The following is a 144179-nucleotide window of genomic DNA, read 5'->3' on the forward strand; positions in this document are numbered from 1 at the left end:
AAATTTATTTAGCCATTAATACGGTATTTAATGTATTTCGTGAAATTTCTTCTATTCATTTAGAATTAATTTCATTACTTCAGTCAGAAATGCACTGATAACAACTTACACCTTGTCGAAATGAGTTTCAAAACACACTAGGAATTCAGGTTGATTAATGAAAATACATTTATAAACAACAATACTGTTTTGTTCATTTTAATTCATTTGTATTTATTTATTAGTTAGTTAATTATAAAAATAGTATTTTTTTTATAATTTGTGTCACGGGAAAATCTTATTAATTTCATGACTCATTATTATTATCGGCCATATGATGCAAGGAAGCGTAAGGCTTATGCTGCACCAACCAAAAAAAAAAAAAAATTCCCAAGTTACTCTGAGAGAGAGAGAGAGAGAGAGAGAGATATGATATCCAACTCAGGACCCTGGGTTTGCCAAGCCCATACTCCCCAAATGTGAGTCCCTTTGCAACTCTATATCATTAGAAAATTTTAGTATTATATTCCGGTAAAATTAATCTAAGCAAAGTTGCTTAGATTAATTCCTAGACGTCTATGTCATGGATATTCCTATATTTAATTATATGTTTCTGCCTTTATATATCTGCTCCTTTAAAGTTCAGAAAAAAAAAAATTTCCAACAGCATGTATATATCGTATAGGTATTACATGCTGCTTAGTAGGGTGGTTAGATATGAGTATTGAAGAAACGAGTAGCATTTTTAATTTCAGTTGTCGAAAATGAATGTTTCGAAACTACTGAGCTTACACTCTTGGAATTCAGATTGATTAATGAAAATATCTTTATGAACAACAATACTATTTTGCTTATAATTCATTGATATTTATTTATTAGTTAGTTGATTATAAAAATAGTATTTTTTTTTATAATGTCATGGTAAAAATCTTATTAATTTCTAAACTTGCAACCCTATTTCATTAGAAAATATATACAGTAAAAATATATACTTTAGCAATAAATCAAGCCAGTGTAAAGAATTAACCTGTTAATTTCTTCATGAAAAGAGAATTTTATTTTGAAATTCGAAAAGTAGCTGGCTTATCATTAAAACTATATTGCAGTGATAATAATTATATTTTTGCAAAAAAAACCAATTAAATACTTCACATCCTCCCTCCTTTAAAGATCTTAAAGAAAAGTGCTGAAGAAGCTTTTCCCTGAGTATTCATTCTATTTTTTGATTAAATAAAGGGGTTAGCGCGAACGCAGTCCCCAAATACCAAAAATTCCACGCTCCATCTATCCCAGTTTGGGAAAGTGGCAGGGGTCAGCCAACTCGGTGTGCTATGAGAAAGCCTCTCCCTGGGGGATCCTCCTTACTGATCAAGGACTCCCCAGCGCCAGGTAAGTATGCTATCACAGCAAATGGGCCAGCAAGACTAGAAACATTATAATGACAATAAATTTGTGTCTTAATAAAATATCGGTTATCTAGATTATAATCCAGAATTATTAAAGAATGTCTAGTTAACTTTAATACTAAATATACTTACATTTATGTTTTATGTAAATATTTAAGATAATATATTTATTTATTTTATATATGTCTGGAAACGATTTCAATGGAAATTTATACTCAAATGTGAAATTATTTGAGGATTATTTCGATGAAAAAAAAGAGGCAAGAATAATATTCCAGTTTATAAATACAGTAACAACAAAACTTATTTTATTATTATTATTATTATCATCATCACATAATGAAATATATATTATTATTCACGATATTGTCTTCTAGCTCTGCTTTTCTTTTATTACAATATCGACCCTGAAAATAAATTTTAAAATATCGAATTTTAACACTTTTCATACACTGTAATTGAAATACGATATACATTAAAATTCTAATATAACTAAGGGAAAAAAGAGAGTAGATTAAATTCACAGATATTATTCTATTATTATTGTTATTCTTATAATTAAGTTTTATCAAGAGCTTATATATTTTTTTATTTGTTTTAAGTCCTTTCTATAAATAATTCATGTTTTTCTTATATTTTTTCCCACTGATGGGGTTTCATCCCTTGACGGGTACTGGTATCGAGTGGCCAGTGTGGTTGTCATGTAGGATTGCGACTTTCTGGAGTTCCTTGAAAGGGTTCTCTGAGAGACTTATTACTGGAGCCTGTTATGAGGATCTTTAGCACCAAACCGGTAGTTGGGATGGTCATTACTTGTTACAAATGCCACATCTCCTGTGTTAGGTGTCCGAATAATCTTCTCCTCGTAGGTTTTCTGGATGTTGCCAGTGTTGAACACTGCTATATCAATCAGACAGGTACCCTTTTATTTCTTGTCGTCCGGTCTGCTGTGCTGGATTGTCTTCTCCGATATTACGGTGCGGTCCCAGTACAACTTGTATGTTGGGGTATCTAGTACAGCCCTCAGTTTGTACTTGTTATACGGTACACTTTCTTTGATCAACTGGTATTTCCTGGCTACCTGGTCGTGCCTACGATAAGCTGAGTGGTGGCATCGTTGACATATCACATGTGTCATCTGACACACCAGGCTCCTTGGCGATGTAGAGTATTTCCTGTAGTTAAATTAAATTTTCTGTTTATACTCCGGCACGACAACCAAGTCAGTAGAGTTGACAATAAATCGTCAATACAAATATTTATCGTATTTAGTAGTCACGGGCTTGAACCCCGGTCCACTCAAGGAACGCGTGCTATGTACTCTCGCCCTTGACCACTCGGCTACGTGTTGATCACCTGGTCTGGGACGGTGAGCGTGAATCCTCGTGGCATGCCATTTTATCTGTGCTCTTGGTGGAGGTCATTGTAGTGTCAGCCATGTAGTTTTCTTTGCCTATCTTTCTATCTTCGTTTCTTCCGTCTGGCCAGGAGGAGTCTCCTCGTTTAGGTTGAGTGAGGTATGCCTCTTGTCTGTCTTCGTTATGACCTGGTAGAGTAGCCAGTAGCGTAGCTAGGGTCGTCGACGCCCGGGAACAACATGTCTTTCTGGCGCCGCTAAGTGTGGTAATGTAATGTGCATGTGACAGATAATTCCTTTAATTTGAGCCCCTGAAGCTCAGCGCCCGGGGCAACTGCCCCCTTTTCTCCACCTCTCTATGCCTCTGAGAGTGGCGCTATGTTTTTCTGAGAGTAATTCTTCAGGTTCTTCGCTTTTTTCTGTTGCTGGATGAGGTCTACCAGTCCCCTTCTCTCCGAGCTGTTGTCAGTCTCTTCAAGGCCAACTTCTGGTGGCGTTGGTGGCTCTTGGTCTTCACTGTCCTTGTCTTTCTCATGATATCCTCCAGCTCGGTGTTAGTGCAATCTTTGATCCCTTATTATTAGAAGTATTATTATAATTATTATTACAACATTTAGCACTGGATGAAACATAAAAGTGTAAATCATTCTCAATGATCTAAGAAACACTACAAATCGCATGAGAGGAAATTAAATTTTTATTGAATATTTATTAACTAATTGAGCTAATTCATTGAGCTAATTTCTTCTTGAACGAACCATGCACCGTTCCTCTTTAAACAAATTTTTAAAATTTTCATTTCATAACAAAGTTTACCTAAATCGCCAATATTTTTTATTTCCACACCACTATAAAGTCAAGCAGTACGTTTCATGACACCTTCGACTTCGTAATATGAATTAATAATATGCATAATATTACTTTCTTAATGTTATGCATATTACGTAGGGCCTGCGTACGATTGTCCAGGACAGCAGCCAATCCTGATAAATGAAAATGTAAGACGTTTCTGTTCATTTTTTTTTTTTTTTCTTAGTTGTTGGCGCATCAGCTTCTGTGGCCATAATGCACCTCCCAAAGTTTTTTTATTTTACTGTGATCCAAGCCCGAGGCGGGATTCGAACCCGCGACCTTAGGGTTGCCAGGTATTCACTTTACCCACCTGGCTAGCCCGGTAGGCTTTCTGTCCATGTAAATATAAAGTTTACAAAAAGAATTATAAGGAATACACAAAAATAATTTAAGGAAAATGTGAAAGAAGTGCAGACCGAGAAGGTCATTCGACCTGACAAGAATGGAGCATAGATTCAGGAGTTACTGATGGGGACGGGCGAATAAAACATTACATAAAATATAAGGAAATATTATCTGAATTAAATATAAATACAATAAAATCTCCCTCGTTGATTTTATTGTGTTTTATATAATATTATTATTAAATTTGTATGTATATATATTTTATATTATTATTATATTATCTGATGGATTAGTACATGTAATGATTATCTTCTGGATTAGTACAATACATGTACTGTACTAATCCAGATTTTTTTTTTGAGCTTCCTCCCATTGCTTATTTTGGGGTAAATTATTTAGTCCTATTTCCCCATTTGTTGTTACCTAAAATGAAAGAAGCACTCGGTTTTCATATATTATAGAAACTAAAATGTTGGAAGGGTTCAAGACTCTCAGACATGTTGAAACAAGAATGATCTTTTAACAATGGCCTACACAGAGAGTTGCCTTGGTATTGCACTACTTTATAAGCAAATAGTATTTGCTTAAAGTGCAATAATCTCCATAGCTTTAAAAGATGGTCAAAAAGAACAAAGTAGTCTGAACTTCATTTAATAATATAATTCTTTGATAGATATACCAACATGGCAACTCACAACCGCTTTACAACTCTTATGCCTAATCTCGTAAATAAATAGCCAGATTTATAACTACCAATAAATAAATTTTTTGTAGTTATAAATGTCTCCAGTTTTCGTAGACAGACGCTGATTAAAATATCTGTCCCCGGATATTAAGTTGATTCGGAAAGGCAACTCACAAAAACCTCTTACAATGAATGATTAGTGTGAACGGTGAGGACGTAATACGTAATGAGTGGGGGGGGGGTTACCCGGTGAGTTATCCTGGGTTTTTCGGCGAGTTCAGCACGCAATTCGGCTCGTGAAGTCACACTTGCATGATACGCAACCTCTCAATATGGCCACAAAGTTGCTGTTGAGCCTGAAAAGCAACAACAAGAACAAGACTGGAGTTAGGTATGATAAATATAACCACGAACCTCAGAACAAAAATTGCTTTCACAACGAATTGCCTAGTGTTGCAATTCTTTTAAGCGAATTTATTTTGAACTATTGAGATTAACCTCTTAGGGATAACATTACGTCGCAAAACGTCTGCTATTTAGTCATTGTCTCACCTTGTAATTGCCCTTTCTGACAGTATGGTGAGGTCACCACTGGGAACTCATCTGGAGAGGTCTGGGTACGATTCCAGTCTATCATTGGAGGAATTTCAAAAAGTCCTGTTCTGTCGAGACGGTCTCAGGTGGACGGAGTAGTTTTTTTTTTTTTTTTTTTTTGTTTTCACTTCGTATAACAAGCAGATCGTTAGATACTTTAGAGTCATAATTTTCAATAGCGCAATATAGATAAGTCCCTCATGCATCTAAAACCCTACAGCATTTTAAGTGAACGGCAGTTAAAATTTCGGTGTTGTCATTTGCTTAAAAGTAGTGCAATACCAACGCAACTCACTGTGAAGGTAAAACATTCTCTGTTAGCATCGAGACCATTGCATGACTATAAGCAATATAAATCCAACTGACTACATAAGGGGGGGGATATAATATTCCTCCTAACTCCATACAATTTAATAATTATTTAAATTTCTTTATAATCTATTTGTTTTACCTAATTATTTAATATTTATAATCTGCTTTGCCATATTATCATATCATATCATATCATTATTATCATATAACTATAATTTCAAGATGTTTAATTCTTAATCAAGAAATTTCATAATAATCATTTATTTAATAATAGTAATTATTATTATTTAATAAATTCTATATCACCTGGATATGTAAAACAGTATATATTTATATTTTCATTTTCTTCCCAGTGTAACTCTTTGGTGATGCTAATTATATATGTAGTGCATTATCACCGCAACTCATTGAGAAGGAAAATTTTGTTCCATAAAAAATAAAATTAAAATAATAAGAGTAATTTTTAACTATCTCAGAATATGCTGTTTTTTTTTTTTTTTTTTTTTTTTCAGACAAAGTAACTAAGGCTATGAGGAGCCAGTATATGTGACTGTAAATTGTTTGTATTCTATGTCTGGTTGCCTCTTTATCTGGAAGAACAACAACAGTTTCAGAGGGAAGGGGGATTTTGAAATACTAAAAAGAGAAACCCAAAATAGCAACTATGATTTTGGAGACATTTTCAAGCAAACAGAAGATCTGAAGATATGACCTTAGTTGCTAATGCTCCTAAAAGCCAAATAACAGCCCCGTCTCGACGTGGTCCTCTGTCGGGATGGGGCATAATGGTCAGTCTATTTTATTTCATTTCATTTTATTAATTATTATTTTTAATTTATTCGGTCATATAATGTTGTTAGTCTGCGTTTCCACCTTAGTGAGATTTCACATAATTCGGAAACGGGTGCCTACTGGGGGGCGCCGCTAAATTTCTTTTAATTGGCTTAATATTTTCTAAATTATTCTAGGAACGTTGCTTCAACACTACCCTCTCCTTCTTTATCCCCCCCCTATATTTTCTGTTATTGTTATTTTTATTTGGTTCAGTTCATTTTCACTCTACTGGTTTGCCATGCTACTGGCAAAAATCCCATTTTAATTTAGTTTATTATAAGCAACACGTAGTGGACTGCTTTTCTGCTGCCACTAATGTTAGCTTTTCTTCTATTTTTTCTTATTTATTTTTAATATATATTTTTATCTCTATTTAATTTTTGATTAATTGAATTATATATATGTATGTGTGTGTGTGTATTTAATCTATTAGGAAATGATGGAATGAATATAAAAGGTATATCGGTCAGTTTAATGCCCTCAATTAAAGAATAAACATTACATCAGTCTGTAATCTAATTACTACTGTAAGAGTGTAATTAGTATCATATCTGTATTCAAAGTGTGTTAAAACTTTAGTATAAAAGTAAATAAACATAATTAGCAATAAAATTAAAAATATAAAATGAAATAATGATTATATGGCTAATTACTGGTAATTGGATACATTGAATATTAACTATATAATATCGGTGTAAATACACCATAGTTTACCCATAAATTTAACTAAAATACTTAAATGGTGTAATATTTATTTGAAGATAAAACTGACGTTAAATACCATCAGCCCAAGCCAGGTTCATCACCGGATCCAATATGGACGAAAAGATTTTTCCAGAAGTCCGTTAAAATGAGAGTTTGCTATAGTAATAAGAGTTGCAGTAATAAGAAAGTTTTCAACATATGATTTCCTTTTAATAAATTAAATTTTGAAAGCAATATCGTTATAGAATCGTTCGCGAATGAATCAGATACAGCTTGTGCGTCTAAAAGATGGCAGCCATGTAGATTTTGACATTTTCGAAACTTCGTAAATGCTCATTATCTTATTTGAATTTGTCCCAGAATATATGAATTCCAAAGCTTAAAAGAGGGTCTACATATTAAAAAAATGCTTAAAAATTAAGAAAATACAGTAAATATAGTGAGTAGTGGAGGGAGATGCGTTACCTGCCTTAAACTGGCACTGCATGCATTAAAGTGCTTTATAGATGTACTTACCCTTTCATCACAATTTCTTTTATTCACCAAGCCTAGGAATATTTCCACCTCAGTGATGTCCCCCACCAATAACCGCTATTCTTCCAGTTCCTTTATTAGCTTCACCGCCCCCACACATTTCTCTTCCGTCATATTCGCCGGAGGTTCTTGTGTTGCTCCCTCCCCTTGATCTGTATCCGCCGTAGTCTACACCTGATTTCAGGCCACCACCTATGTAACCCTCTCTGCCTCGTGCACCGCTGAACCTTTCAAAATGTTCATTTTGTCTCCTATAGTTGCTTCCGATATTCTCTCTTTCTTTCTGACTCCATGGTATATTTCCTGAACTTCCTACGTTTTTTCTCCCAAGAGTACCACCTACTCTCGGGCGTTCTGCTGGTTGACGAATACCTCCTTCAAATCTCTCTCTTCTTATTCCATCTCCTATCTGTACTGCATGATTACCTCCGAAACCTACCCTCTGATTTCTGCCATGAACACCTACACTGGGGTTTTGGTTACCAAAACCTGGCCACCCTACACCACCACCTGCGTGACCTTCCTTTTGAACAGGTTGACTACGTCGGAAACTTATGTAACTCTCTTGTTTTCTGCCTGATTGCTTCTGGTAATCGTGATTAGGGGGAGGACTTGCTGCAGATGTATCACCTCTGTTATCATTGTATATTCTTCTGGTACATGTGCATCTGGAGACCATCAGGAAGGAAATTACAACGAAAACAAAAACCATTGCAATCCTTTGCATTGTGCGTTTCTATAGAAAAGAAAAGAGAAAGTGGAATTAATAAGTGAAGGTTAGCAACTTTAAATTTTTATAAGATAATAAAGACTAAGAGATATTGAAATAAAGATACCCGCCCCCTCCCCACTCTTGGACTCTCTCCGATGTATCATAAACGTTGAGGACCCATCAAAAAAGGTGTTATGTCAGTTATGGAACGACCAAAATGGAGACTCTAGCGTGTAAAATGGTAGCTGCTATTCTTTGACGTTGTGTGAAAAAGGTTCGAACCATTTATCATCCAGCGAAACTTGCTTTAATGGATGAAAAACATTTTCATCCAGCAAAGCTGAATTCTCAGAAGGGTTGCTGTTGTTGTTAATAGGGTTTTTAGGAGTATAAGCGACCAAGGCCCCTATTGCTCCCTGTATACTGTCTGTAAATTGAATATGTTCAGTAGTCGAGTTTCTGTTTGCTGGACGAAAAACCCGAGTTTCCGAGAGAAAAAAAGCCATGCTACCCTCGCCTCGACTAACTCAGCCACGTTGTGACAAAAGTCCAGAAAAATTCCTCACGTCATTGACGGTCCTCATGGGCATTCCAGTTGGTAGAATCGCTGTCCTGATCATACCGGGTGGAAAAGACTTGAGTTCCAGTCCCGTCGATGATGGGAGGAATTTTTATGGGCGTTTTTCACAATGTGGCTGAGTTAATCGGTCTCAGGCGAAGCTAGCATGGTTTTTTTCTCCCGGAAACTCAGGGGTTTTTCGTCCAGCAAACAGAAAATCTACCGCAGAACACGCGCAATTTACAAACAGTGTACATGGAGCAATATGGCCTTAGTTGTTGATATGCCTAAAACCCTACTACAACAACAACAATAACGTCATCGACGGGACTCGAACACAGGTCTTTTCCACCTGGTGTGGGGTGGACGGCGATTTTACTAACTGTGCTATCCACCAGGGCATCGGGGGAGGAAATCCTTGTAACCGGAAACGTGTTAAAAGAACAATCACATTAAACTAATAAGATATTTTTCGTAACAGGAGAGAATTTACCCCTACAAGGAAACAACTTTTTTTAATAGGGAGGGTGGAAACTTAATGCAATATTAGAAGAAACCCCTACATTCTCTCCTCTACAATCTTGCACTAGCATTAGCATTAGCATTAGCATTAGCATTAGCAGAGGCATATGATGCAAGAAAGCAAGCTTATTCAGCATCAGCCAAAAAAAACAAAAAAAAAAAAAAAAAAAAACCCACTCCCATTTCACCCCTCCGTTCGTTCGAAATACCTGTCCAGCTGAGCTTTAAATTTGTTTAGGCTATCAACTTCAACAACCAGTGATGGAAGTCGGTTCCACCAACCAACCACCCGCTGGCCAAAGGCAAATTTCCGCACATCTATCCGACATCCGTCCTTCCTCAATTTGAATTTATGCCCTCTGAGGTGATTATTCTGAGAAAGATGAAGAATCCCATTGGCATTGAGCATGCTCAAACCATTCAAAGCCTTATACACCTCTATCAGATCACCTCGCCGGTGCCTAGTCTCCAGACTCTGTAATTTGCAAAACTTAAGCCTTTCTTCGTAAGACCAACCCTTTGTTCCATTTACTAATCTTGTTGCCCTTCTCTGTACCCGTTCCAGCAGCTCTACATCCTTCTTGAAATGAGGCCTCCAGACCTGTATACAGTACTCAAGATGTGGCCTTACCATTGCCTTATACAATGGAATAATCACCTCCTTATCCCTGCTAGAAACATTCCTGTATATCATTGACAAGACACCATGAGCTACTCTTGCAGCTCGTCTGCACTGCTCAGAGAACTTCATATCTGCCTGCACAATTACCCCCAGGTCCTTTTCATTCTCCACCACTGTCAGTGTAGTACCGCAGAGTTGATACGTTGCTCTGGGGTTACTGTTTCCCATATGCAGCACTTTACATTTGTCGATGTTAAACCTCATTTGCCACCTCTCAGCCCATCTGTTCAACCTGTCCAGATCCTGTTGCAGCAGCATAGCGTCAGTATTGTCCTTAACGACCCTGCCAACCTTTGTATCATCTGCAAACTTGGACATTAAACTTGATATCCCATCATCAATATCATTCATAAACACCGAAAACAACAACGGACCCAACACTGAACCTTGAGGAACTCCACTAATAACATTAGTCCACGTTGAGCAGTGTCCATTGATTACCACTCTCTGTCTTCTGCCACTCAACCATCCCCTTATCCATAGCAGCAATTTGCCTCCAATGCCACACTGCTCCAATTTGTGCAGCAGTCTTCCATGTGCAACAGTATCAAAAGCCTTTCTAAGATCCAAATATATAATATCAAAGTTATTCCCTGCATCCAGTTCTTTTGTGACTACATCATAGTATCCAATCAAATTGGTCAGGCAAGACCTGCCCTTAACAAAACCATGCTGCGTCTGAGCTATAACTGAATTCTTGTCTAGATGATCCTGCAGTGCTTCTTTAACCAGTGCCTCCATTAATTTACCTGGAACAGAAGTTAAACTAACAGGTCTATAATTACTTGTGTCAGCCTTTGAACCTCCTTTGTGAATTGGGGTCACATTTGCACATCTCCAGTCCATAGGTACCTCCCCTGAGTCCAAGGAAGCTCTCATAATTATGGCTAAGGGTTTGCTTACTTCCTTTGCTGCCTCCTTTAATATAACTGGATAGATCCCATCCACCCCAGGTGCCTTTTTTATGTTTATCCCCAACAATCTCTCCTCCACTTTCCTCTCAGTTATTACAAAATCATCCAGCTCACTGCCAATGTTTACTTTACCTACATCATTCTCCTTCCTGAATAACTCCTCATGCGTGAATGTAGATGCAAAATACTCGTTTAGATTGTTAGCCACCTGAGCAGGATCCTCAACTGTTGAACCATCAATATCCAGTGGACCAATCTGATTCATCCCTTTCCTTTTCGAGTTCAAGTATGTAAAGAACTCTTTTCTGTTTTTCTTTGCATCCTTTGCCAAGGATTTTTCATAGTCTGCCCTTGCCTGCCTAATCTCCTTTGTGACTTGGTTACAGACCAACTTATATCTATCATAGGCTTCCATGTCACCCATTAATTTGTATGTATCCCATGCATTTTTCTTCTCTGCCACATGTCTCATTAGTTCATCTGACAACCATTTAGGCCTAAACCTTGAACAATATTTCTTAGTTGGTATGTAAAGCCTGGTAGCCTCCAAGATTAGTTCCTTGAATGCTTCCCATTTTGAGTTTGCTGTTGGTAACATCATCAGTTGGTCCCACTGTATAGATACAAACTGAAGAAAGTAGAGGAGAGACGATATAAAAACAAAAGTAATGGAAATGAAGTGAATATATTTAGAAAATTATGTTAAACAAATTGGTTAAACTACTCACCAAATTGGAAAACAACTGTGAGTGAAAATGTCGATAAAAGACTGTCACTGCCTTGCTTTGATCGTTGGAGATGGTTCGCCACACTCAGCTCTCACAAGAAATGAGCTCTGCTTCCTTTTATAAAGTAATCCTAGACTAGAGGATGTGGTTTTGGCCTTTTAATTGCTCGATCACTGAGAGCAGTAGGCCGTGTCTTACGAGGTAAGGTCGTTTATGGAAACGAAGCTGGAACTCTCTCTCTCTCTCTCTCTCTCTCTCTCTCACCACTGTTATTTGTTTTCTCTATTCAGTCAGCACGCGATGAGGATCTAGGAGAGGAGACATTCACCTAATTTAAAAGAGATTGCTTCATTCTTTCATTTCGAGGATTAAGCGATATTAAATTCAGTAGGAAATAATATCTTTGTTTAGAAACGACTGATTTCAAGGTATACACTTTCATATAAATTCACTCATAAGAGAACTCTTTCACGAAAACATTTTTTTTTTTTTTTTTTACGCTTTGATAGGTCATATAATGTCATCGCTTAGAGTACTGGATAGTAGTGCATTTTGAGCACTATTTTGGAGGTCAGAAACTAATGTATGATGTGAAGAGCAGTGCTGGTTTTATGCATGGGTACAAGGAACATGGGACATTTTCGGGAATTTATGGCTGAGTTTTCTCTCAGCCATAAATTCCGGAGTGGCTCAAGTAATGGTTATAGTTTATATTTACCAAATGGGGAAGCTCCAGTGTATAATTGGGTCGGGATCCAATTATATCTTTTTGTTGGAATTTTGGGCCCGTTTCAATCGGGACCCTGGGTGTATTGTAGCTGATGCACCCTCCTAACTATCAGCACTCAGACATATAAAAGTACAGAAACTTTTAAGTGTCTGGATCCAAATAAGAAAATATTGTCGCCTCCGCAATATGTCAAGGTCTGAGTAATACTGTATTTTACTGCTGTCCTCACTTCAAATGTCCTATTAGTGCAGGCTGAAACCCCCAGAATAACTGACGGGGGAAGAAACCCTACTCCCTTTTCCTGAGAACAGCTAACTATGGCCACGATTGAAGAGACCTTTAGAAATTCCTCCAGTCATCCACAAGATTCGAAGTCAGATCTCTCCAAACGAGTGACAAGTGGCGAAACCAATATACTGTCACTGAAGACTTTGCACATTATCCTTCGAAATTAGGTGCATGTAAGCGATTAAAAACCATCAATAAACCATTTTTTATTTAAATAAAAATTCTCAAATTGGTGTTTCAAGTATCATTATTATTTGAAATTTGTTTGTAGCGTCTCCTCTGTAGGGTCCAGATATTTTGTCTAGGGCCTGATGGAGCATGGATGTAGTCGCGCTCAAAGCTTCCATCGTAACACGGCCCTGAATATATAAAATATACTAGTAAGTTAGAATGACAACGAACTTGGCCTCCAGTTTCAAGATTTTCGCGAATTGGAACTCTAACAAATAAACATATTGTTACAGAATATGTAATTCATATACTGTGTACTTCATATACTGTATATATTATTTTATTATTCATTTATTATTATTATTTATTTTCCATTTCTAATTACTTTCAATACTTCGGCTATCCTTCAACAACACTATCTGACATTGCCTTGACTTCAAAGAATTATGCTTTGATAAATCATTGTGCAAGAATGAAAATATTTTACCATTTTTAGCATTCAGAAAATTGCTGTCCCAAGAAAACCGAGATGTCAAGGTCTACGTTCATAATACCCCAACTGAAAACTAAAAATATCTCATAACATCCTCTTTCATTCGTTTTTGAAAAGATTAAATAGCGTGGCCACATCACGGACGGAAGTCTCAAGCGATATGATCTTATTTTCTTCCAGCTTTTCGTAATCTATAATCTTCTTTGTTTCACTTGTTTTCTTATAATTGCGTTGAAATTCTTTAATCAGTTCCTTCAGAAAGAAGCACTCGTGTCTTTTTTTTTTTTTTTTTAATCTGCCTACAAAGGACTGGGATAACTGATGTCCACATGGTACATGCTTCCCAAAAAGGAAGTGTGTACTACCCAGACCTCAGTCTATGGAGCGTATAAATCCCAGTTTATACATTTCATGTGCAAAAATTCCATCCTTTCGAAATCTGAAAAATATAAAGGGAATATTTATATAGAAGATGATTTATACTATAGGAGATGATGACCTTTATGACCTTTGATGCACTGCGTGCATCAAAGGTTATAAACTTATTTTATTTCTAAAATAAATAAATAAATAAAAATAACTGGCTTTTTGACAAACTGGTACAGAAAGCATTTCTGAAACATAAAAGGTAAAGGCTACGCATGTCATTTAAATATTCCTTCCATGCTGAGCACATATATCTCTTATTAAACGATTAGTATGAAACTGTGACCAGTTACAATGCCCAATATTATAAATATTAGTTATTTTTGAAATTAGAAATTACTTAATTTTCATCAGTTGTTAGAAGTATATAATAGGCGTACATATCTACGTAGATTTATCTATGTGAATATAGGTAAATATTAATAATCATTAGTATTTAAATACGAAACTATATTGTGTAAGTGTTGTATTAGGCATAACGCTATGCACTGTATTTACATTTTAGATTAGTTCACGCGCTGCTTTGCACGTGACTGTATTTCGTTTCCTAGCAACACGAACTGTGAAAATTTAAATAATGCGTTTTTGGGAAATGGGATATGTATATATAGAGTCCTGTTTGTAGGCACGTGGCAAGAAGATGTCTCTTGTAAGAAAATGGAAAAATAGCTATTAGAAGTGAATGTTGAAGCAAATTCCAGCGACCCGAAGCCACTTAGGAAGGTATTCCAGGCGCTATGTTTCTTTATTGCATTTAGTTACCAATGTCTACAAATAATTTGGCAGTACGTTCTTTGTCCTGTTTACTGAGTATTCTGAACTGAAGTCTTTATTGAACACTCTGGCCTGTTTACTGAATGTCCAGATTTGCCATGTACTTGAGAAGGGTAGCCTGGAGAACTGGCCTTAAAGATGGAATTCTTCGTGACTGGTGGGTATTCTTCCATTACCTGCTATTCAAGTAAGCATTTCTCTCCGTGCATTTATTAAAGTTTAATTTTGTGTCTTGGGTGCACTTTATGAGAATATAAAGGCAAATTTCATAATTACAAAGGGGTTGTTTCTCTACTCCAAATGGAGTAGCATATGAGCCCAGTTTAGTTCCGCTTTTATACTATAATGAATTTAGCTGGTAATGATAAAATTGGAATTCTTTCAGGTTTCTTTGCGGTCTTAAATTCTATGAGCTTGCAGTTAGTTGAATCAGTAGCTGCAAGAGTTATGACAGAGGAATGGCACGCCTCTAACAAATATGAAACAAGCCTATTATTACTGTTTGCCACTGTATTTACCTGATTTTTGAAGTTAATTGATATTTGAATTTCTCATGATTTGTAGGTTATATCTAGTAATAAGTGACAGGTCAGCTAATATATTTTTGAATTTATACACTAATGGATAACTGCGAAAACAAAGAAAGGAAAATGAGACAGTTTGGTCTCTTTTTTAGGATAGGAATATATTTTTTGAACTGTTCAGTGAAGTTTTTCAGTCTCCTAATATGCCTTTAGTTATTAAAACTATGACCAAATATATTTTGTGACAATTTGGGCCAAAAGCTCGATTATCTCACTTCATAGCTGATTTCATTTCTTAAGACTTAAGCGAGTGCCGTTTGAAAAGTAGGGTCTCTTTTTATAAAAATGTATTTAATCAGAGAAGCGACATAAGTGAGGACACATTAATTTACTACTTTTATAATTGTCACCCATTCATGCATTTGTCCCTCATGTTAGGAGTGCCTTCATAATGACTCCATATCTAAAATTAAGGGACGTAGGTTTCTGCTTTAATTGGCGTAGGTTTCTACGTATGGCTTAAAGTGGCGCAGTATAACCTTAGTTGTTTTTGCGCCAATAAACCCAAAATCAATCAATCAGTTTCTACGTATGGCTTAAAGAGCTACATTGTCCTCAGATCTGTGCCATCTGTTTTTTCTAATACCCAAACGGATGAAAGAACGATGTAGTAGAGTGGAAAACTCCTCCCATCTGTACTGCTGCAACCATTTATGTGGACAGCAGTGTGAAGCTTGTTGGGTCTTGACAGTTGTCTTGGATATGTCAGATAATGAGCTTTACCTTTTTGAATCCAGTAATTATATTTCAACTTTAATTTTATTTTAAATTTCTGAAACTGTGAAAAATATTCATCAAAAACTTAACGAGTCTCGCTTTTTTGAAACTCGTCTTAAACTTGAGTAGTGCACGTGTCCAGGCTGGTTATGTTGATAAGCAATACGAATAGTCAAGCATGACTGAGTTATATTATGAACCTTAAATATTTTAAGGTTCATAAAATATTTTAAGTAGTTTATTTGGTTTTGTAAATAATTTTATCCGTAATTCGGTTTAAGTAATATTACCCGAAAAGAGGAGAGGAGAAATTTTTCAAATGAAAATTAAGGGAAAAGTAGATTTTTAGAAATCTACTGCTGTTGGAGATTTGAAAGTCATTTGTCAGAAATTAATATAAATTAACAACAAAAAAAAAAAAAAATTCTATTTATTTAAAAATAGAAATGTAACTTAAGTTACCGTTAACCCTTGATTTGCTAATGAACCATCCCACCCAACAAAATTCACTGCTCCGCTTTGCTGTTTATTGGTGATTTTTAATGGTTATTATTTAATTTTTATGCGTTAAAACACTTTCTACTCTTTGTGCAACCATGGGTAATTTTTCACTACGTATAAAGATGAAGCTTTTTGCTAAATTTTTGCGGAAAATAAAATCTTTACGGTGGATGTTAATTAATAAATTTCGGATAAAATAATATTATGAAAAAATTTCATATTAAGCGGTCTGATCGGTTTTATTTAAAGCCTTTTATGTTCGTAGTGTAGTCATTTGTTTAAAATTCATATACAATAGAACCCGGATAAGAAATTCCCGCATTAGTTTTCCCCTGTTTGGTTTATTAAGTCCAAATTTCAACTCTATATGTTGTAATGCTGCGGTCCGCGGACCCCTGGGGTCCGTATGGCAAATTGATCATAAATAAAGTTCTTATATATTTATATAAGAATAAAATTGAGTATATTTTAAACATAAAACTTTGAATTTTCTTTATACAAAACCCAGCGTTCATATATATGTGTGCGCGCGCGCACACACGGGGGTACGTGAACTTTTTTTTCCATTTTTGAAGGGGTCCGTAGATCTCAGTAGTTTGGGAAAAACTGTTGTAATGTGTTAATATTAAACATTTGGTAATCGAACAAGTTAGTGACAAGCATCTTTTTAGTAGGTGAAATGGCATCGTTTTTGGCATACATGTAGCTCATATTGTGAATGCCTTCACGAGTTGCCCTGATATTGAACTACCAATATCAGGGCAACTCGTTGTTTGCTCTTGTCTTATTGTAATTGTCCTTTTAAGATATGTTAAACTCCAAAGCAGCTCATTCTTCCAACTTGGTAATGAGTTTTTAATGAACAGAATCATACGGACTTCCATTCCATTTTTTTCCATTTATTTGTACACACAATTCTTTACATTTTATATACAAGAACTTACAGAGAATATATATATATACAATTTTATATACATTATCATTCTCATTATACCTATATATACTATATTATATATGAACACGTGTGTGTGTTTTACCTGTATCAAGGGTGGCTCCTAGGCCTTAGCCCATCTCCACCTTGCACGTCTGTGGTGATGCAGAAACTCAGCAAGCTTTTTATCGCTTGTGTATGTCCACCTTGCCACCAGGGAGCAGCCAACACCCAGGCAGCCGCTGCCTGCCCCCAGGCCCAAGCAGCCAAGCCTGGGTCTACTATTACCTTTAGTGCCATGGGCACAAATCCCACACCCACCGGAGGTAGTGCAATACCGGTGGGTGCCAGCAATCCCGTCCCCAGGTTGCCCTGGGGACGGGAATCATACGGACTTCCAGCCGTCCAAAACTGTAGTCGTTCCGGGCAAAATAGAAGTCTTAATGATGTCCAGGAGGACTTCTTTAATCCGATTTTCACCGCCCCTGAAGAAACAGTGATGTGCCTCACTCAATTCCACCAAACACCCAGTGCCCATTCACTCTTTTTTTTTTCCTCTATTGTACATCATCTTTCCAAACTTACTTTCATCAATCGCACCCTCGCCACCTATCATTCTCCGTTCTTTCAAGCACAGCTCCACACATCTCTCTCTCCTACAAAAACTCTCCAGTCACTCACGGCGGTTTCACTAACACCCATCTTATTCAAAGCATTCACACAGTACCTTCTCTACCCAATAAATGGGTGAGAAGGACCTCAGCATTCGTAATCTACTTTCATAAAGCCACGAACCCTTGCGTACAGATCTTTTAACTTGATGAAGATTGGCCCCTTTCTTCATACACACCCACTCAAATCCGTCCGTAACGTCCTTTCGCTCGGCCAATTTCTTCGAACATCCACATTGAAAACACTTGTACTCAGAAGCAACCAAATTCACACTCGTGCACCATTCAACCACAGCCTTGCATCCGTCCCTTTTCAAACCATGCAACAATTTTCGCACTCATTTGCTCTATTGGGATTGAACGAAGGCGTTAAAATCCAGTTAGCGGTACACCCTCCAAAATGGCGGCGGGAAGCGAGGGATAGCGATTGACAGGTTGTGACTCCGTCTACTCACTGCGTTCCTCTCTTCGTTTCAGGCGGACGTCACGTGACTACATCATTGTAGTATTGGTGCAGGATTTGTGCATTACAGCACACATAGAGAATGGTGGATCCAGGTGTTAGTTAATCCCTGGTGGCGAAATGGCCTGACATAATGCTCTTTTTTTCAGGCCTGTTTTGCAGACGTTCTGAGCTTTCTCAGGAGTAAAAGGTGGAGATGGGCTTGTGTCTAGGAGCCACCCTTCATATCAGGACACACACAATCAATGTACAGAAAGACTACAGTATATATAAGAGCTTGTATATAAAATCTGTATATAAATATTGTATATAAATTGATTAATATTGTATATAAATTGATTAAGATATCTTGAGAATGTATATACAGTTGTGTGTTAATAAATAAAATAAAAAAAAAAATACGTCATTGTAGTGGTAAATGCGAAATTCGTCGTATCGTAGTCACATTTGCTTGCCACGTGTTTCCTCGTGTCATCCTGAGTTTCTATATCCTGTTCCATCTTCCAGGTGGTTATGTTGTTTTTTTGATGCCATGTGTTGCCGTCACACTTTCTTATTCCTTTTTTATTTCTTTTTTGTATGCTTTTTTGCCTCTGTTGGTAATACTCCAGAACAGTGTGCACCCTCCAATATGGCAGCGAGCAGAAGAGTGGGAAAGCAGTGACTCCGCTCATTCACTGTGTTCCCCTTCACATTACACGCAGATGTCGCGTGACTATCGGTGCGTCGGAGCTGAAAATTGACAAAAACGAATAGAAAAACAAAACTAATCCAGATGCGCTAACGATGAAACAGCCCTTTTTCAATCCACAATGTTTCAAAACAATATTCAGGGCTCCCGCCCCAAAACCCCCCTTTTGCAACCGCCCATTACCAGACGATGCCACGTTCGTTTACAAGGAAATTATTCTTTCTACACGCACAATGTCCAAAAAAAATGCTTTTTCATGAAACTCCAGAATATGATGATCCCGCCTTACTTCGGTAATAAAAATGGCTACTCTTGCTTCAGTCCGTCCCGAATTACTACCTTAACATAACACAACCTAACCCAAAAAAAAAAAAAAACCCTCTTGCTTTGCTTGAATCTGCCCCGAATTTGGCCACACACTCAAAAATCACCTAATGAGTCCTACCGCAGCCAACGACAGGTTTTTGTTTGAATCCCTCCTGAATTCGCGTAAAAACAACCTTTTTATCACAAAAAACTAAACGAAAACAAACTCCTCTTGTCAGTCCTGGCTTGAGGCAGGTATAGTTTCCGAATGCGTTCAAGAATTCCATCGTTAGATTTTTGCTACCAGAGTGCCCTCGCTGCCACATATGTTCTGCGAGGTAGGAGTCAAACTGACCATCTACAGTCCTCGATGGCAGCTGCCATTTAATAGCACTCCACGTTCCCTCGATCTGTTGATGTTAGGATCAGTGAAATTAAGAAAGTGGTTTTCTGCTATGTACTTAAAACCTTCATCCGTCCAGACAATCATAAGACTTCCAACAATCTGATACTACAGTGGTAACCGGAAAAATGGAAGTCTTATGCCCAGGACTTCGATTTTCCTTGACCCTGAAAAAACACCGTGAAGTGCCTTGTTCAACCCCACCAACATCCAGACCATTCACTTTAACCTCTTTCATACTTCCTTTTGCCAAACTTACTCTCATCAATTTCAGCAACAGCCCCGCTTATCATTCTCCTTTCTTGCAAACACACAAACCTCTCTACAAAAACTGCTACAGTCACTCACCGTGGTTTGACTAACCTGCATCTCATGAATAGCAGATTCACACGTCACCTTCTCAACCCAAAAATAGGTGAGAAGAAGCACCTCATCATACTTAATTTACTTTCAGAAAACACTATCTCTTTCGTGCAGATTTTTTTTTTTTTTTTTAACGTGATGAGGATTGGCCCTATTCTTTCTACACACCCACTCAAATCCATCCGTATGGTCCTTTCGCTCGGCCAGTCTCATCAAACATCCACACCGAAAACACTTGCACTCAGAAGCAATCAAATTGATACCCATATACCATTCAATCACAGGCTTACAACAGTCGTTTTTCAAACCACAACAATTTCGCAGTTACTCGCTCCATTGGGATTAAACAAGGAACAACAAATAAAAAAAGTAACTTACAGTAATAAGTGACGGCAGCAGAGAACAATATAAAAAAGGGACACAATAGCGAAAGCAAAAAACATCACCACAAAACAATAACAAGCACCATAAGTAAAAGGCAGCACAAAAGTACTATAACAGGACAATGGCGACGAACAAACTACAACGATACTCGTGCAAATGATAACTTTGCACTTTCCTCCAAATCAAATCCAATCAAAAACAAATTACGCATTCACAATAACCACAGAATTCGATCGTACAATCACTCCGTTCTACGACCACGCCCAATGCGCTCAGACAAGGGATACCCAAATAATGGATTTCAGTCCAGTTTGCCAGTACCCTAATGTTAAAAAAAAGGAAAGGTGGATCTTTTCGCAAAAAATCCATCGATCCCTCAAGACTTCCACTCTGAGTCCTTGACTGATCTTGTTGCCAGATCTACTCTAGTCTCATCTACCGATGCAAAACCCGTATTCAAGGAATTTCCATGTGGTGGTTGTTGTTAAGTTTAACGACACAGTCCATGTTGTGAGATGCTGCCTGAAATCTCTCTCTTGAAGGCGCCTCCGTAGCCAGGTGGGCAGGAGCAGTAGTGCGTAGCACACGCTTCTTGATTAGACCGGGGTTCGAGCCCGTGACCACCAAATACGGAGGATGCGGAAAGGTCAGGGAATGACCACCGCATATCCCCGGAGCAATATGGCCTTAGTTGCTAATGCTCCTAAAAAACCAAATAACAACAGCTTATCAAACACACAGCAAACTGAAATCTCTCTATTTCATCTGCACACTTCAAGGGCCAATCATCTCCCTAACAAACTTCTCGGCAGTAGCACTGGATGGGATCCCAAACTACCGCTTCAAAATTGGTAACTACAGATTGTCTGAAGTTTTTAGACAATTCCTTGAAATCACTTTCAATTAAAAAAATTCACCATGTATCTCAGTTCATTCAACCGAAGAGTGTTTCAACTCATTTTCATAATTTAAGCGACATGGCAGAAAAGGAACCTTCATTCCTTCCTCTTTTGAAATCACTAAGCTTCAATTCAGTTGCTGTTGGTCCTCTAATGCGTCTCCAGAACTATTAGTGCATCTCAGAATCCCCTGTTGAATATAGTTGAATCGCAGTAATCTCAAACAAATCTAGAATCACAAGAATTATATTAATCTAGAGTTATAAGTGTGGTGTGCTGTCCGAAAAATAATAGGGATGCTCTCAGCATTTAGTTTATTCAATAAATGTAAAGCCTTTAAGTACTTCAGTCAGCTCTCCATGCAGGTGTCTAGTTTCCAGGCATTGAAATTAGCAGAACCGAAAGTCTCTTGGTAACAATTTCTTTTTCTGTTCATGAGGAATCTCGTTGCTCTTCTCTGCGTTCTTTCCAACAGATGCAAATCCTAAAATTGAAGCCTGCAGATCCGTATACAGAACCCAATATGTGATCTAACCATTACCTTGTACAATGGGATAATCACTTTATCATTGGTAGAATCACAATTGTCCTAGCAGCCTTTCTGTGCTGTTCAGAGGACTTCATATCAGCCGTACAATTGCTCCTAGGTTTTTTCGTTCTCCTCCACCTTGAGTGTGGTACTACCCAGTTGGTATATTATTCTGGAATGACTCCCACCCGTATGCATTTAGCAATGGTAAATGTTAATTGCCACTCCTCAGCCCATCTGTTTCTAGATCTTGTTGCTGTGGCATATCCTGATTACTGTTATTAACCGCTGTCCATTTAAAACCATCCTCTGTCTTCAACCATTCCTTTATCCATAGCGATAATTTGCTCCTAATGCCACATTACTCCAACTTGTACAGCAGTATTTCATTACTTTTTTTTAACCTTTAACACCACATTGACTAAATCAAAAAGGCAAGGTAGGCTCCGATATATTGGACTTGGTTTATGGTCCTATCAGTTTGTCTTTTTGTTATTTTTATTAACAGATTAGTAATATTTTTGATAAAAACGTTTAATAATGAATATAATAATCTCAATTAATTTGTATTTCTCCTGATATTTTGCGATAAAACTAACATAACTAAGTTTTCTCCTGAACACCATTTTCTTATGACCATTAGTGTCATATGCATACATGGAGAGGAGCAATTTTAGGAGTTCGCCACATATATAGCAAAATATAAATTTGTTGGTATCTTCTACATAAGTAGGAGTACTAAATTCCAAAATGTCTGTCAACACAACAGAAGCAAATGCACGTTTTAAAATGCAACGAATTTTTATAGTAAATATAAATGCAATGAGGTAACTGTTACAAGTATCCACTCAACTTTTGTGGTCTTACTCCACCTTTTATTTTTAGTGTACTGTTATTCCCTTTTGTTATTAGCCAATACAAGTTATAGAATAACGTGGCATACTCTAACGTAATCTATCTAACAAAGGGGCTGAGAGAAGGATGTTGCTTATCACCTTTATTGTTAGATGTTTTCTTGGAATGTGCCTTCCAAGAATGGAGCCTTCGTGGGTAGCACGGTTTTTCCTTCCGGAAACTCTGGTTTTTCGTCCAGCAAACAGAAAAATCTACCTCAGAACACATACAATATACGCGTTGCAAAATGGCCTTATTCCCCCATGCTCCTAAAACCGAATAACAACAAGAATGGAAAGCTGTTGTAGAATGGAGTACCGATTAATATTAGAAGCTTAATTTTGCCGATGAACAGATCATCATTGCACAAGAAGCTTATAATTCAGAATAAATGTTAAGAAAACTGCATATAACCAATGGGACCTCAATATCAATTTTACAAAACAGAATACTGAAGCACAGCGGAACATCCAGATGAATTGGAAGTTACACAATCTATACATCTAAAACCTGTTGACTTTTGCAAATGTCTAAGATGTATAGCTAAGGAAGGATTGGGGAAAGAGGAAGTTTAACATAAGAATTCATCAAAGTAGGAAGTTCTTAGCGCCCTCAATACTATTTGGTGGGACAATAATATCTCCTGTAGAACTAAAAAACATACCGGACAGTCGTTAGTAGAATCCCAAATATAATCGAGTTAAACCCCAAGTTATACTTAACCAGAGCTTTGGCCACGTGGTCTCTACGTAATGTTTTGTTTAAGTGCCAAAGATTATGCGCCAAACATAGTCCACGCAGATGAGAGACGGTAACCCCCCCCCCCCCCCATGCTCCTTGCCATTAAACAAGTATCTTTGTTTTACCTCTTGGCATTTTCCGTTCTAGAAGAAATTAAAAAAACTTATTGTGTAACACGCGTTCAACTTTCCAACTTGAACCAATGATTTTCAGAATATGAAGGAGTGTAGAGATTATAATCGTCCACAAAACTGTAACCTCCCTGCAAATGTCCAGTATTCAAATGGATTCTTTTTGCGTGGTTTCTTCAAGCCATCTCAGGAACTACAGGACTTCCTCGAAACGGAAACTCTAGCATTTTAATGCACCCAACCATCCTTTGGATGACTGGAAGAATGCCTTCAATATTTCCCTCATCCCATAATCTTAGTTTAGCCCTACTCAGCAACATTCCTGAATATAAACTGAACTGATTGAAAACTTCTAAAAAGATTTGGACTAAATATCCGTTTCTAGCTGTTATTATTAAATCGTCCATGTGTGCTAAGAATTTGGAGTGTCTCTACCCCGGGAATCGGAATACCAAGGACGGTGGAACAGTTTTCGATTCGCTCTAATAAAGGCTATGGAAAACAGGGCAGCACTTAGTGGGCACCATTGTCGTACCCCCCCCCCCCCGCATTATTTCTCTTGAACACTTCTCATTTATTATTATTAAGGATATGGAGGCCCTCGCTTTTTTCTTTCGGGTGATATAGTGTTGCCTAAGTCTCTCGTAGAAGCAACATATTATCTTCCATGTTTCGCCCGGGTACCCCGTACGTTTGGTTATGTATAACACGAGCTAAATGTCTTTTTAGTCTACCGATTAAGATATGTTCATGAGTTTTGTAGTCTTGTATTTGACAAATGGGCCTCCACCTCGCAATGTCCGTTTCCACCCCTCTTTATAAACACACTTCTCACTTCTGAAGTCTAGGCACTTGCCCGATAAAAAAAAAACATCACTGTCAATACGGGCACAAATACATCGCTATAAACTTTGTATATTTCTGCTGAAAGCCCATCCGGACCGGGGGTCTCCCCATTCTTCATTCCCCGCAACGCTCCCTCTACTTCCGATCGCGTGATGGGCTGTTCTTGAAGGTTCCTTGCCAAAGCTGAAAAACTACTTGTCGTCCAGTCGTCTGGCAACCCTGGAGCGAATGGCTGAAAAAGGTTTGAATTATCTCCACAGTAGTGTTCACAATTCCTCCCCCCCCCCCAGTCTGTACAGAGGAGATTGTACGTTCTTTGTTTTCACTACGATGGTGGTGCTTGTAGAACTCTGTGGATACTCTATTTGCTGTGCAAAACAAAGCTCGTGCTTCCCAAGCCCTATTCTACTTGCATTGCATGCATTTCCAATGTTGCTTGGCTAACCCCTACATCATTACAATAAGACTGTAACCTACTTACAGTACTGTACTTAGTTTTAGATGGCGAAGTTTGCTTTTCCTATTTCCGGCAACCTCCTTCCCAAGCCCTGTAGAAGCCCATTATTTTTTTTGACCGTGAACCACGTTTCCCATGTGCAAGGAGGGAAAAAGTTTTTTTTTTTCTCCTCTGGAGTGGGCCCCCAGAGGAATCTGGCCCATCTTTTGCAAACATCAGGTGGGTCAGAGTCTCGAATTGAGGCAGTGCGAGCTCCGTTGAGACTGGCCCACCTTCCCGTGGTGTGGACGAGTACCCAGAATTATCTGTCCAGGTGACTGATTCTGGATATCCAAGCGGTCAGGCACAACAACAGAACACACACAAACATACACTACTTATTTCTGGCCCTTCTACGGTGGTACTGTTCTTCACAGAGATACGAGGCGGAGATGAACTGACATTCTGGGTGCCGCCCATTACAAAAACATGTCCATGTGAAGGAGAAACTCCCGAATTTCTTCCTTTAACAGTGTTAGATTAAATTCGACTAAGGGAGCGAATTCAAATTTTGCAACGACCATGTGGTGATCATTTTTATTCAGAAATGCCTTCAGCACACCCTCCTCCCAAACCGAAGTTTATATGAGGGTAATGCTACTTCGGTAATCTTTACATTAACTGCGATTGAAACATAATTTTCATTTCAAACTATTTTAACTCCAAACACAATATATTAGTGAAATTAATTGAAGAACACATGCCTCTTGGCCATGAACAAGGAGAATGCAGTACGTATTAGCTAGAAAATATCTTCACTCACCTATCCTGATGGATCATGTTTCCGTACTCAGCCACGGAAAGACCGATACTACTATTTAGCCTAACTCGTGCTCTTCTGTTAAGCACAGAACTAACAGACTTATTAAAATAACCAAAAAAGTTAACTCTGTTTATGAACACGATCTCCATAAATTTTGTCTTTCCATAAGTCTCCAGTTCTCTTCTATAGTCCATATAACAACTGCAGTGCAACATATGTTCACTGGTCTCCTGTTCATTCCAATCACAAGTCATTCTGAGCAAGTCCCAATTGAAATAGCCTTTTTACTAGTAGTGTCCTGTTATAAGAAAGGCAGCATGTAAACCAAATTGCTGCCAAGGAGTTTTCTTGACACTGAGAATATCTGCTCTTGGCAGATAGATATGAGTAACACCTCCTTTGTCGGACTCATCCCATCTATTTTGCTACTCTAACATCAAGAGATTCTTTATCCTAATTATCTCGCTTTTCACATCTTGCCTGGCATAAAGCCTTCCCTCATCAGGACAAGACTTAATGTTTAATACAGACCTAATATTATTTCTCGTGCAATACATCAAGGCAATCTGTAAGTATGCAGATAATCTTCCAGAAAGCACGAAAAGAGCCTCTATAGAAACCGTACGACAAGCTACGTATAACGGATCCTTTGCTAGATGTGCTGATGCATATATTCTATCAAGCCGAGCACCCATCCCCTAAACCATGTTACCCCTTGCAGGATCGGGTTTGCTCGTCTCCATAAATCCGATAGGTCCCAAGATTGACATAAATTCTTTATAATATTGGCTCCTTTTAAACCGTTACCTGTTTCTACACTCCCATTAAATGTTCACAAACCGGATGACGTTGGTTATCTAATCTTTCCAATCGATTATAACGATCCTTCCCTCCGTGTCCCGTTGTAAATTTCCGAAAATTCCTATAACTGGTGGTATTACTATTATACCAACTCCCTTGCCCTGTTTCTTCCAATAACTAACAGCGAAATCTGTTTTGAAGATGTCTCACTTCCCTGACGCTCGAGAAGTGGGCTTCTTGAATGAATAACGCTTCAATTCCCCATAATAGAGTTAACCGCAAGATTTGATGCTGTTTAAAAGCATCCTTAAACCCTCTTACATTAAGCGTGCTAAAGGTAAACGCACCTATTGTATTAGGGCTAAACTGAGGCCATATAAGGACTTACTAAATTTCCGTTCATAACCAGCAATAAATGCGTTGTGAGAATTACTCACTTGCTGGGTGATCTCCAACAGTAATTTGCATGCCAAATTACTGAAAATATCTCTCCATATAAACTAACTGTATTCTACCCAGGTTTGTTCTAGTGTTATGCTGGGCTTTCCCAGCAGTTCCCACTCTGTTGACTTCCCCCTAGTTCCTCCATTCTTGGTTCCAACTATTTCTTTAAATGTTCCACTCCTACTAGCGTGGCCCTTCAGCGTCGGAATCCTTCGAATCGGATTCACTTAGATGTCACATTTCAGAAACATATCCGTAGTCTATAACTGACTTTCTCTTCCTTTCCCCCCATTATGAATTCATCTCTTCATCCCCCCCCCCCCCCGGTTTCTGACTTCTAGTCGATTCTCCCATTTCATCTAAATTTGGAAGAATCAAATTCATTAGATTAGATTCACTAGGTAGTCTCTCTTCCCCCCCATTCTCATAACATGTCCATACCATTCCAATCTTTTGTTCTGTTTTATCGATAATGTTTATTTGAGCGTCGATTGTTTTTCTTATGTCTTCATTCTTAACTCCTTTCTAGTTTATATCTTCGGGCTGATCTCCAAAAATTCATCTCTATGGCTAGAAATTGTTCCTTTCCTTTGTAGTCCAAATCTCAGATCCACAGAGAAGATCATAGCCTGCTTCTAGAGCAAATTCTAGTGCTCTCTCTCGTATGAAGAAACTTTTTCTAAAAAAATTTAAAACAGACGAAAAATAGATGGGCCACAAAGCACTTTTCCCACCCTGGAAATTAGCACGGTGAGCGAAAACAAAATTCTTTCCTTAGTATTGAAGCTTGAGCCAACCCAAAATGCCAAAGAATCTCAAGAATTCGACATCACTAATATCATAATATTACATTTCTCGTTTATATGAGAAATGAAATGGTATATTAAAACTGAATTGAATAATTGTATTATTATATATAAGGTTACCAGATGTCTCCGTAAATTGTTTATTCCCGTTTTTTTTTTTTTTATGTATACCTGTTAAAAGTGACTTACAATATGACTACGATTTTTCTTATCGAAATCTTAACTTAGAATTGCTGGTATTATATTGTTTTCAAACAAATGATATCAAAAAATGTCAATTTGTCCCTTTATGAGATTGAGAATTTTTTTTTTCGTTGTAATCATTTTTTTCTAAAGCACCAGTGCAATGCCATGCCAACTCTATCTGAAGGCATATCCTCGAACGCTACGTTTTTCGTAATGTTACGTCACTGGCATTCATACTAAAGCAGATATAGTAGTACTGTATTATTATTTTAGTTATCCTGTACACATAGTTCTCGACTTTACGAGTTAATTCATTCCTATCGCGCGCTCGTAAAGCGGGAATTAAATTCCATAGACCGAATGTTAAAAATAGGGGTTACGTTCTCAACAATGAAATTTGTTTATGTTTAAACAATGGATTTGTCCAAATAAATTAAAACATATCCTGTAAAATGAAGCACATTATTATAATAATAAAGAAATTATAACTTTACAAGTTTTAAAGAATGTTCATTCTTCATTGACTAAATGCACACTCGTTGATTACTTATTATTGGCTCGCTCGGCACTCGTTGCTTTGCACGAGGAGTCGGCTTCTTCAGAAATGTTTGAAGAGGCGTTTGTTTCCAAGAATCTTCTATTTTCTTTATAAATTTCGATAGATGCATAAGCATTTTTTAACGGAACGCACAAATTGCAACTAACACTATTTGCTCGGAGTAACAAGTTTACGAAGCTTAAAAAAAGGAATGAAAAGAAGATTCTAAATTTATTGTTTTTTATACGATTGAAGAATCCAGTAAAGGGGAAAAACATTTCACCATAATAACGCAAAAAAACCACACAATTCCAGCTATCGGTATTTTCGCAAATGCAATAACATAGTTTACTACCCGTTTATAATTGATTGCAGTAACAGAAAAGCCCAATAAACCGCAAATTGTTTTATGGTCGTGACTTCCAGAAATGTGCTGTAGAAAAATGTTACAAAGGCTTTCAGAATTGGTTCTTATAACAGAACATATGATAACGGTGAAAGTGTAGTGCATTTTAGAGATTTGAATTGGTAACTAATACAATTTGCACTATAAAAACTACCTTTTTTAGAGAGTTGTATAGCGAAAATTTGAGGCCGTGGAACGAATTACCAAAAAACAAACTTGTTATTGGTTTCACGATACGATACGAACGGATTAATGTCGTAAAGCTGGGTACACTGTGTTGTATAGCAACGCGCGTGGTTTGAAATGCGGTATTTATGGATGTCTTACATTAATTTTTTGCAATTAATGTTCATATTTTCGATTTTGTTGATACTCTGAAAAAAAAAAATTCGTAAAGCGAGAACTGCCTGTATCAATAACTAAAAGGAATAGAAGCGTATTCCATATTTGAAACTAGTTATGGTGATATTAGTCATAGTCCCAGCTACCTATTTTACTCCACCATTTTCAATAAATGGAGGTAAAGGAGAATCTCAATTTTTAAAATACAATTTTAAAATATAATAATTTCTAATAAAATAAATATATTAGCACGAAAAATGCTAATATTTTAATAATACTTTACAGAAATGTAATCTAATTGAATTGTGATATAATACACCATTTCATTCCTAGTATAAATGTCGAATATATAATTATAGCGAACTGAAGATTTTCGAATTGCTCAGGTTTCCCTTCAAAGTTCGTGATAATCTTTCGCCTTTTACTAAAGATTACCGTGGAGGGGAGCATTACAATGAGCCTAATGGCGAATTTTTGTGGTCCCACCTCGTGGGATTCCTCATTAAATCAAAAAGTAGATTGGGATGGGATTGGTGTCAATGATTTCTATTTAGTAAATTGCGATCATATTTTGCCTTTTTACTAAAGAAAACAGTGGAGGGGAGCATTAGGATGAGCCTAATGGTGAATTTTTGTGATCCCACCTGCTGGGATTCTCATTAAATTCCAAAGTAGATGGGGATGGCATTGGTGTCCATGTTTTAATATATACATACAGGTGTCCCGGTATCAGAGTATTCATTACTGGAGTCCCCGCAGTTACGAGGATTTGAAAATTTAAAGGATGAGAAAATTGACCAAGCACTTGAATATTTTTTGTGAGAACGATCTTTATGAACGTGCAACAAATATTAAGGGCGAAGTTAAGACAAAACACCAAATGTTACAACACAAAAAAAAAAAAACACTTAACAACTGGATTCATTCTTTATTCCTACAACTGAAAAATGGGCGCCTCCGTTGGCAAGAGCAGCAGTGCGTAGCACACGCTTCATGATTAGACCGGGGTTCGAGCCCGCGACCACCAAATACGGAGGATGCGGAAAGGTCAGGGAATGACCAACGCATATCCCCGAAGCAATATGGCCTCAGTTGCTAATACTCCTAAAAAAAACCCCAAATAACAACTGAAAAATAGTGTAACTTTACTTAACCTTACATTGTGTAACATATTATAATAAAAAATGACTAATAAAATAATTTTCTCATTTTTTTTTTAGTTCCTTCATCCATTTTTTGCTTTGTACAAATACATAATAAACATTACTATTGTATATAATATTGGTGTAGATACACCATATCTACTCATCCTTAACAACGAGTTTCCAATGTATTGCACTACCTCGAATAAGTAACGCTTCACTTGCAATACCAGGGTACCTGCTCACCCACCGATGAAAAGCCAGCTAGCTTTGAAACGGTGCCGTCTGGGTGGTGGCGCCCACCGAAAATAAGTGACAATAGTCTTCCCTCTTTTATTAGATGTAGTGCAATACATGGGCAACTCGTTTTGAAGGATGCGCAAAATATGAGATACAGATGAAATGTTTTTCACACTACCATAGTTTTTATTTAAGAGTTGTCTATGGTGTATCTACACCGATATTATATAGAATCTTAAAATATTACGCCTAGTTGCATTTAGTTATTATTTAAATAATAAACGTTACGAATATTGGTCCCCGTTTCAAGTGGAATTTTTCTGGAACCAATTATCCTGGGATAACAACGATCCCCTGTACCCCAGTCCGGTCCCCTTCTTTTTACTTGAAAGTTGCCCCACCCCCCTAAAAAAAACTAATAATTTCTACTCAATTTACAAAATTGAAACTCTCAATATACATAAACAGAAGTTTATTTTTTGATTTGCTATCTTTAGCGCTGACCAAAAACTATTAATTTACTCTAAAACAGCAAAAATGTACGATCACATTTCAATTTATTAAATTTTGATGTCGGCAAAACAAGATCCAAGCTTTGAAAATAAAACGCGTTACAGCATTTGCCTAAAAAATTCGCGCATCAGCTGGACGCCTCTGGCTAAAACGAATCAACACAAGCGGAAAGATAATTGACTGATCAAGCTTGCGTAATTAGCGTTACCAAGGTGATCCAAGGAGAAAATAAAAATGTAAACTTTCGTGGAAAACAAACAGTTGGGCATCATTACTTGCGAACACTAATTTGCATGGCTCTCTCACAACAGTTTGCTTTCCGTAATTGTTGTACGAAAGAATCGCAACGAATTTGTTTTGAAAAACAAAAATATCATCTTTCTTTTCTTCAGTATATATATTTTTTCCCTTTTTTTTTCTTTCCTTTGATGCACCAGTTTTCGAAGTTTATAACGCAGCTATAAATAGAAATATATATTTTCTCGAAATTTCGTTAGTAGATCAAACCCAGGAAACTGCTGTTCCGATATTGTTTACTAAAAACAATTACAATAAAGCAATTTTTTTTTTTTTTTTTTTTTTATCAAATGCTTATCAGTTTTTCCCGTTTCCAACAGATGAATTTCCATGATTTTTCTGTTCGTAGGAGCAATACACACTGAAGAAAGGAAATACGATCTGTTCGCCTTTCCATAAACAGTTGTTGCTACTGTTTCGCTTTATCGACGAACAGCTCGCCGGTGTCTTTTTTTTTTTTTAATTTTCTTACCGTCCCGAAGTTGCCGCGCAGAGACATAAGAACGTCGTTTGGCCCTCTCTCGATGTAGCTGTGTCTAGGAAGTGTGACTTTGTAACAAAGGCTTCTTTTTCACACCTCGCTACACGAAAACAATTTTGCTCTGTAAACAAACTCCCGCTCCAAAACAAACAAAAGAATCAAGTATCCTGTTTCATAAGCCATAGGTTAATTAGGGTGGGTTTAAAAAATAACAGAAAGACCTAAAAAAATATGCACACTTGATGTCACATTTTTGGCATTTGCATGAAATTCAATAGAAGGTTTTGAAAATTGAAGTCGGAAAATTAGAAAACAGTTCTGGCTTAACCTATAGCGAATTTCAGCTGTAATTAGAGTAAAAATTAAAGAATGTGAATTGAAATTTGATCTGGGTAAATATTTACCCAGCGGACAGAAGCGGTGCAAAACCATGCTGTGTCCGAGCTATAACTGAAGTCTTGTCTAGATGATCCTGCGGTGCTTCTTTAACCAGTGACTCCATTAATTTTCCTGGAACAGAAGTTAAACTCACAGGTCTATAATTACTTGTGTCACCCTTTGATCCTCCTTTGTGAATTGGGGTTACATTTGCACATCTCCAGTCTATGGGTATCTGCCCCGAGTCCAAACAAGCTCTCATAATTATGGCTAAGGGTTTGCTTACTTCCTTTGCAGCCTCCTTTAATATAACTGGATAGATCCCATCCACCCAGGTGCCTTTTTTATGTTTCTCCTCCACTTTTCTCTCAGTTATTACAAAATCATCTAGCTCACTGCCAGAATTTACTTCACCTCTGGCATTCCCCTTCCTGAATAACTCTTCATGTGTGAATGTAGGTGCAAAATACTCATTTAGTTTGTTAGCCACCTCAGCAGGATCATTTGATCCTGCTCAGGTGGCTAACCATCTGTCTATCTGTTCAATATCCAGTGGACCAATCTGATTCATCCCTTTCCTTCTAGAGTTTACATAGGTAAAGAACTCTTTTCTGTTTTTCTTTGCATCCTTTGCCAAGGATTTCTCATAATCTGCCTTTGCCTGCCTAATCTCCTATATGACTTGGTTACAGACCAGCTTATATCTATCATAGGCTTCCATGTCACCCATTAATTTATGTATCCCATGCATTTTTCTTCTATGCCATATGTCTCATTAGTTCATCTGACATCCATTTAGGCCTAAACCTTGAACAATATTTCTTAGTTGGTATGTAAAGCCTGGTAGCTTCCAAGATAAGTTCTTTGAATGCTTCCCATTTTGAATTTGCTGTTGGTAACATCATCAGTTGGTCCCACTGTATAGAATTTAAATACTGTCTCAGACCATCGTAGTCGCCTTCACGAAAGCAATAAAACTTCCCTTTACCCCTGATGGTAGTTACCTCTTTGAGTAAATCCCACTTCAGCACACTGTGATCACTGCCACCTAGTGGTTCCTTTATTTGCAGATTCTTAATGCATGAAGAATCACTACTGATAATCAAATCAAGAGTATTACTCCCTCTAGTTGCCTCCCGAACATGCTGATGTAGAAGACAATCATCCAATAAATCCACAAAACTCTTGCTAGAGTGAGTAACCAACCCACAAATTCCAGTCAATATCTGGGAAATTAAACTCCCCAATTATAACACTCTGATTTACTGGCCCACTCTTATTTCCCTGTACAGTTTCTTATTATACTCAGAGTCATTAGGCCTATAGCACATTCCTACTCAATTTTGATCTCCCAATGCTTATGTCACACCAAACTGACTCTACACTGCACTGTCCAGCGATGTTGATTGGCTTTACTTCTGTGGATTTTATGCGTTTCTTAACTAATAGCATAACCCCTCCTGTCTTCCTATCCTTTCTGTACACATTGTACTCCCCAAATTCCAGTTCTGCATTCCTTATATCTGTGTGACACCACATCTCTGATATCCCAACAATATCTGCCTTCGATGTTTTAGCAATATCTCAAATTCATCAAATTTGTTTACCAAACTCCTAGAATTGGTGTACATGCAAGTATACATGCACCTGTTCCTATTCTTAGCTACCCTAACACAACCCATGTGTTCACTTGTACCGCAATGACTCCCAGCAGTCTCTGAAATACCCTGCATCTTGTTTTCCAGGCTGCTGCTCATTCCAATAGAAGCAGTGCAAGAATCACTTTCACCTCTGCCAGTGGCTACTGTTAATCTATTAATCCTTGTATCCCCTCAAGCTAGCAGTTTTCCGACCCACCTAACACTGCCTCGATAGCATCAGCAAATATTCTTGCACCCTTTCTATTTAAGTGTATCCCATCCCTGTAGAAGCAGTCTCTCCTGTTAACAAGTACAGAACAGGCTGAAAAAAATTCTACCCTTTGAGCCTTGCATGATCTTTCCAGGGCCGAATTTATCGACAAAGCTCTCATCATATACTCTCTCCTATCGTATCTGAGCAGAATTGCAGACACTTTCAAATTCAACCCTAATTCATGGCTTTTTTCAACAATGTCCTGTACTTGTTAAGTAATTCTGCCGGTCTCCTACTCTTAATATCATTAGTGCCAACATGTACAACAATATCACCTTTTGTGCCCTTAAAAGATGATATCCGCTCTACGTCATCAACCTTTGCCCCTGGCAGACATACCCTGGTCCTGTTCCACCTATCCTTTTTACATACCATGTTTCCCACTTCCCTGACAACAGTCACCAACAACTACTAGTTCCATCAATATCCATAAACTAGTCTGTAATCAAGTGACAAAGGAGGTTAGGCAGATTACGAGAAATCTTTTGCAAAAGATGCAAAGAGTTCTTTACTAATGTAAACTCTAGAAGAAAGGGATGAATCAGATTGGACCACTTAACATAGATAGGTTGCCTATTGATGATCATGCTCAGGTAGCTGATAAACTGAATGAGTATTTTGCATCTACATTCACACATGAGGAGTTATTCAATGAGGGGAGTGCCAGAAGTTTATCAAACTCTAACAGGGAGCCAAGTGATTTTGTAATAACTGAGAGCAAAGTGGAGGAGAAATTGTTGAAGTTAAACAAAAAGCACCTGGGGTGGACGGGATCTACCCAGTTATATTAAAGGAGCCAGCAAACCCTTAGCCATAATTATGAGAGCTTCCTTGGACTCGGGGGAGGTCCCCATGGACTGGAGGTATACAAATGTATCACCAATTCACAAAGGGGGTTCAAAAGGTGACAAGTAACTATAGACCTGTTAGTTTAATTTGTGTTCCTGGGAAAAATAATGGAATCACTGGTTAAAGAAGCATTACAGGATAATCTAGACAAGACTGCAGTAATAGTTAAGACACAGCATGGGTTAGTTAAAGGGAGGTCTTGTCTGACCAATTTGATTGGATACTATGATGCGATCACAAAGGAACTGAATGCCAAAAATGATCTTGATATCATATACTTGGATTTCAGGAAAGCTTTTGATACTGTTGCACATGGAAGACTACTGTACAATTTGGAGCAATATGGCATTAAGGTTAAGTTGCTATAATGGATAAAGGGATGGTTGAGTGGGAGACAACAGAGAGTGGTAATCAATGGACACTGCTCTTTGTGACATGTTATTAGTGGAGTTCCTCAGGGTTTGCCATTGTTTTGTATATTTATCAGTGATATTGATGAAGGTATATCAGGTTTATTGTCCAAGTTTGCAGATGATACAAAGGTTGGCAGGGTTGTTAACGACAGTATGCTACTCCAACTGGATCTAGATAAGTTGGGAAAATTGGCTGAGAAGTGGCAACTGAAGTTTAACATTGACAGATGCAAAGTACTGCATATGGGTAGCAATAACCAGAGAGAAACTTACCAACTGTGTTACTTCACTTGGGGAAGTGGAAAGTGAAAAAGACCTGGGGGTAATTGTGCAGTGGAATATGAAGTTCGCTGAGCAGTGCAGACAGGCAGGTCATGGAGCCTTGTCAATGATATGTAGGAATTTTGCTAGTAGGTTCAGGGAGGTGATTATCCCGTTATACAAGGCAGTGGTCAGGCCACACCTAGAGTACAGGTCTGGAGGCCTCATTTTAGGAAGGATCTAGAGTTGCTAAAAAAGAGTACAAAGAAGCAAAACAAGATTGGTTAGGGGAACAAAGGGGTGCCTTACCAAGAAAGGCTCAGCTTCTGCTAATTGAAGCTTCTGGAGAGTAGGCACCTGTGGGGTGATCTGATTGAGGTGTATAAGGCCTTGAATGGCTTGAGCGCAAGCTGAATGGGAAGGTGTGTTTTTTTTTTTTTGGCCGATGCTGCATAAGCTTGCTTTCTTGCATCGTATGCTAATTACAGTAGCCGCCTGTGAAAGTAGTTTTAGCAAATTAACTTATTAAGACATATCTTCATTCGACTATGGGAAATGAAAGATTACATTCATTAGCTTTATTATCAATAGAAAACGACGTTGTCCAAAGGATTGACATTAGCGAAAGTATATAAATTTTTGCGGATTTCAAGTCAAGAAAAAAATGTTTTTAAAATTAGTTTCCTTCATTATTGTTTTAAACAATTTTAATAACCTTAAAATGTACTTATTGAAATGTAATATGTATCTACTTGTGTCTAAAAAATATAAATAAATTCATACACCGACCATTGAATAAAATTTAATGACTACAATTTTTACACAAAAATATTTGCAATAAACTATTGCAGAATGCTAAAAACTGTAATAAAAGATCGTTTACAATAAAATTTGCTAAAACATTAAAGCGCTAAAAACCTGAAGCTTTCGGGAGCGTCAGCTCCCTTCAACAGTGATATGACTTCCTGCAACATCTTAAGTAGCAGGCTCACGGTACCTCCACACGTGGTTCAATCGGCACATGGTCAGAACTGGAAGCGGAAATGTCTCGGGAACGTGGCAAAGAAAATCGTTCATCCGACCTTAATATAATTGTTTCAAAGATAGGATTAATACGTATGTCTCTATTCATGGTATTCCTACTGGATGAACTAATCCGTAAATCCTCGAGCCATTTACGCTCCCAGTATCCATGTGCACGATCCAAAATAATAGCGTCCTCCAGGGAGATTTGATGCTGCTTCTCCCAAAAATGTTCGGCCACAGCAGACTTGTTGTATTCAGCAGTTCTTATGGCATTTAAATGTTCCCCCAGACGATCCCTGAGCCGTCGTTTTGTTTCCCCCACATAACACTGCCCACAATCCGGGCATTCTATTCTATAAACCACTCTACTACTAAGATCTTTTGGTATGCGGTCTTTGACCTGAGACACAGCTGTGCACAGCCTCCGCCCAGGAAGCTATACACAGCATGTCCCATAACCCCATAAAATTCTTGCCAGATGTTCAGTAAGGCCCGGATAGTAGGGGATGTATGCGGTGGCTACCGGAACGAACGGCTCCCTACGTTCGGACACTCCTCTACTATGTCTATCCAGGATCCTCTGGGGGTATCCGCACTTTCTAAGTTCTGCCATGACACGATTAATTTCTTTTTCTTTATCCTCAGAAGTGATAGTGTGATCTTACTCTGTCAAATAAAGCTTTTGCTACACTATTCTTGTATTGTCCAGCTTGTGCTGAATTGAAATGGGTGTATTGACCTCTACACATGGGTTTTTTAAAAACTGACGTCTTAAGTCTAAAACCCACCCTGGAGATCAATACATCCAAAAATGACAGGGTACAACCCGTTTCCACCTCTGAGGTGAATTGTATAAATTGGGAGAAACTATTAAGCCACTAATGGGTGAACCCATGGCAGTACTGCGAACCTGCTTATACATGTTTCCTTGAAACAACATGGTAGTACTAGCTAGACATAATTCTACCCCGGTGCAAATGTCCTCCACGCCGAGAAGTGATCTATTACCAAGGGAGGCATCCCTGGTCAATGCCATCTTTACACAATATACTGCATGACTAATAGGAATACATATAAATAAAGATATAACGTCAAAAGAGATCATGCTGTCATCATCATTTATAGTCAAATTCCCCACGAAATTCACAAACTCTCTACTGTCTTTAACAACATATTCGGACTGCCCCACTATGGGTGCAATTAATTTAGCCAAGTACCCTGATAGCGCATAGGAATTCCTATGATTGTGACTGATTCAACCCCGTGACTGCTTCTTGTACTCTAGTGAACTACTTTGACCATGTGGTTGTCAGAGTATAAACAGAATTTATTTTTTTATTTATATTCAAAGTCTTTCCTCTCATGAACGTCTCTATGCTCTTTGGACTTTAATTTTTTTTTTTTTTTAAGTGCGGTCTTCATGCTTGAACATAGTATTCAAAGTGTGGTCTGACAATCACCTTATACATTGGGATTATAACCTCCCTATCTCTGCAAACTAGTTTTCAATTAATCATTGAGTGGACATCATGGGCTTTAATGGCACCTTGTTTACACTGCTTGCAGAACTATATATCCAACCATATCACAGTTCCCAAATCCTTTTCTTCCTGCACTGTTAATTCTACCCCTTCAAGTGTTAGTTATTTTAGGGTTATTATTCTCAAATTGTGTTAAGACCCTCTCATTTTGCTTCTGAAAAGCTAACTTTTCATGCAGCATTTCATTGGAGTCAGCTTTTCACTTAAATGAAAAAAACTTGGAAACTTTAGGTTACCTAATCCAATTTCTTACAATTGACCCAATCTGAAGAGTAACCATTAATCATAGCCCTCTTTCTCCTACCTTGCTCTCATGCAGGACTGAGCCACACTTTGAAATCTAACAAAATAATAATGAATTTTTCTGCAGAGTGACTTTATCAAAATAACTTTACAGAGTAATTAAACACAATTTTCCCTTAAAAAAAAAAGCTCAGAATTCCATTTTTATCTAAATGGTTCTGTACTGCACTCTAGATCACTAATTCCTTGGGTACCACTAATGTCAGACTTAATGCTCTATAATTACCCAATTCACTGTTACAACTGCCTTTTATGTCAGTGTTTCTCAAACTGTGTTCCGGGAGATGTGAACAAGTGTTCAGAAAAAATTGTAATTAATAATTAAAAAATAAAATAAATTTTGCATAATTGTAGCGTACACCACTTTTGTATCATTATAATATTTAACTTTTTTTTTTTTTTTCTGTTATAAATATACTGGCATAGATTAATAATCAAATAGATTGTGGAACACTTTATTTTGGCAGGCTTTGCATAGAGAAGTATGCGTAGAGGTATAACACCTACAAAAAAGTAGCAATATGGTGATCTAGTATACCATTCGTATGAGATATTTAGCAAGGAGTACACGGGTTGAAGGAGAGGAGGAAGCAAACCGATATCATAACTAAACCCACTTCCTTATATAAATTTTTTTTGATAATTATTAGTATTTTGAAATATTATTAAAATATGTAACCATGGATTTGTGGTTGAAAAAGGAACTTTAAAACGAGAAGCTAAGTACTTCTAGTAGTGCAACTGTGGTCGATGAAAACTAACACAGTAGTCTCACTTCAAAGTGAGAATGAACAATCGCAGACTTTTGTTCCTCAAAATTTCGAAGTGAAAAAACAGGAACCATCTAATAAAAGACCAAAAGCATAACAAGTTATTTGAATTTTGGCTTTACATGTGTTGGAAATATATGCACAGTGCATCATATGAAATAAAATATTAGCAAACTGTTCTCTGGCTCCTGCTAAACTTGTGTTCCGTGACTAAAAAAGTTTGAGAAACTGCTTTATGTATTGGCAAAACATTGTCCCTTTTCCAATTGAAGGGAATTTTTCCTTTGCCCAGTGATATCCTCATAATTAACCTTAATGGTTCAATGCACTCTCTTGTAACCTCCCTAAAAATTACTGAGCATGTGCCATCAACTCCAGGAGCCTTATTCCCCTTTATGCTTGTAAGATTTTTCTATTAAATCTCTGGAACTTCAATATTGTTAATTTTATGCTTTCTTTGCTAGGAGAGATTTATTTTCTAAATATCAATACAAAGTACCTGTTCAATTCGTCTGAACATCTGGGTTACCTAAGTTTATGCATATCACATAAGAATCCAATCTTATTTGCTTTTCATATACATGAAAAACTTTTTCCAACTCTTTATTTTCTCTTAGATAGTGGTTTTTTTTTTTTTTCCCCATCAGCATTTGCCAGCCTAAACTTTACCTGTTACAGATAAACTTGTTGCTGTTGTATTGTAGGCATTTCAGTACTTCTTTTCGGTCAGTAATTTTTCCATGCTTTCTATTAAATTGGCTAACTTGCTATTCATCCTCCTTGTGCATTTCTTAATGGTTATATATGATTTCAAGTCTTGTGTAATGTATCTCTAAAGGTGTGCCATATCTAATGTATTCGTACTGTGTATGCCATTTCCCAAATTGATAGAGGTCACGTGGCATCTTAAGCAGCCATACTCTCCTTTCTTGAAATTAAAACCCATTTCTTTGCCTTTGGAAACTCCTATCATTATTCAACTTAATTCTAATCTCTAGTTAATGGTTCTTGTACTGCTAGCCCTATGATATCATCCTCTTTATTTAAAAATTCTGTTCCCCACTTGCTTTGTCAGAAGCAAGTCTAAATTTAATGACATAATTTTTCATTGAATTTGCTAACTCCCACTCTCATTATACCTTTGCTTCCAAAGTAGTTATACATACTAAATGCAGAATTTGCATTTAGTATGTACTTTTTTTTTTTTGTGCTCAGGCATGCTTTTAATAAGCATGACCCCCACAACCACTTCTATTCTTACTCTCCCTGTTATTGCCCAATTATACTTACCTCAAATATTTCTAAGGTAATCGAGAAATCCATCAACTGCTGACTTGCACTCCTACTCAATCAATTTATTACTCATCTTTGGATAAATTCGATGGAAAAGTTCAGTGAAACTCCAGCAATTTCTCTTGACATTTTCTAGAATAGATGGTTTCATCATTTTCTAAATAATTTCCATTTTATGCTTTCTCCAACTGATCACTGCAGATGATGGTAAATGGCTGTCTTCTAACAGCTGAAGTAATTCTGATATTCCTAAAGGTTAATTTCTTTACTCTTTTCCTCTTGTCTTAATGATCTTTCACAGGCTGGAAATCTTAATTTTTGATATCATACCACATTCTAGCTTGCAGTTTGAGAATTTTCTCTTCACAAACAGCTTCATCTCTCTCAGGGTAATTCAGAATTTTTTTTTTTTTTGGCTGGTGCTCAAGCTTCCTTGCAATAAAGCCTCAGGCTTCCTTGCACCACATGGCTAATTATAATAAGCAAGTGGAGAGATATTTAAGAAGTTTTTATTTTTAAGTACAAAAAAATGTTGCTCATCTCTGATAACACTTAGTTTACCCTGACTCTTAATTTCTCTTAGCATAAATACACCACAAATATTTTTTTCTACATAAATTTTTTCACATACTACTCAAATGGAAATTCAGTTTAATGACAACTGTCACATTTTTGTTTTTGCCATACACAAAATGTATAGATATATTCATAGCTTCAAATTCTGACTCTGCATGTAAAATTCCACCACTCCTGTCAAAATCAATTTGAACACGTGCCTCAGCTAATTACTGTATCATCTAATTGCTATCTGGGTCTAAACTCTCAGAACTAACCTTTTCTCTCATTTATCACTAGCTACAGAAATTAAAGTCTAATGGGAGGAAAAGTACCTTCTTTCTTGTAGCTGTTATAAACAAAACACAAGTAATACTTGTTTTGAAACTATTTCTCTTATCAAGTTTTTTTTTTTTCCCTTAAGTAACATACCCTGAGTTGGAGTTCATAGACTTGCACCTTTTTATTACGCACCAACCTGTCTGAGACCCTGCATTTTTTACTAGTTGGATTTCTTTGTACAGTAGCTGTACTTCATCATAAGTTAGTTTATTGTATTGTATCATGGTGGTTGTTTAATCAATAACATTTAAGTTGAAATGTGCAGTCTATGGAAGGAAAATAAATGTTAGGTACAGATATACAGTGGGCTAGGCTAGAAAGAACATAATTGGTTCTAGAACCTCGTTATAGCATCTGTTTGTTGAAGAGGCCTCTGGAGCCAGGAATTCTGATTCATCTGTGATGCTACTAAAACACTGACAAATCGATAAAATGTTTTTATTAAACTAAAAATACACATACTGACTGTATATTAAAATGGTATATAACAAGAATAAAATATGCTATAAAATTAAAAGTGCTAAAAATCCACTAAAACAGGAGCTTTCAGCAGCAGCGGCTGCCTTCATCAGCAATAATGGTTGCCGGTTATCCGACAATCTATATATGTACACATATGCCCCAGCAGGTCCACGACACGAACTAGCACCTGCGCATGGCCCACTTCTCGTGCATTGGAACCGGAAATGGAACGAACCACTCTAAACCGTTTCTCTCCTTAGGATAAGGGCTTCAAAGAGTGGATGAATGTGACAGCCCTTATCCCTATTAAGACTATAGTGTCCAGATGAACATATCCTTAAACCCTCTAGCCATTTCTGGTTCCAAAAGCCATGTGCTCTGTCCATGATCACAGCTTCTTTAGCTGTAATGCCATGCCCAGTTTCCCAAGCATGTTCAGCTACAGCTGAACCCACATAATTGGCTGTCTTGAGGGCCCTATCGTGTTCCCCCAGATTATCATGTAGCCTACGTTTCGTTTCCCCCACAATCCGGACACTCAATTTCATATTCAACCCCACTAGTGTCATTACCCACAATAGGATCTTTGAATGAGGACACTACTGTGTGCAGTCTCTGACTTGGCAGCTGCACACACCATATTTTACACGAATGTAAAATACGGGAAATGGGTTCTGAAATGCCCAGATAGTGGGGAATGTATGCTGTAGCAACAAGTGTAAAAGTATCCCTTCGACTGCTACTCATATCTCTTAAACTCCCCTCAATAATGCTCTGGGGGTAACCACACGTTACTAGGTCAGCTGTAACCCATTTAGTCTCGTTGCCCCTATCCTCAGATGAAGAGCAGTGGGACCCCACCCTTCCCATTAAGGCCTTAACCACACCATTTTTGTGGCAACCGGCCTGAGCAGTTTTAAAGTGCGTACTGGCCACGATACAAGTTTTCTATAAACCTTAGTTTTCAAGTGTCAGCCTTCTCTGTACACACAGAGAAGGAACAGAAGCCCCCCCCCGCTCAACCTCAGAGATGAACTGAATATAGGGCGAACCGTTATTCAACCAATTAAGTACTTTTGTTTCATATCCCATTTGTAATACTGTGAACGTGTCATCAACATACCTCTTCCATGCCCGTAATGGGAGTGGACTAGAGCTCCCCAACATCTTGTCTTTGCAACTCTTCCATGGCTATAATTGCACTAATAGGTGAACCCATGGCCAGCCTGCAGATCTGCTGGTACATAACATTTTGAAACATGGTGGTACTAGATAAACATAAACTAACACCTTCACAAATGTCTTCACCACTTAGGGCTGTCCTATCCTTCAAAGTATCATCCCTACTCAAAGCATTCCGCACACAATCCAAGCCATTTTCAATGGGTATACATGTGAACAAAGAAACATCGAAAGATGCCATAACCTCACCCTCTTCTACCTCCTAAGCACAGAAGAACTGAACAAACCTGCTGTTTTTAATGGTGTAATCAGAGTGCCCCACTATGGGGGATACAAGTTCAGCCAAAACCTGGATAGCACATGCATCTGACTGCCCACAAACAACACAGTGGGCCTGTTTTTTTTTTTTTTTTTTTTCCTCCTTTGGTAGTTATTGGCGCATCGGCTTCTGTGGCCATAATGCACCTCCCAAGGTTTTTTGCAGTACTTTGATCCAAGGCGGGATTCGAACCCGCGACCTTTGGGTTGCCAGGCAGGCACTTTACCCACCCAGCTAGCCCGGTCGGCAGTGGGCCTGAGAAGTACCCCAGCCTTGTGCACTTTACTGCTCGTTCTAGCATACGTTACTGTGGGCCTGGAATGGATTACCCCTAAATACATATATTTCAAAGTTACCATCCAATACGATTTAAACAGTAAAAATAATATAAAATTAATTTATTTAACTTTTATACACTGCACATAAAATTTTAAAAGCATAAACAATATTCCCCCAGTGAAAATATACTTTCCCTAATAAAAAAAATCACAGAGGTGAAGGAGAAGAGTCATCGTTTCTATTCATCTTGGGTGACTGTCCTGTGGGAAGTTCATCAGTTGGAGGGGATTTGTCCACCTTTTTGAAGAATGAATCCAGGCTTTGACTGCTTTATCTTGGATTTGTGGGCCATCAAGGTGTCATTAAAATGATTAAGGCCCATTTCCACAGCAGCAATATCTCTGGGTGATAATCTTTTATAAGTTTGGATAGTTTATTCCAGCAAGAGAACACCTCTTGAAGGTCCTCAGCTGGAATGCTGTGACATTTTTTCCTTGTCCTCGTCCCCGAAAGCTTTCCTCTTCTTCAGTGCTTCTGCCCCTTCATTTGTGAAGCTCTGCTAGCTCCTCAAATGAAAGCTCCTTCCTGTGGTCCTCCATGTACTCCTCATTGATCTCCAGGCCCATGGAACTGCCCAGATACAATTTCCTGTAGAACAGGCCCTTCCTCCAAATGTTGAATGCCTTTGAAGTCCCTTGGAGCCACGTCAGGCCTCCAAGCCAAATTCAAGCATCTAACAACTTCCAAGCAACCACAATTAGGAAAACAGCATCTGCTATATTGAAATGACCCTTCCAAAAGGCCTTCAGAGTCACATCACTGGAAGAAGTGGCCTCAAAACATTTCCTGAACAGTGCCTTAGTGTAGAGATTTTTTTTTTTTTAAATTTACGATCACCTGCTTGTCCATAGTATGGAGGAGGCATTGTATTAGGTGGCAAGAAGTGATCCTTGATAAAACTGAACTCATCTGGTAATTCTTCCATCAAATTAGGAAGGTGGGCTGGAGCATTGTCCATTACTAAAAGAATCTTCAATGGAAGGTCCTTCTCCCTAAGGTAGTCACAGACAGTGGGGCCAAACACCTGTTACCCAGCATTAAAAAAAAAAACACTCCTGGTCATCCAAGCCTTGTGGTTGGAATGCCGCAAGACTCCAATGTGGTTTTTCCTGATGTTTTTAAAAGCTCTGGGGTTCTCCGAATGGTACATGAGCATTGTCTTGACCTTGCAGTCACCCAAAGCACTGGCACAAAAGAGCAATGTAAGCCAGTCTTTCATTGGCTTGTGGCCAGGCAAGGTGGTCTCCTCCTTCATGGCACTCTTCCAGAAAAGGCCAGTTTCGTCGCAGTTAAACACCTGCTGCAAAAGAAAGCCTCCATTCTTAATTATTTTCTTAAATTTCTCATGGTGTTGCTCAGCAGCATCCCTATCTGCACTGGCAGCCTCACAACACTGTAATCCAGTCCTTTTCCTAAATCCGGTAAACCACCCCTTGGTGCCATAAAACTCCTTCGTAGAACCAGTACTATGAGCTTGGAGCCTTAGCACCAAGTTCCTCGAACAATTGTTTGGCCTTTTCACAAAAAATTGCCTCACTGACACTATCACCTGCCATTTGTTTTTCATTAATCCACACTAATAGATATTTGATTTGATTTTTTATGGCGCATTGGCAGCTAAGGCCATAATGCACCAAGTCAACCACACTAATAGAAGAGTTTCCATGATACTACAACATTAACTGTTTAACTTAGATTCCCTTTGTGACCTGTGCCCATTTTATTTCTTCCTTGTTTTTTTTTAAATTTTGTTGATTTAGCCATACTATATTCAGCACTCAGATCTACACCTTTTCCACTTTCTCAATTAGAAATTATTTCTTTCTTAATGTCTAAGTTAATTAGTTTTTTTTCGCTCTATTTTGCTGGCTCATGGCTAAAATTATATAGCAGAATACTGTAATTAAAAAAAAATGTTTTCACTGCTAAAGGGTAAATAACTGAACCTTACAAATGATAACAGATAACTGATGCTCTAATCAACACATGCGTGCTACATCGGTTATAGTATTCCTTCACATTCATTGTAGCATCCTTTTATTGATAAAAACTTTGCTGTAGCATGCCTGACTGTGCTGTGTAAATGTGAAATCACAACCTAAATATAGCTCAGCTAAATTGTGAAAAAAACTCTAAAAAGCCTTGGGAGGTAACATTTTGGATTCTGCATGGAATTCTGCCACTATCCCCCAAAAGACTGTATTGAGAGAATGAAAATGGAATATTACATTGCTATAGTCTGTCTGTTGATTTCCAGTCTGTGAATATCCATCTTTTAACTTGAGGATTCTGCATGGGATCCAAAAATATCCCTTTAGTATCTCAAATTTGTTGATCTGTCTGTACTAGCATGTGTATATATCTGACTAGGCTAGTATGTTTTGTCCCCAGAAGCTCCCAATGATTTTGGCCCCATCTGAATCACTTATGACATTACTAGTTAACCCAAATCTGCTGTTTGCTCTAGTTGTGATTGTCAACAGGGCATCTGTCTGTACCTAGTATATTTAATGTCAACCCAAATTCTATTATTACTACTATCAAGTTCATGAATCCTATTGGATTCATTTCCCAGACAGCCACAAGCTAGGAGAGTATCAACTATAAGTTTTACTTATAAGCATGTCATATTTACAAAATATGTGAGCAAATGTGGTGTAAAGTGTATTATTATTTTCATCAGTTGCCACATTTAATCCATGCATAGTATCTTTGCATGACATTTTATACAAATAACTTTGCTATTGGCAACAACTGTTTCAGTGGAGGCATGGTAACTTTGACATGTGAATTTAAACTACATTTCTATTCATAGAAATGTAGTATATGTCCATAACTGATACAAATTATAGTTATGCTTGCAAAGTATACAAATTATTTTAATAATAATTTTAATTGAAATTATTAAATTATAATTTTTATACTTTGTAAGCATACTTAGTGCCAGGCATCCAGTGCTAAAGTTTGGATGTATGTTCAGCTTTAAAGACAAATACTCATCTACAGTTCCTCCCAAGTTAAAATTCTCTTTAAATTGTACAGTATCACCAAAGTTTACCAGTTTCTGATTAGCTGGTGTGTTGTGTTTGTTGGTTAATATATGCCAAACTGTGAGTATATTGTTTAAATGAATGGCCAAGCAGTGTAATGAAATAAAACTTCATTTAATTACTAACCTCTAGAAATGGGCTGTTTGCTATATTGCAGCATAATTACTATAATACTGCAGTGGACATTTCAATGCAATTATTGAAATAAATTTTTACACTGCACTGAATCTAATTTTTAATTATAGGATCATGCTGTTCCCACTGATAACCTCATTTGGCTGTTCATTTCAACAAAATATATTATTCGTAGTTTGCTCGTAGAGACCACCACCAGTTGATGAGAAGCCAGTAAGCTAACAAACAGCTGTTCTGGGAAAGTTTCAGACATTTTTTAAATGTACAGTGCAATTCATCTTTTCAGGTAATGCTATATAATTTAGATATTTACAACTTCATCAGTATGGAGTTTAAAGTGTGTCAATTAGACATTCAGGTCTGCTTGGGCCCACTGGGAAGTTGCACGTGGCACAATCTCCCCCCAGTTGTAAGTTTGTTGGAGTACTTTTTTTTTTTAATAATTTAAAACAACTTGTTTGCCTTTAACTCCCGCAATTGGGTCACATTTGTGCCATGCAGCAACAGTGCTGTTTCAAGATTTGGAAATAAAATTTAAATTCATTAGCATTACCTGCATTCTATTTCAATCATGGACTGTCTACTCTCAACTAAAAGGGCCTCAGCATTAAGGCTTAAGTGCAACTTAGAGACAAATACTGATATGAGCAACATAGGTAGCACTATGGATAATAGTATTTGTCTATAAGTTGAACACAGGCCCAAGTCTTGTGCTAAATACTTGGCACTTGTCTTCAGTGAGTGCCATCTCTACAAATTGATTTAAAATTAATTCTTTGCTAGCCTTCTCATAATCTGCCTTTGTATGATTGACTCTCCCTTCATTAGTAACTTGATTGCCAACTATATACTTATTGTAGGCTTGTATTCTGTTAATCCATAACCATTCAATGTACTTCTTCCCTATGAGTCAGTTTGCTTTACAGCTCACCTTTCCATTTAGTTCTAAACCTTGAACATCTCTGAATTGCTATAAAAGTTTTAGTAGTTTCTATTACTGCCCATTTACCATTTTCCAATATTTGATTCTATTGAAAATAATTTAAGATACTGTACTAGAGTTAGTACAGTATCTTATTCTTTTCAGTAGCCCATAAGTAATACTTCTTGGGCACTTTTTTTTTTTGTAATTGAGTTAGTGCCATGAAATTTTCTATATTGCTAGCATAGATATTAAGACACAAACCTGCTAAAATAAGTTTTTCCCCTCTGTCTATTACAGATGTAATGAACAGTCAAACTAATATCTATTTCAGCCAGTATTGGTGATGGAGTTCCTTTTCAAGTCAGGAGAAAACTCAGCTCTCTGGATTCAAGAAAAATTGAGGAAAGTTATACCAAGATTGATATAAGCCATGTTCATATATGGCTTTCATGTTTTAAAGGAGTCACATTTATTTCCAGCTAAGAAGCAGAAGGCCTGTGTGTTTATTTGGTTTTTAGGAGCATTAGCAACTAAGACCATATTGCTCCGAGGATATGCGGTGGTCATTCCCTGACCTTTCCGTATTTGGTGGTCACAGGCTCGAGTCCCGGTCTAATCAAGAAGCGTCTGCTATGCACTGCTGCTCCTGGCTACGGAGGCAAGTGCGTGTATTTGTGTATAGTGAAGAAAATAGTAGGATTTTTGAATGAAAAGAATTGCTACACATTCAGTGCTAGGGTATTTGAAGAGAAGTGCATTAACCATTTTAGACACATTGATTATAGAAAAATGTGCTACAAATTAGTACCTACAGTCATAACAAGAGAAATTCTACAGTCAGCTCTCAAGATCTGCAGCAGGAGTGTGATAACTTTCAAGATTGACATTATATGGATCTTCCATTATAACCCCTATTCTAAATGCATATATGGAATGGACAATCCACCATTTCTGGTGAATAAAACTCAAATTATGGCCAGTGTTTTGAGACAGGTGTTTTTTTTTTTAATATACATAAGAGGTTAGGCTATAATAGGACAGCAAGTCACAGACTGCTCGTATCACTTGGATGAAGATTCCAGACCTATGATAGAGAGTTGTGTTAACCAGTATAGTCTGAATTTGTCAGTCTTTCCTTTCTTTTTTATATTTAAACATGTAAAGATTCCCTTGTGGAAAACACTGAGTAATGAGGAACTGAAAAACACACAAAGCAGGGTTTATAATTCTACCTTTGCTATAGTGCATATGTGGTTGGAGAGCGATATCAAAATATAGAAACAGCCTCTAAAATAACATCAAGCTTTAAAAAGTATAAAGGTGTGTAACACGCTTTGCAAAATTGGTAGAAGGGTGCTCTAGGAAAGAATAATGTGAGCTACGGAGCATAACTAGGCACCTTAGAAGAGATCTGATTGAGGTCTATAAGGTGTAACAGGGGATATGAATGATAGAATTTGATTATGAATACCAGCTAGGAGACAAATTCAGTTAATTAGCTACACGTGCTTAATTTAAGCTGAAAAATTTGAAATTTTCAAACACCGAGGCTTTTTTCCACACTGCATGGCTACTATTCCACATATCCTTTTTGCTTGATATAATTCCCGTTTCCCTCAAAGTAGTCATTAACAATACCCACTATGGGACAAGTGCCTTCTACTCTTGGGATCCAGTCATGCAGCTAATATGCAGTTTTCAAACACTGAAATTTTCTCCATGTAGTTGAGACTGGAAATATAGGGAAGCAGGCTTTGTTTATTCATGCAGTAAATATCCAATGAGATGCCAACATTGTGCACACTTAAAAAAAAAAACCTTCAATAATTCTATAGCTACTTATATTTATGGAGAATTTTTTGAGGGATTAAATTCAATTTGTATAGTATGAGCTGAACACAAGGATTGTGCTACTAGAGGCAAGACAGTATACTCTGCATCAGTTGTATTCCATTTATTAAAATTTCCCATTGTTTTCAAGATTTTAATCTTGGTTTCCTTATTAGCTCCAGTTATCTGCTCCAGTGCCACCCCAGTCATTGTTTGTGGTCACTGGGGCAGCTGCAACAGCAGCTGCTGCAGTAGCAGTCACAGCAGCAGCTGCTGCAGCAGCAGGAGTGGGAGTTGACCAGTCATCAGTATCTTGTGCAGACCAATCTGAGGAAAATGTTGGTGGTGGTGGTGGTTGAACTGCCTGAGGTTGGACAGCTTCAGCCCACTGAAAAAAATTAAATAAAAATAATAAATAACTTAAATTTATTAGAAACAAAAATGTACACTAATTATATAAAATTATCATTATACACTTCTTGTTCATTTCGAAATTATTACAAAACTTAATTTTCATGGATCCCATTCCTACTGGAAACTCAAAAAAGAGGGGAGATAATTTGGAAACTCATTTAGGAAAGGATTAATACAAGAAATATTGAATATTAGATATGTGAGATAATATTCAAGATTATCAACTAACTGTATATTAAATACTTAAATTCTGAAATTTATAAAACTAATTCTGTTATGAACTCTTCAAAATCAAGTTGAAGGCTGCAATTAGATTTACAATTTTCCCCCCCTTCCCTCTAGAATTAATTTAACTTTCCTGGTAAATGCAACAATCTTGACACTAACTACAAAACAAATTTTACTTTCACTGTGAGTTGCCTTGGTATCATACCACTTTTAAACAAATAGAATCAATAAAACTAGAGTTCTTGTCATGAATCTGGTCTGGCTTAGCTCTTTTAAAACCTGTTCCATTGTAGCTCTTGGAGGTGGTCTTGATTTTGCCATTGTTATCTTGGTCAACCCACATCTCTTGCCTGTCGGTTTGTAGTTGAAGTCTAATTTTGGGATCCAATCTGGGCTCATTCTTTCTATGCGGCTGATCCATTTTTTTCTGATACTGTTTTGTCATTTACTATGTTATCTACTTTTAATTTCTCATGAATATCTAAATTTTTTTGATCTAGTCTTGTAAAGCCTAATAATGGTCAATTTATCTGATGAGTGACCAATAATTTGTGGAAAACAAAAGTTTTCTGCTTTAAGCATTAAGACTAGGCACCTGCAGAAAGATCTCATTGAGTAAACTGAATGTTAATGGCATTCTTCCACTTGCTGAGACTACACACCTGAAGAATCATAAATTCAAGTTGGATGTTTGCAGGATAAATGTGCAGAAGTTTGCCTTCAGCCAGCAGGTGGTTGATTGTTGTAACAGGCTTCCATTTATTGTAGAAGTGGATGGGTTGAATATATTCAAGGAAGGAACTAGACAAATTCTTAGAAGGTATGGACGAGTGAACTGTGTAGTTTTTTTTGGCTGATGCTGTACGTTTGCTTTCTTGTATCATTTGCCACCACCATTATACTAAGAACATTACAAGGGTTAAGGTTTATTTATCAATCCAGGTTTATTAAGGGAATGCACTATTACTGCACAAATAATCAATGTTAATTCTGGTCCCTCCCTATGTTTAACACAGAGTAACCCCCCCAACATCAGTTCTAATTCTTTTATTCACTGAGGTTTACTGTGAGTGCCTATATAACTGAAGGCACTGAGTAATATGTGCATACTGAGCTAAACTTAGCTCCAACATCTATTAACTTTTTAATGAAAAATAAAAGCATTTTTTAGTCTTGCTTCTGAATATTTTGTTGGAGTGTGAAGGATTTGAGGAGGCTGTTAATATGTTGATTTTCAACACAGTCCTCTTTGGAGTCCAATACCCTTTATTATTATCTGTTTATTTCACAAAAGGAAACCACCCCGGGATGGCAAAGTGCCTGGAGGGAGTACTGTATACTGAGCACGTAGTCTCACCCCGAAATATTATATATACATTTTAAAAACATAATTCTACATATACATTATACAGAACTTGCCACCAATACTGCAATATGTTGATTCCTGCCCAACAAAGTTTTCTCTTGGGCCTTTAGGAATGCAAACACTGCAGCAATGACATCACTGTTGGAGGGGAAATGGATGCCAGTAAGGTATTTTTTCAAATTAGGAAATAGGTGAAAGTCTAATGGTGCTAGATATCAAATATAGATCTTGGGAAGGCGTAGTCACTCTTTACGGCCTGATCCAGGTCTTCCTCTTTACATCACAGGTTTCAAGCTTTAATTTCAGCATCCGGGATAGTGTTACTGGTGGCAGCCTATTTTATCAGCAACAGCATGGGTAGAAAGCCCTTCCTGAGACAGTAACAGCTACACTTTTTTTTTTTTTCTTGGTGTCAACTGATCTTATGAAGCCATGCTTACATCTCCGCAAAACAGGATACTAATGAGCATGTATACCCTTCCAACGCCATATTTATAGAAATGGCTGATGCAATACCTTTGCTTTGTGATAAACAAAATAACTAATCAAACAGTATCTTAAAAGTTTCACAACAAATGTTTCATTTTTTTAAAGGTGATGCAGTTTTTTTTTTGTCTGCCACTGTATGTGAATAGTCCAAGATTAAAGCCACACTCTTGCAGTGCAGCCATGTTCATGACACTTGCGAGCAGGTGCATTCTCCTCGTGGAACAGGCCTCCACTACCAAGTTTTCCTCAGCATGTCTTTAATATTTTCCTGCAAATTCCTTATAGGTCTGTGTAACATGCTCCTGTGAATGGTGCCTTTCTGAAGGTAATCTACTAGCCTCACCCCAACAGCATCCAAAAAAACCAGTGCCTTCACCTTGCCGGCAGAAGGAATAGATTTGGTTTTCTTTGAAGGGGAAAACAGCTGTTTCCACCTTGGTCTGCTCCTTTTTCTCTGGCTGAAAGTGATGGACATGCATCTTAACCATGGTTAGAAACCTTTCAAGGAAATTTTCTAGACCTGCTTGAAAACAATGCAAATGTTTGCTGGACAACTCTTGTGCATATTTAATTTGCTAATCAACAACTTTGGGACCATCATGCTGACACCTTTTTCAGATCAAGAACCTCTGTTACTATGTAGTACACAGGTTTAGATCAGATGGCCAAGATGCTGGCTATGTGATTGGTTGGCTGGCAATGTGATTGGTAGCAATCACCACATCATGCACGCTATTAACAACTTCTGGAGTGATAGATGTTGCAGGTGTCTTCCCCAGAATGGTACCATCTTCCAGGCTCTCCCTCCCTTGTTTAAATTCTGCTACCCACTTCTTAACCATGGCATTAGTCCCTTTTCTCCCAAATATCGGTACTAGATGATTGCACAGAGACTAATTTTTGTCCATCTTCCCTCATTCACCCAACTTTGACTTCAGAGCACAAATAAATTAATTAAAAAAATAAAAATAAATAAAATAAAAATTATTGAAACTGCATGAAACTTGGTGGATTACTAAGTAAAGAATTTTAACACTGTACCCTTTCATACTCAGGCCTGAACTTTTCAACCTCTTCCCCATATTAAGTGTTATAAAGGCATGGCACCTTTTCCAAGATATTAGCATTAGTAGTGGCATATAATGCAAGAAAGCATGCTTATACATCATTGCAAAAAAAAAAAAAAAAACCCTTCCCATTCACTCCAAAAGTTTGTCTAGTTTTTCAATTTAATCTTCCATGATAGATGGAAGTTTGTTCCAGCAATCAACCACTTGCTGGCTAAACACCAATTTCTGCACATCTATTATACAATTGTCTTTTCCAATTTGAATTTATGCCCCCTCTCAAGTGTGTAATCTGAGCAAGAGGAATCCCATATGTGTACTGAGTTGAAACATAGCAAATCACAGAACTTCTCAGGACAAACCACTAAAGAAGCTATGTTTGAAGCTATGTTGAAAGCCAACATAGCTTCAAACAATTCTGGTTGCCTTTACCATTATTGCCAAGGTTTATTTTCATATTAAATCTTCCTAAAACATCTAGAGGTATAAATAACTGCTGTGTGTGTTCATTTTTAATTTCTCTTCACCTTGTCTAACTTTCCATCTTAAATTTTGCCCATAACGGTATTGGATAATGTCATCCAATCAATTAAAACCACCATGAACTCTTTCTTAAAGCTATTAATTCCTTGTACTGCCTTACCTCTAAAAATAAATTGTTTGGCTATAGCTTCCCTGTACCCATAGGGCTTCAGTTTTATCTGCTAATGCCACTCCTTTTTGTTTAAATTTCTAATGTTGAGGTATCTTGATAGTTGTAGTTTTTTTTCCTTTGAAACATAGCCAAAAGAACAGACATATGGCAATATAATGATAACAAAGTCTAAGAACTACTCCTTCCAATAGGCTTATTCTATTGAGGGAAAAAAAAATTAAGTATACTTACATCAGTAACTTCTGGTTGCATTATTGCAGGTTCAGCAGTGTTCCATTGCTCTGATTGAAATTCTTGTGGCTCTCTCACTGTTCTTTCTTGCTGTGTTTGAGTTACTTGTTCTTCCTTTTCAGTCTAGGAGGGGGAAAAAAAAAAAACTAACTTGAACTGAATATACAGGGGGTCTCAAAAATATTGGTACAAACATTTAGGGAAGGTAGGTAACATCTAAAAGGAATGTGAATTGCATAGGAACCCATAACCGGAAACGTCACGTGGAAAGTAGTAGAAGAGGCACAAGAAGAAGAAATGACACAAGACAGTAATTAGTGGCAAACATTTATTTGACATAATATTAACAATGGAGTATGAGATGGATGCATTTCATGATGCTACAACAGATGCTCAAAGGTTCCACCACGAGACGCGATGCAACATGGATTGGCAGACATGGTCGAACACACCTGGAGTTTCTTTGACGGTAGCAGCAGTGCAGACGAATCTCGCCACGAGATCCATTTCAGTCTCCACAGGCAATTCATACACGATAGATTTGAGGGCCCCCCACAGAAAGAAATCAAGGATCGATAAATCAGGTGAGCATGGGGGCCAGGCAACGGGTCCACCACGGCCAATCTATCGATGCCCAAAACGCCTGTTCAAATGGTCACACCTTCTATAATGGGCAGGCGCCCCATCATGTTGAAACCAAACTTTGCGTCTCACATTTGCTGGAACATCGTCAAGTAACCCTGGTAGAACTTGTTCAAGAAAGATCTGATATTTAGTAGAGTTCATGCAGGATGGTAACAGGTATGGGCCGACTAAGCAGTCACCGACCATACCTGCCCACACATTTATTGCGAAGCAATGTTGTGCCGCATGGGGCCCACACCATGTAGGTTGTCGTGAGCCTACACATGAGCCATCGTGCTGATTGAATAAGCCTTCCCGAGTGAAATAAGCCTCATCCGTGAACAAAACATAGGCTGGAAAATTCAAGTCTTGAACACTTTCTTGGAGAAACCACTGTGCAAAAGCCACATGTGCAGGATGATTTGTAGGAGCAGTAACTGAACCCTTTGGAGATGAAAGGGGTGTAAGGAATCATTGTGCCAGACATACTGTACACTGTAACGAGACACTTCTAAGGCAGAGGCAACGGCATGTGTGCTGGTAGTAGGATTATTCTGGACGGCTTTTTTCCATGGCGGATGTTTGCGTCGAACGTGGTCTGCCCGCACTACTCCTGTTACCACTAAATGACCCATAATCGCACAAATTTTGATGCGAACGTGCAAACAGACAGTGCTCTGGTGCATGTCTGTCTGGGAAGTGTTCTCCACTACACCATTATGGATGGCATTAGCTGTATTTCAGTCTCTTTGATTAAAGGCAATAGTCCTTTATCGAAGGAGAAATTTGCGAGGTTAGGTACATTTCCTGAAGACAAAGGGCAACTGGAGACTACCGGCTAATTAAATCTTGGATATCATCTGTGTTGCAACAAAAGCCTCTGCAGTTCCATTGTAAAATACAAGGCATTATTTGTTTTTAGTTGGTGATGGTTCTGACTGCTTTTTGAAGGTGGTTTGACGTTCCAATTTCTGTTTGTCTTTTTTTTTTTTGCCCAGTGTCCATTCTTCTTCGGCATGGATTTCTAAAATTGGATCTTCCTGTATAGGTGTGCCATCTGTGTCCATGGTTGTGTTCTGAATATTTTTCATAGCATTTGAGTTTGTAAGACAAGATGAGGTAGCAATCACTGGAGGAACTGGTGCTGCTGGAATTGTTAAAGGAGTATTATTTGCCTGGTCTGAAGTCTTGGATTGTTGCTTGCGTACACTTGGTTGTAGATCAGCGAGGACATTTCTAGCCCAATCAGAAATTGATTTAGTAGTTAGGACTGTGACATCAGTTTGAATGGAGACTGATATTTTTTTACAGCATTTGCATAGGTAATGTTTTGGTTTAAAGTTGGTGAAACTAGTTTTCTGGCTTCCTGATAGCTGACTTTGTTCTCAATCTTGTACAGTGGTATCTTGGTTTGCGAGCATAATTCGTTCCGGAAACGTGCTCGTAATCCAAAGCACTCGTATATCAAAGCAAATTTCCCCATAAGAAATAATGGAAATCCAGATGATTTGTTCCAAAACTCAAAAATATTCATATACTGTAAAAATGACTAATATAAAATACATACATACATTTTTATATATTTAAATTTAATATACATAAAGCAATTGAATTTATTAATTATTGGGTAGGACAACTGTCACTAACAGAATCACTGCTATCTGTTGACTTTTTCTTTTTGTGCGACTTTAACAAGGAACCTATCCAATGACGCTTGCTTTTGCCTCCTTTTGAGGATTTCACGGAAATATGACATTGCATTGTTGTTAAACATTCATCGCTCTCACTATTACAAAATGAGGAGGCATGCGTGTAGCAACTGAATAAACAACATCATAAAGGCAGAGATACACTATTAACACCTCACATTTTACTAAAGCACATTTCTAGGGGTTACTACCATAAAACAATTTCCAGTTCTGTTCCTGCTAGTGGAATCTGTTATAAACTGGTAGTAAACTCTATCTAATTGCATTTGCAATTATACTGATAGCTGGAATTGTGTTGGTTTTTACGTTATTATGGTGAAATGTGTTTCCCCTTCACTGATATAAAAAACATAAATACATTTTCAGAATCTTCTCTTCATTCCTATCGTGTTGCATTCGGTTGGAGGTGATTCTGCGTTCAACTGCCATTTCTTGTAAACACAAAGGCGAATCATGCATAAGCGAATTCAGTTCGTGTTATATAAGATATCGTTCCCGTATTTGTAAATTGTGTATGATCAAATTCATGTAGTGTAAACACGTTATGAGGACTGACTGTACTCGTATTGCAAGACCTCACTCGTTTATCAAGTTAAAAATTTTTGCTCATCATGCAAAACACTCTCAATCCAAGGTACCACTGTATTTTACTTTTTTTTTTTTTCCTCCCTGTTATCCACTTTTCACATGTCTTGGAATATGCAGGATGGTCACCTTTGCAATTTGGACAGGTCATTTTTGTAGCTGTGCAGTCATTTATTATGTGGTCTGAGGATCCACAGTTGAGGCAGATAGGAATTCCTCTACATACAGTTTGAGAATGGCCATACTTTTGGCATTTATAGCATCTTAAAGGGTTGGGAATGTAGGGGCAAATGTGAAAAAATAAATAACCTGCTTTTACAGCGGAGGACAAGTTGGGCGTATTGAAGGTGAGAATGATATTTCTGGTAGGTGCCAGTTGATCATCTTTTTTAATCGTTCTTTTTGCTTGTATTACATTCTGTCCCTGCAGTTCTTGGGTTATTTCCTCCTCGGTGACATTTAATAAATTTTCAAGGAGTATTTCCATTTACAATGGGTTTCCTCAGCCTACAAGTTATTTCTTGCTAGGAATTTTTTTTTTCCCGCCATAAAGTGCAGTTCAAGGTGTCTTGTTCGGTTAAGCCTCGGGCTGTCATGCACTCCCGTACTCCATCCATCCATGTCTTCCTCTTCTCCTTCTTCCAGGAGGTATCCATTCCAGGATAGCCTTTGATATGTTTTCTTGCATCCGTTTTATATGTCCATACCATGTTAGACACTTTTCTTTGATGGTGTCAATAATAGTCTTTTTCACTTCCATTTTTTCCCTTATGTCTTCATTCCATTTTCTGTCTCTTCTAGAAGTTCCTGCTGAGCGTCTCCAAAAATCCATTTCTGTGGACAGCAATTTTTTTCGCTTGCCTATTCAATGTCCAGGTTTCCACTCCATACAATAGAAGACTTTGTACAATTGTTTGAAATACAAGTTTCTTTGTTTTATTTAGGATATTTTTGCTCCACAGAACAAGAGTTTAACGTGCTGATAGCCTTTCTGCTGTCTGTAATTCTCTTATTGATCTCTGCTTGGGATGATCCATCACTTTGTAAGATTGATCCCAAATATTTGAATTTATTGACTTGTTTGATTTTAAAACCTGCAATATTCAGAACGTGTCCTGGCCCTGAAGACAACATTTTCAGTCTTGCTAAAATTGATTTTTAGACCCCATTGTTTATATTCCTCAAACAATTGATGACATGCATACTTTGCATCTTCTAAGTCTTGTGTTATCACCACCTGATCATCTGCAAAAAGTAAACTGTGAATATAGGTGTTCTTATTAATTGGCAATCCTATTTTATTAAATTTTTTTTTTGACCAGGATCTTAGGCAGATGTCAATATAAATTTTGAAAAGTGTTGGTGACATGCAACAACCTTGTAATAAGCCTTTTGAAGTGACAAAAATTCAGGTGACAAAGCTGATCCCACTTTAATTCTGCATCTATTATTCCTGTGAATTGCCTTAATAATGTTAATCAGTTGTCCATCAATATTTGCCTTTTTCAGTGCTTCCCATAAGAGTTTTCTTGGAACACTGTCATATGCCTTTTCAAGGTCAATGAAAATCATAGTTTTCCTTTTGATTGGCATTTTTCAAGAATCTGTCGTACTGTTGAGATATGATCTATACATGACCTCCCAGCTGAAAAACCACCTTGTTCTTCTGATACTTCGATTCAGGCTTCTAAATGGTTCCTGGTCCATTTTCCAAGGATCTTTAACAGCGGGTTCAGGATGCATGTTCCTTTTGTAATTTGAACAGCTTTTCCAATCGCCCTTCTTATAAATTGATGTAATATATCCTGTTATCATTTCTTTCGGTATTTCTTCTCCTCTCAGTATACTATTTAACAGTTTTTGTATCAGAACAGCCACTCCTCTTCCTCCATATTTCAGAAGTTCCATGTAAACTCCTCCAGGTCCAGGTGATTTGCCATTCCTTCCTTTAGCAGGAGTTCCACTTCCCTAACAGAAACTTTTAAGCCCGAGTCTTCTACACCAAAATCCTCCATCTTGAACTCTTCGCAGTCTTCTTTTAAAAGTCCTTCAATAGTACTCTGTCCAGTCTTTCAAAGGTATTAATTGCAAACCAGCATTGTGTTTGTTCTGTTTTCTCAAGTCTTTAAGGGTCTTCCACGATTCCGCTGATTGCTTAAATCCCAACTAGATATGACACCCTTAGATGAATTTAGGGTTGGAAGAGGAGATATTTTTACAGGAATTCCAGCAAAGCTTGTTAGTTGTAAAAGCTTTTCAGAATGTCTTTGATTCATGGTTTCTATTAAAAGGTCTCCTGATTGCAGTCTCTTCACCGTCTTGGGAGATCCTGCAATACCCTCCAGATGTTTTTGGATGACAAAGGAGACAATTTACTCATAGGCTGACTACTTAAAGAGTTGAAAATTAAGAAAGATGGGCAGGGGTGCTCCATCCAGTCAGTCTTCTGTCTCTTTAGGTTTTCATTTTCTACATGGTCTGTATTTGCCATGTTTGCTCCTGGCAAGAGGACTTATTTGCCAAGGTTTCAGGCCCTGCCACAGGGAGACAGGAGCAGTGCCACTAGGAGGCCAAGCAGTGTTAGTTGATTAGTGAACTAGAAATATATTGATAAATAAAGGTGGGTTTTTTCTTTGTGTTCTAATTTGTGGCTTTTCAAGTATAGAACGGATTGAAAAATAAGATTGCTAAGAAAAAGTATAAACTTAGAAATAACTTTATTTGCTTTTGAAGATCACTCTATATGGATCGCAGAAATATCGCTTGACCTTGAATTCACTTGGCACCCGGGGCCAGAAAACTAGAGAATGCATCCGAATAACCTGACCATTTTGAAATCCTTATTAATAATGCTGCCAAGTATGGAGCCACCCATCCATTGTGTGGTCACTAATTTCCCCATCCCCCAAGTGATGACTATCTCAAGAAAGCCATGATGGTTTTTTTCAGAGAGCAGAACAGACTTTTTTTTTTTTTTTTTTCTCCCCAGATATTTCTTCAAAATGGAGGAGTTATATATTAAGGAAAAAATCTTAAATTAGGCTGTTTATTAATAAGGCAGATAACAGAGTTATCCTTGTATGTAATTCCATAACAGGTGTCCATTCTTGACTTTGTGTCCATTCTTGACTTTGGCCGCAGGTTCTTCATAGATCCAATGACTTTAGGCAGGCATTGTTCAGTATACCACTTAGCTGTGACTGTCTTCTGCGTGTCCAAAACGACACTTTCCACAATTCCACTCGATTTGAAAAATACAGCTATCATTTATAATTATAATAAGGCAGATAACAGAGTTATCCTTGTATGTAATTTCATGTTATGGTCTACAGCAGGGGTGGCCAACTTAATTTGTGATGCGATCTACATTTTTTTTTTCCTTCAAAATGTGCCACAATCTACCATCTCAAGCATTTCATTGCACATGGTTAAAAAAAGTTAATCAACACATTGAAAAATGTTGTTTATAAATTTTAAAATTAAATACAATTCAGAATTATTTTAAATTCATGTATTTTAATTTATGTGAAGTTTGTGTTCCTGTCATCTGCCAAGCTTCCAAAATCAGGGATATACAAAGGGTACTAGGAAAGTTTTGCAATACAGCTTTGTTTATTTAATTTTTTCAAAGTAATTTCCTCTATATTCAATACACCTCTCCATCCTCCGAAACCAATCTTTAAACCAGTTCTGCCAAGTTTCACTAGGGAGTAAAGCACACTCGTTGTCCCAAGCCCGTAGAAGGTCCTCATCACCGGAAAACCGCCTCCCTTTTAGCTTCATTTTCACATGCGGGAACAGTGCAAAGTCGCAGGGAGCAAGATCTCGACTGTAGGGAGGGTGCTCAAGAAGTTTCAGTCCTGTCGTGGTCAAATATTCGGTGCAGACTTTGGCGCGGTGAGCTGGAGCATTTTCGTGATGGAGGTACCAGGTGTCCATTCTTGACTTTGGCCGCAGGTTCTTCATAGATCCAATGACTTTAGGCAGGCATTGTTCAGTATACCACTTAGCTGTGACTGTCTTCTGCGTGTCCAAAACGACACTTTCCACAATTCCACTCGATTTGAAAAATACAGCTATCATTTTCTTCTTTATAGATCAGGATTTTCTGACAATTACGGGTGTGTCGTCATCATCAAAGACCCAAACTTTGTTTTGAGCCTTGGTCCGCAGATCGTAATAGTACAGCCAAGTCTCGTCACCTGTCACGATGTTGTTCACAGACCGAGATTGTCCCTTATCAAACTTTTTTAACATCTCCCGGCACCAAGTCACACGTCGTGTCATCTGCTCTTCAGTCAGTTGATGCGGCACCCAGAGAGAACAAAGTTTCTTCACGTGCAAATGATCTTGCAGAATCGAACGAATTGCTGGTGCATTTAGGCCCAAAGTATCCTCTATCTGTTGGTAGGTCACTCGCCTGTTTTCGTCAAGCATTTTCCTCACAGCAGTAACGTTTTCCTCCGTAACTGACGTTCGTGGCCTTCCCGGCCTCTCAGAATCCTCCAGAGTGAAATTTCCCCTTTGGAATTCTCTATACCACCTGAATATCGTTGTACGATGTGGACAATCATCATCTAGTGCAAGAGTCATTTCTTCTAAGCACTGGTCTATGGTTAAACCACGCACGAAATTATACCGCAAAACTGTCCTTATCTCATTTCGTGACCACGATGCCATCGCAAGCACTTTACACTCTCACTACTAATGAATAACTGAGCCCATCGACTTGGTGCGGCGGATACTATGCACGTATGAACATGTCTCAACATGCAGCTTCCTGTGATTCATTGTTGCGTCATATTGCAAAACTTTCCTAGTACCCTTTGTACTGTGATAAGGCCAACCGTAAAGAATCTTCTGTATGCAAGTCCATAAAAGTAGTGATTCTTCATTTGTTTCAAATACGAAAAGGCAGATTCACATATGTGGAACCAAAACAGGAATTTAAAAGTTTATTGCATTTTTTTACATGAGTACTTTTCTTGGCAAACATATTTTTAAGTCTCTTTTTCTGATGATCTGGCTTTTAGGAAGATATCATTTCACAATGTAATTTCATTTTCAAGTAATATTGTTTTCTCCATGTGAAAAATCTCAGCGTCCCCCCCCCGTAATTTGTTTCGTATCTATGTCAACATTAAATGGATAAGAGATGTCTTGAATAATGTCTTCAATTGTTTTAAAATCACTGAATCTGGTTTCAAAATCGTCCACAACTTTTTCAATTTCAGAAACATTTCTCACTATTAAATTCAAAAACAGGATAATTTTGCAAATGATCTTGAATATTTGCAAAGTGATAGAATTTTTTTTTTCTTTTAGATCCTTAGCCATTGCCAAAAATTGATATTTATATGCAGAAATACTACGAATCGTGTCACCCACATTTTTATTTTTTCCTTGTAATTCCAAATTCAGATCACCTAATTTACTGGTAAAATCTGCCACAAAAGCCAGATCACACAACCACTCCATATCTTGTAGCTGCTGACAATCATCTCCCCAAAAACGTTTGATCAACAAATTTTTTAATTTCATTCAGCAAATTTCGAAATCTCTGTAAAGACTTACTCAGACTCAGCCACCTCACATGTGGGTAAAATCAGATCTGGTTCATTTTCATAGTTGCATTTTGAAAAGTCTCCTTTGAAGAGATTGTCCTCTGATGGAATTCACGATTTTGAAAGTTATGTCCATATCACTTTTAGTATTTAATATTTTGCTTGTTAACCCTTGTTGGTGGATGATACAGCAGAAACTGAAATCTGGGAATTCATCATCCTTTTGGCACAATGCAATGAATCCGGTAAGATGCCCCGTCATTGCTTTAGCTCCATCTGGACCTAAAGAATCTTATTTCTAAAAATGAGTCTTTGATGAATTACATCTGTGGGTAAAATCAGATCTGGTACATTTTCATAGAGTTGCATTTTGAAAAGTCTCCTTTGAAGGGATAAAAAAAAAATGCAAACCATCAGAAAATGGTATGCATTTTTTTTTTTTTTTGCAAGGTGACTCACTTTAAATGATGCTACAGTTACTGCTTTAGATTGTAAATCTAAAGACAATTTCTAATCTTTAGATTGTCACAAAGAAGTTTTGTTGTGCAAATGATCTGGATTTAAGTTATTTTAATTTTTTCTAAGGTCTCTATTAGACAGAAAATCAGATTGGTATTTACCATGGAGTGCATTGAAGTGCCTTTCTGAATTTCCTTTTTAGGTATAGCCACGGAAGCATTGCAAATCAAACAACATTTTTCTTTTATTGTTACAAAGAAGTATTTTTCCCACTCGATGAAAATTATACGTTTTACTCTTTTTCATAGTATTCAACTTAAATCAAATTAATGTATAAATACTGTCCAGTTATTAATATTGAGTAAGCTAAATAATAATTTGACACCTACACACCCTCTCCATAACATAACTGCGTGAATTTTCACTAGATAAGCCCAGCGGCGGCTGCAAGGCAACAAGAGTAGTCATGTCTTTCAACGGATCTTAAGTGCATGCAGTGGGCACATAATAATATTTAGATTTTGACTAATCTATTTATTGCCCTTATATTATTTCTCCCTGATTGTGGGATTCCACTCTGTGACGGGTACTGCTACCAAGTACACTGGGTGGTTGTAATGTCTGGTGTTACTGTTGGTAGAGGAAATCTCATTATCCTACAGGTGTTCAGGATTGCAACTTTCTGGAGTTCATTGTAGGTGTTCTCTGAGAGACCTCTGCTGCTATGTAGTCTTTGGCGCCATACCAGTGGTTGACACGATGATCGGGATGGTCGATACTTGCATATGCCACATTCCCTTTACCTCATGTCTCAGGTTTGTGTACTTCCTAATTTTTTCCTCATGGGTTTTCTGGACATTGCTAGTGTTGGGCACTGCTATATCAATCAGGTAGGTAGCCTTTTCCATCCTGTCCACAAAGGTTATGTCCAGTCTGTTGTGCAGGATGGTCTTATGTGTTATTATGGCACGGTCCCAGTACAGCTTGTGAGTTTGGGTCTCTAGTACTGCCTGGGATTCATACTTTTAGTATGGTACTTTTTTTTTTTTTTTGGTCAACTGGTATTTCCTCGCTAGCTTCTGACGTATTATCCTGGCTACCTGATCATGTCTATGAGTGTACTAAGTCTGGGTGATCACCTTGCACCCTGTGGTGATGTGTTAGATCATTTCTGAGGCCAGGTGGCATTGTCGACATGTGTCATCTGACATTCCGAGAGAGATAGAGAGATCCAGCTCAGGACCCTGGTTGTGCCAAGCACTTACTCACCAAATGTGAGCCCCTGGGGATCTTTTTTATATATATTTAAAATTTGTCGTGATCGACTTGTTGTCCACCCCTGGTCTACAGAAATTAGCATTCAACACCCAGTATCTTCTTCTGTCTTCGCAACCTTCAGCCCCCACAAAAGGTAACCTATAGCACTAGAGTATACTAAGTCCTAATATATTTTGTTTCAGATTGCCATTGGGTGGGTGGGGCACTGAACTTTTTTTTTTTTTTTTTTTTTTGCAAAGATTATGCTCTGCTCATAGGTACATTATAGCCTCAGCTGTTTGTGTTAAAATATCTAAATAACAATTATCCACAACCTTTGTATTCTCTCAATAAAATATTCTTGTGGGGAGCCCACTTTGTTACATTCACATTGTACATCTTTCTCATATTTCAACCAAAGTTGTTACTTTGGTCTAAATATTTAACCATATCAAGGGTTTTGTGTCAAAACATCAAATACAAAATAATTTTGTAGTTAGTTTTTGTAATTAAGTAAAAAAATTGATTTGATATCTTCTTGGTTTACCAGAAATGTACTTGCAGCCTAAGTTAACTTGTAAAGTACTAGAGAGATACAGTTCTATGACATGATATGCATTGTTATTTGTATAAAGTTATCCCAAAAAGAAAATGCAATTTTGTAGTTAACATTGATACTAAACCCTCTATGTAAAAAAAAAACCCTTCACATATATATTTGCCTGCTTTATTTTAATTGCACTTTCTTTTTTGAAGAAGTAAAACTTGCAAATAATACACTTACCTCTTCTGGATCTCTATAAAAATATAAATCAACCATGACATCCCATTTAATTTCTCGACTGATAGTACCACGTATTCGCAATACTTCACGAGCTAACATCCACCATGTTAAACCAATGGAGTGGTTACCCTACAGAGGAAGGAGAGTAGGGTAAAAATAGTTAATTTTCAGAAAACGCAGACAGAAGACTAAAGATAAGCATCATAATCAAGACATGGTTTTAGATGTTCCTACTCAATTTTTAATTGACTGTAGTCACTTATGTTTATAGAAAGCTGATTACAATCAAAATTAGGCATGTTTTTGTGGTGGTAAATCAGAAAAAGTAAACCTTTTTTTTTTATACTGGCATCAAGTACAAAATCCAGCAACCTTGGGGTTGCTAGTTTTTTGGGAATATATGTAACTAAACATGTCAAAATTCAAGCATGGATAAAGGAGGAATGCATTGGAAATGCAGCCATCTACTTTTTGATAAATTTTTCTTAGTGATTAACTTACTTTTATTAACTGCATTCATTTTATTCTTTTATCCTGATTTCTGATCAAAATTTGGAAATGAGAAACTTGACACAACAAAGTTACCAAGCAATCACTAAAAAATCTTAAATGGAATATCACTCTCCCTGGTGATATTCCATTAAAAAAATAATAAAACACTGCGAGGGGGGGAAAAAAAACAGGATCAAATAAGAGATTTTTTTAACTAGACAAGATTACTTTTATCCCTAAAAAAAGAATAAAAATTAAGGCTTCTAGCCCAACCACACGAACCATTTCCCACTGCTTTAGTAGTTCATGGGGATGTTTTCCTACAACTATTATAACATCTTCAATTTCTTTAATGTATTGGATGTGTGGGGGGTCAGACATAGATCATTTTTAGGGTGTACCGTAGGTAGGTTCCAGTTTATCTGGAAAATTTGAGGTAAGAGATAAGCCAGTTTTCAGTGTTTCACTTTTTTGAATGATATATGTACCTTTTAAGGTACTGTTGGCCAATTGCACTCTTAAATATTGAATGAAAATGTAAATCACAACTTTTTTTTCATAGCTGTGTTCAGATACATATGCCAGTTCTTTTTACTAAAAGATTAGACACTGTACAGTATGTAATTAGAAGGGAGAGAGTAATAATTAATTAATATTATAAAAATTAATACAGTGCACACCACCTATTGTTATAACGGATGTTGCCCATTTAATGTTATGACTTTTATGAAGCCCCGATCAGATCTATACTTATACATAGAAAACACATTTATTGTAATCAATGCTTTGGTTTTTGCTATCAATCTTTTGCCTTATTGTGTTCTATACATGTGCAGTGGAAGTGATTACATAATATCTCTATATGTTCTTGAACTTTGATGCATTTTGATTTTGTTAAATAGCAAACACAGTCAAAGCTAGTCTCCTTTTCAATCTTGATTTGATTATCAAAAAGGAAAAAGGCTTAATTATACAATAAAATGATCAACATTCAATATTGCAGTTCTTTTCATAAAGACAACTGTTATAAATTAATTACAATAAATAAATTGTATTAATGATAAGCAGAATTGGACGATGGCTCTTCTTGAAATCCCTTTCAAGTAATCAATCAATATGAATTTTTTGCTACCCTATCCTTGTGCTAAAAGTAACCTTGCAAAACTCAGTATAACCAACTGATTGCTAACTGAACAGGTTATGTGGCTGCAAGAGTGACCACTGAAATTTCAGTAATTCCTTCCTGTTAGTATAAAAGTTTAATCCTTACTGTTAACTAAATCAGATTAAAAATATGCAAGATCAGAGGCAGAACTGGGGAAGATAAACTCTGGTAATACAAGATGTGGCTATTAAATAATTGAGACTGTGTGCAGACTCCATACACACAAAGCACCACATGTGAAGCAAAGGAATGGCAGTTGACTTTATTTATTTTATTTTTTTTTGATTTGGTAGTTGTTGGCGCATCGGCTTCTGTGGCCATATTGCACCTCCCAAGGTTTTTGCAGTACTTTGATCCAAGCCTGAGGCAGGAATCGAACCCGCGACCTTTGGGTTGCTGGGCAGGTACTTTACCCACTTGGCTAGCCCGGTCGGCAGTTGACCTTATACCTTTCCCTAGTTGTCTGCCAAGTCGCATTCAAACATTTATCTGCTTTACAGTGAAACAAGTTTTCATTACCTTGTGTTTTTGCAGTTTGCTGTAAAAATGCAAACAAAAGAATCAACCTCAAATTTTTAACAGAACTGAAGAAAACTTCAACTGAAAGTTGAGTTGTTACCCCAAGTTTATAGAGAAGATGCAATGCCAACAGTTTGCATGCATGAATGGCATAAAAAAGATTTTTAGAAGGAAGAGATAATGTGGAAGATGATGAAACCAGGACATCTGGTATCCATTGAAAGTGAATATGCTGGGTAAGGACTGACTGTTTAAGCATTAGAACGGATGCATCAGAACTTAGTATGGACAAAGAAACAGACAAATTTTCAGTTAAAATTTAGGCATGATAAAAGTGTGTGCCAAGATGGTGGAAAAAATTTTGAATGAAAAGACTCAGTTTGTAAAGATGTTTTGAAAGAAAACTGAAGATGACCCAGACTTTGTGTAATTACTCACACATGAAAGTTGGCTGTTCCAGTACAACTCAGAAACTAAGAGTCTGTGCAATGAAGTCAAAACAGTTCCCCAGACAAAAAAAAAAAACATGATTCTTGTTTTCTTCAATATTAAAGGAATTATTATAGTTGAATGTCCCACCAAATCAGACTGTCAATCAAGCACACTACACTGAAGCTCTGACAAGGATGTGGGGAAAAAAAATTCAGAGACCTGAATCATGGAAGAATGATTCAGGTCTCTGAATTTTTGGAAGTTGGATGCTCCAGCACACACATCTTGCTCTGTTTGCTAGACCTAGCCCATTGTGACTTTTTCTCTCTCCCCTAAACTGACAAAAAATATACTTAAGATATTTAGAAAAAAGACCAGTGTTAAAAGTGCTTATAGAAGATACAGTATTTCCAAAAATGTTTCTATGCTTGGAACAGGTGTTCAAGTTCAAGGCAATTATTTTAAAGGAGATAAGTTGTAAGGTATATCTATCGAACTTTTGCAAGTAGAGATAGGGATGTGATAATCCCATTATATAAGGCTTATGTTAGACCACACTTGGGATACTGTGTTCAAGTATGGAGACTGCACCTAAAGAAAGACAGAGCTTCTTGAAAGGGTGCAAAGATGGGTAACTCGCCTGGTGAGATCGGCAAAAGGGCGTCCTTATGAAGAAAGACTTCGAATTTGTGGGCTGCAGAGTTTGGAAACTAGACACCTTAGAGGAGATTTGATTGAGGTGTTTAAGGCTCTGAGAGGCATCAGTAAAATGAATGAGGACAAAATTTTCAAGATTATAAATGATGCTAGAACTAGGGGACATAAATTCAAGTTACGGGGGGGAAATGTTTAGATTGGACTGCAGGAAGTTTTATTTTAGCCAGCAAGTTATAAATTACTGGAATAAGTTGCCTTCATGGGTGGTAGTGGCCGACAGTTTGGGGAAATTCAAAAGTCATCTGGATAGTACCTTCGGGTAAGGGAAGCGCATAGGATGATAGGTTTAATTTCCTTTTTTTTATTAATTATTTTTTTTTGTTTGTTTTTATCATTGTTTTGTTCGGATTTTTTATTTATTTTTTTTATTTTATTTATTTTTTTGGCTGGTGCAGCATAAGCCATAGGCTTTCTTGCACCATGAGACCATTACTAATACTAAATATTTCATTATATTTATTTTATTGCTACATTCTCAATGGCCACACCTCATATTCAGGAACAATTTTAATCGGGATTAAGTTTTAAAGTGGACTTCTTGGATTTAAAATTCTTAATTTTAATACTTGGTTTGAATAGAAATACAGTCCATTCCGGTTATTTGGGACACATCGGGACTAATGCATTTTGGCCCGATTAAGCGGCTGCCCCAATTATCCAAAGTTTCACATAAATTGTTAAAAATACAATGTACCCCCCCCCCCCTTTACAACTGGTTCACTGTACAATCAAATCACATTACGACAAACTCAACATAGTAAAGTACCGCTCGCTATACAATGCGCAGTAAGTGCCGGTCATTGTGATCACGTTTGTGAATTGAATTTTAATTCTATTAAACAGCGATTCTAATTAGTGAAAATAGGAGGAATATTATCCACAAGCTAAGCAAAGATATATTAAGCAGAAATTTATCCTTTATTACCTTAACATTAAAAAATACATGAAACTCTGAAGAATATACATGATAATTGGAATAATTAATACGTACTGTAATATGTACATACAAACTAGTTGACATTTGTGGGTGGGGGTTAAAATTTAAAACAGTAAAAAGATAAGCAATCAATAACAAAGAACATGGCACACACAAATTGCAAATAACACAATACACGCAAGTGAGAATTGAGTAACAAGTTACAAAGCTTTAAAAATACGAATGAAGAGAAGATCTGAAAATTAATTTTTTTTTTATGTGATTGAAGATTTCATGGAAGTGTAAACAGATTTCACCTTAATAACCCGCAGAATTCAAGCTGTCAGTATTATCGCAAATTCAGTAACTTAGAGTTTACTGTCCGTTTATGATAGATTTCACTATCCCAATAAACAGGTGACTGCTAATTGTTTTATGGTTGTGACCTCCAGAATTTCGACTGAGGTACCGTCAGACAATCAGAGGGTAATCTCCAGTGCTGCAGTCTCCTGCCCCAATTAAGCAAAGTAAACCCTGGCTATTTTCTCAATTGGTTTCTGTTTTTTAAGATTTGCCCCAAATAAACGGCTGCCCCGATTAACCGGTGGCCCAAATAACCAAAATCCACTGTATATAATTTTTTCCTAGAACTTAAGATATATCATCTTGTTAAGCATGCAAATCAACAACAAAATACTACTTTGTTGTCCTAAGTTCTTCTTTACATGCTACTAGCAGCACAGCTATCTCTCAGAACTGTTCAGTTTAGCTGCAATAAAATTTTAATTTTCACACAGATTTAAATTTCAGTTGCAAACAGTGCAAAGTAGTATTGTTCTTGAACTGCCTTTGTTCTAGAATGATCTACAGTAGAACTAGATAAATATACTTTTTATTTACTTTTTTTCTGTTGCTTAATTTTTATAACTCTGCTTACACACATAATATTTAATTAATGGAGAATAACACAATTTAAAGAAAAAACAGTACAGAAGCTAAGTAAGCAGGTTATTAATTAATATTTCTTTATCAAAGAATGGAATAAACAAATCAGCTTACTTTATTGTTGCATGGAATAGCAATATCCACATATCTCAAAGGAGAGTCAGTGTTGCAAAAAGCAATGACAGGTATATTGACATAAGATGCTTCTGTCAAAGGCTGGTGATCAACTCTAGGATCAGTAACTACCAAGAGACGTGGTTCTCTAAATGCAGCTTGAATCTGGTTGGTGAATGTGCCAGGCGTAAATCGCCCAGCTATGGGAGTAGCTCCAGTAGCAGCAGCAAACTTCAAAACAGCACGCTGCCCATAAGGCCTTGCTGAAATGACACAAACATCAGCAGGATTCTCTATAGCCACAATAGCTCGAGCAGCCAACAGCAGTTTTTCCCATGTTTTTTTTAGATTGATCAAATAAACCCCTTTAAAAAAATAAAAATCACTCAGATAAACACTTGTTACTCTTATTTATTACTATTTTTAATTAATGCATAGAAATAAAGCACCATGCAATCAAATGCACTTCATATTACATTTCATACTTAAGACAATATGAACCAGAGCTGTAATGCTCGATACACTGATATCAATATTTGTAAAATAAGTTTACCTCAATATAATACATAGAACACTTCCGTATGATCTCTCCAGAAATTAAAACAAAAAAAATCAAGAATCTTACATTAGTAACAAATAATTAAAAATCAATAACGCAATTCAAAAACAATTTAATGCAATTAAGAAATAAGAAAATCAATTAGAAAAATTGCAAAACTATTTTCCTTCCTTGAAGCTGACAACGCTTTTCGACCATATGTTGTGATCACAGGCATGAAAATTACCGAACAGGGGTAGAGCATGGAACTTGAATAGGGATTATTTTTATTCGCACATGAGCAGATATGGCCGGTGAACATTAACAGAATTCTCGTGTAATTTAATTTAGACTGTTTCTGCAATTAATAGTCACGTATAATTACGCTGGACACTAAGAATTTTGGCCTCGTTAAATAAACAAGTGTTTATCGTTAACAGCATGAAAGGCTAATTCTGACATTGCCGAACGAGAAGCACGAACCGAGGCTGCATATTGATTAACATGAATATTCAGAGGAAAACGCAATCACCAAGAAATGTTGTTTACCAGGTCATTAATCTGTGTTGCAAATGAGGAAAGGACAGCAATTGTTCAGTATAGTGTTTAAATTTCTGTATTGGCCTGGCCACAATTTTAAATTCAGTATCTTTAAAGAATCTGTTAAGCTGTTTGTGCCACTGTTCAAAATATGGGACAGAAATAAAGTATTTTTTGATATTACTATTGTTGGTTGGTGTAGTATTGTATCCTATCCTTAGCTTGTACCCTAATTTGGTTTATTGTAGCAAGGGGATAACCTCTGTTTAGAATCTGCTGGTTAATATTTGTATTTCTGAGCCCAAAGCAGATTCAGTTGTTGAATATTTATAGGCATTTAGAAATTGATTAAAGATGGATCTTTTGTAGGTGAATGGGTGATAGCTGTTATAATGTAGGGTTTGTAGGTTTTCAATAGATGTTAAATGCCTATAAATATTCAACGACAGAATCTGCTTTGTTTCTACTTTAATTGTTTTACAATTATTTCATACTAGATTGTGTAGGTACACTGTACCACTACCCTGCATAAGTAGTGATACAGTGTTAATTTCTGTACGTAATATGAAATAGTAATTATGTATATAAAATGAGGCCAGGTGATATCAAAGAGCTGGATACTCTTGCTGTGTTATATGCCATGTTAAAAAAATTTACATACTTTGCACAGTATGTCCCCAACCATTCCTTACTACTGAACATGTAATGAATATGCAACTAATAAAACAAACTTATCTTCAAAATGAACCAAACACTTCCTTGTTCATTTCACAAATATAAGCAATCTCAGTTCCAACTGCAATGATGTCCGTTTCTTACAGAATCTATTGGTTGATTCAACCACTGGTGATTCCAGTAGTTCTAATTATTCCCTGTACAATTCCTATTGGTTCAAACGTGAATATGTTGACTATTAATTCCCTGTCAGAGACTAAGTAATTTGGAATCTCTTCTGTTCAGTCTTCTCTGGCTTAAAATCTCCTCCATTCTGTCAAATTCATTTACTGCCTCTATCACAACTACCAATTCCGTATACAGACACTCCACGACTTATGTACTTAATCAGTTTTTTTCATGTACGTATGTCTATTTTGTATGCAAGTCCAACTTCAGTCTTGTAGATACAAAATACATATACAGTACAACGCACTGAGATTATAACTCCCAACAAACTTCATGTATAGCATTTTATGATTTGTAACAGAGTTAAATGAAGCTGAAAAAAACAAACAAACATACAATGAATAATAATACAGAGTACAGTATTTATTCAAAACAAATTTAATCTAAATACTATTCGTAATTTAATTTAATCTATGATCAAATCACTTTACAATGAACACTATACCAAAATACTGTTCACTAAACAATATGTAGCAAGTGCCGGTCATTGTGATCATGTTTGCAAACTGAATTTTAATTGTATTAAACTGCTATTCTAATAAGCAAAAATAGGAGAAATATCCACAGGCTAGCAAAATAAATTTTTGCTTACGTGCATAGTTTAATTAATGGGCACTGTAATATGTACATAACTAATTGATGTTTTTGTTCACTGACATTTGGGGGAGGGGTTAAAACTTAAAACAGTAAAAAAGATAAGCAATCAATAACAAAGAACATGGCACCACAAATTGCAACTAACACGATACGTGTAAGTGGGATACAGAGTAACAACTTTATGAAGCCTAAGAACGAAGAGAAGATTCTGAAAATTTATTTGTTTTTTATGATTGAATGGGAAACATATTTCACCGTAATAATGTAGAATTCCAGCTATCGGTATCATTGCAAATCCAATAAGATAGTTTACTACCTGTTTTTAATAGATTGCACTAAAATAAAAGCCCAATAAACCAGAAACTGCTAATTGTTTTATGGTAGTGATCTCCAGAAATGCTTTAGAAAAATATCATGAAGGCGTTCCAGATTGATTCTTACAACCGAACACAGCAACAGCTTTGTGCTTTGTACATATCTGCAAGTTGTACATAAGTCGTTTGTAAGTAGAGGAGTGCCTGTAATCACTTGGAACTATTTGAGTTACTCTATTTGAAGCTAGACTTTCTCCAGTCCCACTTTCCTAACAGTGAGCCAATTTCTTCAGTGATTTTTAATGTTCACAACTTGAGCTGGTTTGTTTTCTAGTAAAATGGACCGAACTGGTCAAGATGCTGAGACTTTTGCATTTACTGACCTTACTGAAGTCAGTGATTGCATTAATCACCTCAAACAGATTGTTCATTTACCTAAAAACAATCCTCCACAAAGCCAAAACTCTTGATCTTTTTCTCACAAACAACAACCCTACCAAGTAGGTGGTGAGTTAGTACTCTAGGAACCTTGGATCACAACTTAGTGATGGTCTCTTCTCCAATGAAGCTATTCTCAACCTCTTACTGTTTTGCATTACAAGAATGCAAAATGGAAACTCCAAGATTTCTATTCTTCTTTTCCTTGGTTGGATTACTGTTTAAAATCTTTTGATGTCAATGTTTGCTGAGATCATGCCAGTGAAATTATTCTTGTAGGGATGAAATCCATTATTCCACACACCACCTTAAGATCTCATCCTCTATCTGGACCTCGGTGTTCCAATAAATATGCTAAGGCTGTTCAAGATAAGGATGTTACACGTTGGAATCTGATTGCATCCAAATCTTGAGGTTTATTTTCTGTCTCGTAGCTTGCAACAATTGTAAAGCAGTTATTAATCAGTCCACAGTTGATTTTTTGAACAGGCTAAGAGTAGAAAACTTGTTTCTTGTGCAAATGGGAGTTGAGCATTCTGATCTCTTGGCAAAGCTTTTGCTCATCAGTACTCCCACACCTGGCAGTTCTATTATCACCTCGGCTAAAGATAAAACTGATATCATCCTACAATTCTTACCATCCTACACTCAAAAGTTTCCTGTGGTCTTCTGCGAAAAGCATGTCAGAATTTGAGCAACCTTGATGCCAGAATTGCTCAAAATGGGAAAGTCTACAACTTGAGCAGATGCACTTGACATTTCAAAGGTTTTTGATCCTACCTGTAATTTTGCTGATGATAGCACATTGCATTCCATCTTGCAGTTTGAGAAACCTTGCTCTTCACAAACAGCTTCCATTCCTTGAATATCCACTACCAATTCCTCAAATGATATCCAGGTCATTTTCCATTAGGGAAAGATAACTTAATTTTTTTCAATCCTAACTTAGTCCTTTCTTATCTTGCAAAAAAGATTCTTTTGCTCCTAATGCTTATCTTTGACACTCTGGTTTCTAGACAAGATCACATATTTTTATTAGAGATTACCCTGAATTCTAATCTCTCTTGGCATAAGCACAATCTCAAATATTGCTTCCTCTGCATGTAAAAAAACCTGGATTTTCCCTTTTGCTCCCGGCATTACTTTTCTTCTAAATAGCTACTCACTCTGTAGAAATCTGAAATCTATCCTACCATGGAATAGTTCTCATCTGGAATGGTGCCTCATAACCTCTCTCAATCTTCTGAACTCCATTCAATAGTGGGCAGTTAGGTCATTAATTAACCTATCTCTTTTGAAGCCCCTCCACTGTCTGTGTCACACACATTCTGTTTCTGTTGCATGCCTTTGCCTTTTCTACAGATACTTTCATGGACATTGTTCTTCTGAATTTGGTTCTGTATTTTTTCCTCTATACTAAACCAGTCCAAACACATGCTGCAACCAGTGAGTATCCTTTTACTGTCCAACTTCAAACTTACAAAACCAACTTTTCTCCATTAATTATTCCTTAAACTTTCATTTCTGGAATAACCTCCTTTCACGTGTTATTTCTTAAATTATAATCTACAGAAACTAAAGTTTTTTTTTTTTTTTTTTTTTTTTTTTTTAATATCAAGTCTAAGTACCTTCTTTCATTGTCTCAACTTGCAACCCATGTATGGTACTAAGTACTACAGGTTCTACACCTTTCATATTTGTGGTTTCCATAAAAACTTTTTTGGCTTGTTCCATTGTTATTGGAGAATATTTTGAAATTAATGTATTCCTGTAATATTCATCGGTGCATTAAAAAAACTAATTGTCCAGCATCTAGAATTGTTGCTAACAATTCTAGATAGCTGAATGTAGATTGTTATATTCAAATTGTAGGTAACTGATAATGTCAACATGTTGATTCCTCCTCTTGTAGTTATAAAAATTATCTCTGGGTTAATTTCATTACCTATAAAAGAATTAAATGCACCATGATGCTCCCTGGATGACAGGGTAACATTCTTGTTTTTTCTTGGCACTTAAGATTACTACCAAGGATTATTACTTTAGTAATAATCACTAAATAGACACCCAGTCATGGCTTAAAGAAACTGCACTGATGTCAAGAAATTAATTACGCATGCAGAATTAATTTGAAAGCAAATGGAGTATAATATAGTACCTACCATCCGACCTTCTCTTAAAAACATACTGTTCCATCTGAAAGTCTAAGTTATTTGTTCCTAGGTGTGTGGAACATGCTAGGAACTTTGTCACGTCATCTTCTTTTAATGCTAACACATTTAGACCTCCCGACATCTTTCTTTCAACCTTAGAGTTACGTGGGTTATCTGAAATACACCAAGTCTACTTATAGCCATTGTTACCATTAACAATTATATCGCCTTATATCAACCATAATTAAATATTGATATATTTTAATTAATATAAATTAGTAAATATAAGTAGCCATGGTGTGACAAGCTGAATGGAAGTTCTGATTCTAAGCTGCAGCCCTTAACCAGATGCATGGATAATATTTAGGATATAATAGAAGAGACCTCAGGCATAAAGTACATTCATATTGATAAGAATACTGTAACCATAAAAGAAACAAATTGTGTGGGATAGCAATTAAAAGAAATAAGAATATAATACTGTATATGCAAAACAGCAAATAAGTGTTAAAATAAACATACAAACTTTTGAGGCATAGGAACCTTTTTCAACTTAGTCTAAAGCAAAAACAACCTTTCTTATGCCCCCCAGAAATGCAACACTATGTGCATAGAGCCTGGTGGATAAGGGCGAGGAAGAAGTGGGCTATGTAATTTAATATTCATCAGACTCTGAACGCAGTACATGACTACCTGCTCAATTATTTCCCTGCCATCTCTCATCACTATTTAAAATAACGACATCCATAATAGGATGTATGTGGACCCAAAAATTACAATTAACTAGCAGTACCCATCACAAATTTTGCAATTGGTAGCAATTTTCTCTATCTGTCCTATAAGAAATATAGTCTGTTTTGTTGCGAGCAGGTAAGCTAGTACGTGTCGAATAACAAATAGCTGTACCTGTTGCAAAAATTTCGCAGTGTTATTGCCTTATATTTTCCCAAAATGTTTTGGACAATTCACTGTCATTTCTATAAAATATTACTGAAAAGGGCAGAATATTAAAAAGTCCACTAAAAACTCGCTCAAACTTTTATTATTGTTTCGTTTTCTTGCAGATGCTTCTACTGTACATATCCTCTTCAGTATCCAGCAAATATCAGCCCTGATGTTGACATTTCAAATCCCCTGGTACCTCATCTCCATGTGTTTAATGCCCTGTTCCTCACTTCCAAATGTGAAATTACACTTTCAACACATGTACCACGACAATCATGTTGCGGCCCAACTTTTTGAAGTTCGCCAACATATTTTCTACTGTAGTCTAGTAGTCCGGATCTTTATTGTTCTCTAAAAAATGCTCAACCACAGACCTAAAACTAATGCATACCTGAATTTCTTTTAAATTTTGTTTGCTTATTAGTATTCAAATTTAGTTTTCTCTAGCTGTTCTAAAGAAATGTAGTGTGTTTTGTTGTAAGCCAGTATGCATAGAATCCTGTATCTGAGGAAACTTATATTTTCTTTGATTTCGCCAATCCTGAATACATCTGCAGAAACATGAAAAGGCATGTATCTTCTTCACCACAAGGTATGTTCAACAAGACCAATCATAGTAGCATGACGGCGGACTCGTCTTCCTGACTGTGACAATTCTAAATCCTTAAATTTTTACTCGCCTTAAAAAACAAAACGCAAATAAACAAAGTTGATAACAATAAAAGGAAGATTTCTGAACGTATTAAACAACAAATGGCAGTGAGTGTATAAGCTTGCATGCTCAACATGGGGACATAGTGAGCTGTTTGTTTAACAGTTTATGTTAAACAAAACAGTGCAATGGAATCCTAATGATTAGTTGTTTCTTTTAAGGTAGGCAATTTTGCAATTGGTACGAGTTTTATTATTTTTTTTTTCTTCATAACAAAGGACAAAATTGTATGAATTGCTAATCATTTAAATAGTTAAAGCACAAATTGTTAATAAGAAAAAAATGCCTTATCAACTTAGACAACTGTTTAACAGTTTCCTATCACTCCATCTATGAAGTGAACTGTTCTTGTTTGTAGTACTACAAAACTGGTCCATTCCTTAAAAAAAAAACACTATTTGGAATTTTTAAATTTTAACAACTTTGTGAATATCTAGGAAGAAAACTTCAATTTGAGACCACTTCCAGCCCAATTGGTTAAGCATATCCTTCACACTGATGGAGTAAAGAAATCGACTTGTGTATTAAATATATAGATAATGGGACCCACAACAGCTGTAAAGGAGGGCCTTTAACCATGAGAGGCAGCATTATGAGCCACATCCAGTATTTCACTGTTCATCTGGAGGTTAAGACTGGGCTGGACTGAATGTGACTAAAGTCCAGGGTTTCTGATACAGTTGGGTTTAAGCTAAATGTGTCATTTACATAATATTTAATCATCACAAATTTAGTGCACCTGACATGGTTTTACAGCCCTTTAAACATCAACACTGCCCATCTGTCCATATACCTACCCACCGTGGAAGTGTGAGTGAGAAAAAATGTATCATTAAAATCTAAGTTCACTATCATCAGCCGTTTTCAATCCACTGCAGGATGAAAGCCTCTCCAGCAACTTTCCACTTTCTTCTGTTTTGTGCAATGGCCATCCATTTACTACCCACGAATTCATGAATTTCATCTGTCCATCTCCATTGTTGTCTTCCAGGTGGTCTTTTAGCTCCTCTTGGGTGTACCGTTTTGTTATTTTTTTTTAGCTCATGTCTTCGAGCTGTGTCCTGCCAAAGTCCATTTTAGTTCTGATAAGAATGTCCTTTATTTGTGTTTGCTGCCTAATCTGCGTTTTTTATCCAACAGTTTGATTCCTAACATAATTTGTTCCATTCTTTGCTGTGTAGTTTCAACTTCTCTTCCATTCTTTTAGTGAGTGCCCAAGTTTCACTTCCTTAAATCATGGGAGTATACATTGGTTCATTATTTTACATTTCAGAGAAATTGGGATATTGCTTCTCAGTATATGACTATATTTCTTGAATGCTATTCACCTGATATTTATCCTTCTCTTGACTTCCAGCCATTTATCATTATTACAGCTAATGACTTGTCCCAGATAAGTATATGAATCCACCTTTTCAATTACTGCTCCTTCAATGATTATATCCCTTTCTGTGGCATACTTGTTCATCATTACTTTTGTTTTAGCAATATCAATCTTAGTCAGATTTTTATGTTACACATAAATACTAACCCTTATTTTAACTGTCCTTATATTTTAATAACCTTATTTAACTAAAGTTTCATTACGTTAAATTACACTACACACCATTGCATCCCCCCTTGTATGAGACAGATGATGGATGTGTGAAAAAAAAAGCGTAACAGAAAATGCAAGAAAAAAAAAGCACAAAATAGTATAAAATGTAAGAAAAAAGTATAAAATATAGAAAGGAAGCTGAGTGTAAACGTTGATTATGAGAAGTAAATTCTCTCTCATCCTTTCCCCCCATATAGGATGATGGGCAGATGGCTCATTATGGCCACCACTACAAGCTTCCATTAAGCAAAGTGCTGGTACTGCACTGGCTGATGAGTCATCTACCACATAATATTGCCTGGTAAGAGGTGTGGTGTGGATGGCACACCTGACCCCTGCATGTTGGTTCAGATTGAAGGTGGTCACCTCCAGTATAATAGGTGCTGTATTTCAGGACTTGCATACAGGAGTGATACCTAAGGTCACTAACAGCTCCACCATTGTGAAGACAAGCAGAGGAATTTGTTGCTGCAGAATGAAAGGAAATGTGTGACAGCCTCAATGACCAAATAAATGTGAAGAAAGGCTGTTCCTGGAAACAAAAGTAAAAGGGATAAATGAGGAAGAGGAAATGTTGATTCTGTGAATTTAGTTTTACAGTGAACAGATGCTGACTGGTTGAGGCACATCTTTGTACTGGTTTGGAGGAGTGTTTTGATTTTTTTTTTTTAATTTGGTAGTTGTTGGCGCATTGGCTTCTGTGGCCATATTGCACCTCCCAAGGTTTTTGCAGTACTTTGATCCAAGCCAGAGGTGGGAATCGAACCCGCAACCTTTGGGTTGCCGGGCAGGTACTTTACCCACTCGGCTAGCCTGGTCGGCTTGGAGGAGTGTGTGGGAATTAGATGCCAACTTAGAATAATGCCCATGGAAGAATCTATAGAAAACATGTAGGGAACAGAACATTTATGAGACACAGCATGGAGAGACCTTGTTAGAGATGAGCCATTAATTAACCTGATTTTAATTAACCCGAATGCCTTCCCTTGATTGGAGTATTAGAGGTTTTGGAAGCACCGCTCCCAGATGTAGGAACAATAGGAAATCTGAGCAAACGTTTTTGTTCAGATTTCCTTTTTCTGCATATTTTGAATAATTGAAATACATAAACACCACTGTTCATGTGCTTCATACTCTGAATTTTTTTTTGTGATCTCATCTGATTAGTGCCAAATGCTCCATTTTAAGACTATTTTCATATTAAAAAGAAAGTAGTATTATGACTGTCATTTTATTCATTAGTAAAAATAATTAATTTTTATTTTACACTAAACATAATTATTTTAAATATACAACTTTAAGTTTCCAACTTCTAGAATGGTATTCGGTGCGTTCAAACAGGGGTGGGTGAAAGCCGTGGTTCTAATCCTACGTTGCAATCATCGTATAGTCAAAGAAAATTCTAAAAGTGATATTTTCGCAACTTCCTAATTCTGAGACATATTGGAATATGAAGAAATTAGAGTAAGAAAATACCAGTGTTGAAATTGTCTTGCTGTTTTTAAATAGCAAGTGCATGGGAAATTAAATATTATTTCTGTATTCCCAAATCTGTTAATATAAATTTTAAAAGCTGTTATAAAATACTGAATGTACTCTTTCTAACAAAGGTCTCTGCATTCCCACCACGTGTTCGTTCACGTAATTGTGAGCAAGTGATATCGAAATGGATGTTAAGCAAACAGCTTTGATTTGTTTTTTACTTCTTAATTTACAATAATTAACTTTACTTATTACAAGTATTATAATTATATTATAATGATAATTATAATATAATTATCTGATACTCACATCGAAGATGCCACCGTAGGTTCCTATCTCCACTAATAGAAAGAGGGAATGAATCTACTGTACATTGAAAAGTAGAATTGATTCATCGTACGAGTAATTCGTATTTTTTTATTTGTTGTAGATTTTGATTTTTCAAGCATAACGGAGAAACTAATATTACTTATTATTATTATTATTATTATTATTATTATTATTTATTATAGTATATTTTCAACAGCAATGATATGGAAATTGTACGAAACGAAGTGGACATCAGGACAATGGAATGTGTGAAGAGCCATCCTCATGATAAAATAGCCTCAGGAACTCTTCCGAAAGAAATAAATAAATCGTAATTATAATAAACGGAACTTTTGAATATTTATTATTACGGTCTTTGCTATGCTTGTCTTACACAACGTGACACTTGTCGTATACCAGGGTAACAGATCTAACCCCGGGGGCTCACATCTGGTGAGTATGGGCTTGGCAAACCCAGGGTCCTGAGCTGGATATCATCATTCTTCTTTCTTGGTGATTCCTTTATACTTCTCTCTCTCTCTCTCTCTCAGGGGGTAACTCGGGGAATTTTTTTTTTTTTTTGGCTGGAGCAGCATAAGCCTCAGGCTTCCTTGTACCATATGGCTAATAATAAATAATAATAATAATTCGAAAATTAGGAAAAAACTAGGACATTTTTCGTTTTAAAAACGAGGACGTTTTAAAAAAAACTATACTGTATTTATCGTTACTGCCACTCATTTCCAGTAAGTTTAGATTACAAAGTAAGTAATCATAAAGTGTTTTACAATCCATATTCAAATTATAAGTGGCTAACAAAATACTATTCGCAGTATTTGTTTCCATTTTATTTCTAATGTTGTCCATTAGATGTCCTGATGTGCACTTCGTTTCGTACAATTTCCATATCATTGCTGTTGAAAATATACTATAATTGATTGCTAATTAATGAAAATACACACTCCCATCCAGCTGTGAGCAAAAATAGAAAATGTATATTGAGTAATTTTTAAAAGTTCGGAACTCTTGCATTGATTAAAATATCTTACAATTCCATGAATTGTAAGATTCTGTTCCAATTTTTTTTTTTTTTTTTTTTTTGTCCATATTATTAGCCATATGGTGCAAGGAAACCTGAAGCTCATGCTGCACCATCAAAAAAAAAAAAATTCTGAGGAAGAGATCCAGCTGAGAACCCTAGGTGTGGCAAGCTCATACATCACCAGATATGAGCCCATGAATATACATACTGTACTTTTAATTTCATTTTTAAATGTTAATCTCAAACATTTCTTTAAATTTCCTTCTGTTGTTTTGGTTGTCTGTAGAGAGGATTCTAGCGTTGTTGAAATCCCATGTGTCACCACATTGGAATACATGTGGGACTTCAGGACTCTTTCATATTGTACATTTTTTTTTTTTTATGTTGAACGCGTCGGTGTGTTTCTGAAGTCGCCGGAGTGCAGTTGGGTTCGATAGAGACTGCAGAGGTTTCTGATCTCTTCATAGTGCCACTGAGTCTAGAGAGACAGGCTTGGTAGCGAAGTCATAATTCGATTTGTATAATTTTGAGATAATACAGTTCACTTAATGCAAACTGCTCATTGTTTTTATTTATTTCGTTATATTGACCGAAGGTGCAATACACAGAAGAGTTAATGAAAATTAATTTTATGATGAGATGGGTGTTTTTATTTTTAATTACAAAAAACTAGGACGCAATTGAAAAATCCCCGATGACGCCCTAAAAACTAGGACACTTCCTCAGAAACAAGGACGTCTGGTATTAAAGTAAATATCTTTATTGCAGGCAGTGATTGGTTACATGATTGCCTGATGCAATAATACCCTCAACGACAATGCTAGGGGTTTAACATTAAATAACTTATACAGGAAAAATTACTTAAAACATATATTAGGACATAAAACGTATATTTACATATTTTACATATAAAATTAATATTAACATGTGAAATGAAAAGCGATGAAAGGACGATGAGAGTCACTCAGTTGAAAACGAAAGCTGGTCCCTGATGATGCGTCTTCTGTACGATTTGTAAGAACTATTCTTACATATATATATATATTAGGATTTTAAAATTTACAATTTTTTTAAAAAATATATCTAATGTTTAAAACAGACAAGCACTCAGCAGATTTGCTTGCACTGTGTACATTTCAATAGGGACTGGATTAGCGTAGCAGCAGGAGGGGAGCTGACCGAACGGTAATACAATAGGTAGGCCAGTTTTGATGCAGCTTTTGTTTACAGAATGTAGGGCTGTACCGAACTTACGGGAGCAGGGGACAAAAGAACGCCCACACCCTAGAACGGTTTCGGACTCCATCAGAAAAGGAAGACTCCACATCAGAGAGCACACAGTGTTCAAGCTGTAAACAAAGTACAAATAGGCCGACACGGAAGGCACTCAATAATTTCAAGGGCGGTAACTTGAAAGGAAGCGTGACGGAAGAGGTAAGTGGTAGAGGGCATCCCAGATAAACTAGTGATGATGTAGCGCTCGGATGCTCTCATCACAAAGAAGGCAGTTTCACCTACCAGAATCTGGTTAAAAACAAAGGAATAAGAAATGAGCGAATGAAAAAGAAGAGTGATGGAGGACTACCAAATGATTGGACGAAAAATAAGGGAGAGTTGGAAACAAAAAGGTGATGCAGACGAGAGCCAAGGGTCAGAGTCCCAAAACCTGAAAGGAAAGGATCCGCAGGAGAATCCCGGGGAGAGGCGCGTGAGAGTGGCGGAAGGATATTTTTGGAGTGCGGGAAACGCGTATGGAAAGTCCGATCATGATAGTTTAGTGGGTAAAGGTAATAGCGAAAGGCAGAATGACCTGGAGAAAGTCCTGAGTGTGGGAAGATCGACGTGGAGGCAGAAAAGAGCCGTAAGCCTAGCAGATCAGGGAAGAAATTGGAGGAAGACCTGAAGGATCGGAAACTCGCCCAGGTGGTAGAAAAAAAGATACCAAGTAATTCAGTTTAGTGAATTTTACTAACGAGAACGGTGTTGTAAAGAAATCCATGGGAGAAAATTGGACAGGACAGTTTGAGAAGTATTGTAACGTGATGACTACTATATTGTAAGGATGGGAATAAGATATAATAGAGAGAGAGAAAGAGAGTGAGTGACTGTTACTCATCTGTGATTAGAGATATTGATAAGAAACTTAAAGAAACGTGTTAAAAGTAAGAATTGATTTCATGAATTGTCTAATTGCTATTAACAGAGTGAATTGTATTCAGTAGAAATTTCCTCCATAGAGAATATAAGAATGTGAAAAATTATTGGAGTTATTCAGTATATGTTTGTAAGGGGATATATATATCCAATTTTTAAATAAAATAAAACATAAGCCAGTAGTATGGCAAAAACTGTAGAGCGAAAATTAACATAAAATAATCCAAATAAACCAACGAACAAAAAAAAAGAATAGATATAAATAGTAGCCCAGAAACCCTTGTATAATTTCGAACTTTAATCCAATTAACAATAACTATACAAAATTTAGGATAATGCCAATTACATATTAATTTAGAGGTACCCCCCCCCCCAAACGATAACAAAATAAATTAAAATAAAATAGACTGACCATCATGCCCCATATCGACAGAGGACCACGAGGCCAATAATGGTAATGGAATCGCTGCATTTCAATCGCTATACAAATCGTCACCATGGTGAAAAGATCGAAGTACCAATTCACCCTCCCTCCTCCGATCGATCCACTCCACCAATACAGAGGATTTGCACGGCGGTGGTCCTTATGCAGAGAAAAATAAAATAGAGAACAGACAGCACTCTAGAGCAGAGCCACACCACTGACGATTTGTATAGCGATTGAAATGAAATGCAGCGATTCCATGACCATTATTGGCCTCGTGGTCCTCTGTCGATATGGGGCATGATGGTCAGTCTATTTTATTTTAATTTATTTTGATTTTGTTATCGTTTGGTAGTTCCTTTAACCCTCTTTTGGTGATATTTCACGTCTTTTGGAACTGGTACCTCTCGGGGGGGGGGGGGGTACCGCTAAATTAATATGTAATTGGCATTATCCTAAATTTTGTATAGTTATTGTTAATTGGATTAAAGTTCGAAATCATACAAGGGTTTCTGGGCTACTATTTATATCTATTCTTTTTTTTTTTCGTTCGTTGGTTTATTTGGATTATTTTATGTTAATTTTCGCTCTACAGTTTTTGCCATACTACTGGCTTATGTTTTATTTTATTTAATTTAAAAATCGGATGTACTTCAGCTTCATATGGAGGAATTGCATGTTGCTGCCTCTAATGAATGTTTAATTATTTATTTAGTCACTTTATTATAATTTAACTTATGTTAATATTTAATCTATGTATATAAAGTGCTTAGCATCATAATACACAGCCATTTCTGAATAAACAGAAAATTTTTAAGGTGGCATCGTTTTAGGTTATCTCATATTGTGAATACCTTCACAACGAGTTGCCATGATATTGCACTGCTTCGAATAAGTAACGCTTCACCTAAGGAGAAGACTAATGTTACTTATTCTCAGATAGGTACCACCACCCAGACAGCACTGTTTCAGGACTATTTGTGAATTTAATGTGAAAAAAAACCCAATGAACAAATTTTATAAACCAAACAAATGTATTATAAAATTCAAATCTGAATCATAAAAAATCTAAATTTGGACGATCATTTCACAGCTATTATGAATTAAATGTGAAAAAAAATCCATTGGACCAGATCTATTTAACCAAACAAATTTTGAGTTATAAAATTGAAACCTATATCATGGAACTGGTTTTAATGAGAACCTAAGACATCTAGATTTTTTATCAAGAAAACTGAATTTTGTAATAGACGAAAAAAACCCTGCTTTTTTTTTTTTTTTGCAAATAACTAGAACTAGTACTTTAGATGAACCTCATCTCCAACCAAACTGCACAGAAGAGGTGGCTCTCCCCACCTTTTCAGAAACTTATCAGACCCTAAACGCAATTTTTCCAATTGTAAAAACCTTTGCATGGAAGCAGACATTGTTTGTTTCAAGTCCCAAAGAGATCCCCAGAAGGTCCCAAACCTTTTCCGTTTTCGGAGCTTCCACACATGATATTTTGCCTCTGTAATTAAAAATATGGTGAACATTTTTTTTCTTGCCCAAGGGATGATCGAATTGCAAGTAAATTACCTCCTCCAACGTGAACTGTCTTATCCTTAAAAATCGACAAATTCTCTTCCAAACTTCCTGCGCGAATCGACAGTAATAAAATAAATGGTACACTGTTTCATTTTCGGTACAAAATTCGCATAATCTGTTGCCTGTCTGACTAAATCTATACGTGATATCGTTCACCGGTATATTTCCATAACCAACCCTCCACGAAAAATCAATACGTGATGGGTAATTTCCGCCAATTTTTAGATTTTTAAAAAACAACTGTGCATTAAGGTTTCCTAAATTTGGTTTTTCTGGATTTTCCGAGTTAAACAGGGCCCAGTAGAGATGTTTTAAACCACCCTTAAAAGGATCTATATCTTTCTCTCTGAACTGTGTGCACATATCCCGAATTTTTTTGTAATATTTAGGAATTGTCTCTGCTGTAGGCCCTAAATAAGCGCCTCCTTTAATTAAGGCTGTATTGAATCCCATAAAATATTTTATCAGTACCGCTACTAAATGGTTAGATTGCACCATGTTAGCCACATCCAGCAGTCCCTTACAGCTACACCTCAAATTAATTTTTGGAATACTTATTCCCCCCCTCTTCCCACGGTAAAAATAAAAATTTCTGCGCTATCTCTTGCCGTTTTCCTTCCCATAGAAACTGAAATGTTGGAACGTAAAATCGTCTCATTGTCCTAGCTGTGATTCCTGTTATAAACACCGTGTATAAGATTATAGGAAGAATTATGGTCTTAACAATAATGGATTTGTTCTCTAAGGAAAATTGTCCCACTTCCCACTCTTTTAAACTTTCCCGTATTTTTGTGGTGAGTCTTCCTACAGGTAGCATGGGACTCTCTCTAAATGGAACTCCCAATATTTGGATCGATTTATCTGACTCCACTTCTCGTTGTGGTAAAGGGCGATGTACCCATTCCCCTAACAATTTGATCCTAGTTTTGTCTTCGTTTATTTTTAACCCCGACTTCTTACCAAAAGAAGTAACGAGTGACATAAATTGTTCCACCGCATAACTCGTAGTGAGGGTGGCGGTAACATCATCCGCATATGCTATACATTTACACTGTTCTGCCGGCTGTGGCAACGGTATCCCCTGAATGGCCTCAGTTCTGTCTATTCTTCCCAGTAGTGGTTCTAGAGCTAACGTAAATAACAAAGGACTAAGCGGACATCCTTGTTTAACTCCCCTTTCAATTAATGTTTTTCGAGATTTCTCCATTTATCAAAAGTTGTGTGTTACTACGTGTATATAAATTTCTGAGAACTGTAAACAACTGAGATCCTATGTTCGTATCTTTAATTATAGAGAAAAGGTAGTCGTGGTCGATTCTATCGAAAGCCTTTTCTAGGTCGATTGCCACTAACGCTAACTTGTTAACTTTTCCGTTTCCGATATTCTAATATATCTTTCAATAGCCAAAGGTTATATTCTATCCGCCTCCCCGGTATACCGTAGCACTGTGTGCTTCTAACTACCTGGGTTACGTCGCGTTTTAACTTAGTTGTCAAAAGCTTTGCAAATATTTTATAGTCACAATTAGCCAACGTTATAGGTCGCCAGTTAGCAATTTTCGTTAAATCCCGTCCATGCTTCGGAATGAAAGTAGTATAGGCATTTAAAAAGCCTTCGGGTACAACCCCTTCCTGAAAAAAATTGTTAAAGACGGCCAAAAGAATAGGCGCTAACAAGTTCAAAATTTCTTATAAAATTCTACCCCCAGACCATCCGGTCCCGGCGCGCGTCGTAATTTACATGATTTTAGAGCCACAGTTAGTTTCCCCCATAATTATTTCCCTGTCCTGTAATGCTTTTTGCTCGGGAATGAATTGTCCAATCGCCCAAATGGAGTTGTCTCTCTCTTTTTTCTGCAAAGCAAACTCTTTTTCATAATAATTTACAAAACTATTCATAATAGTTGACGTTGTTGAATGTGTGTTGTCCTCGTCTTTAATTTCCTGAACCGTTTTGGCTAAATTATTTAGCCTTAGTCTTCTTTGGTAAAACGCAGCTGAAGGAGTATCAGCTTCCCTAAATTTCAGCTGTATTTTCCGCGCTTTTTCTTTCTCTGCTGCCAATATTATACCGTCAATAATCGCTTGTACTTCCGCTGTTGCCCTTTCTTCCCCGCACCGTTGGTAAATTCTTTTTTCTTGAAAGAGATCTTTCAGTCTATTTCTGCGTCGTTCGTTTCTTTCCTTAATTTTGGAATAATAAAATGATTTAGCATTTTCTTTTATTTTCGCCCACATTTCCCATTCATTACCACCTTGCTCTATTATCTGTTTAACAACTGTTGTAAAGTCCCAGTCCTCTCTCTCTCCAGAACTGCTGGATTGAGCTTCCAATAGCCTTTTCCCAGACTAACGTTCGTAAATAAATCTCCCTTCCACATTACTGCCAAGTGATCTGAAACTTGTCGCCCTCCCGCAAAATTCACATGCCGTATCATTGTTATTGTATCCTTCAACTGACTTGTTGCATACATGCGATCTATCCTAGTTCCTATATTATTGGCTATTCTCGTGGCCGCTCGTTTCCCCGGATTTTTTTCCCTCCAAACGTCTACCAAGTCTAATTTAGTACAAACCTCGATTAATTCACGAACTCCCCCCGTACCATGATGCGGGTTACCCGCCAGAATTTTGTCCATAATGGGGTCAGGAACGCAGTTCCAGTCCCCTGCCATTATAATCCACTGCACCCCCGTCATATAGTTGCCCAGCCCCTGAAACAGAGTTTTCCTTTCTAAAGTGGAATTTGGATTATAGACACAGATTAGTCTAATTGTACGCCCCCCATAACTTCAATCCACTGCCACAACCCGACCTTCTGTATCCCTACCTGCCAGTCGTACAGTCCCTAAAATTGGAGGAACCACTACTATTCCCACCCCTGTGGATCGATTTGTCCCAAAACTCCAAAATCCTAACAACCGGTATCTGTTTTGAAACTGCTGGATGTCTGCTAAGCTGGCGAAGTGGGTTTCTTGTAGAAACCAAATCTTCACCCCCATTGTTCATCATAATTTGCCATATCATCATTTGTTTGTTAACCGCTCTCAGACCCTGTACGTTTAACGACATAAATGTTATTCCCGACATTATGAGCAGAACTTTACTAAAACTTCTGCTAAAATATTCCTATGTTCGGCATTTAACTTTAATTTGTTACTGGTAAGTAACACAGTGAGATCTCCAACATTTTTGTTTTTAATATTAGAAATAACGAAATCACCCAGGTGAACTGAATATTAACTACCTGACCCTCCTCGTTTTCATTCCAAAGAAAATTCGGTTCTCCTCGGGTTTTAACAATTTCCGCCAAGCTTCGCCTATATTCCCTGTACTCTTTTGTGTTTCCTACTACATTTAACCATTCTATTCCTTCGTATTCCCCCGTTTGTATGCCATCTGAATCCGAATCAGACCCCGAAAGTGTTTTGCAATCTTTCTTACCGCCTGACAAAATTGATAACTCTTCCCCCTCTATTTGTTTTATTTCGGTCTCTTCTTGAATTTCCTCTGTTCCCCCTTTTGCTCTTTTAGTTTTACCGCTTATTTCTTCCTTCTCCCCCCCCCCCCGTTTATGTACATTTCGTACTGTATTTTCCGCTTCCATATCCTCTGTTGGTTCTGCGTGTTCCGATTGTGTTGGCGACATATCGTACGCTATTGTAAACGTTGGTGTGATTTCTTTAATCTGCGTCTCACCCCTCTGCGCAACTATAGTTTTCGCGCTCTCAGCGTTAGGCATATCTTTTGGTGGCTCGCTCGCTTTCTGCTGTCCTCCCCCACCAGCAACTCTTTCGGCAAAGGTGCGTTCCGGGCATTGAATAAATTTATGCGTGGAAGCTCCGCATTTTTTACAATTATTAAGGCAGTTGGCCGTAATATGACCGGTGCCATTACAATTAAAAACAACGTGATTTTTGGCATTCTGCTCCCAAATGGTCTTTACCTCCACACCTCAAACAAACTTTTTGAACTCCTGGGTAATTTATTAATAACCTATGACCCATCAAATCGATGATGTTTGGCACGGGCGTTTTCATGTCCATATGTATTTGCACCGTACCTGTTTCCACGCCTGGCCATTCCTCATATTCTTTCCTATGAATCTTAACAACCTTACCAAACTTGTTAAAAAAAACTCTCGACAGGACCATTAGACATTTCTACCGGAAATCTGTCAATAGTAACCACTTTGCGTATGTTACCAATTTGCACAGGTTTGATCATTACGTTTCTAATAGAAAACCCTTTCAAGACCTTTTCTCTTGCCTCTATTGTTTTCAAGACCAACTGATATTTCTGCCTCGGTAAAGGAGTTAAACCTTTTATCTCGTGAACCGAAACAACCTGAGTCACTCCTTGCATTACCTCTCTAATTGGACAAACCTCTGTAGTCTGAAACTCCACTGTTCTTTCTCTAAAGAAGAACTGTGCCATAATTAATCTCGGTTCCTTAAGGAAAAATGAAAAAATCCCGTGTCCTGCCTGACACCAGCAAAACAAAAGAAAATATCTAACTTGGCAGAAATAAATTTCAAAGAAACGTAAAACAAAAGAAAATCAAACACTTACTACCCTCCTAAAGGAGGTTCCCCACAAAGGGGAAACCTCAGCTGAAAGGACCGCCGCTAACCTCTCGATGCGATCGAACACTCTCTTCGACCTTCAGAACGAGAAGAACACTGATGAACGAAATAATTCACAAAACAGCCACTAGACGGCACTGTTTCAGGACTATTTATGTATGTATGTGAATATCTACTCGAATATCCACTTGTCCCTATTAGACTTAGAAAAGCAAAAAGTAGAGGGAAAGTAATAGTAGGAGTGGAAGAGGAAAAGAAACTGTGTAGAAGAATGAAAGGGACAATAACTCCTTTAACTCACACCACTCATAAACTCCTCGAATAGGCAACGCTTCCCCAGTGGAGAAGGCTGTTGTTACCTATTCTTGGAAACTCCGGACATCATCAGGCTCCCCCTGGCGGTACCGTTTCAGGACTATTTGGTCCTTCTTCAGTGAGTGGGTAGGTACCCAAGTGATGCAATGATGGCAAAAACAGTGCCACCTTAAAAATTTTCTGTTTATTCAGAAATGGCTGTGTATTATGATGCTAAGCACTTTATATACATAGTCTAAATTTGTTCGCAGCTTGAGGCTCTAGCCCTAAATGCGCCTTAGTTAATATTTAATATAATTCAATGATAGTATAAGGGGATATATATGTATATGACACATATAAAAGTGTATAGGATAGAATATTTAAGATTTTGCATTGAGAACATAGTGAAAGTTTATGAATTGTTTAAGAAGAGTGATTAAGGGAAGACACCATTTCATGTATAATAATAATTACTGTGTTGAAAAAAGTTTTTTGATAATCATGAATACAGTAATTTATGTGTAAATAATTGTTACACAAATGGTAAATAAATCCTTGTTATGTTAATACCCCATGTTTCGTCTTAATAGACTGACACCTCAGAGCTATAATTAGTAGTACGAACTATCCAAGCTAGGGAAGCTAGAATAAAGAGAAAAATAATAAAATAAAGTCCTCAGTACTTGGATCTTCTGATGAACGAACAGGATAAAAATTAATAGAAATAATGTTATGCAGCAGGTAGCATGTGGGCCTTGGAAGGGAAGTGAGGACCCCCCTGTTTAAAGGAATAAAGAAATAGAAACAACAGCCTTTGTGGTTCCAAGGTAAAGGGGCAAGAATAAAGAGGGATAGAAAATATATATATATATATATATATATACAAATAAATATATATTTCGAGATAAAAATAAAATATATAAATAAGGATAAATAACAAGAGGGAATAATTAACCTTTTTTCTCCCCCACACTTTTTGTAGTCCACATCTATCTTCTGGACGTTGTGGAGCATCTCCATGGCCAGGAATCTATCCCCTATTCTGAGTCTCCACGCCACAGACTGCAGAGAGGGGAGGGCTCTTAAGGGTTTTGGGGATCCTCCAATTGCACATCTGCCAAAAATTTGGCGTATTGACTTCGCCGGCTATCATTTTAATTGACACTAGCAAATGGAGGGTGAATATCCGTTTGGAGACTTTTCTGTAATTTAGAAGTTGGGTGATATCTGAAGTAGGTATGAGTGGTGGCAGTTTATGCTTGAAGAGGAACATGAAGAAGCCAGTACTCATCAGATGCAATGGTTTTTAGCATGGTTTTCGTTGCCGACGCCCAGATTTCTAACCCGTAGGTGATGGCTGGCTGCAGAAACCGATATATGTCTTGGAGCGTGTACTCAGGCTCTGTGACATGAAGGAGGTGTTTGGCAAGCCATCTTGCTCTGCAGACCTTGTTGTGAATGTCTGAAACATGGTGTTTGAAACTGAGTTTAGGGTCGAATATAACGCCGAGATCTTTGTGCTTGATGACTGGGGTGATGGGGTTTCCGTGGATTTCCAGGTTTAGTTGCGTTGGGTTTGTTTTGAGGGAAAATACTATTTGTGCAGATTTTTTTGGATTTAACTTAAGAGAGAACTGTGCCAAGTATGTAATCAGATTCTTGAGGCTGTTGATAATGTTTTCAGAAACAGAATCAGGCCGGGCAGTCCCGTTGATCCAGTAGAAGAGATTCAAGTCGTCTGCATAACTGATAAATTCTGTTTGCTGACACAGGAATGGGTGGATGGCAGCCGTAAAGAGGAGCCCTGAGAGAACTCCGCCCTGGCGTACACGCACACAAACTTTCCTTGTGAAAGATTTTTTATTCACAGTCAAGTGAAGTACCCTGGTCGTAAGTAGCGACTTCAAGAATTCCAGTATATTACCTTTTATCTGGTATCCATTCTCACAAAGTTGCAGGAGGAGCTGGATGTCTATGCTGTCGAATGCAGACTGGATATCCAGATAAACAATTGCCATCTCGGCCCTATCTTGTAGAGCCCCCAGAATGATGTTGGTGGTTTGCAATAGGTTGGTAATGGTGGACCTGCGTTTCAAGGCATACTGAATGTATGGTGATTCATATGGCAGAACCTGGTTGGTTAGGATGGGAAGAAGGCACTTCTCCATGAATTTGAGGAGACATGAGGCTTTCATTATTGGCCTGAATTGTGAAATTGATGTGGCTCCTTGTGTTTTGGGGATTGGTCGGACAATATATTGGTTCCAGGCTTTTGGGAAACTTTGCGTTGTGAGGATTCCATTGAAGACACCTAGGAGTGCATCAATGATGAAAAGACTAACTCTCTTAAGAATGAATTGTGGGACCCCATCATATCCAGTGCAAGACGTTGGTGGGATATCATTGATGGCCTGGATAAGCTCTCTTTTTGTGATGATGATGGAAGCGAGGACATCTCGCTGACAACTGTTGTGAATGCTCTTAAGGTCTGACGCTGACTTTGGCTTATATTTTGTGATGTAGTCTAGCCATTTAATTGGATTAAGTTGTTGAGGGAATTCATTATGCCTTCCTTAAACGGTGCCTTCCCGATCTTGATTGTTTTGTCGATGTAGGCTTTAATGGCTTCAGATTTGCTTCTATTGAACTGGACACGGGCTCTTGAGTATGCAATTCTGTCTAGTGGGTCTGATTTTGCTTTCCATTTTGCATGTGTTTATTCTGAAATTTCCATTTTGCATTTGTTTATTCTGAAATTTAAGGCTGAGATCTTGGGTCCACCATGCTTTGCTTCGACAGGAGATTGAAACTGTTTTTGACGCTGCAGTTCGAGCAATAGACTGCAGCCAGCAGGTAAGAAAGTGCAGCCCGAGCTGTGGATCACATTGGATTAGGGCTTCCCAAGGAAAAATGGATGCTGCGAAGCAGCATTTCTCTGGATTGAGGAGAGAAGGGCTAATCAGTCTTCCTAATGTTGCCAGGATGTCCTGGAAGTGATTGGAAGAATGAGGGCTACTGGTAGATGGTCTGACGTGAAGGCTGTTTCCGGTTGGCTGTCAACGGTGAGTGTCTGTTGCAAATATTAGGCCTAACAGGTTAGCGCCTCTGGTAGGGAAAAAATTCTGAAGGGTCAGACCTACTGATGCCAGATTAGAAGATAACAATTTGCGAAGACTGTGTTGGCCTGAGCTAATATTAAAGTCTCCACACAGTAGTAATGTTGCTTTAGGGTGGCATTGATTAATGATCCAGTTGGAGATCTCTTGTAAAGTGTTCTTTACTGTGGGAGGGGGGGAGATGTAGACTGTGCACACGTCAAGTCTGTGGTCTTGAATGCTGAGTGAGGCTCTTGCAGCTTCAAACAGTTCTGTTTTTAGAGTGGCTGAGCTAGTCAGTGAGAATTTTTTTGTGTTGAAGAGAATGCCTACACCACCACCAGTTGTCCGTTCCCTGGAGGCAAAAATGCCCGAGAAGCAAGTGGCTTGAGAAAATGCGAGGTCTTCTTCATTGGGGGACAGCCATGTCTCTGTGATACAAATGAAGTCATACAACCTTGAGAGGAGAAGAATTTCCATTGTCTGCAGTTTATTTCTCAGACTTCTAGTATTTTGATAGAAAATTGTGCACATTAAAGAAGTTTGGTTTATGCCCTTGTTGGAGCTCTGATGGCCTTCATCAAACGTCTATGGTTCGTTCTGGAGGTAGTTCTCACCTCAATCTTCATATGTCTTCCCTCAGACGTTTGTGGTGGGTGATCATGTCGCTGGCAAGCTTCTGTGAGAATGTTTGAACCTTTAAGAAGGTCCTGTTCAGTGTAACCGGAATGTTTCTCCCCAAACTTAGACTTAATGGCGGGTCTGAGTCAGGTTTTCCTTTCATTATTTGTGGTTTCAATACGTTGGGGATACCGCATCCAGGTAGAGGTACGCTTTAGTGTAGAAATGTTTCACTAGTGCCCCTGCAGGCCAAGAAGATGCAAGGCTGAGTAGTTTGATTCTGCTGTAGTGATTTTGAATGATTCATAGTATGGTTGTTTGGTCGTGAGCCTAGTAACTTCTGTGTCTATACCTAAATCTTCATTCAAATAAGACCACATCTGTTCAACAGTTGTCTGTGGAGAAAGCCTGGAGAAAAAAATTGATTTTTCATGTGAAAAGATTTTTAGCGGAATTGCATGTATTTTCGTTGAGTTAGCAGTCCCGACTGTGGGCTTCATGTTGTTTGGCTTTTCTGGTGCAGTTACTTGGTTTTTTGTGTATTTCTGCTTCCCTTTGCATGGTGTCATCTTCTTAGGAAATTTTGGGTGTCTTGGTTTGGTTGTTTCTTCGATGTGGGGGCGAGATGAATAATTTCGGGATGATTTGCTGTGGTTCAGAAATTTCCGGGTGCGATTTGGTTGATAGGGAAGCTCCGGTGCCTCAGATTGAAGACTTTGCATGCCGGGAATTAGTTGCTCCTCTTCCTCTGGTGCGTGCGGCCTGACCCGTAAGCTGGGGGCATTCTTCCAAGGGGTCCGGACGGTTGAATGATTAGATTTAAGGACATCTACAAATGTAGCACATTGGCTTACTTCTGAGTCTTGGACGGAATAGTTTTGTACCCGAGACGGGAGAAAATGGGTGGTGCTGTCCTTCTGTGATTTATGTGAGGAGGGGTAAGAGGAGGTTTGGAGTTCAGACGCTGGTTCTCCAGGACGGGGAAATCGTTCATTGCGTTGAAAACTCTTATTCGCTCCTAATGTGTTTTCCTTGAATGGCTTGGTATTGATCCTAAGTGGGGGATGGTATTCATCAATTGTCTTTTCCTGTGATCGAGAATGATTTTTCCCCTTGGGAAGGAAGAACACTGTTCGTTCTTGCCTTCTGAAGGGAGACCAGTGGATTCGGCCTGATCAGGGATGTCGATCGAGGCCTCAGCGGAGTCGCTTCTTCTGGGATTTGTAGCGGAAGGAATGTGACTAGGTTTCGTTTTACACCCAGGACAAATTAACACGATATTGGTCTTTTCATAATTCTTATAAATCTTAAGGTCCTGCGCGTTGAGAAGGTTGACAAGCTCTCTAGAATCCTCGGACTTATTCAGTTCGATTTTATTGTAGATGTCTAGAAGAATGAGCTTGATGTCCTTGTTACATCGGTGCAGAAATGTGACGTTATCATGCAGTTCTGCGAGGTTCGCTTTCATCATACTGAAGCCGAATTCCATTTTCGAAATGACGTCGGATGAGGTCTCCTGGAGGTTTCTTAGCTCGTTTTCCATGAAGTTGACTCTTGACATCACAATTTCGGAACTGCTGACGAACGCTTCCATGACGGTGGAATTACTTTCCGTAGTCATTTTATGCTGATGTTCGAGTTTTGCGACTACATTCTCTGTCAGACGCATGTGAGAATCTTTTAACCGATCTAGTCCGGATACCAATTCCATAACGGCGACTTGAATTGGGTTCACAAGGACTCTCAGCTCATCACAGCCAATGGGATCAGTCTGTTCCAAATGTTTTCTGTAAAAGGTGGGATGCGCTGTATCAATTTTATCGCTGTCATTATTGATAGTTTTGCAGACACCACATTTCCATGCAAGTTAATTTTCTTTGCAAGCTTTTTTACATCCGAATATGGGCTACAAGGTCCGCAGAGACATACCTGCTTACAGGAAGAACATACAAGTAGAAATTCTGCTTGCTTGACACATCCGGTACACACCAAATTTTCGCCCATGCTGACTAAACTGAAATGTAATGTCAAAGCGGGCTTAACAGGGTCGGCGTTTTTACGTTAAACTGAGTGAAATATAGGAAGGTCACTTCTGAAGTGTGCCCTGGGGCGGCTGGCTTGAGCAGGAGACAATCAACGGGGGGTTGCGCTGACCTTGTCCGCAACTGAACTGGCGAGAGTGACTTTCTTTGTCAGAGGGGGAAACAACGATAAAAATTACCTTGGATTACTATCATATACAGTTATTAAAAATTTGAGAGGTGATAAAATTATGCACAAATGTATTTAATCGGTGAAATAGTTGTATCCAAAGAAGTTTGATTTTTAAACTTAAACGCAAATATTTATCACCGATGTTATAAGTTACACATTATGTTGCCACTGCGATGCTTATAGCAAATGCGAATGGAAGTTGGGGGGAGGGATATACTGTATATTTTTTTCCCCATGAAATGACAGTTTCTGTGATTTTATTAATGAAGTGGAAATTGAATATTTACATTTTGAATTGTTAATATTCCCAGTACCGATTTACATACTCGGACACTAGAAGGATGTTAAGGCTGATTAGTTCCAAATCCGGAAAACTGGCAGTGGAATTTGATACAAATTTCCGAGAAAACCTAGATATTCTGCTAGTGAATAAAAACTTTTTTTTTTTTCCTGGCGATAAAATAGCCTAGTTAATAAGGGAACGGTATAACTTGACTTTACGAAACTCTATCATGACAGAAGAAAGTTAAGGTGGTTGTAGAATAAATACAGGTAATTAAATCGTATTATGAAGTTATCATCATAATCGGGACAAATGCCTCAAATCACTAACTAAATATTTAGGAAGCACGCGAAAGTAAGAGTGGGTATGCACTGATAAGGATGTGGTAGTGGCAAATAACGCAAGAAAGCAAGCTTGTTAATCGTTAGTTAAAAAAAAAATCTTTCCCAGATCACCTGTCTATCCACTCTAATAATTTGTCCAGTTCTTTCTTGAATTTATTCTAACCACCACTTCCACAACGTGTGGAAATTTCTTCCAACAGTGAACCACTCGCTGGTTGAAGGCAAACCTCCACCGATCTATCCTGAAACCGTCCTTCAGTTTGAATTTTTGCCCCCTCCTGTGTATAGTATGAGCAAAATAAAAAATGCCATCAGCATTAAACTTGCTCCATTCCACTTAAATTAAAATAATTCAATCGGATCACCTCACAGGATTCCTTGTCTCTAGCTGCTAGAATTTGAACAACTGAACACTTTCTGGGTAAGACAAAAGTTTTTTGTTCCCTTCACCATTTCGTTGCCCTTCTTTGCACCTGTTCCAACAGATCCACATCCTGTATTTAGTACTCAAGATGCGTCTTAACCGTTACCTTGTACAATGGGATAATCAATGTCTCTGCTAAACAAAAACTTTTATATAATTATCAAACTCCCATGAGCCGTCCTGGCAGCTTACTGAAATAATCGGATTCATATCCGACTCCACAATTATTTATTCAATTTATTGCTTTGTAGAATCCCCTGTACAGCTGCAAGCCAGTGGTGGGTTTCAAAGGAGTTCCATAGAAATCTGGAGTAAGATTGATTACTAAGTGTGGTACTCTACACTTACAAAGTGGGTATCACTGCACAGCTTCCTGGGACTAAGTGGATGTCTACAGTTGGTTCTTTATTGCTAAATATCCTCTCAAGGGTTTAGGCATGACTCAAGGCTGCGATACAGTTACTATCAGTATTAATATTTGCAAACTATGCAAGAAAGCAAGCTTAAACAGCATCAGTTAAAAAAAAAACCATTTCATCTCAATAATAAAATTCCGTTTATTAGCTCTTGGTTAAGAGTTCCTGCAATACTGTACATACAGGCAACGGATACCAACAGGCCAGTGGTTTCTCCAATAGTTTTAGTTCATTAAATTTAAGCTGTCCACTTACATAACAGATGTAAGTTAATTCAAGCAATCAGCAACCTGCTGGCTAAATACAAACTTTACTTCTTAATAAGGCCTGTTGCTACAGAGATAATACACTTTAATAGAGCCCACATTGTAGGACCGTTGGTAGGAGTGCCGTCCTCCCCACACCAGGTGGAAAAGACCTGAGTTCGAAAAAGTTTTACGGGCCTTTTTCACAACGTGGCTGGGTCATTGGTCTCAGGCGATAGAAGGGTTGCAAGAATATTTGTTGATTGAGGCAATGTTGGGTCAGAGACATGGTAGCTTAGGGGACACGGAATTTTAGATTAACTAAAGCAGCAGGTGATTCTTGCACTACTTCTATTGGAATATCTAGCATCCTAGAAAGCAAGTTGTCGGAGATTTCAAGATCAGAGGTTCTTCAAGCAAATCAAATATTTCGGATGTGTTAGATTTACTGAAAGAAAAATAGGTGCATATACACTTGCTTAGACACTAATCCAAGAGTACACCTTTGTGATGGTTAAGTCTTCCAATGCAAACATTGTATGGGTATTAGTGGCAAATGATGCAAGAAAGCAAACTTTTGAGTATCAGCCAAAAAAAAAAAAAAAATCCCATTTCAATTATCAATCTCCTCCAACAACTCCTTCGTTCAATTTATTCAAACTATTCACTTCCACAACAACAGATGACAGATAGTTCCAGCAAGCAACGACCCGTTGGCTGAAGGCAAACTTGAGCACTTCTGTTATGCAACCCTCCATCCTCAATTTGAATTGATGCTCCCTCATATGCATAGTCTGAGCAAGAGGAAGATTCCCATCAGCAACGTTTCTTCAAGCCATTCACAAACCCTCAATCAGATCACCAGGTAGGTACCTGGTATCCAGACGCTACAGTTTGCAGAAAAAAACTTTTCTGGTAAGAACACCCATTCGTTCCCCTCGCAAATCTCGTTGCCCTTCTATGTATTCGTTCAACCAGCTCTGCATCCTTCCTAAACTGAGGCCTTCAGACCAGTACTCTCGTACAATGGGATAATCACCTCCGTATTTGCTAGCGTAAAATTCCTGTATATCACAGACAAAACTCCATTAGCTGTCCTGTCTGCACTGCTCTCTGAACATCATGTCTGATGGCACCATTACCTCCAGGTCTCTTTCATTTTCCGCTATCCTGAGTTAGTACATTAAACACCACACAGTCAGTACATTAAACTTCAATTGCTATTACCTTGCATTTGTCAAGGTTAAACTTCAATTGCTATTTCTCAGCCATCTACCTAATTTTTCTCGACTCTGTTGCAGTAGCATACTGTCATTAACTACCCCGCCAACCTTTGTATCATCTGCAGAATTGGACATTAAGCCTGATATTCCATTAATAAATATTGAAAACAACAATGAGCCCAGCACAAAACCCTGCAGTTCTCCATTAATGACATGTCCACAACTATCAGAGGCCATTGATAACCACTGTTCTTTCACTCAACTGTCCTTTTATCCATAGTACTAAACTGACTTTAGTCAACACTGCCCCAATTTGTGCAGCAGTCTTATGTGTGCAACAATATCAAAAGCTTAATTGAAATCCAAGTACGAGGGATGATAATTGAATTCGCGGACTGGTGAAAGATCTGATAATTGTCATAATCTGAAACTTCTGTGAATTTCTTTTCGAAATTCTCTCCTTTCCTTCCTTGAACTTTATGCACTTTCGCCACCCACGTATAAAAAAAAAAAGTTCTTGTTTATACTCCGGCAAGACCATCAGGTCAGTGGAGTTTACAATAAATCAACCAATACAAATTTTAATCGTATTTAATAGTCACGGGCTTGAATCCCGCTCCACTCAAAGAGCGTGATGCTTCTTGAAGCCATTTTACGAAATAGTGCTTCTGTTTTGGCTCTGCGAGCATTGTTGTGTCGGACGCAAAACATTTGCCCTTCAGAGTTTTCTTCAGATGTGGAAATAGGAAGAAATCACACGGGGCTAACAGTTTCTGCCACCTCCCCCTTAGGCAACCGGAAGTGGACTGGGTCAAATTCTTAGTGGGGAAAACAAGCAATGTATCTGAGCTCAGAATGTAATATTGAAAATCACACCGGCGTCTGGCCTCGGTGGCTTCTCCTGTAAGTCTTATGGCCAGTCCGCTCCTGTCGGCACCTTAGCGCCAGTGATCACTGCCGCTACAATATTAGCCGTAAGAGGCCTGGCATTGTCTTGATCGAGAAATTACTTCATTCCGGAAAGTTTGGTCACTTCGGAATATAGCCAACTTACCAAGACATTCTTTACCACACGCTTCATTCATATCTGTGACTGTTTCTGATGCATTCAAGCCCCGTCTGACACAATAACGAATCACATATCGTTGTTCAATCTGTACGTCCAACATACTCGCTTCAAAACAATCGCACACGATTGTTTTGAAGAGAAATTGCACTATCCCCATTCTGTCAAATGGGGATAGTGCAATTTCTCTACCACCTCCGCGATAGAGTGATCCATCATTCTTCTTTCAAAGTCTGTTAACTCACGACGTTTATCCATAGTGACATCTAATTTCTGATGTCGCTATGGATATACAGGAATTAATCAAAATTCCTGTATATCACAGACAAAACTCCATTAGCTGTCCTGTCTGCACTGCTCTCTGAACTTCATGTCTACGTCAACGTTTCCGAAACTGGGGTTCGCGTATCCCTGGGGGTCCATAGACCATTTCCAGGGGGTCCGCGAAACGGTGGTCGACCACCAGAGTCCCATATATATTTCAAAATGAATCGAAGAATAGACAGCAAAAATAAATGTAAAATAAAGATAGTAAAGCAGACAGCGTGTGGCTGCAAAAACCACATGTTGCATGTATTTAACTTAAATTAAATGTAAAGTAAAAAATAAAATAATATGTATGCCAGTAGCGTGGCAAAACAGTAGTGAATATGCATATGTTATACGTAGGGGTTCGTAAACGTGGGTCCATTGCTCTCAGTAGTTTGTTAACCAATTATCTGCAGTATAGCTGACAAGCAGTCGGTTTCCACAGCGAGAGGGGTTACGGCGTTAAGTTGCCCAGGAACCAGGCATCCGATGAATTCTGTCTTTTCAGTGTAAATTTCTTACATATAACCTGTTATCGCTTTTGATTCAAAAGTATGAATCCTTTTAATCTCGAAAGATTTGTGCATTTTGCCAAACTTTCAATTACCTGCGTTGGCTCATAATTTGCTTCTAAAGCGAAAGGAGCTTCTGAGGTTCTCTCTCTCGTATGAAAAGTTCCTAGAAAAAGAAACATGTCAGCCGACGCGCGGCCCTAGGATTTTTGGCGCCAGTAGGCAGAAATGTATTTGGCGCCCTAGATATATTTTTATTAAATATTGTAATAAAAATTTTGAATTTTGGCACCACTATGCCCTGCTTACCGTATTTCGGCGACCCTGTATGTCAGAAGGCACTTAATCCCACCCTGAGAAGTGAGAACGTCACCTGTTTTCTTTCATTGTTCGTGATTGGCTGTGACCGTTCTTTATAATTTTCAAGGAATTTTCAGATAGTGTAAGTTTAAATGTTGTTTTGTCGTCCTTTTTGCTAATAAAAGGAGGGGGGGGAGTAAAAATGGTGAACACGAAGCTACATATCAACCAGTTTCGATGATTTTAGTGGGTAGCTTCTGTTTACTATTTTTACTTCACTTTTTCATTATATGGAAGTAAAGGTTAACTTGTCGACTTTTTTGAACTACATTATCAAATAAAATAAAACCTTGTATTAAAAACAAGAGAATATTAAATAATAGATCGAATGGATTCGACAAACATTATATATATTTCAAAATCCCTAATATATTTCAAATGAATTTAAGTACACCATTTCATTCCTAGTATAAACGTCAAATATCTGATTATAGCGACAGAAACTTATCGAATTGCTCAGGTTTCCCTTCATAGTTCGTGATAATCTTTCGCCTTTTACTAAAGATTACCGTGGAGGGGAGCATTACAATGAGCCTAATGGCGAATTTTTGTGGTCCCACCTCGTGGGATTCCTCGTTAAATCAAAAAATAGATGGGGTTGGGATTGGTTACAGATATGTTTTGAAGTTCTGTGGGTTAATGGCGAATCTTTGTGGTTCCACCTGGTGGGATTTCTCATTAAATTCAAAATTAGATTGTGATGGGATGGTTATCTAATCTATTCAGTATATCGCGATTATCTTTTGCGCCCTGAATTGCATGATACCCCGGCCGTTAGGTGAAACCCACTAGGGACGAAAGCCGAACCGCACCAAGGGCGACGAAGACCAAAAAGAATGGATTCTCTTTTACAATAAGTAACATTAGTCAAGGGTTGGTCACCCTAGGGGTAGGTATGAAAGAGTTCCTATGTTATTTGGACACTATCCCGCACTTACCAGTGTCTGCATCCACCCCACGCCAGCTAATTAGCCACGGCATGGTGACTGCTTTAATGTGCGTGGGGCCATAAATGGTCCACTTTCCCACCAGTCAATCCAAGGGAGGGGGAGCAGGAGAGGCTAACCAGTTTTGATGATTTTGGTCAACAGGTTCACCATTTTTTGTGTTTTTGAATTAAAATATAAAATAAAACAACTCAATATTAAAAACAAAACGTAAAATTAAATAATTCCTGGAATGAAGTTCATAAAAATAGTATTTTCTTAAAATACTTAACATATTTTCAGTCAATTTGAGATATACCATTTTATTTCTCGTATAACGGTCATATACAAGGTGTCTCAAAAAACATACACGGCATATGTAGACAATAAAAATAATTTATTTGAACATAGTTCCGGCTACAACTGGAACTAACTGGACAAAAAAAAAAATAAATAATTAATTTCAACGTAGTTTTCGATGGAACTGTATTCGATGGCTGTTCAACGTTCGGCTATTTGCAGTGTTGCCAGAACAGCATTTGTGCAACACTAATCCTTGCCATCTGCAACGGGTACAGGTGTCATCAGCACAGAGAAGTAAGATACAGAGTGAGTGGACTCTTGCTCAATTCATCCCAGCGCCCTCACCTTCAGAACTCACTGAGCAATAACGCACATGCCCAACGCTAAGTTGCTAATACTGTGTCTCGATTTGTAGTAGTAGTGGCATGTGATGCAAGTGTATGAGCTTATGCAGCATCAGCCAAAAAAAATCACACCATTCCTTCCAAATGCCCGTCCAGTTCCTCCTTAAATTTATTTAACCTATCAACTTCCACAACGACAGATGGAAGTTTGTTCCAGCAATTAACCACCCGCTGGCTAAAGGCAAATTTCTGCACATCTATTCTACACGTGTCTTTCTTAGTTTGAATTTATGCCCCCCCCCCCTAGGTTCGTAATCTGAACAGGTGGAAGGATCCCATCAGAATTCAGCGTGCTCAACCCATTCAAGGCCTTACACACCTCAATGTTAGTGTTCGTTGAACATAGAAATTTTGTTTCAAGTAGTCTTTTTTTTTTTTTTTTTTTTTTGTTTTTTACTAAAAAAATTTTAAGAATTTAAAAAAAAAATTGTTATTATTTGTGTATTTATTTTTCTATTATAATTATCTGCTGTCATGCACAGAAATAAGTGTTTCCTGTGCAATAAATGTGGCTGCGATTGTACTCATTTCCGAAAGAACGTTTAAGGTAATTTATCGGAATCCATAGAACCAGGAAATGTTTAATGAATGAAATGTAAAAAAAAAAAAAAAACTGAATATCTAATTAATAACGTGGTTTGCTACTTTCTTTTGAGTTCTAGTGTTCGTTGAACGTAGCAATTTTGTTCTACATAGTTTTTTTTTTTTTTTTTTTTACTATTATAATTATCTGCTGACATCGTGCATGCACAGGAATAAGTGTTTCGTGTGCGATAAATCTGGAGTTCGATTGTACCGATTTCCGAAAGAACATTTAAGATAATTTTTCAGAATTGATAGAACCTGGAAATGTTAAAAAAAAAAAAAAAAAACTGAATAGCTAATTAATAACTAATTCATAACTTAGTACACTAATTTATATGAATAGTGTATTGATATTATTCGAAGTAATAGTTTATGAAATAATTAAATTATTTCATAAACTATTATGTCATAACATGTTTACTGCTTCTGAAATCAAGTCAAGTCAGCCAGAGTCTCACTGACAAAGTGAAAGAGTTATAATCGCCCAGGTACTGTGAGGATATGGATATTTATGATTAAAATGTATTGGCATATGTCTCAGGTTACCTAGCTAAGAAATATTTTAAAGATCAATAATTGTGAAACAAAGATTTACTATTAGGCCCAAAATATTGTGATATGGACAAATTGTTGTATTAATGTTAATCTGAGAGAGAGAGAGAGTATAGATTAAAATGGCCATCAAAGGAATTATTGAATACAATGAGAAGTGTATCAGATATTTTGCTTTTCTGAAGTGTATTTGTTTTTTCATAAGGAAAAAGTTCTACAAAAACTTTATGCTAAAACAAGTTTTATTGACTTAGAGTGGTTTGGGAACCAGGAGTACCAAGCACATGTGCAAAAAGTGCTTTTTCAGTCCATCTTGTAAATTATGGAAAAACATGAATTTGGCTTGTCTGTCCAGTCAAGCATGAAACTCCCTTTAAAAACTATTGAAACGTGTTAGACACGTAACTGGGAATGTTAAGCATGTGCTGTGAAAGATAGAGGGGAAAATTGTCATGATTTGATTTTTCTGGGGGAAAACTGTCATGATTTCTCTTTTTTAGAGATCACTTGTATCAGAGCAATATTAATTGATCAATACTGGATTAACTGTCCATTCTGAACTACATATACCTTAATGATAAATAACATAGCTCCATTATTCAGTTTGAATTCTATTGTCTGATGAATTCCACACTGCTGAAGTATTTGCCAAACATTTGTCAAGGATTGAGACTATTGATATGGAGCCTTTGGTTTCATTTCCTGGTTGAGATCTGTTGATCAATGAGGATGACCAAAACTCAGCATTGAAGAATATGAAAAATGACAATACAAAAGACCCAGGTGACTAACCAACCGTAATTTGGAAAAAGTCTCACTATTAATCCTATCATGCTTCATATTTGCAACTTATATCTGAGATTGGGTATTTATCCAAAGCATTTCAATCAGGTTAACATACTTCTGGTATTCAAAAAAAGGTGACAAGTGGTCTGTATAAGATTTCAGACTATTCCACAGCAAAAAAAGCCTTTCTAAACTACTTGACGCAGTAGTGCATGAACAACTTTTCAATTTTTTCAAGCCTTACATATCAAAATCAACATGGCTTTGGTCGTGGAAAGTCAGCATGTGTATGTAAGTTTTCTCTGGGAGTCCTATTGCTGTTGTGGCTAACGAGCTGTATAATACAATGTTCCAACAGTGTCATCATCCACCAAGTGAAGCCTGAACTATTTATCCAACTCTGTGTATGTGTGTTCTCTGTGAACATATTGCTGCTAGGCTCTTGTGTCTGAGAAGCTATATAATTCAATGTTCCTAGTGTCATTAACAATCAAGTGAAGTCAACTTTTTATCCAACTCAGTGTATATGTTTGTGTGTGTTTCTCTAGGAGCCCTATTGCGGTTAGGTCAGGTCACATTACTCTCTGCAGTATGAGGAGCTATATAATGCAATGTTTCCATTGTCATTAACAATCAAGTAAAATCTGAACCTTTTATTCAACTCAGTGTATGTGTTCTATGAGAGCCCTATTGCTCTTGTGGCTCAGGAGCCATATAATGCAACGTTACCACAGTGCCATTATCAATCACGTGAAGTCTGAACCATTTATCTAACTCTGTGTATTTGTATATATCTGTTTTCTGTGTACTTATTGCTGCTAGGCTGTTATGTAGAGTCACATTGCTCTTGAGGCTGTATAATGCAACGTTCCCATAGTGTCATCTACAAGTGATTTCTAAACCTTTTATCCTACTCAGTGCAATACTTCACAAAATATGTGATGTCACCTCTACAGATTATGAAATCAATGATTGGATTATGGACTGGGACACGGTGCTTTATTATTAGTAGTATTGTTGTTACATTATTACTGACCTTTACCTTTAATACCCCATCTGGAGCATAATAGTGAAAAGATCCAAAAACTTTCCTGTCATTATTCGTATCGCAAGGACTGACTGGGCGCTTAGGAAGAAGGCCTTAGTTTTATATTATAAGGCGGTTCGCCTACCGATTATAGTACAGTATATGGTTCGAATGTGTATTTTCAATGTATTATTATTATTATTATTATTATTTGGTTTTTTTTTAGGAGCATTAGCAACTAAGGCCATATTGCTCCGGGGATATGCGGTGGTCATTCCCGCATCCTCCGTATTTGGTGGTGATGGGTTCGAACCCCGGTCTAATTAAGAAGCGTGTGCTACGCACTGCTGCTCCTGCCCACCTGGCTACGGAGGCGCCGTTGTATTTTCAATTGGTAGTCAAATTTAAGCTGAAAGTCTTATTAGTTCAGAGGCATATTATTTTAGCACTACAACATTTGGAATTTGTGGGACAGTGTCTAACAATGGCATGCAAGTTTTGTCAGGGTTCTTGCCTCTAGATTTATATGGCTTATAGTGTTTTTTGTTACTTTTTTGTGTAAAAGAGTTGCATTGGAATTTATGAGGATTACTTGTAATGTAGAAGTTCAGCGAAATAAGAACAAAATAAGTAAAGATTGTCTCAGATGCAGGAGCTTTGGCAAGAAAGGTGTGGTTCCAATAATACTAATGTAGTAACTAAGTTATTTATACCTAGGGTATCATTTGCATCAGATATAAAAAATGGTTTAATTCTTGGTTCTTTCCTGTAATGGTGACGTCGTATTTGTTGATGGGACATGGTTCCTTGAATTTTAAATTGTAGGAACCATGCACAATGGGCTAGCAACAGATCCTTACTGTTTCTGCTCATGTGAGGAATCACATTTTGCACGACTGTTTAATTTACGAACAATTTAGATTGCAATTAAAGAGTAATTCCGGAACTGTCCAGTGGCAATGAATGTGTCTGCTTAGCAGGGAAAGATTTAATGCATAACAAAATTTTGCTAAAGACAAATGTGTGTGTGTGTGTGTGTGTGTGTGTGTGTGTAAACAAATTAGGCTATAGATGGCGGTACCCCCATATAAATATAATCCGATTAATCCAAAAATTAAATAGAGAGATAAAAATAAGAAAAAAATTTTCACTCTACTGGTTTGCCATGCTACTGCTAAATATCCTATTTTAGCTCATTATAAGCAACATTTAGTGGTTGTGCTTTTCTGCTGACACTGATGTTAGCTTTTCTACAATTTTTTCTTATTTATTTTTATTAATGTTTATCTCTCTATTTAATTTTTGGATTAATCTGATTATATTAATATTGAGGTAGCGTGACGATGTGCTAACGCCATCTATAGCCTAATTTATTTCTATATATATATATATATATATATATATATATAATTCAGTGTTGTAATTCAGTAAACAATATAATTAACTATTGTTTTGGCCATGCGAGTACTAGGTTTTCTGTCTTATTAATTTTCGCTGCATAAGGACCACTGCTATGCAAATCTATTGCATCGGCAGTTTGATCTTAGTATCATTCCGTCGTTGCATGGATTTGTTTAGCGTTCGAAATGCAGTGAATTCCCTGACTATTATTGGCCTCGTGGTCCTCTGTCGAGATGGGGCATAATGGGAAGTCTATTTTATTTCATTTTATTAATTATTGTTTTCAGTTTATTTATGTTGTTAGTCCACGTTAGTGCGATTTCACATAATTCGGAAACGGGTGCCTACCAGGGGGCGCCGCTAAATTTCTTTTAATTGGCTTAATTTTCTAAATTATTTTAGGAATGTTGCTTCAACACTACCCTCTTCTTTATTCCCCCCACCTTATTTTTCAGTTATTTATTTGGTTAAGTTCATTTTCACTCTACTGGTTTGCCATGCTACTGGCAGATATCCTATTTTAGCTTATGTATGTGTATATATATATATATATATATATATATATATATATATATATATATATATATATATATAATTATTGATAAAAAAGTAAAGAAAGTTAAAACGAAAGTAACTGTAACTAGTATGTAAATAATATTTATGAGTCAATGCAGTTGCAAGCAATCATGCAATGCACCCATAATGTCTATAATATTACGGATAATATAAAGAAAATAAATCCAACAATAATACCATCAGGGACCTAAGACAACACAAAAAAAAAAATTATTATCGCTTTTTACCGACAATCTAGATGACGTCAACTGGGGCCAACCACCCAGAATGAAGGCAAAAAACGACAAGGTTCTCTGTTTCTGTGATGATCAATATATGCTAAGTAATTTAAATCTAAACCAAATGTAAACCGGTATAGGCCGAAAATAAATCGAAAGATGATAATAAAATTTAGAAATATTAGAATCAAAGGTAAGAAATATAAGTAAAATATAAATGTAAGCATATATTAATCATCGTTGACCCGACAGAGAACGTAATTTAATGATTAAAATAAGATTAAATATATAATACATACTACATATTGACCGTATCTAGGACATAATGTAACAGTCGTCAAAATAATGTGGTGCCCCCTATGTGATGGATACGGTAAAAATAAACAATTAAATTAAATTAACGCATAGAGAAACATGCAGATAGTAAGAAGAAAAACTAAAGGAGTAGGAATAATAGAACCTGAACTCCACAAAGGCGAAAAATAGTGGTATAGATAAGAAATAGTTTCTCCTACGTCCTCAGATTGCCCTAATAATTTCGGAGAAATAAAAATAAAGAGTGTAGGACAGTTTAAAGACATTACAAGATATAAGTTGTGGCTCGGGTATGCCCGGGATCGCAAACCCGTTCCTATAGTAGGACCCTGAGCTGAATTTGCATGTTATCTCAGCGTGAATTTAAGTAAATTTAAATGAATTTAACTATATATTTATATAAAAAAAAATGATACACTGTAATTTGCAAGCCGCTGGGTACAAGTTTTCGACGCCGTAAGACACCAAGAATGCAAAGTGTATCCTATTTACATATATACATGGCACTAAATATAACGATTATATTATATTAAAACAATAGGTTCAGAAAACAAATTTTTGAAATTAATAATGTTTATCGCTTTCCTGAAATGATATTTCAGGAAAGCAATAGGGAAATTATTATTGATCAACCTGCCGTACAACACTGTTAAGCCCGCTGAACAATTTTTATTACTATTGCAGATATAAGCAATCCTTAAGACATTGTGATAAAATTGTATTAGCATGCACTGATTTTGATATATTGGATTTCCAATTTGTAAGGCTTACTACGTTAAAATTGAATGCATCTCTTTTATTATATACGTTTACGTCTATATTATTATTATGCAATATTTCTATATGAAGATCCAGATAATTTGCTATAGTATCAGAACTATTAGTTTTTTCTAATACAAGTTCTACTGGATATAATTTACTGTAATCCTGGACAAAATGTGGACAATTAAAAACACATATATCATCTACGTATCTATATATAAGCAGCTCAGGGTCCTACTATAGGAACGAGTTTGCGATCCCGGGCATACCCGAGCCACAACTTATATCTTGTAATGTCTTTAAACTGTCCTACACTCTTTATTTTTATTTCTCCGAAATTATTAGGGCAATCTGAGGACGTAGGAGAAACTATTTCTTATCTATACCACTATTTTTCGCCTTTGTGGAGTTCAGGTTCTATTATTCCTACTCCTTTAGTTTTTCTTCTTACTATCTGCATGTTTCTCTTTGCGTTAATTTAATTTAATTGTTTATTTTTACCGTATCCATCACATAGGGGGCACCACATTATTTTGACGACTGTTACATTATGTCCTAGATACGGTCAATATGTAGTATGTATTATATATTTAATCTTATTTTAATCATTAAATTACGTTCTCTGTCGGGTCAACGATGATTAATATATGCTTACATTTATATTTTACTTATATTTCTTACCCTTGATTCTAATATTTCTAAATTTTATTATCATCTTTCGATTTATTTTCGGCCTATACCGGTTTACATTTGGTTTAGATTTAAATTACAGTACAGTACTTAGCATATATTGATCATCACAAAAACAGAGAACCTTGTCGTTTTTTGCCTTCATTCTGGGTGGTTGGCCCCAGTTGACGTCATCTAGATTGTCGGTAAAAAGCGATAATAATTTTTTTTTTGTGTTGTCTTAGGTCCCTGATGGTATTATTGTTGGATTTATTTTCTTTATATTATCCGTAATATTATATATATATATAATTATTTTTTATTTATTATTTTTTATTTATTATTATTTTGTTGTTGTAATCGCTGAGAGTTTGTCAGTGCAGGAATTGAATGCAGTAACCCTGAGGTTTTTTTTGGGGGGGGGCTTTCAGGTGTGGACTGGCTAGGAGCGGGATTTGCTGGCACCTACCAGTCTTGCACTTCACTGGTGGGTGCGGGATTTTTGGTGCTTTTAATGCACACAGATATTGATAGTTGAGCCAGGGATGAACACTGGGAGGGGGGCATTTGCCCATGGGGTGGCTGCTCCCTGGTGGCAGAATGATTTTGTTCATTACATATACACATTCTTTACACAGGCCGTTTATAGGCGGCAAGGAATTTTTTTTGTTGTTACAATCGGATACAGGTGGAGATAAGCGTAAGCCTGGGTGCCACCGTCGACAGGATTATGTATATTATACTATCCACGTAAAGCACTGCTGTGCTCGGAGCGCTCCTCTCGTCCCTTAAATCCGAAGGCGAGAGATATTCGTGTCTACGACCGTACTCCTATCCTCAGTAGGTCTCCAAGGTGCACAGCCTCTAGTTGATACAGTAATGTAGGTAAGGGAAGGCGGATCCGTAACCTCGGGACAAGGATTAACCTCTGACTGGGCCAGTTGGGCTGTGAGTCCGGAGCGGGTATGGCATTGCATCGGAACTTTTTTTTTTTTTTGTGTCAGGGTGGCTCCTAGACATAAGCCCATCTCCACCTAATTCATCTGTGATGGCGCAGAACCTTTGAGAAACGGGCCTGATAAAAGTGTGTGTGTGTGTGTGTGTGTGTTGTAAGTACTGTGATGGGCAAATCCCGCACCCACCAGAAGTAGTGCAATACCGGTGGGTGCAAACTGCACCGGGACTGGGCAAAACTGTCTAGTCGAGTCCTTCTCGTGGAATGCCCAATTTGTGCGGCATGTCTCAGATGCATATGATTGCAAAGCATGCACTATTCAAGAAAAGGACAGGGGTGGTTGTCCAAAAATAGTCAACTTAGGTAGCTCAAAGACAGATCTATTTTATGAAAGAAAAATATGGATTTAAAAAAAGAAAAGATGACACACGCTCTATTACCAAAAATGTTTATTCCCATTTCTCTCTGTTCATTTTGATAGTTGCTGGTTATTTAATTTATTGTGTATTTATTTAAGTGTGGAACTCTGCCTTAACTAGAAGTTTGCTTGGTACTGTATTATTGAAATCTGCCAAGTTGAGACTGCAAGTACAGGGGATCCTCGTTATCCGAGGACAACTGGTTCCAGAAAATTTCACTTAAAACCGGGACCAATTTTCGTAATGTTTATTATTTAAATAAAACTAAATGCAACAAGGCATAATATTTTAAAAGTTTAAGATTCTAAATCTATATAATATCGGTGTAGTTACACCATAGACAACTCTTAAAGAAAACTGATAGTAGTGTGAAAGCATCATTTCATCTGTATCTCATATTGTGCTCATCCTTCACAATGAGTTGCGCATGTATTGCACTACATCGAATAATAACTCTTCACTAATAGAGAAGACTATTGTTGCTTATTCTCGGTGGGCGCCATCACCCAAACTGCACCGTTTCAAAGATAGTTGGCTTTTCATCGGTGGGTTGGCAAAGTACCCTGGTATTGTAGGTGAAGCGTTAATTATTCGAGGTAGTGCAATACATGCGCAACTTGTTGCGAAGGATGAGTAGATAAGTATAGTAATGTTTATTCTGTACTTTTACATAGTAAAAAAATGGATAAAGGAACTGAAAAATGGGAAAATTTATTTTAGTAGACATTTTTTACTATAATATGCTACACAATGTTAGGTTAAGTAAAGTTTATTGAAGTTACAATATTTTTTTTTTCAGATGTACGAATAAAGAATGAATCCAGAATTTTTTTTTTTTTTTTTTTTTTTCGTATTTTTTCAGATAAAATTGTCGTCGTTATGTCTTTAACTTTGCGCTTAACATTTGTTGCACGATGATGAGGAAGATCGTTCTCACACAAAAATAAGTGTTTGGTCAATTTTTTCAAGGATTAAAGAATTAAAGCTTTTTCAGCTTTAATTCTTGGGTTTTCAAATCCTCCCTAATTGTGGGGACCCAGATAATGAATACTCGGATACCGGGGACCCCTGTATAAGATTGTCTAGAGCCTATGTTACGGATGCTGTACTATGGCATTGTACACGAAGGACATAACCTCTTTCTGTACGTAGCGTTAAGAAGAACCCTTTATTATATACAGAAAACAGAGTATATATATATTGCTATTTTATTTAAAGTTTGGCCACTGCTGAGACCCAGGTTTCTAATCCTTGCATTCTTGCGTTCTATTTAGAGTAGTGCTTCCACAGTATGAGACAGATGCATACTTTGGTTTACTGCATGTTTCGTACAGAATGAGGCTCTGCTTTTTGTAGTGTCGTAACGAGACCAACTGCATTTGCAGGTTGAAATGTGCCATATGAGAGCATGTACTTAATGTCGGGGAGAGGGGAAAAAAAAAAAAACACCTTGTTTCTAATGTAAGCAATAATTTGCTCATTTGAAATAATTTAATACTAAACAAACTTGTAATGGTAGATCAGGCATCGTATGAGAGATCTATGCCATTTATAGAAATGATTATTCCCTAATAAAACAGTTGTGGATTATATTAGAATAGGCTAAGCCCTGTCTGTGGTCCTTTTCAATTTAAGCCATTTCAGTTAAGTTGACACCATTAAGAAAGGATCTCATCATACCAGTGACATATTGCATTAATACGTCCTGCTCCCATCCGTAGAATAGGGGTCTGGCAGTTAAGTTAGTTATTTATTTTACCGATATATAAAAAAGATCCTTGTACATTCAAGGCAAATATGCCTCAGTTGCCTTGGTATTGTACCACGAACGTCAAATAAAAAGGACCGCTCCCAATTTGATGAGTAGTGCAGTACTTAGGCAACTCCTAGGCAGTATCGATGCATTTCTTAATAAATTTAGCATTTTCGCAGCCATTATGAAAAAGTGTTTATTTTTTAAAAATCTTTAGCAGTTACCTTTTCACTAGGTTCTTCTAAACTAATATGAACAGTCTGTTCTACTATTCTCGGTGATACTGCTGCTGCACAAACAATCTTTCCTCTACAAATTTAATCAAATTCTAATATATAAATTTTTAATATTTGAAATTTATACTTCTAACAGTCTTTAACTCAGTTAATACAGCATTCTCTGTTAACCCCCCGACGGCGAGATACTAGATTTTTCGATGTCAGCTTCCTTCGTGCCAGTAAATCTGTTAACTTTTTTAAGTTAACAGAATTGTGATATTATTTATGTGCGTTTTATATCTTAGCAATAAATTTAAAGTTTCGACACCAGCATTAACAGTTTTCGGATACATAAATGCTTGAAAGTGGCGAAACACTAAATTTTGGCAAGGCGGTGCAAATGTGCAATGAGTGGCTAATTGCAGTTGTGCTGTAGGATTAGTTCAAAACAGGATAAAATATTTAAATTTTTTTATTTTTAGCATATTCTCTTCATTTCAAAAACAGAATTCTCTTTCAGCCAAACAAAAGAAATGTTTCATAAAGCTGAATAGTATGTAAACGGGCTATGTTTTGTTTGAAAGTTCATTAAAAAATAAAATTACAAGTTTATAGTTATAAATTGATCAATGCTATTTGATTTTATTAAAGGCAAGAGAACTATCTCCTCCTTTCATATGTTTTTAGCAGCAGGATAGTGCTTCAATAGTTTTAATGACCGAATTTTGCCTTCACAAAGAGTTGTCTGATATTCCACTACTCAAATAAATTGTCTCCAAAACATTATTAATCGATAATAATAATACAAATCTTATATTATTAAATTGAAAAATACTTGAAATATGAGATTATTATCACATAGTGTTTCAAATATTTCTGGTCTTCCAGATAGTAAATGTCTTAAGGGATAATAATTAGAGAAAATACAAAGGATCAGGGCCGTTTTAAGAACTCTCGGTCCCCTCCGGCGAATTTCCCAATGTGGCCCCTATTCAGGTTTAAATTGTTTTAATTTTTTTTTTCTTGGTCTCTCTTAGTCGCATTCCTAACCCTAAGTGAGGCCCCAGTAGGCCGAGCCCCTGGCGTTCGCCGGGTGCGCCCATGTGTTAAAACGGCCCAGCAAAGGATATCGCAATAGGGCTAACAATTCTCTCAGTAACCCACAATTTTGGTGTGTGCTTTTTTATTTTTATGCTCTTTCTTTTATGTTTCCGATAGTTATTATTCTATACAATAAAATAATAGTTACATGAAACTTCTTTCGTCTAGCTGTTGTTTTTGTTATAAATATGACCAAGGTTTAAGCTGCTCAGTCAAAGATATTACCGTTCACAAAGGACAAACTTTGCCTTCGCAAAGCGTTGCGCTGGTAATGCACTACATACTTTCAAATAAATGACATTGGAAGTTAATCGATCATTCAATTTAAAGTAAACTCCAATTTTCAGGACTTCTTAGTGCCTTTCACATAGAAGGCTGTTTCTTTAAAATAAAAGAATCCTTTTGGCAATGGCACTTATTAGAAAGTAGTACAATATCGAGGCAGCTCGCTGTAAGGCAAAGTCTGTTCTGCTCTGAGCGTTATATAGACCATCGCATTAACAAAGCAGGTTAAAGTATGGAGGTTGCAAAAACATAGAGATATACTTCCGAATATATTATACAATACGACTTAAGAGACCTAATATTTTTAATAATGTAAATAAATTAATGGAATTGTGAATTTTTTATTTTTTAGCAATAAGTATTTTCGACATCAATAATTTGGGATGGATTATTGTGTGATGGTGACGAATCTATAAATCCCCCTCCCCAGGCCACACGCTATTATAAAATTCATTGCTTTTTGTACGCTCTACTATTGTTTGGACTTGTGCTGCGCAGTAGAGCCATACCCTTCTAAGCAGGATGCCATTAGGTATACAGTTGCTTTTCTTCTGTAACAACATCATTTAAATGCCTATTTCCCCATGGCTACCAGAAGCTCGGCCTCCGTAGCCGAGTGGTCAGGGGTGGGATTGCAGTATTACATGCTCTTTGAGTAGACCGGGGTTTAAGCCCCTGACTGCTAAATACGGTCGATCTGCCGACCAGCGTGGCAGAGTATAGTCCATTTCCCTCAACATGAATTGTCTGAGGAGGCTTCTATCCTGCAGTGGACTGATAACGGCTGCTGCTTACCTTTTTTACCAGAAGTGAGAAGTATATAACCCCGGGGGCTCACATCTGGTGAGTATGGGCTTGGCACACCCAGGGTCCTGAGCTGGATATCATCATTCTTCTTTTTCTTGATGATTCCCTTCTACTTTTCTCTCTCTCTCTGGGGGTAATTAGAATCCCCCCCCCCTGGTGCAGCATAAGCCTCAGGCTTCCTTGCACCATATGGCTAATAATAATATTTCGGGTAGCCATCATCTTAATTTGAGAATAGCAAAAGAAACATTTCATACAGTTTTGTTTAACATTCTATTAAGAGCTCACAATTCTATGGAATTAAAGGACAAATTATATAGAGTTTAACTTGCCTTTTTTAAGGGATTTATAATGGAATGCAAAGACAGTAGTAGTAAAAATTAGATCTGGACTCAGATTTTGAACAAGCTTTCGATAATATCTCGCACCAGTGTATGTTTAGCCACTTGCAGAACGTGCCTGGAAGGAGAGTTGGATTCGAGTATTGTACAGACTAGCAGAAACAAAACAAACTGAAAGTGTTTCCTTTTTGGAGAGCAATTAGGACAGTTGTCCACTGATTTCGGTGCTCTTCACGTTAGCTTCAGAACCACTATTGAGTCAAGCGGTTATTAATAATATTGGAGATGTGTAAATGTCGGCACCTTATAGGGAAATTAAAAGTCTGGGTTATGTAATCATATTTGTAAATGATCAGTGGTCGCTACACATTCTTTGAGAATAGTCTCTCTCTCTCTCTCTCTCTTTAGAGTGTTGGTTTATTTGGAAACAATAGCAAGAAAAAAAGGAGGGAAGATAGATGATACTCAGAGTTCCGTTTTATAATAGCCCTGCTGTAAACATGGGGATGCTTGTTAGTGTGTATTTAAGGAAAATTTTGAAGAATCGAATTTCGGCCTGTTATCTCTTACAGCTAGAATGACAAGCTGTAGTGGTATCAGTAATCTGCACATCTTGCTTTATGCGGGAATTAATGATAGGATTGCTGGAAGACCGTGTCGAAGGTTTTTTTTTGAAATCTCGATGTCTGGAAGTTCAACCCTGGGAACCTGGTTTGGAGAGAGAAAAAAGAAAGCACAGGAAGATACGAGGTTCCGCATAGAAAAGGGCTGTATGCATATCGTTTTGTGAATAGCTACAAAATCATGAAGTCCACACATTGTAGGGAGTTTGAGATATTTCCTTGGTAACAAATCAAAGGGAATTAATCATCAGAAGGGACCACAGGCGGAGGTCAAATCCGGCCTGCTATCACACTAATGAAAATTGCGAAAGGTCCTGTAATGGGGGATATACATGTAGAGATTTCGGTCAACAAAAAAAAAAAATAATAAATAATAATAATAATAAAATATATATATAAAAATTGGAAATTATCGAAAAGAAAATCAACTGGGAGCTACTGAATAGACAACGATGGTTAGATGCAGTATTTTTCACGGTACTAAGAATATCCATCGAAATATGGTGTGGCATGATTCTTTTGCCCATATTTAAGTGAGAATGAAGAAATGAAAGTTCGAAATTTAAAAAAAAGCAAACAAAAAACAGCAGGATGTAGGTAGCCCCAGATTATGCCACAATTATCGGGATTTTGGTACAGTAGAATGTGTTTACTCATTTTAGAATGAATGCTGAATTAGTAAACCCAGTTTTATATTCAGATTTTCGCCTCCTTTCCCTATGATCTAAAGATGAAGACTGTTCTTCCACGACGAATGAGCTAAAATAATACAACATTTGGAAAGGAAAGGAGACTGGAAGTGCCGAGCATTTATAGGGAGTTATCGCATAATTATATCTGTAGAATGTGTTGTATTTTTTGTTCTTTTTTTTAATAGGGAAACACATCTAAGGTGCACGTTTTTGAAAAGAACCGGTGCGGATTGCACTGTTCGTGTAAATTTTATGGAGAAGAGTGGTTAAACTAATGTTTAGGTTAAGATAGGGTAGGTCATAAACTGTTACTTTCTTTAGCTTTTTAAAAAGTAAGCGGGCAGAGTTCATTTTTCACCTGGGAAAAGGCAAATTACAGGTGATATGATCCCTGCCCAACTGAGGAGGGTGCTCGCCAATAAATGAGCACTCGATGAAAGGAAGGGTGGAGGGTGGTTGACCTGGGGCAGGGCAGGCCTACTCCAGGCAACCCTTTGGGGTTTCCCCAGCACCACTCTCCATGGGAATGAGTGGCGGTTTGCTATGGGAATTGAACATAGCCATGGGATAAAACATGATTGTCAATATGCGTGAATGAGAACAGTGGGGCAACCACATTTTTCTCATTCACTTTTCCACAGCTCATTTACTTTCTCTCCTTGACTTTCTATTTTTCTGTTTCTTTCGTTTTTATTACTCCAATTGAAGTTGAGAAGAATTAATATATCGTTCACATACAATGAGCTGTCTACCGGGACAGGCCCATGTTTTTAATTGATTAGCAGATTCGGCTGTTTAAATGATGTTGTATAGTTTAAAAAGATATGAACATGGCAGAACCATGGATATCAGTATTTTACTTTAGGTTGGATATAAGACTAAGCTTCAGTGCTGAGTTCGTGGTTTCGATCTTTTGAAAGAGCAGGAAGTTCTCCGTGCCGTGTACCTAACTGAATAATGTGCTTCAGTTCTGTCAATTTAGTTTTCTGCGCTCACGTATCTCCTGCAATTCTATATCATAATATTTCGCACACGACATGGAAAAGTGGCACAACTCATAAAGTAAAATTTGTCAGAAAAGCAAAAACAAAGGGGAAAAACCCCAAGATTTCATTACAATTGTGGGCATTAATAATCGATAAGAAAAAAATTTTCAGCTTGGTAAAGTACAATAAACCTTTCTGACACTGTTAGAATAGTTTATTGCACTAATTGCATCTCCTATTGTTTTGATTCGACAATTTCAGTTGTCACTTTTTTCCATAAGACGTGCAATTTGTGTAGAAGTAGTGCAATACCAGAAACTCTTTGTAAAGGCAAAGTGTTCAGTTTCAATGCAGCAGTCCCTCCCCAAGCGCAGATTTGAGATTATACGGTTTTATATTTGTATACTATAAATTTAGTTCCGAACTTTATATTATTATTATTATATATATATATATATATATATATTTTTTTTTTTTTTTTTTTCGTATGCATGGCCAATTCAGTCTCTTCAAACACTACAGAAAAGAACTATTACTGCTCCTACCCACTGTAGTTCATAGGGGTAGTGCCAGAGGGTTGGGATTTGTTTACTCTGTCCCAGTGATGTTCCAAACTATTCTCACACGTAGTGTAAAAGAGTCTGTATTAGCAGTGTATCTAAAGGCTGATTGCCATTGATCTCAATGGAGTGTTTCCTAAGATTGTAGCATGCCAAGGTGCCAGGACCCACTTGAGATCTACTGCACTCAACCCTCGATAATGCATTCATTACGTTTTTGCGTGGTTGACGTTGGACTTTTTACTATGCCCCTGTTCAATTTTTGAAAACGTTTTTGCTGTAAATTATGATTTTTGTTCTTTTCTTTTATGTTAATCCCATATAATTTTGTATTTTAACTTTTCAAATCTGGGCACAAGTTTTAATGGGTACTACAGTACAACATATTTATTTATTTATATTCCGAATAGGGCAGTTACTTTAAAAAACCTTTCGAAATATTAAGATAGGCCTCGTTAATTGGTTGCGTTATAAATTTTTGTAACACAACTTAATTAAAAGAATGTTTATTCTCCTTAACGCTCACGGCCTAAAGAGGAAAATATGGATTAAGAAAGAGATAGGATGAAACGAATCGTTGATTTTTTTTATCGATTCAGAGTCATTTGATAGTACTTGATTCATCCAATTTATTTATTCCAAGTTCTCAGTCGAAGATGGCTAACTACGGTAAAAAGCAAGCTAAAAGGTCCAAATTTAACGAGTTAACGAAAAAACGAAGTTAAATGAAAGTGCTTTCCATCCTTAAATGAAAGTGCTTTCCATCCATTGGGTGGTTGTAGTAGAATTACAGTTGGAAAAAGAAATAATGAAAAATCAAGTTTAGTGTTGTTGCTCGAGTCGCCCCTGAAAATTTTTTTACCACTAGAAAAATATTTACTTCTCATAATTGTACTTTGAAATACAGGGGGTCCCCGGTATCAGAGTCCCCGCAATTACGAGGATTTGAGAATTAAAGCTTTTTCCCTTGAGAAAATTGACCAAGCACTTTAATATTTTTTGTAAGAATGATCTTCTTCATGATCGTGCAACAAAAGTTAGGCGCGAAGTTAAAAACATAACTAAATGCTACGACACTTTTTTTGAGTGTTACTTATTCGAGATAGTGCAATACATGGGCAGCTCGTTATGAAGGATGAGCACAATATGAGATACAGATGAAATGATGCTTTTCACACTACTATCATGGTTTTTCTTTAAGAATTGTCTACGGTGTATCTACACCGATAATATATAGATATAGAATCTTAAAATATTATGCCTAGTTTCAGTTATTTAAATAATAAACATTACGAAAATTTGGTCCCCGTTTTAAGTGGAATTTTCTGGAACCAGTTATCCTCGGATAAAGAGGATACCCATATCCTCTTTAGTAAAGAACTTGCTTTTGTAATCTCTTTTATAAGAGCATATTGGAATGGGGTGGGTTAGAGAGAAATTTATAGTTTTGCCACGTCATTCAATAATGCTCCCAAAATTGCTGGCATTGGTGTCAAAACATATAGGGTATTTTTAAGAAATAAAACAAACAGATAGCATTTCTATTAATTTAATCATAACATCGCAATTCTATTAATTTAATAAGTTAATTTTTTACATAATTAAAAGTATTAAATTATATGAAGTCTGTAGATTTATCGTATCTTTTCGTGGTCTTGAAACCTCAAAATTCAAAGCGCTCAGTTATGGCTGTTGTCTCATAGCAGAACAAACTTTCCTTCACAACGAGTTGCCCTGATATTGCACTACTTCCATACAAGTGCTGTTGCCAAAAGTTTCTGGATATTTCTGTCTTTTAACCTTATCAATTGAGAGTAGCTATTTATCCTGAAAGTGGGGACGGGGGTCATCTTTTAATTGAGTGATAGATTAAGATCATGCCATTTATTTGCAGTAGTGCAATACTGATGTGCAACGTATTGTGTGAGGGTGAAGTTTGTTTACTTCAGCGGTAATATCGTTTCTTTGACTATGCATAGCTGCAAACATGAAAATATAAAATACGTATAGCTCTTTCGGCTAGCTATTCCTTTATTTCATTAAATAAAAGTTATATGAAATACCATACAGAACAGCACACGCAAATAATGTTGATTAATCATACTTCGGAATGAAATTTGGGCACCATTGCGAATGGCCAGTAACATTATTCGAGATGTTAAACTATTTTTGTGTGTTATTGCGGACATATTTGTATGTTGTACAATTATTGCCACTAATGACTTACTACGTGAAGTACTAGCGAGTCCTGCAACAAGCTGTTATTGTAATCTAATCTTTCAGTTGTTTAGATTAATTATATTCAAGGTAGTGCGATATCCCAGCAACTCGTTGTGAATGCAATGCTCTTTCATTAATCTGTTGCTGAAATTAAAATCCTGCTGGCTGTAAAACATACGAAAGGAGAAGACAGCGGTTGCTAGGTTATTTAATTGAAGAAGTTAATTTAGATTATTAAAAGGATTAGGTATTTTAGGTTATACAGATTTCGGAACTGTATGTTGTATTTTTATGTTTCTTCAGCCATCAGCATTTAAACTGCCTAGTTAATGAAATGGACTCAATACTAGCAACAGTACAGATGAAAGTCTTGCAAATTTTATATCGAGTTGCCCTGATATTGCACAACTTTCGAACAAGTGTCTTCGCGTAAAGGTTTCTGCCTTTTTTATTTAAGAGACAACCCCTAGTTTAAGACTTACTAGTTCCTCTCACAATGGCAGGTGGTATCCTTTAAGTGAATGATTAACCTCTTGTCGAAGCCATTTATTTCAAAGTTGTGCAATACCAGTGCAACGCGTTGTTGAAGGTAAAGTTTGCTGTTTGTGAAACCGCAATATAATTCCTTTGGCTAGGTAGTTTAAACCTTTGATAGCCCCAAGAAATAACAAAAATAATCCGTCCGTCTATCTATAACTTTATTGAATTAAATAATAGCTAGACGGAAGAACTTTTCAGGTTTCATTTGGTCATTATTTTATTGTGCAAAGTAACAGCTAAACGAAATATAAAATAAACACCACTTAAGAACGCACCCACCGAAAATGAAGTTACTCAAAAGAATTCCGAATGAAAATATGAGCGCCGTTATGAATAGTTATTGGTGATATTGAAAAAATAATTTTGGGTACTTTTGCAGATATTGTTATTTGGGTCAGATTTGTTTACTGTCACTTAGGACCACTACTGTCCGAACACCAGCAAGACATGTTTAGTCATAATAGGCTGTCATAATAGTTTCATTTTTCAGAATAATTATAATAGGAATATTATATTTGTGGGATGTTATATAGCGTGGGATACCTAACAGTTCTTGCTCTTAGATATGTTTAAATCTTTTGTCAATCCCTTTTCAATCCAATTTATTTGAAAGTAGTGCCATACCCGAGCAAACCATTCTGAAGGCAAAGTTTGTTCATTAAGACCATTGCAGAAACTTATATCCTTCTGGCTACAAAAAACAGCTTAAAGGACGAAATAGTTCTCCTTCAACTTTCAATAAAATGAAATAATCTCATTTTTAATTTTTTTTTTTTTTAATGTCCATTAAGGAAATGGCTCATTTTCATACTACAGTATTCAGTTTCATAAGCCATTCACTATTTCTCTTGTTTGTCCGTGAAAAATTCAATTTTTCGTTTTTTAATAATAACTAATTAATATTCCATAAAAAAAAATTAAGTTCGCTTAGCGGTCTACCTATTAGAACTGAAGGGTCAAACTCTTCAACAGTTCTATATTGTTTTGAACTAATCCAAGATGCCGACAGGTATAAAATGGATTGGATTATTAAACACTATCCTTCCAAGATCTTTGGAGAGTTAGACGTGACAAAAGTAAAAAAACAAAGCGAAAACGAATGATATTAGACAGATACCTGATCTTTATGAAATCGGAACGGGCCATATCCAATATCTACTCAAGCACGATTTTGAGCTTTTCTTCTTTAAATTTATCACATTTCTTTAATTTTTATAAATCTCTAGCCGAAGTAGCCTCAATGACAATTCCCTTGTCGCGGATCTTTCTAGCAGCTTTAATCTTAATTTTCTTAAATTCATTTTTAAATTATTTTAAAACAACTTGTTTAATCTCGTCTCTTTTATGTACACTATCTTCATATGCGAGAACTATGATTGCATGGTTGGGCAGTTAGGGGTAACACTACTGTATTTGCATTCTGTACGCCTGTGCCATTGGCGACCACTGAAGAATCAGTAGTCCCTGATGGGAACAGGCATTTAATTTCCGTTTTTAAATTACTGTTCTCTATAATTAACTCAAATATTAGCCTTTCCAAATTGTTCCAGGACTTCGTGACTTCGGCAATCATGTTTGGAGAAACTTTTGCCTCCCTTTTCAAGCCATCGAACACATTATTCTTTATAGCAAAGATAAAGTCCAAAGTTGCATTATCATTTATCACACAGTCAAACTTTGACTTTGGTCAGAATTATTTATCCCACATTGGGCAATATTGGGAAACAGCTGGCCCAATATGTTGATAGATTCAGTATTACCTGGGGCAGAAGTGAGGTCTCCGGGCATTGACGAAGAGGGGTAGCTTCCAACAAGCATTTAGAGTTTTATTAAAATAACAAAACACTATTAAATTTGTTTCAGTAAGGATCAGCCTGGTCTGGAAGTGAGCAGCTGTTCACAGCAAACTCTAAAAAATTAGTCCTGAGGGACACGGATATTCATGTGTTGTTGCGGACCCCAGGGTTTTCCCCGTTAGCCACTATTGTACTTCTTGTGTTGAAGCTTACGCTAAAACTGGCCATTTGTATGTAGTGTGTTTGGTGTGTAAATGTTCTGTTATGTTTTCGGCTGGTACCTGGCTCTTAGCAGGTGGGACGCGGCAACACCTGATCACCACGTCCCAATCCCCTATCTCCGCCACGTGGAGGCGGCCAGGATCTACTATCATCTTGCTGATCCAAACCAGGTTAAAACCCCAGCATAGCTCAAATTTAATGAATGAAAGAAAATTTGGATACAGTGGGAATAGTATGGGATGGAAGGGGAAGGAAAGTATAGAAAAGTGGAGGATCAAACAAATGGATCCGTCAACGAAACGGAAGTTATAGAAGAATATAGATTAAAGACGTAGGAGTGAGTGGAAAATTGCATCTTTCAGGAGAAATTTTTCCTTGAGAAATCCCATCCCGACATAGAAACAGCAGCATTCGAAAATCTTCAGCAAGCCGCAGTCGTGGGAAAAATCATCTTACAACCAGTTTCAGTCAGGATCAGCAAGAGTTAATTATCTTCACGGTCCTATCCTTTTGAGGGAATGAAAAAGAAGGTTGATGTACCACATCAGACCACAATTAGCAAGGTAATTTTCTCTTACTGGTCCATCCTTTTGAAGAAATACAGAAGGAAGTTGCAGTTCAACAAACCAGCAATGATACGGAGTACAGTTTAGTCCTGAGTCAATCAGTCACAGGTCCAACAATGACACAGCACTGGGTTTAAAATGTGTCGCACAAACATCAAGATTAAACTCGTTATTCAGTTAATTAGATTAATCCCGTGAGCTGCTCCACCAATAAGATCCCAGGAGAACAGTTAGGAACTTCACATTCCAAGAAATGAATACCTTATATGCAGTTATATAAAAGTTTATTCAAACAAGTTCAGTGTAGGTGAAATTTTAAAGCATCAAGAAATAAATTTACCTGACGATACGATATAACAGAGATCTATGGCATAACAATCAAGTAAATTTCCGTCTAGCCCTCAATCATTTTTACATGACAGGATCCAACATGTCAATCAGCCGTAAGAGACGATCTAAGTTCCATTCTTCTCTGGAAAGTACGCATAGCAAATAAGTTGAGTATAAATTTCTCCCAACAATTGTTCCAATTTCATTCCCATCCCAGTTATTTGCCCTTCCAAGCTTGTTTCTTGCCGATTGGCCTGAGCATCATTGCTTAAGGAGAGCCTTTCCATTGTCCATTCCATTTTCCTTTCCATGTTATGTGTTTTGAGAGTTCCCCAATCTCATCCCTTTCATCGAATCTTTCTTTCTGTGGGTGGCACTTACTTTCTATGGAAACTTGATATGTCTCTCCTCACCTCTTTCCTGAAGTACTGATCTAACCGTTCTTCTTTCAGTGCCAATTCAAACGCATGTGCCAAGAAAGATGGACTACATCGAAGGACTTCCTTTCGGTATTTATCCTTTATGCCAGTTATGAACTGCCCCATCATTATCTTGTCTAACACCTGCACCTCCTCTCTCTCTACTTCAGTAGCTAATTTCACTTCTGCAAACTTTCTGTGAAATTCCTCTACAGTCTCCTTCCCCGTTTGCACGCAGCTACTTAGTCTATTTATTCCTTCTAGGAATGTATATTTCTTTTGGAATAATTTTTTTATTACCTCCCCGAATTTGTAGAGAGTCAATATCCGACACCTGTGTAGCTTGCTGGTATTTGGCTAAGGCTTCTCCCTCCAGCTTAAACTCCGCCATTGCTACGATTTCTATTTCTCTAAGTCCTCATTCGCTTTTACCGCTTCCAGCTTCCTTAAGAAATTTTCTACCCTTTCAGCGGGTTCGCCCCTAAACGGCTTCAGATACTTAATTTTTTTTCCCATACTTGAGTGTGCATTATCACCTGACTCAACGGAGCTCTCCCTCTCATCTCTCTCTCGCTTGTAGCCATCTGTGATCTTAAAAGCATTGTTTATTCTATAGATTTTCAAAAAATTAATATTTTTGCCTTTTACCTATTCAAATTATTCCAACTCAAACAATAATCAACTGTAATTAATCAATCAGTCTTAATCAACGTCAATTAATCAATCTTTCTGTTTAACTAAAACAATTCCTTAATTAATACTTGACATTCAGTTAATGATCTACCTGATTAATCAATTACGACCTCGATAAATTACACCCTCAATAAATCAAAAATTACCATAATTCAGTAATTAACTTTAAATCAACACTAGTCCACTTGCTATTTGTTAAACATTCAATACTTCAATCCTTATTTCATAATTAATCATTTCTTAATAATCCATTATTAAGAAATGATTAATTATGAAATAAGGATTTCTCCACTATTATTAATTTAATTTTTTGGCTCGCCAGCTGCATTTTACAGTTTCAGCAACTGACTATACTGAATCCTAGTTATTCTAACCAATAATTGCTTTATATACTTCAATTCTCTGCTGTACTTCAAAACTGCTTTAATTCTGGCTCATCTCATCCGTTCTCTCTGTACTATGAAAACCGCTTTAATCCTGGCTATTTATCCACAATTGTTTGGAGGGGGGAGAAGGGGGGGAATTAAAGGAAATTTAAATAAGAATATTTGTTTTTTTGCTAAAAGTAAGATTAAAGTTTGAAGACTGCTAGATTTAGTAATGGACAGTTTTGAGCGTGAGAATTAAGAATAGTAGCAAAGGGGTAAACAAGTAATTCAAATAATACAACGGACAGGGACAGCAGGACTAGGTAAAGGGGTGCCATTTTGAAGGGATTCCTTAAGGAAGAACAATAGGACGTGAAACGGGATTGTACGAAGCGAGGAACAGTATGGCTTTAGGCCTGTTAGATCGACGGTGGATCTAATTTTCTACATCAGGCAACTGATGGAAAAGTGTTATGAACACAAAGAATTATGGATGACATTTTTGGATATAAAGAAAGCGGTTGATGCCGGAGAGAGAGAGAGAGAGAGAGAGAGAGAGAGAGAGAGAGAGAGTCGGAGCTTTTGAGAAATTTGGTGATAGAGAATTGAGAATATGTGCACCAATACAGTGAGCAAAGTAAGAACAGTGGCGGAATTGAGGCAAGTTTCGAAATAACATTAAGTTTGAGGCAAGGAGGCGTCGTCCTGTCACCACTACTGTTCATAGCTCTTATGAATGATGTGCAGTGTAGAGTGGTGAAACAACTTGGACAGGACCAGATGAATGCCATGCTCTTCGCAGATGACTTCTGCATATGGAGAGAGAGAGCAGGGAACAAATGCAACGGCAAGTTGATATATGGGCTAGTATGGCCATTGAATTTGGACTGGTTTTCAGTCGGCAGAAGTGTGAAGTAATGGTTCTAAAGAGGAGTGGCGAGCTCGACGGATACATTACAATGGAAGGGAAAGAGTTAAAAATGGTTAACTTCACGTATCTAGGAATCACCATTACCAAGACTGGAGTGTTAGACGAAGAAATAAGTAGAAGGATACAAGCGGGCGGGAATTTCTATAGGCAGACATGATATCTGATCTGGAACAGGAACATACCACTGAAGTGTAAGAAGACTATATATATATTAGGCGTATTACGTACCAATTCTGACGTATGCATATCAAACTTGGACTGTGAAGAAAAAGGATGAAAGCAGAATTCAGGGAGCAGAAATGAGATTTATGAGGAGCATAACCGGAAAGACAAGACTCGACAAAATTAGGAATTCTGTGAGTAGGGAGAGAATTCAGGTTGGAAAACTCCAGAATAGGATTGAAAGTTCCCGTATGAAACGGTTTGGACATGTCAAGAGGATGAACGAGAGGCGTTTGCCAAGGAGAATGTTTGATTTACAATTAAGGGACCAAGAATAACACGATAAAGACCGATGTCATTAAGAGAGGAGGAAACTGGAGTAAAATCAACGACGGAGAGAAGTACGTACACGGAAAGGGCATACGTCGACGCGTGGAATAGCGGAACGATGACAGATGTTTGTACGTGAATCTTTCGCTTATATTATTGGAATGTCACTTCTGTTGCATATTTCACACGCAATTTCTTTCGATTTAGTAAAACCATTTTCTCTACAATTTTTTAAAATATTTTTAATCCTTTTAAAAGTGAAATAGACAAACTTAGATCTGTTTTTGGTTTTTTGTAAGCTATAGTGACATTATCAATGGCAACCACATTGTACTCATTCACTCAACTTTCTGTTGCTACCTGTCTCTTTCGTTTTTCTTACTCCAGTGGAAGTTGGAAAGGATTAATTATGATCCTCATACAATGAGCTGTCTGCTAGGACAGTTTCAGGTTTTTATTTGATTAGCACATTCGTCTGTTTAAATGATGCTGCACAGTTTAAAAAGACATCATCACCTTAGGCAGAACGTGCATGTCGGTATTTAGCTTTAAGTTGGACATAAGAGCAAGCTTTAGTGCCCAGTTCTTGGATTCGATGCTCTGAAAGTTCGCTGGTCGTGCAACTGACCCAATAATGCACTTCATCCCTGTCACATTTACTTTTCTGCATTCATATATAACCATATTGGCTTGGCACATCCAGGGTCCTGAGCTGGATATCATCATTCTTCTCTTTCTTGGAAACTCAGAAATTTTTTTTGGCTGGGGCAGCATAAGCCTAAAGCTTCCTTGCACCATATGGCTAATAATAATATATTTTTTTTAACGCTTCGTTCAATTTAGTCTCTTTCAACACAAAAGAATGACATTTACTGCTTCTGCCCACTGTAGTTCATAAGGATAGGATAGTAGGGTTACTGCAGAGGGAGGGGATTTGTTTATTCTGTCCCAGTGGTGTTCCAAACTTTTGTCACATGTAGAGTGTAAAACAAGTGTCACTCGTCTCAACTATCGCATTTCTCTCCATACAGAAAAGTGGAATTTCTCTCTTTGTTAAGATGCTTGCACAACTATCTTGTGCTCTCATCTTTTTGCAGCCAACAGGATTTAAATTGCATTGATATTGCTAAGATTAATTTTCAGAGCTGAACAAACTTAGGTTTACAAAGAGTTGCGCTAGTATTGCACTTCTTTGAAGTGGATGGCTTCTCCAAATGAATAATTCATTTGTCCAAGCAAAAGAAACTTGCTTTCACAACGAATTTCCCTGGTGTTGCATTACCTTCAAACAAATGGCATTCCCAAAAGATTCATCTGCCAATTATTTAAAAAATGGGTATCTCTTCCTACCCGAGTGAGAGCCTTTTCTTCTGGCAATGCCATGTTTGTGAAAGTAGTACAATACCAGGGCAACTTGTGATGGCAAAGTTTGTTCTTGTTTTGTTCTTTGATAATTTAGGTTATATTTACTAAAAATAGGGTTTCGAAGTTAAAGTTTACAAAAGGCAACGCTCGTGAATAAACTGTGGATATTTAATTACACCGGCTGCATGAGCCCTGACTAGAAAGTAAATCCAGTGTGAAGCAAGATATCGGAAAGGACATGTCTCTTAAGTTATGATGAAAAGACGTCCAGAGTGAGATGCTTCGATGGGGATGAAAAGGAACACTTTTTTTTTTTTTTTTTAACTTTTCAAATCTGGACACAAGTTTTAATCCTTGTTAAATAGTTGCGTTATAAATTTTACAACACAACTTAAAGGAATGTTTATTATCCTTAACTCTCACTGCATAAAGGGGAAAATCTGAATGAGGGAAAAGGTAGGATGGAACCTTTGATTTTTGTATCGATTTGATAGAATAGGCGCCTGATTCTGCCAGTTAATTTATTATTATTATTAATAGCCATAAATTTATTCCAATTGCTCGGTCGGAGAGCTGAAGCTATCCGGCAACCAACTAAAAGTGTGTGGCTTTATGCTTAGTTACAAAGACGGTCCATATTTAATGAGTTAAAGAAAATGATGTTACTTTACTTTTCTTCCATTGGATGATTGTAGTAGAATAACATTTGGAAAAAGAAATAATAAAAAATTCAACAGTCAAATTTCGTGTTGTTACTCGAGTCACCCCTTAAAAATAATTTTTTTACTTCGCAGAGCTTCACTTTATATTTTCTAGATATATTACCGAAATTATTGAATTAACTACTTTATAATAGTTTTTGTGGGCGGCGAAATTTATACCCACTGTCACCGTGCGCCTCCGTAGCCAGGGGGGAAGGAGCAGCAGACCGTAGCACACGCTTCTTGATTAGACCGGGGTTCGAGCCCATCACCACCAAATACGGAGATGCGGAAAGGTCGGGGAATGACCACCGCATATCCCGGAACAATATGGCCTTAGTTGCTAATGCTCCTAAAAACCAAATAATAACAACAACAACCCACTGTCACCAGCAATGCCCCGGAAAATTGTAGGTTTTGATGTCGAAAATTTATGTTCTTAAGAAATAAAACAAACAGATATAACATCACAATTCCGTTAATTTTTTTACATAATTAAAAGTATTAAATTATGAGGTTTATCGTATCTTTGTATTTTACAACCATCAGCAGTGAAGGTGCTCACTATGGCCGTTCTCATATCAAAATAAATTTGCGTTCACAGCGAGTTGCCTTGATATTGCACTTCTTCCAAACAAGTGACTTTGCCAGAAAGTTTCTGGTTTTTTAAACGGAATAACTTGTCATTCGAGAGTAGCCATTGTCCTGGGAGTGTGTGTGTGGGGGGGGGGTCATCTTTTAATTGAACGGTAGATTAACATAATTTCAGACAAAGTGGCGATCCAGTTTGTTTGAAAGTAGTGCAGTACCAGAGCAACTCGTTCTCGAGTCGTAGTTTGTTCATTAAAAATACTGAGAACTGTAATTATTCTTCATAGTAATGAGATTTAGTAAAAACTTTGGGAACGGTGCATCCCTGTGGAGTTTGTTTGTATTGGACAATTAGTGGAAAAATTAAACCCTTACTATTAATTACAATAATGTATGTACCTGAGTCTGAATTCTTCTATTAAACAATGTCTGAATTCTTCTATTAAACAATGTTTGGATTAGCTAGCTAATCCAAAATCCCTGGACTTGTACACACAGTCAGAGGCTCAAGGATAACATATAGTTATCTAAATAAAATAACAGTAGTTGGTGTGTGTGTGTGTGTGTGTGTATATATATATATATATTAATACAGAATAAAAGTATATCCCTACAAGGTCATCTGCTGGTGTTGCTAGGCCGCATTACCATAAACTATAATCAGCAGGTCATCTGCATATTCTAACATGTTTATTCCTGGATAATGCCAGTTTAAGAATTAATCCAAGACCTAAGTGCAGGCCTAAGGGCAAATCAACGAGCCTTGAGGACATCTAGTTATATTTCTTATTTCAGTATACCTGGTTCTCACCACAGCCCTCCTATAACTAAAATACCCATTAAACACAGCATACAAATTATCTGAACAATTTGCCATTCTGATTCTTGACATGCCTTCGCACCAAAGCATGTTGAATGCACCATGAAAATGTATAAACAGCCAAGAACATATCGCCCCTCATACTCCTGAACATATTTCAATACCCGTGTTTGCATCATCTGTAGATTTAACCTCTTATAACACTACGGTTATTAAAAAAAAAGGCTATTTTCTCTTGGTCATATATAATCAATCGTCGACTGGCACAGTATCTCATCTGTTTTCGCCGTCAACGGTAGTACAGCGATTTTCGGCCTTTTTCGTTCAGGTAACTTCAAACCTGCCACTACTTCTCTAACCGAACTTTCTGTTTCTATAACTGTATATGATCTGTTGCTAGGAGTGCGATTAATGTTAATTTTTGAAACAGGAATTCTTAAAACTACGAAATTCAGCTCGTAGAAGTTAGTTTTGTCCTGGATGCCCAAAGTCATATGCAGATTCTGCGTTTCTTGTAACAAAGCTGATTCTGTAAACGTTTGCCTAACTCTACTTCCATGAATTACCAAGTTTAGGAGTAATCTTCTCTACATGTTGTTGGTAACCAAACTTTAGCTAACTTACTCATTCAAATAATAAACAGTTTAAATATCCAAAACTCGTGATAGATTAAGTAGAAGCTGATTGCTGACATCACTCTTCTAGCCAAATTGATCAGTGGAACTTATGAAGCATCTGATATCCTTAGTAAAATCAATTTCAATGCTCCTTGTATAAGTCAAGAATCTTACGCTGTTTTGCCTTGAGTCTGATACCAGTTGCTTTATTTGAAGTTCAGTCCAATGAACAGAATCAGCAAATGACTCTATTCACTTATTTGACAACTACCAATCACTGAACACCTTCCACAAGTTTGCCTCTTCTCTTGAACTGAAAAGTGTAACTCCCATCTAACTATGTAGTTTATTATTATTTGTTTTATTATTTTTCTTTTCTGTAATTTAGTATATTTGTTTTTCTGGTAACTTTAATGCATACCTCTTTTGTACACATGATTTTAGTGTTTAAATCTATATCAATGTTTATCTTACTGTTCGATTTATTGTTATCATCTCTGTTCACTGTTCTGTTAATGGTTACCTGTTGTGTATCTTGTTATTAAAAATAAAAAAATAAATAATTATTTGTTGGTTTTTGCCTTCCGAAGGCGTATGAAAACATTTTCGTTGTATTTGAATTAACTTTTATATAGATAATATTCGCAAATACCATTAACAATTACTTTAATCGTATGGGATTCTTAGAAAGAAAGGGGAGTTGCATTCAACTCGGTTATAAAATAAAAGGAAAGTTTGTTTAGCTAGATTGCCTGTAGATGGCGTTGTGTACATCGCCCCATGTGATGCTCGTGTGTAACGATACGTATTTCTTAATATTGTTCATACGTTGGATTGTTTTTGAAGACGATCATTATAGAAAAATGTTCTTTCTAGTATTTTTTTTAAGTGGACCGATAAGAAACTTGTAGTGTTTTTGGTCAGGTTTCGTTGTATTTAGGAGCGACATCTATTGGCCCACCCAAGAGACGCTTACTTAAGTGAACAATAATTGATTTGGGCAGAGAGTGATCGGTATCGCTTCTCGGCCTTTTGGCTAAGATCAAAGTGTAGTATCTGTTCTTATCAGCTTAATATCTGATACGGGCCCCATCGGGGCCCAAGATATTAAACTGATTTTTGGAAGGCGGCGAAGTGCTTGGAGCTTGCTCCACCTTTGCCACGAGTTGCCCTGGTATTGCACTACTTCCAGGGTCAGCTCACTTTACTAATCAAAAAATAGACAAGCATATCACTATAATTTGGACTAAAGTTCGGATTTTTACGTATACAAGACAATGAAACTCATCTGTGGAATAGTAGCGTGTGTATTATTTCTTCATAATTTCAAGATAATGTCATAATTTATACTTGTCTACATAATATGAGATGCTATTCTATTATTCCATAATTGTTGAGAAAAATGTTTAGTAAACAAGTTCTGTAACCGCACCCATGGGCTCCAATAATGGACATGTCATGATTGAAGAAACGTCAACACGTAAAAAGCAGACGAGGGAGACACTGTAAAGTACAGCCTTCAACAATTCATGCTGAGGGAAATGGACCATAATCTGCCACGATGGTCCAGTGCAGGTGGGAAGTTCGACAGTATTCAGCAGACAGGGGTTTGAACCCCGGTCTACTGCACTCCCGCTTGTCCCCACTCGCCTACGGGGCCGCTGTAAAGTACTGCACAGCAATAAACTCCAGGCTACTTTCAGGACTCAAAACACTACCAGAAACAGTACAACCAGCCTTTTCGTATCTTGACTGGATCCATGAACAACCCTGAACTAGTCAAACAGGTTATATAGGAAGAGCTGAATCTTATCACAGTTTCAACGTTACTTATTTGTTTCAACATTACATAAGTTGTTTGGACCTAACTACTTCATAAACGAAACGGTTAGGTATTTCCTTTGGTCACCTAAACCGTGAAAGTTTCGGAACGTGTGATATAATTAAACGATGCATTTCTACTACCTGGGTAGTAGAAATGATGTAAGTGCTCTTTCATGCTCTCACGCATTTAGCCAAGAAATATTTCTATATTTATTAAAGCTACATCACCTTATAATTAGGAAAATAATGAATATATTTAGACGTATCTAATACTGAATAACTTCAAAAATATCTTCAAAAAACGTATTTTGTGTGTGGGGGGGGGAGCTGCTAGAAATTTTACGTTTAGGTTTCTTATAGCCTGAGGCGGATTTAACGGCGGGCACACTGGGCGTGCGCCCTGGGCTTCGCTTTCTGAAGGGCCCACGCAAAACCACAACAAATTAGTTGAACATATTAGTTCAAAAATTTGTGATTATTATTATGGTATTATTAATTATATTATACATATATTATATTCAAATTTTATTGGAAATAAAACATTAATAGTACATAATATTTTTTATTTATTTAAAAAATCGGTTAACATGTATTTTTATTTTCTCTGTCTCTCTCTTTATTTTAAGGGGCCCAATATTTTCTTTTGCACCCGGGGCCTCAACCGACCTTAATCCGCTCCTGCTTATAGCCATGAATGAACTTGGTTAAAAAATGAAAGAAACCATGCATTATTTTGTTGCAAAATATGTTTAGCTACATTCCCTGTAGACGGCGCTGATTGCTAGGCAACCATTAAGCAAATATCCCCCTTCAGACTTTTACCGAACGAAACACGCAGAAATCATGTTTTCATTTCTTCTTAATAAAATATCTTGGATTCAAAGAAAAGATTTTAAAATGATATACGTAACAGTTGGTTGAGATCCATGGATACAAAGCTTTACTGGTTATCGTAACTTTTCTTTTTATTTAGGAGAGATGTTTATGGGACACCCATCAGTCATTTAGTTAAGGGAACAATAATTTATTTGGGCAACCATTGGTTCGTATCGCTTTTAGGCCTTTTGGAACGATACAAAGTGTAGTATGTGTTCCTCTCTTGGGGAGGGTTATTGAGTAGTCTCTGGAGGAGTTACAGCCTTGCACATTCTTAGCTCATGCAGATGCTCCTTTCGTAACTTCCTCCAAACAGAATTTACTGTATTTGGAGAGGACCGCTTCAGAAAAAAATGGTGTCTACCACCCCGGCTGTGTTACATCCATGAACACAGAGTAACCGTGACTTTTTAGAATGGCACCCGTCAACAACCTTACGTGGAAGTAACCGGAAAAACACTTAACATTAACTCAGCGCTTACCCTCAATAAATATAACAAATTAAAAATAATAATAAAAAAAAATAATAATAAAAAAATAAATAAATAAAATAGGAAAAAATAATAATAAATAAATATATACATACATATTAATAGAATATAGTATAGGTGAGGGTAAGCACCCTTGGAGTGAAATCTGGCCTTCCTCCAGGGAGTATTTCTGGAACAAACTTTTGAAAGATACTACAGCTACCTCTTCTCACTTCCCCAAATGTTAAAAATTGGTCAGTTTTCTCTTCTTTCCTTTCCTGTCCTTCTCACTTCCAACCATAGCTTCCACCCGAGCCCTCAGAAGTCTTTGGGGGAACCCCAAGCCAAGACATCGGCCACACCAATAGGCCTGAAGGCCTGCAGGTATTACGGACTAGTGAGGTGCTCAAGGAACATGATGGTAACCAAGTAACATATAAAGTACAGTTAAAGAGTGGACATGGTTGAAGCTCGATAATTGTAAGTTATAGTTGTGTATGCACCCTCTCGACCCTGGTGAGGCTACTTGCCTTATACCTTGGCCAGAGGAGTGCTTCTAACAGTACTGTTAGGAAAAAACTGAGTTAAAGGTACACACAAACAAGATCTGTTCTTATCAGCTTAATATCTGATACGGGCCCCATCGGGGCCCAAGATATTAAACTGATTTTTGGAAGGCTGCGAAGTGCTTGGAGCTTGCTCCACCTTTGCCACGAGTTGCCCTGGTATTGCACTACTTCCAGGGTCAGCTCACTTTACTAATCAAAAAATAGGCAAGCATATCACTAAAATATGGACTATTGAGGTTTTGGGTTGGTTTTTATTTACATTGCATAATAAATAAAGGCATTTATTGAAACTCGTCTGTGGAATCTAATGAGTTTCTATCATTTTGTTGAAGAGATAAATGTTGTCACGCCACCTCCTCCGCACCCCATGGGCTCCAATAATGGTGACGTCATGAATGAAGAAACGTCAACACGTGAAAAGCAGACGAGGGAGACACTGTAAAGTACGGCAAAGCAATAAACTCCAGGCTACTTTCAGGACTGAAAACACTACCAGAAACAGTGCAACCAGCCTTTTCGTATCTCGACTGGATCCATGAACAACCCCTGAACTGGTCAAACAAGTACGAAGAGCTGAATCTACTGCCAACTGCAGGTGTATTTAGTGTCACTAAATACACCTGAATCTACAGGTGTATTTAGTGTCAGGCGACACCGGGGGTTTCCCCATCTCCGCTTAGTTTTCATTGTGTGTGTACCAGTTCACTGGAAATGCAGAGATTTAAAAGTGTATGGATATTGTATGTGTGTAGTGCCGTGTACCATTGTTCAACTGGTCGTTTAGCCGCTGGACCCCTGCTGAGGCCCAACGTGGCCCCACCTTCGCCCCGTGGAGGCAGACCAGGAACCCAGTAGACTTAAGTTACTCTGGCAGGTCCTGCCACCTAATTTCCTGAGATTTCAGTGGATAGGACCTAATAAAGAAATAAAATAAAGATAAATACTCTAGATAAAATAATAATAAAAAAGATAAATCAAATAATAATAAAATTAAAAAATATATATTGTATTTATATTGCATGCATATATGCGTGAATACATGCACATATGTACACACAACGTGCATACCTGTGCCAACGTCAATCGTGGGGTTGACGTCACTTGAGTTGGGTGTATATATGTGTGCTGCAAGTACATATATGTACACACAACGTGCATACACATACCAACGTCAATCGTTGGGTTGATGTCGCTTGAGTTGGGCCAGAACGTGGGTGAAGATATTTTGGATGCATTTAAATTTAGGTGTGTGGGGCTTCGCTAGCGTGAAGATAGAGAGGGGGGAGCTGAAGACTGGGGAGAGAAAGACAGAAGTATGGAGCCAATAGGGAAGACAGCCCCAGGTTTCAGTGTGGCATGCCCCACCAGAGTAGAAATGAGGGAGGAGTGACGAGAGAATCGTCTCCCTGGGGAAGTAGGGTTTACAGGTGAAGGGGGCTAGGTTGCCCTCTTCAGGCTTCCTTGAGGCTTTGGGAGCTAGGATGCAGTTTGTTGTTTGTTGTCTCTATTCTTGTCCACTTGATTCAGATTGGGACACTCATGAGGCAATCCCTGTCCCTTTTTTTTTTTTCTCGTTGATTCTCTTTTCTTCTTCTTTTTCCCTCCTTTTCTTTATTCCTTTCTGTTCAGTTTATTTTCTTTTCTTCCACAGTTTCCTTTTCCAGGAGTTGTCTCTGTCTTATGCGATTTATGTTACTGTACTATCAGTCTCGATGTATGGCAATTAACACCCTTCTTGTGAAGACTGTGTAAAGTGTATTGATGTCTAACGGCACCAGGGGTTTCCCCCCATCTCCGCGTTGCTTTCATTGTAGGTGTACCAGTTCACTGGGAAGGCCACAGTTTTAAAAGTGTGTGGATTTTGTATATGTGTAGTGTTGTGTATCGTTGTTCATTTAGGCGCTGGAACCCTACTGAGGCCCAACGTTGCCCACACTTGGCCTCGTGGAGGCAGACCAGGTACACAGAATGAAATTTTACTCTGGCAGGCCCTGCCACCTAGTTTCCTGAGATTTCAGTGACTAGGGCCTTAAAAAAAACACAAAACAAAAAAAAAAAACTCTGTAGGGGTGAGCGCTGGAATTAGAAAAGCCAATTGAGGTGTATGCGGTTTAATTTGGACGAAGTTACGTTTTTGCAATTTGTGTGGGGTTATACGCTGGCGTATTAGGCAGAGTAGAAGGGAGACTGAAGGCTGGAGGGAAAAGACAGAAGTATGGGGACGATAGAGAAGGAGACCCCCAGGATTTTCAGTGAGGCAGGCCCAAGCCCCACCAGGAGAAGAATCAGGGTTGGCAGGGGTGGAGAGGAGACAAGACTGTCTCCTCCTCCCCACCAGGGGAAAGGGAGTAAAGGGAGCCCGGTACAGATCGCCATCAGGGATTGACAGTTGTAAGCACGTGGGGGTCCAAGCAATCTGAACCGGATCTTCTTTGGTGATCTTTTTCAATGTAGGAGTCAACTCCCAGTCGCAGGGTCATACATGAGCAGTCTTGTCCTATGATTGGTCATGTAACCTGTTCAGGTCGCCTATTGTGCATGTTATGAGGATGCAGCATTGGGTCCTGGTGATAGCATTTTCTTAGTTCGTGCGTTGGTCATTTGGTTTAGTGGTCCAGTGCAAATAATTTGTAGCCAGTTCATATCAAGTCCTGTGTCAGTTTGTCTCTGGTTCAGACGTAGGTCTTCCTGGTTGTCAGTTCCCTCGTGTGAATACTGTACACAAACTAGGAGTGAACAATACGCTGCATTCAAAATTGACTGTAGTCGACACCAAGTAGACCTGATAGGAAGCGTCGCCATTTGGCCTGTCCGAACGAGGATCAGGCCGTTTGTTCACTATCAATCAACCTCGAAACCTAAAGCGATTACTCAGACCCGACAGATGTACTCCCACCGCAGTCACAGCTGAATTGGCGATTATAATTGCTTGCCAGAAAGGATGCTCTCCTCTTTGGATTTGGCTGTGTTCAAAACTGACCAAACACAATTTTTCTTAAGTTATATACATTTCGTTTATTTACATATTTACATGAATGGAAATGATCAGTGGTTAAGTACATATTACAATTAAAAGGCATTACCTTACCGAACAAGATGTGTAATTATCGTCTAGGTTAAACTCTTCCTGTACATCACCCTTCTCTATATCACAAGGCTGTTAACACTTCCATAATTTAATTGGCCCAGGCTTCTCTAAGTAACTCACCTTTATCTCCACTGTATCAACATAGATTCCACATTCGAATCTTTCTTTATACAATACTCTTCTTCTAGTCACAATAATGATGATAAACTCTTCCTATTTAGACTTTATCTTAGTACAATTATAATCATCTTTAATACTTACACATATCTTATTTCTAACACTTATGCTAGCAACAATACTTCCCACCATCCATTACATCACATTCGGGACTTCATGTATGTTAACATTCATCTTTAGAATCCTTCCTAATTATCCCATCCAAAATTTGTTAATTTACATTCATTCAATTAAAGGCAATTTCACCTTATCTCCTTTCTCTTACCTTATTCTAGAACCTGTTTCTAATGAGTGTGTCTTACATGGATCAATTTATGTAAAAAATAAAAAAATAACTTTGAATTCAGCAGCAGAAGACTAATATATCCAGGGGAAAAAAAAAAAAAAAAAAAATATATATATATATAAGTCCTTTGCAATGTGTCTCCCCCAATCTTTACTACAATTGGCTTGACATAGTTATTTAGTAATTATCCTTATATGTACGTTTTATTTTGCTTATAACAATTATGTTTCCCTACTAGGTTATTACCATGGACCAAACTCAGCTTTGACAGATATCACAGCCCTTAGTTACCACCTGCTCGTTCATACTATGTTCATAGTTATTAAGACTGATGTAATGTTTTATCTAGACATGGATGGCATTAATCAGCTCTTCTCACCCATGTTAGGTTTTTGGTTTTTGTTTAGGTTTTCACTGATTCTATCACCTTCACAATTGAATATCTTACTTTTTAACTGTTAACTATTTGCCACATCCACTATATATATATATATATATATATATATATATATATTCCGAATAAAATTTTAATTTGACATTTAGAAATTTTCAGTAAGCTTATAAATCACAGCTTAAGATGCCAACATGATACGCATTCTTTTTTAACAAGAATAGTTTTATCAATCATCCTGAAAGATGAAGTTGGAATCTCAGATGCGGATTTAGTTTTACCGTTTTTTGTTTTTGTTTCTTTTGGAAAAGGTTTCTTTTTCGACCGACCGGCGTTATAGTTTTTTTGTCTCCAGCTTAGCCGGTATCTTTTTGTTAGATGACACTCAGTTGTCTTTTGTTTTGTTTTCATTCCACATCTATCAGCATGAAACATAGAATAGCCATTTTCTTCCTGGAAACTTCGGTCACGTAGATGAATGATCACACGATTGTTTTGTTAATGACAGCTATGATGTTACTTACAACTCCCTTTATAAAGCGAATGAAAATTAACTCCATGCAATTCCTCGGCTCACTGCATTCCTCCTCCTCTCCTCGCCCGATGGATTTCAAGTGATACTCGGACGGCCCTTGGCACAGAAACAAATATGGCGGCTTCAGATCTCAGTCCAACTGAGCACCTGTGGGATGTGATCCAACTATCTCTTGGAGTAGGAATCAGAAACCATTCAATTTGCAAAACAGCCGTGGGACGTGTGACACTCTTTCGACAGGCTGTCCCGAGGGCTAAAAGGGGCCCTACTCGCTGTAGCCAATAAAGTGACCTCTTGAGATATAAAACAGTCAATTACATTAAAATCGAAGTCTACGCTTTCTCTAAGGAAGAATCTTCTGTTTTCCCTTCTCTGGAGCTGTTCTGAGGATCAAAGGTGTACAAAATAAATGTTCTCGTTTATTTATTTGTGTGAGTTTTCTTTTTTCTTTTTTTCTTTTGGCTGATGCTGCATAAGCTCATACGTTTACTTTCTTGCATCACATGCCACTACTACTCTGGCAGGATCACTAGGTCAGAGGAGTTTAAAATAAATCATGAATACAATCGTTAATCGTATTTAGCAGTCACGGATTTGAAACACTGTCTACTCAAAGAGCATGTACTACTGCACTCTCGTTACGTTATGACTAAAAGTTGTAGGTGTATCTAATAAAGTGGTCACTTAGTGTACATAAGACCATGTATTAATACAAACTTTTTTTTTGTCCTTGCCTTTTCCCATTTTTATATATGAGGTCAGCTTTTGTAGTGTTTTCGCATGACATTTTTTACGGCCGGATGCCCTTCCTGACGCCAACCCTCATCCTCTTACTCGGGCTGGGGAAACTTTTCTTTTCTATTTAAGTATTTTTGTTTTGTTTCCAAATTTTTTATTAATTTTTCTATATTTACTTTTTGACTGTATATCTATAGATAAATTTTAATTAAGTATTGGGGCTCACTATTGCAGCTAGGCTCCACGGCTGCAATTTCCTTAAATTAATGCCCGTTCATCGACCGTAACCATTATCTAAATCAATTATAAAAGACTGACTGACTTTTTTTTTTTTTAGTGTTTTGGTTTTATTTATTTGTATTTGATCCGACAACCTCAACACAGCTGTAGCTGTAAAAGTTAGTAGCTTACACAACTAAATTTTTCAGGATTCGCTACCAACCTGTGTTCTATAGCGAACCCTGAAAAATTTGACAAGGGTCTTGATTTTCTTTTAACACAATAATTTTTTGATAAAAAAAATAAAGATTATAATGCACACGATACGTAGTTCTGTACATTATAATGTTTATTTAAATTCTTTAACTGAGGTCATTCGAAGCTAACGGATATGATTTCATTTCAGTTAAAGCGCATGCGCCGTTGATACAGACGATTTAGGTGAAACAAAATGGCTCCCATTCTAAAATGTCTAAAGAATATTTGGAAAATAATGAAATATTTGAAAATTGTTCTCTAAATATTAAATGAAAAAAATAATGATACAAGTATCTTAACAAAAATTTTTATTTTGGAGTAATAACACAATTACAATTTAATACACATATATGAAAAAATTTAAAAAAAAAAACAAACAGAAACATTATTTTAATTTGCTTTAACGGTGATTATTCATGATTCTGAAGTACGGATTTCAAGCTTGGCCAAAAGTCTAAGAAAACAGCACATATATAACGAATAGAATTCTGAAAAGTTTCCTTACGTGATTATCTATTTTCTGCGTTTCTTTGCGGGTTTTCTTCCTTTCTTAACCGATTTCTTTTTTACAATTTTCTTTCCTGCTTTAGTTTTCTTAGTTTTTTTTGCTGTGGTTACCTTCTTCTTTATAACCTTTTTCTTAACTACCTTCTTGGCTTTTTTCGCTGATGTTTTCTTCTTTAAGCTGGTGGCCTTTTCGGAGCTCTCTTCACCTTTGGCACAGGGTTTTCTTCAATCTTAAAGCCATCTTTAGTTTTTACAATTCTTCCTGATTTTTTAGCAGCTGTCAGGTACTTCTTTATATTCGCATTAATACGCGGTCCATCAAGATTATATTCAGATTTAATGTAACCCCCTAATGCTTTTCTCGGTTGTACCTCCGCGATCTTTCATATATGTTATGGCTGCTAACACCATTCTTTCAAATTCTGCCAATGGATTTTTAGCTACTGGACTTCTACTGGAAGAACGGGTTCTAACTGGAGAAGCACGACAAGAACGAACAGGACTAACACGGACTGCAGCATCCATCTCTGCAAAAGGAATAAACCTCTACCTATTACAGGCTATAGAAGAAAATTTGCTTTTACGCGACTCGAAAAGTTTCAGCTGGTTTTGCGGTGAGTACAAATGCCGAACGATTTAATTACCAGTTGTTTCAAACGGTCCAACTATTCGAGCTGGCATTCGCGTGAATGTGAAATACGATATCGTGTTACGTGAGATGTCATGTTTTTATAAAATAATCTCGAAATATTTCAAATACGTAATACAACAGTAATTAGAATTTAGTAATGCAGCGATGCCATAAAAAATAATAATTAATAATAATATAAAAAAAAAAAATATATATATATATAATATATATATATATATATATTACTTTCTGTAACAAAAGTCGGTATAACAGGTGTCTCAAAAATATTGGTAAAAACGTTTAGGGGAGGTAGGTAACATCTAAAGAAATGTGAATCGCATAGCCATAACCGGAAATGTCACGGGAAAGTAGTAGCAGAGGCACAAGAAACAGAAATGACACAAGACAGTAATTAGTGACAAACATTTATTTGACATATTAACGATGGAGTACGAGATGGATGCATTTCATGATGTTACAACAGATGCTCAAAGGTTCCATCATGAGACGCGCTGCATGCGTGACACCGACGCAGCATGGATTGGCGGCCACGGTCGAACACACCTGGAGTTTCTTTGACAGTAGCAGCAGCGCAGACGAGATCCATTTCCGTCCTCACAGGCGATTCGTACACGATAGATTTGAGGGACCCCACAGAAAGAAATCAAGGCTCGCTAAATCAGGTGAGCGTGGGGGGGGGGGCAGGCCAGGCCAGGCAACGGGTACATCACGGCCAATCCATCGACGCCCAAAACGCCTGTTCAAATGGTCACGAACACACCTTGCATAATGGGCAGGCGCCCCGTCATGTTGAAACCAAATGTTGCGTCTCACATTTGCTGGAACTTCGTCAAGTAACCCTGGTAGAACTTGTTCAAGAAAGATCCGATATTTAGCGGAGTTCATGAGGGATGGTAACAGGTATGGGCCGACTAAGCAGTCACCGACCATACCTGCCCACACATTTATTGCGAAGCGATGTTGTGCCGCATGGGGCGCACACCGTATGGGTTGTCGTGAGCCCACACATGAGCATTGTGCTGATTGAATGATCCTTCCCGAGTGAAATAAGCCTCATCCGTGAACAAAACATAGGCTGGAAAATTCAAGTCTTGAACACTTTCTTGGAGAAACCACTGCGCAAAGGCCACACGTGCAGGATGATCTTGGGGAGCAGTAACTGAACCCTTTGGAGATGAAAGGGGTGTAAGGAAT

The 144179-nt window shown here is 37.2% G+C and overlaps 2 protein-coding genes, 4 non-coding genes and 1 pseudogene across 6 annotated transcripts; 4 read left to right on the forward strand and 3 right to left on the reverse strand.

Moving 5' to 3' along the window:
- Positions 1-1212: 1212 nt before the first annotated feature.
- Positions 1213-1376, reverse strand: LOC150076929 (U1 spliceosomal RNA). The gene has a single exon (XR_016547768.1). It is a non-coding gene; the product is annotated as a U1 spliceosomal RNA (small nuclear RNA).
- Positions 1377-7592: 6216 nt separating this feature from the next.
- LOC150076930 (uncharacterized) lies at positions 7593-11791 on the reverse strand. Its single transcript, XM_090386516.1, has 2 exons — positions 11721-11791; positions 7593-8339 (listed from the first exon to the last, which is right to left on the reverse strand). The coding sequence occupies exon 2, from the start codon at positions 8328-8330 to the stop codon at positions 7635-7637; it is 696 nt and encodes a 231-aa protein (XP_090242642.1). The 5' UTR covers positions 8331-8339; positions 11721-11791; the 3' UTR covers positions 7593-7634.
- Positions 11792-29816: 18025 nt separating this feature from the next.
- Positions 29817-29934, forward strand: LOC150076931 (U5 spliceosomal RNA). Its single transcript, XR_016547770.1, has one exon. It is a non-coding gene; the product is annotated as a U5 spliceosomal RNA (small nuclear RNA).
- A 20173-nt stretch (positions 29935-50107) lies between these two features.
- Positions 50108-81312, reverse strand: LOC150076932 (small ribosomal subunit protein uS2-like). The gene is made up of 6 exons (XM_090385640.1): positions 81259-81312; positions 76223-76387; positions 70731-71095; positions 65431-65559; positions 54449-54571; positions 50108-50386 (listed from the first exon to the last, which is right to left on the reverse strand). Exons 2-6 carry the CDS (start codon positions 76353-76355, stop codon positions 50171-50173), a joined length of 966 nt encoding a protein of 321 aa, XP_090241766.1. The 5' UTR covers positions 76356-76387; positions 81259-81312; the 3' UTR covers positions 50108-50170.
- Positions 81313-102912: 21600 nt separating this feature from the next.
- On the forward strand, positions 102913-103030 carry LOC150076933 (U5 spliceosomal RNA). Its single transcript, XR_016547762.1, has one exon. It is a non-coding gene; the product is annotated as a U5 spliceosomal RNA (small nuclear RNA).
- A 30381-nt stretch (positions 103031-133411) lies between these two features.
- On the forward strand, positions 133412-133603 carry LOC150076934 (U2 spliceosomal RNA). Its single transcript, XR_016547775.1, has one exon. It is a non-coding gene; the product is annotated as a U2 spliceosomal RNA (small nuclear RNA).
- Positions 133604-136114: 2511 nt separating this feature from the next.
- On the forward strand, positions 136115-136324 carry LOC150076935 (U2 spliceosomal RNA; annotated as a pseudogene).
- The last annotated feature ends 7855 nt before the right edge of the window (positions 136325-144179 follow it).

Source organism: Mastigoproctus giganteus, chromosome 12 (assembly GCF_048544385.1).
Source record: "Mastigoproctus giganteus isolate SK-2022 chromosome 12, ASM4854438v1, whole genome shotgun sequence".
Taxonomy (NCBI): Eukaryota; Metazoa; Arthropoda; class Arachnida; order Uropygi; family Thelyphonidae; genus Mastigoproctus; species Mastigoproctus giganteus.

Coding starts and splice junctions, on each gene's coding strand:
- LOC150076932 (XM_090385640.1), bottom strand. CDS start 76,355: ATGTCGGGAGGTCTAAATGTGTTAGCATTAAAAGAAGATGACGTGACA. Junction 71,096..76,222: donor TTTTAAGAGAAGGTCGGATG/GTAGGTACTATA, acceptor ATTTTTTTAAAG/GGGTTTATTTGATCAATCTA. Junction 54,572..65,430: donor TTTATAGAGATCCAGAAGAG/GTAAGTGTATTA, acceptor TCCCCCTCCTAG/ACTGAAAAGGAAGAACAAGT.
- LOC150076930 (XM_090386516.1), bottom strand. CDS start 8,330: ATGCAAAGGATTGCAATGGTTTTTGTTTTCGTTGTAATTTCCTTCCTG.